Genomic DNA, 139,903 nt, shown 5'->3' with positions numbered 1-139,903 from the left:
TAGTCTGCAACTTCAGACAGGGCTTCATTTGCCAGCACACTCAGCCACGTCCAGAACATGTTCTACAGCCGAACCAGTGACAACTCCAGAAGCTTTTAATCTCAGCTAGTGAGAAAAAGATGGTGCATATAAACATCTGACGAGAAAAATGTTTTTTACAAACTCTTATAAGGTTTTCTGAATTTTCTTTGTTTTTGTATCTTTAATAACAGCTGGACTATAGTGAGGTAATATTTTTTGCATAAAGATTGTTTACTAAATTGTAAACTAAATACGATTCTTATGATGAGCTCTTAAACTATGCAATCCGCTTTTTTGGGATCCTGTTTTCAAGTCTTGTCTCTCAGAAACCAAATGCATCCATGCAAACCCAATTTCCCACAAGAGTCTAAAGTTACAGCTGTCTTTGACAGGATGCAGAGTTGTTGTTTGTAAAGATGACAAATAATGTGCTCTCACTATTATGAAAAACTGCAGGACTCGGAATAAATTGTGAATATCCCTCCCATCCTTCAATTCAATGCTTCTTTGGTTTTCACATTATGCTTTTCGGCTTGTTTGTGTTGCAGGTGTAAAACATAATTAATAACCACAAAGAACTGCATGGTTTTTGCCATGCTGGATGATTTGTTGAGGGGCTTTTGTGTTACGTGCGAGACGAGACAGAAATGCGACACTTGTCTGTGTTGCATTCACAGGGTAATCAAAAAGTCTGAAAACAGAGAGAGAGAGTCCACAAAAAAAGGATCCAAACATTTTTGTTTTTTTTCAATGCCTGAATACGTAGAAATGTAATTCTTACATGCAAAGTTACTTTGGAAAAAGCTACAATACAAACTTTCTTTGTAACCTACTATATTCTTCTAGCACAATTTGGTCGTCCACTTCTTATAACAGCTATATTCCTTTTTTCGTGAATAAACAGACCCTTTGTCAACTATGTCCCAAAGCTATTTCTATTGATTAGGGAAACCAGTTCACTAAATGTATTTTTTTTTTGAAAATACACACCTTTTTAACGTGGCTTTATTATCTTAATTTATCTCGTTTCTTTTAACTAAGATTTCTAAAATGATTTTATTATAACTCTTGTTATATTTATTTCTTGTAATTTTCTCACTGGTCTAATGATTTTAATTACATCGTTGATTTTTTTTTATTGTGCCTTTTAATGGCTTTTGAGAATATCTTTTTGTGTTAGTATCATTTCTTTTTTTTTTTTTTATGAGGAAATTTGAAAGGACCATCGCCGAATGTATCTGTATGTCCGGTAGTCTTTGAATGCATCGTTCGGGCTGTTGTGTTTCTGATCAACCAATCAGAGTATAGAAAAAGGGGTCTTTCTCCGCCCCTTTCACTGATCCTCTGCGCATCTCCAAGCCTCGAGTCATTCTCTGCAATTAAAGGCTCGGCTTCGTCGTTTATCTCTGATATTTGCGTTCTATAACATTTTAAAATCGACACTACAACTAATAGTAGTAATAAATAAGACAAAGAGAGCTTTACTACTCTGCTTTTGATATACATTTCGTGAAATAGCCGAATTATATACACCTGCGACACAATCCAAACCGTCGTAGAGACTGCGCTGTTTTCCTTGCTTCTTTTTAATATCTTTATAGAAAAATTAACAAGCATGAAAACCAAATTTATCAACGGGGTATCGTCTTCCCCTTCTATGTCGCTGGGCCTTCTAGTGACTGAGAACGCCCTACATGTCCTGCCCGACACCCAGGAGGACTCTAAGGATCTGGTCCGCCCCGACCAGCCGGACCTAGAGACCCGACGCAAGGCTTATCTGTGGTGCAGGGAGTTTCTGCACGGAGCCTGGAAAAGACTGGCCGAGGAGGACTTCCAGATCACCATCATAAGGTTGCAATGCGTTAAGTCTGCATGTGTAATAGACATGTGATAGAGGTGCTTTGGTCAGCGTTTCTGTTCATCCATTGTGTGCAAAGATTAAATGTAACCAATAATAAGCGACAAGACAATGTTATGCTCCTCAAATAATTGAAAAAGTCTGAATGAATTTGCAAAGTGATTAATTCAGTAAAACTAATCACTGTAATATTTCTTTGTGCCTCCCAAATTACCTTTAAATGTCGTAAATGTAGCATTTGGGTTTTAGTTTTGCTGTATACCCCCATACGGATTGGCCAGGAACATATTTTATTTAGCAGTTATTTCTGTTTAAATATTTTTATTTGGACCTAAATTCAATATTCATGCCCTAATTGTCAGTTTTTGGTGCAAAAGTGGTGCAGACTTCAACATGTCTAATTATGTAAAACTGATCCACTGAATCTTGTTTTGTCAAAATTTTGCCATTAAATGTAATTATTGTAGTAAAATGTTTTAGTTTTGCTGTTTATTCGCATAGTGTTGAATAGCAGGTTTTGTTCAGGGACAGAATTGCTGTATGTTTGGCAGAAATTCTGGTGTAATTGTTTAATTTTAAGATAATACTAAAATGTATGCCCCATTTTTAAGCGCCAGATGTGAATTCTAGGTCATTCTTTGAAGGGTCATGTAGATGTAGACTTCAGGGTGTTCAACCTAAATTTAATCACTGTAATCCTTATTTAACCCCACTTTTGCAATTTGTCTTTAAAAGGGTTGAGTGGGATTGTTAGGAGAGAAACAGGTGTCTTTATATTCTGTAAAGATGTAGGTTAAAATGTTTGATTTGAATCTAAAACCAATGTTTATACCTCATTTAGGGGCTTAAGACATATTTTTATGTCAGTTTTCTGTTAAAATTGTTGCAGATGCAGACCTAAAGATGTCTAATTCAATTAAACTGACCACTGTAATCTTTATTTATGCCAGAAAATGACCTCTTAATATTATACTTGTAGTACCGGGTCATTGATGAAGACATGAAATTGTCTTGTTTGCTATTTATTCCCAAAGAATTTGCAATAAACCCGCTATTTTGCAAAGCATTTATTTATATTTTTAAATTGAAACTAAAATATGCCACATTTGCAGCCTCAGATGTCAACGTTTTCCAAAAATTGATGCAGATGATTTTTATTCCAGGAGTGATAGGTTTTGGAGAAAACCAGGAGTACTTCAGTTAACATTTTTAATTTGCACCTAATTTTAATATTTATGCTTCTTTCGGAAGTTTTAGATGTCAATCTTTAGCTGTGTTTGTACAAACATTGATAAAAATGTTCCTCGCTGTTTTGTCTAAAGCTCCAAAGAAGCCTTGACTTCCTCTGATAGAGTTGCAAATTCATATTTAAGCAGACAAATATTTTCAGTACTTCCTGGTGTAACGAGCGGCTGCTCTCCTTCCGACTTACACAGGAAATGTCTGTTTCTGTTCTGGATCTTATAAATAGATTCACTGCAGCTCGGGCCTAGGACTGTTTGAACTTGTAGCTTTAAACATGAGCATGAACTGCTCATAGGCCTCATAAAAGCCTGAAGAAAACACAAACCTGAAAACTAAGAAGCAGTCACACTCATTGCATGTCTGTTTGTCCTCCAGGGGTGGTCTGAGCAACAAGCTCTTTTTATGCAGTCTCCCCGACAGCCTGGACTCAGTCGGGGATGAGCCAAGGAGCGTCCTGCTGCGCCTCTATGGGGCCATCCTGCAGGTGGGAGTTGTTTCAATCTATCAACAATATGCTAAAAGTAGGCCAGACTTCTCACCAGGATGTAAAACTGATAAAGTAGCTCCCCATCAGTGTTATTTAGTCACAATTAACAGTAGAAATGTAGAATACATACCTAAATCCTCTTCAAAGTAAAACCATCTGACTGTTTGCCTTTATCTCAGAGATAACTTATGTAACAGGGGTCAGTGTGATTTGTCAGTGCCACCATCAAAGGTTGCTGTTGTGTGTGCGCCTGTAGCTAATATGCCAATGTTAGAGTATGCATGCATGTGTAGTAGTTATGCCTTCACGCGTGTATGTGTGTGTGCGTGTTAGCCATTGTTGTACGTAGTGATGTACCCCCATGGCTGTACATGCATGTGTTCTTTGCCGTAGGCTTCCCAAAGGAGCGTGCCTTGGGCACTCTTGTTCCCAGGTGAACCCACCAAAAAACACGGTACAGTATGAGATCTCTGAAATCTCAGCCTAATTTAAAGATGTAACACACACTCATGTAGCACAGCGCCAGGAAGACACAGAGTGGAGGGATATCAAAAAGCTGCAAGCTGTCTCTATTTTTCCTTCTCTAAATCCCTTCCTTGTGCTTTCTACTTGTGAAGATGTCAGTCTAATTTTTTTAAGTAGGGGACAGAACCAAGACCGCACATCAGCAGATCACTCATCTAAAAAAGAGCGACTGAGCGTCTTAATGCTCGTCATCTTTTGTGATTTATGGTCACTGGAAAAATAAAGCTTCTATGGAGTATGAATACAGTCGTGTGAAAAATAAAGTACAACTTATTCAGCAGGGTACGTTTTTGATGCAATAAACTGAACCAGTCTTTTTCCCTTTTTCCAAATAGATTATCTCAGATTTCACTCCACAATATTTGGTTTTACAGATGATCTCATTGTTAACATACCTACTGCAAGCTGCCCAGATTTGGTTTTAAATGTTTTTCACCAGGGCTGCACGACATTAGTGAAACATGAACTTGCAATATTCAGTATTTCAACACTGGGATTATTTGGCATTTACCCACATTTTGCTCACTCTGGTTTTTTTTTCAGTATCACAATGTCCCCACCACCCTGTAGCATCTTGGTCACTAAGATCTAGATCGATTGTGGGAATGAAAGACAGTGAAAGTCCTTCCAATTAGCTACTTTAGTTACTGGCAAACAGAATTTCAATATATTGCACCTGAAATATTATAGCCAACCAAATGTTGCATCCAAACAGTCCGTTGCAATTGCAATACTGCATACACTGAAATTACAAGGTTTATTTCAATTCAGTATTTTATGCAGCTCTATGTAGATTGTAGACTGATGGACTTCCCAGATTGAATGACAGAAACAGTTGCTCCTTAAAGGCCAAGGTGATAAAATTCGTCTTTTTATAAAGGTGGTCACTCTTGTTGGTGTCCCGGTCATCCGGTGTATTTAATAAGAAGTACCTGACTGATAATTAACCTCTTATATCCTATGAAAGTGCGCATTCTTTTTCACATGATTGTATTGACAGTGATGGAAACTTTCTTTTTCCCATGTCTGTATTCTTGCCTGATACCATTAAATACCTGGCTGTTAAGTCCAGAGTTTCACAATAACAGACTCATCCTGTAGCATGGATGTTGTGAGAAAACTCCTCCAAAGATTACTCCTCCAATGATTTCAGAAGATGATTGATAAAGGTTAATGGACTTTGAGACGTCAGAGTCACAGCATTGACTAATCACCTGCTGGTGGTTTGCAGTTTGTAGGAAAAAAAGCAAACACTGTTGCAATAAATAAAAGCAAGCGCTAAAACAAAGATGCAGGCTGCCTTTTAAAGCAATTTATACTCCAGAACACATTAACCACTGACTTAATGAGAACTGAAATAAGCTATTACCTTGAGACTGCGTAATTACTGATGGGTGTGTAAACAGTTTTTATTGCTCAGGATGTCTGAACGATCTGAACCGCTGCGTCCTTCACCAAGGTAACCGCAGCCTTCTCCGCTGCCCCTCAGAAGAGTTAGTGACGTCTAATCAAAGAGCTAATATGATTGAAGAAGTCAGATGCCCACTTTTATGTGCACAGCTAATAATGATTAAACCAACTCTAACTGCTTGGGAGACAGGGTTTCTCAGCAGTGAAGATATGCATCGCCAGATTATGACAAAGCTAAATTAATGTACAGTAAACATCTGGCAGCAGATTTTTCTCTCTCTGGATTTAGACTCAAAGAGGTTAGTGAAAGGAAGATGAGCTGTTTAATGCTTAAAAGTCTTAGTGTGTGTTTGAACTCATACTGTACTGTCTACTGCAGGGATGGTCAGGTTTTTGGTTGATGATGCTCCATGGTTGGTTTTGCCTTTATTCATGGATAGTTCTTTCCTTTTTCTCTTGTTGATAGATGTTCTGTAATAAAGGGGACTCCCGACAGTCAAACAAAGAGAATCACTTCCAAGTAAGTAACTGATGATGGTGCTGCCATACAGTTTGTTTCTCTGTCCTTGAGACGGTCCACAACACACATCCCATACTAGGATGTGCCAGCCTCCCCTTGGCGTATGAACACATCCCTAAACTGTTGTTTTATTCGTTTTGAATTTGCCTTTTTTTTTTGCTGAGGATCCGCATGTTCCTCTGCTCACATGACAAAGTCAAACATTTAGGAGGATTCACAGAATAATCAGTGGATTTTTTGTACTTCCATTAATGTATTCATATCCCTTTTATCATGTTACAATACAGACTTCAATGTATTTTATTAGGATTTTATGTGACTGATCAACACATAGTAACTCATAATTGTGAAGTGAAAGGAAATAGTAGAAGTCTTTTAAATTTGAAAAGTGTGGGGTGAACTTGTGTTTGGCCCCTTTATTCTATTAAAATGCAGAGCAAACAACTGCTTTCTGATGTTTCCTAATAGAGTCAGCTTGTGTGTTATTTCATCTCAGAACAAATACAGCTGTCCTGTGAAGGCCTCCGGGTTTTTTTAGAGGACAGTAATGAACAAACAGCATCATGAAGACCAAGGAACGCAGTAGACGGGTTAGGCAGAAAGTTCTGGAGTAGCTTAAAGGAGGATTAGATTCTAAAAGAACAAGATTTTTTACAATTTACAGAGTTCTGTTTAATCCATCACGGGAAGAGGGGAAGAGTATGGCACAACTGCAAACCTACTTAATAGGTCACGCAAGGAGAACATTCGTCAGAGAAGAAGCAAAGAGGTCCACACTAATGCTGAAGGAAGCCTGTCAGAAGTCCTGTTTGCAGTTTGCCACAAGCCATGGAGGGGATATACAAACATGTGGTGCTCCGGTCAGAGGACATCAAACGTGATCTATTTGGATGGTGCAAAAAAACTAACATTGCACGTAATCCCAAACATGAAAACTGGAGGTGGCCACATCATGCTTAGGGAAAGTTTTTCTTCTGCAGGAAAAATGAAGCTGGCTGGAGTTGTTAGGAAGACTGTTGGAGCTACAGGGGTTGGACAATGAAACTGAAACACCTGGTTTTAGACCACAATAATTTATTAGTATGGTGTAGGACCTCCTTTTGCGGACAATACAACTTCAATTTGTCTTGGGAATGACATATACAAGTCCTGCACAGTGGTCAGAGGGATTTTAAGCCATTCTTCTTGCAGGATAGTGGCCAGGTCACTACCGTGATACTGGTGGAGGAAAACGTTTCCTGACTCGCTCCTCCAAAACACCCCAAAGTGGCTCAATAATATTTAGATCTGGTGACTGTGCAGGCCATGGGAGATGTTCAACTTCACTTTCATGTTCATCAAACCAATCTTTCATCAGTCTTGCTGTGTGTATTGGTGCATTGTCATCCTGATACACGGCACCGCCTTCAGGATACAATGTTTGAACCATTGGATGCACATGGTCCTCAAGAATGGTTCGGTAGTCCTTGGCAGTGACACGCCCATCTAGCACAAGTATTGGGCCAAGGGAATGCCATGATATGGCAGCCCAAACCATCACTGATCCACCCCCATGCTTCACTCTGGGCATGCAACAGTCTGGGTGGAACGCTTCTTTGGGGCTTCTCCACACCGTAACTCTCCCAGATGTGGGGAAAACAGTAAAGGTGGACTCATCAGAGGACAATACATGTTTCACATTGTCCACAGCCCAAGATTTGCGCTCCTTGCACCATTGAAACCGACGTTTGGCATTGGCATGAGTGACCAAAGGTTTGGCTATAGTAGCCCGGCCGTGTATATTGACCCTGTGGAGCTCCCGACGGACAGTTCTGGTGGAAACAGGAGAGTTGAGGTGCACATTTAATTCTGCCGTGATTTGGGAAGCTGTGGTTTTCTGTTTTTTGGATACAATCCGGGTTAGCACCCGAACATCCCTTTCAGACAGCTTCCTCTTGCGTCCACAGTTAATCCTGTTGGATGTGGTTCGTCCTTCTTGGTGGTATGCTGACATTACCCTGGATACCGTGGCTCTTGATACATCACAAAGACTTGCTGTCTTGGTCACAAATGGGCCAGCAACGTGCACCAACAATTTCTACTCTTTTGAACTCTTGTATGCATTTCAATATTTTGAGCAAATCTGTGCTCTTACTCTGCTAACTGAACCTTCACACTCTGCTCTTACTGGTGCAATGTGCAATCAATGAAGACTGGCTACCAGGCTGGTCCAATTTAGCCACGAATCCTCCCACACTAAAATGACAGGTGTTTCAGTTTCATTGTCCAACCCCTGTACATACTGGGAAATATTGAAAGGAAACCAAGGCTGCAAAAGACTTGAGACTGGGGCGCAGGTTTAATTTCCAGTAGGATTTCCCCAACATACAGACAGCGCCACAATGAAATGGTTTAAATGAAAGTACATTTATGTGTTGGAATGGCCCAGTCAAAGTCGTCTCGTATCCGATATAGATGCCCGAGCCACCTCAACTGGCTCCTCCCAATGTGGAGGAGCAGCAGCTCTACTCCGAGCCCCTCCCGGATGGCGAGCTCCTCACCCTATCTCTAAGGGAGTGCCCGGCCTCCCTACGGAGGAAGCTCATTTCAGCTGCTTGTATCCGGGATCTCGTTCTTTCGGTCATGACCCAAAGTTCATGGCCATAGGTGAGGGTAGGAACGTGGACCGACCGGTAAATCGAGAGCTTCGCTTTTCGGCTCAGCTCTCTCTTCACCACAACGGACGGTCACAGTACCCCCATTACTACGGCAGCCGCACCGATCCGTCTGTCGATTTCCTGCTCCATTCTTCCCTCACTCGTGAACAAGACCCCGAGATACTTGTACTCCTCCACTTGACGCAGGAACTCCCCTCCAACCTGAAGAGGGCAAGCCACCCTTTTCCGTTGGAGGAGCTGATCTTCATCCCAGCCGCTTCACACTCGGCTGCAAACTGCCCCAGTGCATGCTGTAGGTCTTGGCTAGTGGAGGCCAGCAGGACCACGTCATCTGCAAAAAGAAGAGACAAAATCCACTGGTCCTCAAATTGGACTTCCTCCGGCCCTTGGCTGCACCTAGAAATCCTGTCAATAAAAGTTATGAACAGGACCGGTGACAAAGGGCAGCCCTGCCGGAGTTCAACGTGCACCGGGAACAGGTCCGACTCAGTGCCGGCAATGCCAACCAAACTCCTGCTCCATTTGTACAGAGACCGGATGGCCCCTAATAAAGGGCCCCCGATTCCATACTCCTGGAGCACCCCCCACAGGGCACCAAGAGGGACACAGTCGAATACTTTCTCCAGGTCCACAAAACACATGTGGACCGGTTGGGCAAACTCCCATGAATCCTCAAGTACCCTGTAGAGGGTATAGAGCTGGTCCAGTGTTCCACGGCCGGGACGAAAACCACATTGATCCTCCTGAAGCCAAGGTTCGACTATCGGCCTGACACTCCTCTTCAATAACCTGGCGTAGGCTTAACCAGGGAGGCTGTAGTTGGAACACACTCTTCGGTCACCCTTCTTATAAAGGGGGACCACCACCCCAGTCTGCCAGTACAGAGGCACTGTCCCCGACTGCCACGCAGTGTTGAAGAGGCGTGTCAACCATGAGAGCCCTACAACATCCAGAGACTTGAGATACTCAGGGGGGATCTCATCCACCCCCGAAGCCCTGCCACCGCGGAGCTTTTTAACCACCTCGGTGACTTCAGCCTGGGTGACGAAAGAGTCTAGCCCCGAGTCCCCTGCCTCTGTTTCCACCAGGGAATGCGTGATGGCAGGATTGAGGAGATCCTCAAAGTACTCCTTCCACCGCCTGATAATGTCCCAAGTCGAGGTCAGCAGCCTCTCACCCCCAGGCAATGTCCAGACCTCAAATTTAAAATCTCTGGCAAGGCATGAAAACTTTACAGAGGCTCCCCATCCAATCGGACTGACCTTTGGTAATTTTTGCAAAGAATAATAGGTTAAAAAAAATCTATCTAGATGTAGAGCTATAATTGTGGCAAACGATAACATTACAAAGTAATTCCTTCCACTTCACAGCTATGCACCTCCTTTGATGGTCTGTTACATAAATTCTTGCTTTACGTTACAAAATCCAAAACATTTCAAATCGTAGGAAAACCTTCGCAAAGCACTATAAGTTCACAATAGATTTACCCCCTGCCTGCCTCTCTAACCTCCTGGCACTGCATGACTCTTATTAATAAGGTTGAGAAATGTTTTGCTCCATCCTATTGTTTTTCCCTTTTCTCTTTTAACCCGTTAGTTCCTAAACAATGGAGTTATGTCTCGTTTCAAAGCACAAAACCACCATAACTTTTAAGATTTTTTTAAGATTTTAAAAACGCAGCGACAAAGTTTTAATTTGTCTAAACAAGAGCATCCATACAGCAAAACAGGATATTCTTTTCAAGCTTTTTGTCATTCAGTTTAAGACATTTATAAAGCTCGGTGCTTTGACTCTAAAGGTCCAAAAGTAAGGCAGCTTAACTTATGGTTGCAAGATAAAAGTCTGGGTTAGGATTTGGCAACTCATAATATCACAATAATAAGCAAAAGTGATTCATTCTTTTGGCCAACAAACCATATCTATTGTAAATCTTACTAGCTTTTTTGTCTTTTGCAAGAGACAGTTAGTAATTTGTTTAAGTGGTCTTGATCAATAGTTCTGAACCCTTTTTAAATATTTTTTTTATTTGGTTGCCTTTTACAAAGACCTCTCATACTAATACAGTTTCACAATTTTTTTCAATGCTTCTTAATCCTTGTTTTTTATTGGATCTGTCTTTTCTTTGCGATGTTGTTGTATAAACACAATCGAGTTCTTCTTGCACTTGCATTACCATATGCGTTGATAAGGAGGGTTTTATGGTTCTTATTCTGATTTCTGTTCAGTCCTTGTTATTGGATATAGGATGTTGTGCAGTATCACAAGTCTTTAGCTGATAGCTCTTTGGAAGTCATCTCGTTGTTGCTAAAATCTGAACTAAAAACAGTTTTATTTTTGGCAATTTTTTTACGAAATTAATCTAAAGAAATGGGAACGAATAATGTCTGTGACATTTGGGTTTTACCCCTTACATTTCATAGGAGCCATTTTCTGCCTGAGTGATTCATAGGTTGGGGATAAGCTGCTTAACAAGCAAAAAAAAATGCCTTTGAAAATTGTCATGTAGTGAACAATTAATCAAACAGTAGCAGTTAAAATCAAAAAGAAAATTGAAACATCTATTGACATCTTAAGAGAATATTTACCAAGAGATCTTTATTTACATGTTAAAAAATATTGGTAACCCAAGACTTTTTGTTTTGCTCTATTGTAGGCCATTTTCTTTTAAATAGGTAATTTTACATGATTTGCATTTGGTTTTCCATGTCACTGTAATTAACTTGAAAGGCTGCAACTCATGACTGTTCCAATATATGTGATCTGATCTGGGAGACTCATTTGTATTTTTAAAACTTTGAAAGTCAAGATTTGGAAAGAATTTGTGATGCAACTTTTTGCATGCAGATTTTTAGTTTTGACAAGCTTGTATAGAAAAGACTCCAGCCGACTACATAATGACTGTCTGAACCCTGAGTTTTGAACGTTCTTCTCTAAGAAGTAGACAGGAAGCTAAAATGCGGATATGCACAGTTGTGATGGGGGATTTAGTAAGTGATGTTGTTTATACATTAAACAAACCTCATCATCAGCATGGTTCAGGGTTAGCTAATGAACACACACAAGCAACACTAAACTCTTAGTAAAAGCAACATTTACAACCGGATCTTCTCTGCATGCAGCCTCCAAACCTCAGATCCACTGACCTGGAAAGTGCTCAGGCTTACAACACATCATGTGATAGTGACCTTCGAGCCACATGCTGGAAATCTAAACCAATGACTCTGGTTCATGTGGTCATGCTGAGGTCATCAGTCAGTTAGCTATCATTACCACGCTTTCCTTATAGATTAGTGCTCTTCCTCAGTGGCTTCCTTTGGTTTTAATCTAGGCTAATGCAAAACTGACCCTGTCTCAGTTACTAAGTCCAGCTTTCCAAACAGTGCTGTCTAGTCAAGGTAGATCTGATCTGGATTAGAGTGACATGGAATAAATGCCTCAGGAGACGTCACTGCAGAAGATTAGCCTCTGTCATTCATTCTTAGAACCCACTGGGTAAAGACACAGTGACATTGTGCTAATGATAGTAAACAAAATAAACTCATCACTGCTAAATTATGCAGAAATATTGCCCTTATTAATACTGCAGGCATATGTTTGATTGCACAATGCTCATAAAATATACTGTTTACTGATTTCCTGCAATTAGAGCTAAAAACAACTTACTTCCTGCAAATAGTTAACTTAACAGGCTGTAACGTTTGATTTGTTTGACATACAGCAAAGAGTAACATGTGCATGACAAAACAGAGATTATTATTATTATTATTATTATTATTAGCTGATCAGATATTTTCATGGTATACAGCCTATTTCATCTAAATTTATACCGATGCACAGTCTCTAGTGTTTTAGCTATTTTAATCAGAATGTAGGTTGTGCAGTCAGTTTCACCTTCATTTTAAAGCATCCAGGTTAGTGAATCCTCATCAGCACAGATAGATCATCTGCTGAGTGTTGTATGAGATTAATTAATGTTATTACTGGCTCAATGCCGCGATATTTAAAGTGCATCGATTTTGTAATAGTGACACTCATCTGTGTTATGCATGGCATGTGGAAGCGGCAGTGCTCAAATCAGCTTGTGAATGATAAAGGGTCCACATCTGACCCTGTAGCATGCACAAGCTGATTGAGCCGGACCTGGGCTTTGCTTCCTATGGCACCTTGTCTTCCTGCAGAAATATTGGCCGACAGATACTGTGATTGGGCTGTAACAAATATAGTACATTATAGGTCAAAGAAAGCAAATTGTGTGTGTTTCCGTTTTCATATGATTGCTTGAAATTAAAGGGTTGCAATATTTCCAGAGCAGAGGAAAACCTTGCTGCGAAGCAACTATGAAATAGGTTTAAGCTTCACTTATTTTGGTCGAGTTTGGATAAAAGAAGGCTCACATTTCAATTATTTGCTTTTGCCGCATTTTAGATATGATCAACACATTTATTGTGACAGAGTAAGAGACCTGACAGCACTGTGAAAATTATTGAAGTACCACAGTTCTTGAAGTTGGTGATATGAGTTCTTGCAATCTTAAACTTCTTGGACATTTCATTCTTTGTCTGGTTGGGGATCCATTGTCAACGGACACCGACCAACAGGCTGAATGCTACATCGGCATGAAAAGTGTAACATCACGACTCCTGGAACATATTATTGCAACAATTAACACTCATCATATTCCTAGTAGTCTTTTGTGATATGAATATTGTGCACACTAGCATTGCAATAACAGTATAGTTGCAGTGTGTTGTGCAGCCTAATTTCAAGCTTCCCAGTCGTGGTTCAAGACCTAAAACACTTTGACTGGTTAAACCTGAATTGAGCTGCTTAGAGATTCTTTAAAACACAATTTATGATTTTTTTCTGTTTGATCAAGCAGAAAATGACGATGTGAAAGATTTTGTTTTGTTTGATTTTTTTTTCAGGCACTACAATCTAAGGTAGTATAGTATTCCCATCCAGCCCTAATACTGTATAAAATACTAACCCTGTTTTCCTCAACTATTAGTGTGTTGTTAGAGTATCCCATTTTATTTTAAAAAGTTTGGTTGTATGAACTGAACACATTTTTCATGGAAAAAAATAAAATATAAGATCAACCCAAGCAGAAAAAATGGAAGTTGTTGATTTGAGCATCTTAAATTTATTTTATTTAGTTTTTTTGTTGTTGTTTTGTTTTAGATTTACAGGTCAACATTTGTCAATTATTACAGAAAATAAAAGAGATTATTATTTGTATATGTGAACTGCTGTTGTGGGTGAATAGATAGTGTTATGAAACTAAGTATTAATTTTAATCCTTATCGGTGTTTTGATTACTTTTAACGAATGAGTAAAAGGAATGTGTCACCGTATTCCTGCTCAGTTCGGACACATTTGACCGTATGAACTTCATTAATACCACCCTCTGTATTGGCTTATTTACACACATAGCAGGGGGGAGATAAGCATCGAGGTCAGAGCAGCAGCTGTCAGCAGTTCTCAATGCACCTGCAACATCTCTCCAAGGCCAGCCGCGAAATACCTCAGAATAAAGAAGCAGCACTGAAACGTGACCAGAGTAACAACTGGCAATGAAATACTGAGCAGGAACAGAGCCTGCATCAGATCCAGTCTGGTGTTGAAAATGACATGAGTGGGACACAAGCAGAGGATGCCAGCTTCACAACAGGAAGCGTGTGTTTCCGGTCTAGCTTTAGGAAACAGTGGGTGAAAGGTCGTCGCTAGAAATCGTGAAATTGTGTTGCTTCTGAACCACAAAAAACCTTTGTGGCCTTAACCCGTTCATTGCTAACTTTTCATTGGATGAAGTGAGAGTAAAACAAATCAAACAAACAACTGAATAGTATGCTGACATTTAAAATAGGCTTGGCAGGCTGACTTTGCAGCCTCCTAAAGTCCGAATGGTCCAGTGGATATCCACAAAATTAAAGGTCCTAGTCGTCAACTTCAGCATAAGCTTCTGTAATTCTTTATGTAAAAGGATTAGATCAAGCTGGTTTTAAATAAACTCTTTGGGTGGTCATAGATCAGTCTTCAGAAGAAAAGGAGATGAGTAATCTCAGTTTGTCCCATTTTAAGTTAAACTCTGCTCACACAGGGGGAAATACTTGTATATATGGTTGTTTACAGGGATTTTGTAATTCTTAGACATATTTAATTTTGCTTATGTTTTAAAGGGACATTGAATTACTTTTTTGTCTTTATTTTTATGCCTTCTACCTAAAGTAGAATGAGTTCAAATTAAATAAAGGTGTTCCCACCATCAGAATCTTTCTCTCATTTCAAATCTTGCAGAAACATGTAATACCAGAATGCTGGTAAAAAATAACAGCAAATACCAGATTTAGTTTCTGTTAAAATGAATTCATGTACAGAGGTCGTTCCTAGTGCTTTAGATGTTCCCTGTCAGCTGGTTTGTCATCTGGCAGATGATTATGGTAATGTGCATAATTCACGTTGGAGATTTGAGAGTGGGGCTTATGTAACCACAGAGGTTATTCTTTAGAGCAGAGTGAGCTGGAGAATGATCTGTTCTTCATGAACATTCAGTCATTTAAGAGGTTTTTACTGTGCCCTGGGATTTCAGCAGGGATACTTTTTAAAACATTACTCAAACAGGGAAATTCATTATTCCCAGAATGATGTAGGTCTATAGAGGCTAGCTTGCAATCTCAGGATGTGAGGTTTTGGCTTAGTTATAAACTATGAAAATGCCACCTATCACTCATCTGTTCATTGTCTTCCATTAGATGGTGTAGTCATGCTTGCAGTTATTTCAGTCATGAACTCATCTAGCTCTATATTCTGTTAATTAATCAATCTTCTCTCAACTTCTGCATCTCTGAAAGAAACATTATCTAGCACTACCATCCCTGGACATGAAAACCTAGTCTCAGTCTGATAACCTTTATTAGACTCCTGGGAGATTTTGATTTAAAATCTTTTTCATTCTATCAAGATGTTTGTTTCTAAAAGACAAGACAGGCATCACTCACAAGTATTAATATAAAAATAGCTTTTTTAGGCACTTGTGGCCTTTTTTTTTTTTCAAAAGTGAGTTGACAGGAAATAGGGTGAAGAGACGGGGAAGACATGCAGTAAACATCAACGGGCCGGGCCTCGAACCCGTGACAGCCTGCGTTGAGGGCTAAGGCCTCCATACATGGGTCGCAGTCTTTCCTACTGTACCACTGTCGTGCCCTTTTATTTCCATTTTAATAAAAATGACATATCAAAAATTATGTACATCAATCTCAATAATTATTGGAATTATCTTTATTGGCATCAGATCAATTAAACCCTTCCTATAATAGTTAAACAGCTTTTTTCATGTTTCCACTGGTAGATGTTTTATGTACATATTTTACTTAGCAACTGATTCAGCACAGAATGACACTGTGGACGCTGCTATTTATTTGTTTTACATTTAAGGGTTCATACTTTTTTCCTTCCAGTGTTAAAACTGAGTAGTTCATCAACCATGTGTATGCCTGCTGTTTTAAAACAGATTTTTTTTGAACATTCATCTTTTTCGGCCTAAACTTTTTCCATATTGGAAACAAAAATCCAAGCAACCTCTGAGGAGTTCATCTAGTGCTCAGTTTCTGTTTTGGTGTTTCAGAATAGTATTGTTTTTCATCGTAGTTCGGGTCCAAACATCTCAGAGGTCACAAAGTGAGCACTCTGTTCTCCTTGAGCTGGTTTCCTGCTGGACGTTCTATGTAAAACACTTTCCCCTTTTCTTATGTGCCAAAGATCACAACTCCTAGAGTTAAACGTTTGCAGCTATTTATGTCACAATCATCCGAGTTCCTGTTGAAATATCAACATGTAATGTTTTGTTTTATTTAACCTCTGGAGGCTTCAGTAAAGAGAGATCTCGAATGATTTCTAGCAATTTAATACTTACCATTAAAAAGTTGTGAAACTGATATTAAAATAAGAGTTAAATAGAAAAACATTCCCTTCACTGGTTTCTTCAGGTCTCAGATTGTCACAGGAGGTTAAAGCTTATAAATCGTCTTCATGTTTTAGAACAGAAACACAGAAGTCTGAGTGACTTGCATACCTGAACTCAGGATTGTGCAAAAGGTTTTAACCACAGTTTATTTCTCTAAACCTTGCCTCCAGGTTTCTTGTAGTGTTTTAAAATGGTATTGATAACAAGATTTTTCATTGTTTCGTTTGACTGCTTTGTCACTTATTCTTTAACAAGTGTTTTTACCAAACAATGACAACATATTGTCCACTATGTGCAAAAACCTGAAGAACAGTTGATCAAGAGCACTTTGAAAGATTTTAAGAAACTCTTTAAGAAACTTTCAGGCAACATGTTATGGAATGAGGGATGATTCTGGACTTTTGCACAGTACAATATCTGGAATTAGAATTAACTTGAGGCTTGCTTAGTCATCTTATTCCAGGAAATACAATTATAAACTTTAAAAATATGAGCTGAGTTCTCCCACGAGACACATCCACCGATAACTTTCGAACCTCTACTTGTTCAGTTTTTGCTCATTTAAAATCTTTCAATGAGGTCCAGCCTATTAGGTAATCTGCCCGCGTCTCTACACAATAGATCTGAGGTGCAATGAGCCATTAAAAACGTCAACATTGACCTTTAATCTGTCATCTGCTCATGTTGGAATGAGAGTGGCTTTTTCATTAAACTTGAGCTCCTGCTGGACTCTTGGTTGTGTCAGCGTGGGACTTTTGTGCCTCTGTCTGTTTGACTGTCCTGCTTAAACAGCTTCAACAGTGACTACTTCTCCAAGACTGCCAAGTCCTGCTGGAAGGTTTAATGTACCTCTTATCTTCCCCTCTCCGCTCTGGCAGGCAAACCTAACAGACACTAACACAACGTTTTTCTCTCATTCAGAGTCACCCATCCATCTTACCTACTCCCCAACTTGCTCTAAGACCTTTCTCAGACATCCCTTTCACCCTGGGAATGTTTTGGCATTTTCACATATCAAGCCGCAAATCCTGGTCTTTAAAGTAAATCTTAAACTGTGCGCAAAAAAATCAGCTTCTCTCGATGTCATTAGCTGCACATTAATGCAAAAATCTGAATCTTGAAGACCCTAAAGGTAATTGTATAAAAGAATCCGTTGTTAACAAACAAAGTTACGTTTCTTTTAGAGGGCATGAAATCCGTGTCTCAGTTTGCAACTATGGGGGGGCTGATATGAAATTTTAAGGGTATAGTAACTGATTAAAATCCTGGTTAAAATACAACGCTTTCATTTAATTTGGATAAAATAATGTAAAATAAAAATGTATAACATGATCTGATTGGGTATATTTGGAAATGCCATTCCTGCAAAAACAATAATAAATTAAATATAACTGTTATGATATTGGTATTTATAACCTTTATCTATTGTTCTTTTCATACATTTAGTTTAGCCAAATGATAAATAATAAACGCCCAGTAAATTTAGAAGTAGTTTTCAGCTGCTCATTGCGCAGAATAATATGCCATCTTGCCATCCTGCCCTTGTAGAGCAACACTGGAAGTATTGCTATAAATATTACACGAGGTTATCTGCTTAAGTAGCCAGGCCGCATTGAGTTGCTTAACAGCATTACCTTTATTTCCCACAAAACCAGAAACAGCAAGTGAAATTTTCTTTTAGGATTTAAAAAAAGTGGTATCTCAGAATTGCGTCTAAATAGAAATCAGAAGAGTTTTCATCTTTTGTGCACAGCAAAAATAAAAAAAGAAACTCAGTTATAAATGAGCTGACATAAGTAGGAATCACTCTAGCTTAATAAATTTTAGATTCTATGAATAGAAAAAATATTCACATCTTATTCTGTTCTTATTTACAGAACTGCAAAATATAAATGTTATTGTGAGCCTTTCCAAGACTAAAAATTTGCTGTTGTGTGTTGCAGGGAGCAGAGGCCATGGTTCTGGAGAGCGTGATGTTCGCCATCCTGGCTGAGAGGGAGCTGGGACCAAAACTTTACGGCATTTTCCCTCAGGGACGCCTGGAGCAGTATGTCCCCGTAAGTCAGCATGCTTTACAGTTTTTGCACATGATTTTGTTTACATGTTGTTACAACTCCATAAACAGCAAGGAAGTTGTCTGGCTCAGGGTTTAACACACGAAAAACAATTAGCCACTGAATAGTTAATGTCAGTAGAAAAACAAGCCTTTCCAAGACCAAACAGTGAATAAAACAAACCTTCTCACTATGAAATAAAGAACAGCTCTATCTAGAAGAAAACAAAAAAAGGTACAATGGCTGAGCTCCCTGTTTATCCACAAAACAGTAGAAAAGGGGGTGGAACAAAAATAGCAGAGAACCCCTACCTGCTTCCACTGTGAAAGAAAACACTTGCCTTATAGATTTACACATTTACTCACAGAAAAATCACAAGTTGCTTGGTGTGACTTCAGGCAACTTCAGGAGACTAACGCTGAGTGGCTGTAGTTGGGCCATTCCTTGTCTGACGCGCTCGTCAAGAAAAAAGTATCCACTGAGGTCGAAAGTAAATGCCTTTTAATTACGCTATTAAGGAAAAACAAACAACTTAGAATAACGTGTACAAATAATATGACTTAACGAACACAAATCACAAAGATCTCGATTGTTAGCGGTCAACAAAAAATACAGCGGCCCACACACCCCCTCTCCTCACTCCTCTCTGCCACACAGGCAGGTGGGTTAATATGCCCAATCACCTGAACTCTGCCCATCTCCAGTTGACCCACACATTAACAAACAAACAGCAACAAAAAAACAACAATTCCATATCCAAACAATGAAACATCTTACAAACCAGCCCAATTTCATTTATGGCTCCTACACAAAGGAAGAGAAACAGCTCTCTCATAAGGAGAGCTTCTAGAGGTCAGTGACCATAACCTTGACTGTGGGTATTAATCATTCAGTTATTCCTGTTGAATTCAATTCAATTCAAAAATACTTTATTAATCCCAAAGGGAAATTAAATGTTGTTGTAGCTCATTATGAAGATGCTACCCTTTTGTCAGCACAAAACAAATAATAAGAAACAAATGATCAGTTTTAAGTCTGGCTAAGAATTGAGTTATGCTCAATCTTAATTGATGAAGGTGTGTCTGTTAGCAGTGCATCTCTCATTATGTATTCAAAACATCATTTATGGTGTTTTTACCTGCAGCAAATTTCACCAGTTTGGTTTATGAGTCTGTTGTGAGCACAGAGGACATAGTAAGCTATTTTAATTTTCTTAAAAATATACTATTTGAAGTTTAGAGTGCAGTGTACATGCTGAAGGCTCTCACTGAGAAGTGTTGCCTCGTTTAATTTATTTTAGCTGTTATGTTATGAATAAGTATACATGTGGCAATCGAAGGAACATGCTGATACAGAGTTAAACAGGAAAATCCAGACTATTTCATTATGAACTATAATGCTGCGACGGACTGGCAGAAAAAACATCTTCAGAATACTTTCCCTGACCAGTTAGGAAGCCTAAACGCAGGACGTTGCCCAAGTGCTGGTACCCCTTGAACTATTCCACGTTTTGTCACCTAACAATCACAAACTTCAGTGTATTATGTTGAGATTGTATATGGCAGACTGACACAAAGTAGTGAATAATTGTGAAGGTGAAGGAAAATGAATTTTTTAAAATCATTTTTTGAATTTGTTTTGATTTAAAAACAATCTGTAAACAGATTTGTGTGTTTGTTTTTGTCCTCCTATACCCTGATACTCCTGAATAAAATTAAGCGCAACAAATAGCTATCCAAAGTCACCTAATTAGTAAAAAGAGTTCAGCGTTTGTCATTTAGGCTTAGAATAAATCGAGCTGTTCTGTACAGGCCTCAGAGGATCTGTAAGAGAACATTACTGAGCAAACAGCATCATGAAGACCAAGGAACACAGCAGGTAACTCTAGAGGAGCTTCTGTCAACAGAACAGCTATTAGTCACACGCCTTAAATCTGACCCTAATGGAAGAGTGGCAAAAAGACAATTGCCATTGTTCAAGAAAAAAATTCAGTTTGCAACATGCCATGAAGAAGACACAGAACACTATGGAACATGATGCCTAAAATAGATGAGAGGAAAATGAAATTTTGTGGCATATATGTAACATTTTATGTGTGGTTAAAAACTCAGACCATATCCACGTTGACACATGGTGGTGGAAATATCATGCTGTAGGGATGGGCTGATAAAATTATATTCACAGTATAAAATGGCCCAATCAAAGCCCAGACCAAAATTAATTTGGGAACCTGTTGAAAGATTTCAGAATTGATGTTCAGAGACATTAACTGAGCTTGAGCTAATTTGGAAAGAATGGGGAAATATTTTAGTTTTTAGATGTGCAGAGCTGGCACAGACATAGCCAAAATACAAAATATAGCCATTGGGTGGTTCTGCCAAATATTTTCTCAGACGGTCTGAATGCATATTCACTATGTTGGATTTATAATCACTGTCAAACTTTTTTCTACTTGGAAGTCCTAAAATCTCCACTGTACCTTTAATGCTTGTGTTTGATTACACTCAATTATATAAAATCAAGTTTGGCCCAAATTTAATTCACTGGAACTGATGCCCAAAAGGCAATTTAGAGAGACCAGTTAACCTAACAGTCATGCTTTGATCTGTGGGAGAAGCTCGGAGTGCCCAGATAGTGTCTTATTGTAATCAGACAGAATTAGATGTTAGTGAAACTAATCTATGACTTATTGAAGAAGCATGGACTAAGATGCTTTTTCATCTGAGCACAAAAATTAATAAACAAAACTGCCAGCAGCTATTTAACTATATGCAAGTTTTTACTTAGCTTTATATTTTATGAGATGTTTGGTGTTCTGATTTTAGTAAAGCCCACTAAGATGCATAAATGTGTGTCTGCAGTAAAAGCACACAATTGAGCAGTGATCACAAGTAAGTAAAAAAGCCAAATCGCTTGCTTTGCACTCAGTTTCACATATGGTAGAAAAATCAAGCTGACTTGCTGATTCAGTGTGGAAACATTGACCTGTAATGGAATGAGCCAACAGTGCGGCGGAGCTGTTATCTTCAGCAGATATTGACCGTAAATCTATTGAAAAGCCTAAACTTCCTCCAACAACATGGTTCTCAAACTTTGACCTAAAACACAAAAACTTGTTTTTATTTAGGTTTTCAGAACACCAATAGTTCCGGTTTGGTAACAGGTTGACTTTATATCAGAGTAGCTACAAACAGAAATATAGAGACAGAAACATGGTTGATCGCCTCTAAGGACTTATATTGTATGGTTCTTTTTGAATTTGTAACATTTGTTTCCAGTTTCTGTTACCGTATAATATTTTTTTAATTTATGCTGAATTTAGTTGTAATTATAAAAAAACATCACAACATTTATGAATCAATAAGGTATAATCTGATTTCTGAAATGATAATGAGTGGTATTGCAATCTTTACAGAGCCGGAAACTGGACACCTGTGAGTTAAGCGACCCCAGCATCTCCGCTGAGGTTGCACAGAAGATGGCCAGGTTTCATGGGATGAGGATGCCCTTCAACAAGGAGCCAAAGTGGCTGTTTGGGACCATGGAGAAGTGAGTCATTCAGGGCTTTACATCACCATTTCTTTAACAGAGGTTTGGTCATTCAGTAACCTAGGGTTTTTCCAAGATAGCACGTGGCACTGCTGATAAGTTAATGGCATGTCAGATATCAGCTTATCAAGAAGCCTTTCCTTCTGAAGTGCTTTCACAATGTCAGTTGTGATGCATCATATTTGTGTGTGCTTGGTAATATAAAGGCAGCTGTTACATTCTACTAAGTATTTCTGTAGACACCTTTAATTCTCTCCCATCTCTTATTCTTGATGTTGGAATTTAACCTTCATGTGACCCAGTTTTGAATCGGTTTTCCAGATATATCATGCAAAATGTGCAAACTGCAGTGAGATAAGATGAGAAAACAAGCTGCCATCCTAGGAAAATAATTATTATAGTGTTCTTCCACTTTGTTACAGGGAGCAAACTATTGCAGAAATATTGATTTGTGTTTTTGATTTTTTAGGGAAAGCCAGTGAGTCTCTGTTAAAACACTTTGGAAGCGTCCCAAATCCCATCCAGTTTTCAAATAATCCACAAAAATGACATCGAGAGCTCCCAAGCAGCTTAGAAAGGTCTGATTTAAGGTTTGATTTAAGGTGTGGATTTGTATAGCAAAAATAAGGGGAAATAAAAAATATCTGTATTTTCTGGCTTTATTCCCCACTCCATTCTATTAACAATCCATCGATCCATCTATCCAACCATGCCTCTATCCATCGATTCAACAACCCTCGTCTCACAGTTTGTGGTTCAATATTTAAAGCCCGATCTCTATTGGAAAAGCTGCCCAAAATTCATACTATACTACTTATTTAAATAAAAACACAACAATTTAAAGTCCTGCACTGAGAAGCATCATCAGCTACAAGTAGTTATTCTGTGTAGTCATAAGCCTTGCCATTTAGATTGTCCTATCCATATATTTGTGAAATAAAAAGAAGATATATCATAAAATGATCGTAAAAATCTTTCATTAATACCACCAGCTTGGATTATTTGATACACCTGAAATGATCATATGTCCCGTTTAAAAAACTTTGTGTTTATAACGCTCTGAGGTTAGCCTAGAAAGCTTCGGTGTCTTTGGATCTGAAAAAAACAGACCTTTATAATTATCAGGCAAGATTTAGTTACATTTAAACATACTAAAAGCACAAACATTATACATGTATTTATAGCACATTGGATTCAGGCCTTTATAGCATTCTTTAATAATTTCAGGAACAGTCCAGTTCCACTTCAGCAATGTATGCTGTAGAATAAGTGTCTGACCTGGTTATTTTAGGTCAAATAAACAAAAGTTACAAAACAAACTGTCTTGTAGTAAGAGTTCATGTCCTTTCACCAGGTACCTGAACCAAGTCGTGAGGCTGAACTTTACCAGAGAGTCCCATCTGCGGCGCTTTAACCGCTTGCTCGCCTACAACCTGCCACAGGAGATAGAGACCCTGAAGTAAGCTACCAAGATAACATCATATTTAATTTTTATTTTTATGTGAAGCACAGCTTTAAAGCATGAAGTTATGTTAGACCATATGAAGAAGGCATAGAGCCTGAAATGACGATGCGTCATAATGGTATGTTGTTTTCACTTTGTTCATCTGTTGCAAGAGCATACAAGTTTAAATCCAATACAAATCCCAGTTCAACACTGGATCTTTGTTACAAACACGAGGAAACATCAGAATCAGCTTTATTGGCCAACATTGTGTGCACAAACAAGGAATTTTACTTCGGTTTCAATCGCTCACAGCATACAGAAATTTAGTATAGATATATATACATTAGAGGAAATAAAACATAGGAAAAGTATGTACATGTATGTGTATGTACGGCAATTTTTAAAAAATAAAGAAAAGAGTAAAAGAAAGGCAGCCCCGATCTGAAGGTAAAAGTCAGAACAGTTTACGTCCAGGATGTGCGGGGTCTGCAGAGATGTTAGCTGCCCTTTTCCTGACCCTAAACCTGTATAAATCCTGGATGGAGGGAAGATCAGCCCTGATCATCATTTCTGCAGACCTAATTGTTGCTGTCCTGTATTGTGGATGACCCAAACCACACAGTAATGGACTAACACAGGAAAGACTCCTGTGGAAGGTTTTACTTATTGGGTAGTTGCAGGAAGTACAGTCAGTTAGATCTAAATCCGAGGTAGATGAGCTGTGAGAATTTTTTACCAACCATATATGACCAATGGAAGATGGCCAAAAGCTTTCAGTAACAGATGAGTAAGATTGAGTTTGCATTTGGATAAGCAAATTTGGCAACCTTAAACATGCAGTGCAAATCTAATTTAACTGATTTCCCTGGATAAGTACTTTATTTGATCCTAGCATTATAAGTGACTTTTTTGTTTTATGTGTGATCAGATTGCTGCTGGAGTCCACCCATTCCCCTGTAGTGTTCTGCCACAATGACTGCCAAGAAGGTAAAATACACCACACGCTCTTTTTGTCTTTACACTGAATCCGCTTGCTTTGCTCCTTTTCAGAGGAACTAAATTTTGTTTCCTGCGTTGCTTACAGGAAACATCCTGCTCCTGAAGGGCCGCCACAGCTCAGACAAACAGAAGCTGATGCTAATTGACTTTGAATACAGCAGTTACAACTACAGGTACTAAAGCAGCAACTGCAACCAATATTTAAAATTTGGGAAAGCTGGTTTTACGTAGAGCTGCGCTTCAGACACTAATTTGAAGTGGTTATTTTCCTTGAAACTCAAACAATCGATGAGTATCTACCTCGGTGTATGAGTCATGGTTCGATACCTGTTTGTTACAACATCCTAAACAAACTACTTTACTAGATCTGTTTTTACTCATTTTGAACTGAACACATAAGACAGAGAAACAAATGAAACCACTTGCTCGGGTGAGGAGGCTATACAGTGACATCTATCAAATGGTCATCAGTTTGAACAAATCAGTGCTCTACAAGCCACATTTCCAGCTTAAATATGTATTACAAAAAGGATATCAGTTTTTTTGATTCCTTTGTTTTATTTCCTTACAGCAATATAAAAAACAATACAGAACTGAATAACTGCTTGCCATGTGAACAAACTATAGACGAAAGGTAAAATTCTCAACAGCGTAAATTGTTTAAACGCCTGGTAGTGTTATTAGTGACATATTTATGTGTTACAAATTGCGTGAATTGTGACCGTTCTGGCTGTCCATAATTCTACCACTTGCTCTCCTCTGCTGTTATAGATCACCTGGAGCCAGAAACGTTTTCATACTTCTCATTAAAAAAGTTGAAACGGTCTTTAAAGGTCCTATGTGTCATCATTTTCAGTACTTCTTGCATTACTTTGGTTCAGAGTGCTTTAGTGGTGACCATCTATGACAGATTCATAGTCTTACATTTGCAGTTTGGTCACACTGTTCATAGAAGAACACACACAGGGTATTCAAAGGTCCTATATGCTATCATATCTGGCCATTCTTGTACTGCTTCGGTGTGGAGTGCTTTAGGATTGACTGTGATAGGCTGGTGCCTATCTCCGGCGGTCTATGGTCGAGATGGGGTACACCCTGGACAGGTGGCCAGTGCATCGCAGGGCAGAAAACAGGACAAACAAGCATGCACACACCCAATCACACCTAATGGCAATTAAGAGAGACCAATTAACCTAACGTTAACGTTAACCTAATGTTTCTGGACTGTGTGAGAAAGCCGGAGCACCCTGAGAGAACCCACGCATGTGCGGGGAGAACATGGAATCTCCATGCTGGGAGTCGAACCCAGGACCTTCTTGCTGCAAGGCAACAGTTCTATCAACTTTGGCACCGTGCAGCCCCCGATTACACAAAACAGGTTAAAAACGCCTGTTTAATCAAAAAGAAAAAATGTTACTAATGTAGTGTATTTCTCTATATTTGCATTTATTTAATGTCGAACACTTGGCAAATGGATTCTTTAAAGCAGGTGTTTTCGTTATGTAAGAGGAAGGTAAAGAATCCATAGCTCACTCCAAACTCTGCAAATCTCTAATCACCCATCGTCCTTCCAGTAACTCTCCTCTCATCTGACCTTCTGGCCCCTGAAAATGAGATGGACTCTGCTCTACAGTGGAGAGTGACGCAGAACAAAACGAAAGTCAGAAAAAGCAGGGGGGGGGGGGGAGAAATGAGACCAGCAAGTTTCATCAATATTTGTTGACTTTGGCACTTGTAATTCAGCCTGTTAAATTAAAGTATTCACTGCAGCTGTTGCGTTAACACCGTTCTGCAGACGTCTGAGGAGGGAATGCAAAGACCAGTGAGTATCATTTATAGAAATGGTGGCGCAGTGGAGTTCCATTGCAGGTTATCTAAAGGAGCATTTTTTTTGAGTGTGTGTGTGTGTGTGTGTGTGTGTGTGTGTGTGTGTGTGTGTGTGTGTGAGAGAGAGAGAATTCCTCAGTGGCTCATTTATGGGAAACAGAGTAGATCACAGGGAACTCCCGCCTCCTCCCATCTACTTTAGCCTATCCCCTTCAGATGTGCATAGCAAACATGTGACCTCAGGGTGCTGCCCCCACCATTGTGCACACACCAACCCATACGTGGGTGTTTGGGTTTTTTTAAGTCTTGGCAGATAGGGATTGGCTTAAAAAGGAAACAGAAGGGAAGATGAGCCCCATTTGGCGCCTCCCAACACCGCACATAGAGACTTTCAGAAGAAAACAATTCATCAGGCCTGATAAAATGTGTGGGAAATTGTTTCAGGCTACTGGCAGGTAGTCACTGTCTGTTGCCATCCACATCATTTTCACTATGATCTGTATTTTGTAAATAACAAAATCAACGGTCTTCCTTTATCCATGTTAAATGTGTAGGTTATACAGTTTCAACTACCTTGTGGTCCTGGATAAAGGGTTCCCATAACTCACTGCAGTCATGTGAAAAATTATGTACAACCTTGTTCCCTCCATGGGATCTTAGAAAGAAAATAGTGGTCCAGTTTGGCTATTCAATAGCATCCTTTAACTGATTATCAGTGAATGTGATTACCTCCATACAAGCAGTGGTTTGCTGCTATGGAGCATTCAGGTGTCTTAACACTAGTCAAGTTGGAATTACATCAACGATGACCCTAGAGTTGCAATTTTTGCAGGACATCAATCTGGGAAGGATTAGAAAACCATTTCTAAATAACCTGATGTTTCGAAGGGCTGAAATAAATTATATGAAGAATGTTGCAGCACAGATTATGTTTACATAGTTGGGACTAAATGAAGCACAAGACTTTTGGATATCCGCTTGATTGATTTAGACAAAAGCTGACATGTTTGACCATAATTCACTGCAGCATGTTTGGAGAAAACCGATCACGATACATCAGCACAAATTACTGAGAACAACTGCCAAGCATAGTAGTGGAAGTGTGATGACGATAGGACTTGGGCACCTTACAGTCACTAAGGTGACTGAACTCTGTATACCAAAATATGGTAGACCTGGGCCCAGCTGCTGAATCTTGGCTTAGAAGTCATCCAGACGATGACTGCTGACATTTAAAGTTACTGCAGGTGGTTCTACAAGCTGCTGGATCATAGGGTGTGCATAATATTTCAATTTTAATCTGAACTTTCTTTTTATTTTTAAAGATTTCATAGCACTAGCGTTTATTCATTAATAGTAGAGTACATGTGTCTTGCTAGTTATTTTCAGAATGTGCTAGACATCTGGAGGTTTTAGATCTGGATGAACTTTTGATATTCTTAAGACAGTAAACACAGAGTGCAATCAGAGCTTGAGGGAATGGGAGCAAAGTGCAAACACATTAAAAACAAAATGGAGTGCTGGTTTTAATCAAAGGTTTTAATCAAATAAAGGTACTTGTGGTTTCAACACACTCAAAAACTCAGTTTGCTTAATTTGAGAAGCTGTGTGTTAAAATGGCTCCAGTATTGACATTCTTAGAATGTGTTTTATAAAGAAAATACTGGACATTCCTTTAAATTAAATTAAGACATCTGGTCCCAATCTCAGCACAGATCGCTTTTAGATGTGAAATAATGAGACATTACATCACAAAGACATTATGTGTGTTGGTCAAGGAGTTTTTATAAAGTAGGGAAAAAGTGAAATATTAACAACTTCAACATCAATAACAATAAAATCCACTGTTTGTAAATAATTGGAATAGAACAGAAATATATTTTATTGTCCCACAGTAGGGGTCAAAATGGAAGCATGCAGATACTCTGAGACTGTACAATAAGGGCAAAAGTACAACAATTAACTTAAATATGTAATTAAACTTTATGGATATTTTCATTACATTTTAAAAACTGTTATAATGTTGATAGCCGGTATACATTTTTACACAGTAACAATGATACAAATGTTTTATTGAATATTGTGATAATAAAGGAGCCGTGAGAAATGCAGGTGCACCTGAATGATGATGCATGTGAAAACACACGCAATCTTACTGTTGCATATTAGTGCTAACAGTTATTGGACTAGGTTAAAATGATCAGTGTGGGACTTTATTTTTTTCTTTGTTTTAATATATTTAGACAGTTGAATTCTATAACGGTAATCATCTGTGATGAAAATATGAACTGAACTTCACTGCTTTGCTTGATGACTGGGATCAAACTGGAATGTATGTAATTGACTTGGAATCTGTCGTTATGATTGGATTAATTTGACTTTATTTTTTGTAAAGTGCATTGTGACGATATTAGTTGTGACTTTGGTTGGTATATAAATAAACTGAACTGAATTAAATTGAAAATCTGGACAGGAGCAATGTCTTTTTTAACCTATCAGAATCTTTATTAATGTAATAGAAGGCATTAACTCATAGAGCACTACACTGTCTATTTGCATTGTAGAGGCTTTGATATCGGCAATCATTTCTGTGAATGGATGTACGACTACAACTGTGATGAGTTTCCCTTCTTCAAAGTTGATGCTCAGAACTACCCTTCAAAGGCCCAACAGGTGTGTGTCAGCTCACTCATGCCTCATCTATTTAATTATTTTTACTGGTGGATGATTAATGGTTCGAATGGTTTTGTGGCCAGCTTCACTTCATCGAGAGCTACCTGCAGGAGTCTGACCAGGGTTTTGACAACCTGAGCGAAGAGCACCAGATGAAGCTGAAAGAGGAGCTGTATGTGGAAGTCAACAGGTGAGTTTAGTTGGAGTTAAACGTCTAACCTGAGCCAATCTGTCTAGCAGGAAAGTAACGTTTGTTGTGTTTGTGTCTGTGTGCAGGTTCTCACTTGCATCTCACTTCTTTTGGGGCTTGTGGTCCATCATCCAAGCAAGGCTGTCAACCATTGAGTTTGGATACCTGGTGAGCATTTTTTAAATGAACTGGGATCACAAAATGACTAATCATCTTGAAAGTTCATACATTTTTATTGACTGCCCATAGCCTGTGTGCACAGTTGGCTTCTCTACAATTGTCATTGTATCTGCTGTGATTGTGTGTATAAATGGCAGCAGGAGATCAGAGTCCATCAGACTAGGTTACAATGATAGACAGAAAGGATTTCATGAACTCGTGGTGAATAGTTAATTAATAGCCTCGAATCCACAGATATTGATGTAAAAATAATGATTTACAAATTATGTTTTTTTTTTAACTTGAAATCAATGTAAAGGTAAATATTGCATTGACTCCATTTTTGTATGCCTCCAATTTGATGTTAAAAAGATAAAGCATTTTGCTGAACAATGCTGTAGTTTAAAAGGTTTTAATATTATTTAATAAGTATTGGATGATTTTCTGTCATCTTCACAGAAATGCTGATTCAGTATTATTCATCCAGGCATAAAAAGGCTGCTAAACACAAGGGATGAACTGGTGTTGTATCACCACATAACAAACAAATAAGCAAACTCATTTTAATGTTTTAACAATATAGGAAAGCTTTTCCTCAAACTGCTGTGGAGCTTATTTCCTTACATTCATGAATGCTTGGTTGTGTTGCAGGAGTACGCAGAGGCCAGGTTTGACGCTTACTTCCAGCAGAAGATGATCTGGGCTGCCTAATGTAGCAGGACAACTGGGTGGTTTGACGATACATTGAGCCAAAATGTCAGCAAGAGGACAAAAAGCTGAAAAAGATTCAAAGATCCACTCATTACCTACACTCCCCACCTAAGGGGAATTTGCTGCCTCCTGTTGGTGTTTTATTGACCAAAGCCAAAACCTAATCCCGTGGCTAGGCTCTTGAAATACACCTCCCAATCAATCGCAGCTCAAAGTTTACAATGTAGCTACACAAAGGCCAACTGAAAAAGGAAAGAAGACATTGACTTTGACTAAAATGCAATACCGCTCAGATGTCCTCTCTGCTTCTGCTGGACCTTATCGCTAGCATGACGAGTTTGAGTAGGTGAATGGCAGATTTCGAGCTACTACTAGAGCGGAAATGTTAACATTGCATCAATGTGTATGTATAGATCATTCCCTGAAGGAGATGTTCTGTGGGAAAGAACCAAAACGCAGACTACTCTGCGTAGTTTTGCTCACTGTGGCAGCCAGTTGCTAACGTTGTATGTTATAACATATTATGTAGATTTCAGTGTGCCAGCAGAACGTTACTCATTGGTTGAGTGGGCAGGTGAAATCATGAAATGATTTATAGGTCTGATTTTCTGTACGCACTTGCTGTTTGAGTGACTTCGTTTCTTTATTTGGGTGTGTTTGTCTTTGTCAGGCCAGACCATTTTAAAGACGTGAATATCTTCCACCAAATGATATTCAAATACTCATCAGGTATATCAGCTTATGCGTATGCCTGAGTCTTCGTGACATCTTTACTAATGTTACTCACAACTTTATATTTTATAAAACAGAGGTTTGGAGTGTTGAAAGTGTGATCTGATTTAAGTGACCAGTAAATACACATTTCTGTACAGTTTGCTGAGCCAAATACCTGAGCATGTTTTTATGAACGTTGCTGCTAAATTCCACATTGGCAATTGTATACTAAAGACAGCTTTATGTGCACACGACATCGGTTCTTTATTTTGATAATGGATTTTGGTGATCGGTCACTCGTGTGTTGGCACAAGTGCCTGCTACCACGCTGCCTCGTCAATGTACTCTTCATCCAGAATAATGACGCAGGCGGTTGAGTCATGCATCAAAGCTTATTTGTTTTGCACAAATTACTGCAGTGAAAGTTCTAAATAATTACTGTGACAAAGAGGTATTTGAAAGACTTTTACAATTTAGAGACATATGAAAGTCCAATTACATATTATAATCAGTGTTTTCAGTCATGGTAAAAATTGTACTTTAGGGGTCGTTTAACAATGCATATCATCACAGGAAAGGTCAAATGTTTTCTCAAGTTTACCTCAACTATTCCCTGTTAAGACCTTTATGGACAAACATCTAAATGGTGAAATAGGAGATAATTATTCACTGCATCATCCATCAGACACCAATCACCTATGACTTTTGCCTTGGCTTTAATTCAATGTAACAACTTGATGTTTAGGTTCTTTTTTTTATTCTTTTGTTAATACTCTGTGTTTTATTAACTAGGCTTGCTTTTTACATGGTTACTACCATGTTAAAGTTTGTTTCCATACTTCATTTTTCCTTAATCAAAGACAAACATCTAAATTTCTCCCAATTAAGGAGTTTTTACATTACTCTATGTCTAAATGGCATCCTTTTTGATTTTTGCCATATATTTTTAGATTAACATTTCAACCATGAGTATTTTCCTTTTTAAATAATGTGTATAAGCATACTTCAACAAAAAGCAAAACAGGGATATGTCTACTAATTCTTAGACCCAAACTGAATACTGATTGTAAACTGGACCTGTGTTTCTTAAACTCTAATTTTATCAAACATGCAAGGGGGGAAAGGCTTTTTTATCATTTTCACAAACTGAATAAATAAATTCAAGTTGACAAATTGTGCTTTGTAAAATCTGTATTTAATGAAAAATAATCCTATTGTAATGTTATCGAGTTTGAAACAGAACTCATCCAATTAAATCCACCCCCTAATTTTGACCACATTGACAAAATTAATGATGATTTAAATTTTCCCCAACTTAAATCGACTGCATTTTTAATGATCATTAAATAAAGCAACAGAAAAAGCTAATCATAATGTATAAAAGTGGTACAAACTAACTAGCATAGCATAACTGTTGATAAACACTACATCACTGATTTTATTCTGTTATACCTCTGTCCTTATAGGGAATATTCATTATGGAAAGTTCCTGTATTTCCTTTTTGTTTTACAATTCAAAGTTTTTACCAACTTTGTGAGATTTTTGATTGACTTTATTTGAGACATGCATGTTGACAGTTGCTAATGCTAGTCTAAAATCCCATTCCATTAAAACCAGCTAACACACTGTAAAAACAAATGCATCAAACTTGATGTGTGCAAGGTTTAAGCGTGTACTTAGTATATCATTTGCTGCTTGGTGTCAGATTTCTGGTCATTTTCAGGCAAAGTGAGCTAAGCTAACCTTCATAAATAAATTACTGTTCTGTATCTTATTATCTGTGAATAACTGGGGTGTATTTGGGGGCTCACCATCAAAAAAGCTGAGTTATGAAAGTTGCAATAATTGAAGTAAAAGCCTTACAGCACTGTGAAGCATAATACTAAAACGGTCACTACACAGGATACTGAAACCAGATTTGAACATCTATTGTGGCACTTTTGAAAACTTGTGAAAAAAAAAAAAGATTTCTGAACTGTGACTTTTGAGTTGTTTAAATGTTAGTTTTACTTTTGCTTGTGTATTTATATTTACTTTTTAATGTGTTTAATTTGTAGATTTATTTTTATTTTGATACATCAGACTTGACGTCCACCATCAGAATGTGCAAAGGGTTGTGCTGGACAGATTTTCTATTTTTTATGTTACTGGTACATTTTTTTGTTGTTTAGTGTATCACTTCTTCAAGCTAATCTGATGTATCCCAGTCTTATAGACATCACCTTCCATTTCTTTATGTTTCACTTGTTATTACTATGTTTAATTACAAAAAAACTATTTTTAAAAACATGTTGATGTACACATCAACATGTTTTTTTAAATGCTACATTCCATACATGTTTTCTTTATGTGGGATTACACATAAACAAACCTACAGACCTAAAGCCTGGCTCTAACGGTTCTTTCAGTAAAACTGTAATTAGACCCTGGTCGCTGAACAAACACACCCACCCTGTAAATATTTAATATAATATTCACTAACAAATATGTAGAAAAATTATTCCAAGATAATTAATGATCATTATTGCTGATGTACAATGCTGTGAAAATTATTTCCCCCATACAGATTGTTTCTACTTTTGCTTGTTTGTCTTTTAATATTTCAGAGCCACCTAAACCTAATAACAGGTTGTGCCCACTCTTCTTTGCAGAAATGTTTTATTTCAGCCACATTGCAGCGTTTTCCAGCTAAATAGCCTGTTTAGGGTCATGCCACTGCATTTCAATTTGATTTGAATTTGGACATTTGACTTTGACTATACCACTCTGAAACCTTTTTTTAATTATTTTTAACTTTTTCAAATAGGGCCATGTTGGTTTAGATAGCCTTTTTCCTTAGAAGTTAAACCATCAACTGCTTTGTGTTTTTACTCAGGCATTTTTGTCTGATAGTAAAATCAGATCTGGAACATTTATGTGTTAACCCAAAATAAATCCGTAAGGGGGCAAATACTATTTCAATGCGCTGTACATTATGGCGTTGTTCTATTCCTTCATGGCAACAAATATTCAATGATTTTACTCACCTTTGTTATCTATGCATCTATAAGTGAATGCATATGTACTTACAGCAACTTGCAACCGCTTTGTAATCAGAAAGGTTTTTGTTAAACTGCAGCAGCACTGAAATGACTGTAAATCTATGCTTTGCACAAATAAAAAAACCGAAAAGATTGACTGTGGTGATTTTGTTTGTTTGGACACATTATTTCTAGTGCTAACAACACTTGGATCCTCTTGACTCATAACCACAGGGTAAATCATCATTTATATTTTTTAATACTATTTTTAGGCACAATAAACTTCAAGTAGCGCTGCAGTGTTAGGCCTGAAGGTGTTCACTCAGCCTACACGTTGACTTATATTTAGTTGGGGCATAGTTTAAAGCACAGATAATTATCTGTCTTCCAACACATCAAGATCCAGGTAAAATGTCATCTATGCATCTATATCTCTGTAGATGAAGACAGCAACTTGTGAGCAATACCAGTGAATCTATATCGCCAACTTGGAGAAGGTTAATATGCTGATATTGATATAAGTATGGTCGGTAATAATCACTATCAAGGAGTTCACAAGTAAAACTTCACATGTTATTTTGGGCTATTGGTGAAGTAAAGTCAAAATGGATTTGTAAAGAAAAAAAAAAAACATTTTAAACATGTACAGTCTGACAATTTAAATTGTACAATTTGAATTTAACCAAATTTCCTCAGTCACTTTAGAAGGGATTCAATTTTATTTTATGCTAAAAAAGAAAAGGAAATTAAAACTTGTAAAGTTTTATCACAACTGCATCCAATAAAAAAAATAACTAAAAGTCATCCAAATGAATCTGGTTTTGATAGCTTTCAGTTTAACATTTCATTAAAGCTTTGAATTTCAATTTACTGTCCTGTAAAATCCAGAGGCACTATAAAAAACTTCCCCGAAATAAAATCCAGCCTGGGTTTTATTCAATTTAGAATAATTTCTATTTATGACACACTTCAGACAATGATCCTTTTAAAGCATTTGCCTTTAAAAACTAACAATTTACACCACAAGAAACCTCCAACACAAAGGTAACCATCAATCAAAAATGGTTATGGTGCTGCAGAAGAACACTATTAATAAGATGCACAAATTGGATTGATGAGACAAAGTGAACTGACTAACTAAAGTACAGCTGATGATAGTGATGAAAGATTTTATGAGTTTTGTGAGTTTCCCCAGTGATTGTGCAGCAGACTGTGTCTGCAAGCAGGACAGTATATTATAGAATCCTCAGTGAGTTAATGGATACAGGGATAAGTGAGATGGTGGAACTGAGCAGCAATGAGGCATTCTTGGCCTGCTGAGGCCAAATCCACTTTTCATAAAAGACAGGCAATTTGTACCTTAGCCAACATCCCACTGTTGCCAGTAGCAACAAGTCTGCAGAAGTGGTGCAGCACCACTGCTCAGCAAAGGCTTTTGTGCTATATGTAAAATAAAACTATTTGAAAAATTGCAGCTTAGCAGTAATCAAAAAAAATATTGTGCACCTAAGTGGGTAAAGCTGTGTTTCTAGGTCTGACTTTTAATATAACATGTAACCTTTTTACTGATACAACCTCTGGTCGGAGCATTTCTCAGATCTAAGCTTTGTACTTTGTCGTGTTGGATTTAAGATTCCTGCTGGCTCATAGAGTCTTAAATTAATTAAGATTGAAAGCTTTAAAGATTTAAAAATACAACCTGATCAGCAATTACTATTCACTTTGTTGGAAGGTCAGCATCTTTCAGAGTGAGTGGGGATTTTTAAGGCTGGCTTGAAAAGCATTATTTTTCTAAAAGGCTCCAAATCAGCAATATCTTCTTAGAGCACATAGACTACTGAAAATTGCAACCAGAGAATTGCAACCAAAGACAATTTTATACATGCACTTCAACTGTTACATTTTAAGTGCAGTAACTATCTTTAATGGGTGCTTATTCTACATAAGATTTTGTCTTGACTGTGTTTTGTAGGACCCACTGCAAAAGCCATGCTCTGTTAAACTTATTTACATTAGGTGTTTCATTAGCTGAGAATTTGAGTGCCTCAAAATTTGTTCTGTTTGAATTTATATGTATGGCATACAGATATCCTTTCATTTTCATTTTGCATATAATTAAAACAACCACTTTATCAAACAATGCAAGTTTTCTCATTGCGATGGCCACACCTGCAGTCACACAGTCGGTAATCCTACTCACCAACACCTTTTCACTTTGAGTTTCTTTGTTTCATGTATAAATCACACTGACTGTAGCACAAAGATATAGGTTTGCTTGTGTATTTTCGTTTGTTCGACAGTATTTAAATAAATTAGTTCTAAATGTAGCACACACATTTAGTATTTAACAACTTTTTTATATTTAATTCTGTCAAACAACTTTTAATATTTGTTGTGTTTTTCTGGTATTGTTGGGAGGGACTAAGAGGTGAAACTATAGAAGACAAAAAAGATGGATTCTGGCTATCACACTCTGATCCAGGAAGTGTTGATTGGGTGATACCATGCAGAGCTCCACCATGGGGGAGGACCATGGAGTCACTTATTCTTGCTTGTTCTTTTGCTTAACGATTTGCTTAATTGGTTAACTTTATGCTTTGTTTTTAGTCATTTAAGGTAATTCTTAAACTTACGGTTTGTTTAGTTCCTTTTTGTTAGTTAAATTAGTGTAGATGTTCCCTTTCCCTTTTCCCAAGTGTGTTAGTCTGGCCTGATCAGCCAGTATTTAAGCCCCCTTTGTTTGTTTAGTAGGTCAGTTCATTTTGTTTGAACAGTTAGTTTGAGGTTGTATTATGTTCTGGCTTGACATTAGTTTCTATATTTGACCTTTTTTAAGGGTCCTGTATTGTTTGAGTTTTGTTACTTTGGGCAAAGAAAACCCACTTTTTTTTTAAATTACCACTGTGTCTTCATACTTAACTGACTCGGTCCCTGAAACTCATGTAGAATGAAAAGTATTTTAAATGAATTTCACAAAGATAGATTCTGATTTTCTTTTGTCACATTCATGGAAGTAGGCATCTGTAGAAAATATTGAGAGCAGTCAGTGTGACTGCTTGGTCAGCAATGTCTCTCCACCAGCCTGTCCCTAGGGTTTCCATAGCAACCGACTGGCCAGTAAGTAGCAAAAGTCTCCACCTCTTCCATTACAACTTTGCTCTTACTCTCAGTAATGCACCACACATCCAGGACACACAGAAGCAGGCTGTGCTGCTGATCAACAGCCTTGTCTGAACTGGAGGATCTTGACTAGCAGCACCGCTTGCACTTTTAGCTGGATTCAGAGGCTTGCTCTGGAGTCAATCCAAAACAGAAACACCATAATCTACTTATGGATCTAGATGCTGTTATCCAAAGGATGAACATTAATCCAAAAATACAGTGTTAGTGTTTTTCCAACTCTACCACCCAGCTTCCTTCTCAAAGAAGGCCACATTCTGTGTCCACACTTGGACCAAAGTACCTCAGTAGCTGAGTTTATATGTCCACCTCCATGAGAAGTCTATAACTGCCATCCATACACCACTGAAGTTTATCCCTATCTCCATTGAAAACTGAAAATATATTGTGTATAAAACTGGATGGTCAATGTGAGCTGGCATGCTCTGTTGGAATGAAGGAAGTCCTATTACAACATTCACTAATTAGACCTGCTCCCTTATAGTGCTTTGGTACCACCTTTGATGTGAAAAGAGATCTGACTTGTCAATACATGGACTCCACTAGACCCCCTGAAAGTTTGCTGTAGTATTTGGCACCAAGATGTTTGTATTAGATCTATTAGAATTCATTACATTTGTAATGAGGTTGCTTCCTTGGATTAGACCGGTTTGTCCAGCACATCCCTCAGATGTTTAATTAGACTGAGATTTGGGAAATTTGGAGGGCGTCATCATTGTGCTTCTCAAAGCATTAATACATAATGTTTGCTTTGTGACAAAGTATATTATCCTTCTTCCAATCATCAGGGAATACCATTTCTATAAACCAGTGTACATGGTCTGCAGCAAGGCTCACCTAACATTAACATGGATAGCAGGACTCAGTGTATTCCAGCAGAACACCGCCCAGTTGTAATTATGAATATATTATTTAATATTAATACTTTAATATTTTATTCAATAATATTTCATTCTGTTAAGGGTTGTCCTGTGAATACCAGCCCAATAAGGCAGTGGCGTTAGAACAAAATTGAAAGGGATGAGCCAAGCTCTGACATTATTGAACAGCAAAACTCTGCACACACATGGAATGAATTTACACAATTTCTTAAAATACAAGAATTTAACAAAAATAAGTCAACTCAAAGTCAAACCTATTTCAATCAACAAACTCTTTACTATACTAAAACAATCCAACTAAACTACCAAGCAGACTTAAAGAATAAGGAAGATTAATGGCTATGTACAATATAAACAAGTTGATTAAAGATGGTTGAAAACCATGACCAATAAAGTGATGCAACATTACCATGCAATGTTTATGTTTGAGAACTAAGGATCATCTTGAAGAACCTGGAAGTGAAGTTAAGTTAGTCCTCGAAATAACTTGGGCAATAATTGGTATACCTTTAGACAACCATTCATAATGCAAGATCAGATAAAATATTATTTTAATAAAATAATATTTTAAAGACCCCTCCTTGAACCGTCACCTTAACGTGGTGGAGGGGTTTGAGTGCTCAAATGATCCTAGAGGCTATGTTGTCTGGGGCCTAAATGCCCCTGGTAGGGTCTCCCATGGCAAACAGGTTCTAGGTGATGGGTCAGACAAAGAATGGTTCAAGAACCCCTCATGAAGAACACAATATCGAGGCACGTGACGTCGCCCGATACGGCGGAGCCGGGGTCCCACCCTGGAGCCAGGCCTGGGGTCGGGACTCGTCGGAGAGCGCCTGGTGGCCGGGTTGCTCCTCGCGGGACCCGGCCGGGCCAAGCCCGAACGAGAGACGCGAGGCCATCCCCCTGTGGGCCCACCACCTGCAGGGGGAACCGTGAGGGACCGGTGCAAAGAGGATTGGGTGGCGGACGAAGGTGGAGACCTCAACGGCCCGATCCCCGGATGCTTAGGCTGGCTCTAGGGACGTGGAATGTCACCTCGCTGGGGGGGAAGGAGCCTGAGCTTGTGCGGGAGGTCGAGAGATATCGACTAGAAATAGTCGGGCTCGCCTCCACGCACAGCGTGGGCTCTGGAACCCATCTCCTTGAGAGGGGTTGGACTCTCTTCTACTCTGGAGTGGCCCACGGGGAGAGGCGGCGGGCTGGTGTGGGTTTGCTTGTTGCCCCCCAGCTCAGCCGTCTCGTGTTGGGGTTTACCCCAGTGGATGAGAGGGTTGTATCCCTGCGCCTTCGGGTTGGGGAGAGGTCTCTGACTATCATTTCAGCCTACGGGCCGAGTGGTAGTGCAGAGTACCCTGCCTTCTTGGCGTCCCTGTCGGGGGTGCTGGATAGTGCCCCTCCCGGGGACTCCATTATTCTGCTGGGGGACTTCAACGCCCATGTGGGGAACGACAGTGACACCTGGAGAGGCGTGATCGGGAGGAATGGCCTCCCCGATCTGAATCCGAGTGATGTTTTGTTATTGGACTTCTGTGCTAGTCACGGATTGTCCATAACGAACACCATGTTCAAACATAAGGGTGTCCATCAGTGCACTTGGCACCAGGACACCCTAGGCAGGAGGTCGATGATCGACTTTGTTGTCGTATCATCAGACCTTTGGCCGCATGTTTTGGACACTCGGGTGAAGAGAAGGGCTGAGCTGTCCACTGATCATCACCTGGTGGTGAGTTGGATCCGCTGGAAGAGGAGAAAGCCGGACAGACTCGGCAGGCCCAAGCGCATAGTGAGGGTCTGCTGGGAACGCCTGGCGGAGCCCTCGGCCAGGGATGTATTCAACTCCCACCTCCGGGAGAGCTTCGACCAGATCCCGGGGGATGTTGGAGACATAGAGTCCGAGTGGACCATGTTCTCTGCATCTATTGTCGATGCTGCTGCCCATAGCTGTGGCCGTAAGGTCTGCGGTGCCTGTCGTGGCGGCAATCCCAGAACCCGGTGGTGGACACCGGCAGTAAGGGATGCTGTTAAGCTGAAGAAGGAGTCCTATCGGCTGTGGTTGGCTTGTGGGACTCCTGAGGCGGCTGACGGGTACCGTGAGGCCAAGCGTGCTGCGGCCCGGGCTGTGGCAGAGGCAAAAACTCGGGCCTGGGAAGAGTTCGGTGAGGCCATGGAGAAGGACTACCGGTTGGCCTCGAAGCGATTCTGGCAAACCGTCCGGCGCCTCAGGAGGGGGAAGCAGTGCTTTGCCAACACTGTTTATAGAGGGGGCAGGAGACTGCTGACCTCGACTGAGGACATTATCGGGCGGTGGAAGGAGTACTTCGAGGATCTCCTCAATCCTGCCATCACGCATTCCGTGGTGGAAACAGAGGCTGGGGACTCGGGGTTGGACTCTTTCATCACCCAGGCTGAAGTCACCGAGGTGGTTAAAAAGCTCCGCGGTGGCAAGGCTTGAGTACCTCAAGTGTCTGGATGTTGTAGGCCTGTCATGGTTGACACGCCTCTTCAACATTGCGTGGCGGTCGGGGACAGTGCCTCTGGACTGGCAGACTGGGGTGGTGGTCCCCCTTTATAAGAAGGGGGACCGGAGGGTGTGTTCCAACTACAGGGGGATCACACTCCTCAGCCTCCCTGGTAAGGCCTACGCCAGGGTATTGGAGAGGAGAGTCCGACCGATAGTCGAACCTCGGCTTCAGGAGGAACAGTGTGGTTTTCGTCCCAGCCGTGGAACACTGGACCAGCTCTATACCCTCTACAGGGTGCTCGAGGGTTCATGGGAGTTTGCCCAACCGGTTCACATGTGTTTTGTGGACCTGGAGAAGGCATTCGACTGTGTCCCTCGTGATGCCCTGTGGGGGGTGCTCCAGGAGTATGGAATCGGGGGCCCTTTATTAGGGGCCATCCGGTCCCTGTACGAGCGGAGCAGGAGTTTGGTCCGCATTGCCGGCACTAAGTCGGACCTGTTCCCAGTGCATGTTGGACTCCGGCAGGGCTGCCCTTTGTCACCGGTCCTGTTCATAACTTTTATGGACAGGATTTCTAGACGCAGCCAAGGGCCGGAGGGGGTCTGGTTTGGGGACCAGTGGATTTCGTCTCTTCTTTTTGCGGATGACGTGGTCCTGCTGGCCCCCTCTAGCCAAGACCTACAGCATGCGCTGTGGCGGTTCGCAGCCGAGTGTGAAGCGGCTGGGATGAGGATCAGCTCCTCCAAGTCTGAGGCCATGGTACTCGACCGGAAAAGGGTGGCTTGTCCTCTTCAGGTTGGAGGGGAGTTCCTGCCTCAAGTGGAGGAGTTTAAGTATCTCGGGGTCTTGTTCACGAGTGAGGGAAGAATGGAGCGGGAGATTGACAGACGGATCGGTGCAGCTGCCACAGTAATGGGGGCGCTGTGCCGGTCCATTGTGGTGAAGAGAGAGCTTAGCCGAAAAGCAAAGCTCTCAATTTACTGGTCGGTCTACGTTCCTACCCTCACCTATGGCCATGAACTTTGGGTCATGACCGAAAGAACGAGATCCCGGATACAAGCGGCTGAAATGAGCTTCCTCCGTAGGGTGGCCGGGCACTCCCTTAGAGATAGGGTGTGGAGCTCGGCCATCCGGGAGGAGCTCGGAGTAGAGCCGCTGCTCCTCCACATTGAGAGGAGCCAGTTGAGGTGGCTCGGGCATCTATACCGGATGCCTCCTGGACGCCTTCCTCGGGAGGTGTTCCAGGCATGTCCCACCGGGAGGAGGCCCAGGGGACGGCCCAGGACACGCTGGAGGGACTATGTCTCTCGGCTGGCCTGGGAACGCCTTGGGCTCCCCCTGGAGGAGCTGGAGGAGGTGTCTGGAGAGAGGGACGTCTGGGCGTCTCTGCTGAGTCTGCTGCCCCCGCGACCCGGTCCTGGATAAGCGGAAGACGACGAACGAACGAAAGAATATTTTAAAGAATGATTTGCTGAATAAAACCAACCTTCTGGATGACCAATTCTCAACGGTGTTTAATTAGCTGCCTTTATTTATTAAAATAATATTTAAAGATATATTATTTTGAATAAGAACCCAATCTTTGAGAAATGGTCTTAATTGTGTTACTTAGTTATCAAGTTTAGTAAAATAATATTTAGGGAAAAATTATTTTACTGGATTGAAACCTAACAAAATTTTTGGGTAAATGATCTTCAGCAGGCAAGCACGTGTTCTTAGCTGTTAGCGGTTAAAGCTAACAAAAGAAGCTTATAGCTTATCATCAGAATCACATATATACCTTTAAAATACCATTAATAAAAGGGTTAAAACGCGTAAGCGTGGACGTCGTGTTATGGCCGATCATCTGTGTTTAAAATCACCCTTTAAATAAAGTTTGACTTAACTTTAAAAAAAACAAACACAGAACACATAAACTGAGCACATTTTGTTTTTACCATCACTTGGAACAATTTTTTTTAAATCATCATAGTTACTGTTTATAGCGATGGTCACATCAGTTTTTAACAGGATTAAACACCGAGGTTTTTTAATAGTTGTTTTTAAAAATTCAGTAAACATAGCCACCTCGCAAAATAAGTAGGTATGTGAAATTATGTTTAGTTCCTGAAAACTAGATTTTTAAGGTAACTATATATTTATTAACATATTACATTGTCCTTAAACTGCTTTGCAGTACTTAACACATTTCCCTGTGTACTGGCAAAAGAAACATATTGTTTTCAGCACCAGTTTTAATGATTAATTGAAGTTGGGGATTTCATGAAAGCCAGCCTCTACATAAACACAAAGTTTAATTAGCCTTCGTTTCTACGAAGACACTGCAACTTCATGTAAACCTAATTTACAAGGTTTTCAGGAAAGTTCTACTATGAAAAGCCCAGAAAGTTGAGGGTATAAGAGCCAAACAGGAGGAAAAGGTGATAAAATGAGGACCAAGATGGTGGTGCAACTGCATGAGTGTTTACGGTTGTGTTTGGGAAGGAATGTAGCAAGTGCAGACTAGGGAGAGAGACAGGGGTCATTGACCATTACTCAAAGGGTTTACGTTCCTTAACATGTAGGGTACACGCAAAGTGAAAATAGCATTGCATATTAAAGCAGGTTCATCAACGGCTGGGTGTGTTTTGTGGTTTTTGTGATGTTTTCCGATCCTCATTTTTTTTCTCACTGTGTGTGATAACTTGCAGCATTTGGTTTGGCAGCAGTGAGGATATGTTTCAGTGCCAAAGAGTCACGCAGAGACCTTGGTTCCCACTGCTGACATGGAGGCTGACAGCATGGCAAGAATGCAGTGGAGAGGAATGTTAAACACAAAGAGTATTGTGAGACTAAACGGTTGGCATGGCCAGCTGGGAGATTTGGCCCGGTCTGGGTAAGTTGCTTGTTTACATCCGATTCTGCAGTGACAGCCAGCCAGATGAAACATTCACATCTGATGTAAATATAAAACCAAATAAATCTGTCAATGACAACAACAGATTCCATACATTTTTTCAGCATTTAGCAAAAATATTTGGCAAACTAATCTGAAGAATGCCACATAAGCAGCAGCAGAGACTAATTCCTGCTGTCAACCATTAGTCTTCATATCAACAAATGATGCTGTAAGAATCCTGCATCAGTAATGATGCAAACGTTTTGTAGTTTTATCATCTATATCTATCTATGAGTTCAATATTTAAAAAACCTCCCATAATAATCCTTTTGAAAACATAAACGCCCTACATGCTGTGAACCTCAATGAGCTCATGACGGCAGAGTTGACATGTCGTAACAAAAGACGAATACCACCACCTGGCGGCACTTTAGTACTAGACCAACCAAGAAGAAAAGCAAATAAGGAGCAGAGGCAGGAAAGCAACACTGAATAAGTACAACAGAAAATAAGCAATCTTCTATGACGTATTTTAATGGGAGAAACAATGTGTTTGAAATGGTTCTAAGAAAATATTAAATGTAATTGAAATCCAGGAAATCTGGGTTGATGTTGAAGGACAAGCTGAATTCCTGTTTTCTTCGGGTGTATCTCACTTGCTGTTTAGTTTGGCATGTAGTGAACCTGAGCATAAACAAGAACTGTTTACTTCTGGTCACCAGAATTCACAATTGTGCAGAACTCACTGGAATTTGTTCATGAATAAATAAACAAAACAAAACAGTTATCTGAGTCTATAATTTTAATAACATATAGAAAACTACAAGTGAACACAAACATAAATCAATCCTGAATAAATGTTTAGTGGGTTCTTTTGTATGTGGAAAAGGTTTTCCAGATTAGGTCAGTACCATCAACAACGTAAAATATCTTTCTAACTTATTTGCTTCCTAAATTTAAGGTAAACAGTGAAGCTGAAAAGATATAAAACGGCACTAGTCCCAGATGGTTAAAAACCCCCTTGTTACTGCAGTGTTCTCTTGAGGAAGTCCACAAGGAGATGGTGAGGGAAGCCGAAATCCATATGAGTCACAACATATCCCTTCAGGACAGAGAGAGGTAAGAACAGTGTAGATATATACGGACCATTAACTGGGACAAAAAATAAGCGTAAAAAACATCTCTTACTTCCTGATGAAGCACCTCAGGGTTAATGATGTCAAACAAGTTTGCCCCCTGTTTGTCCATCAGCCTGGTTATCTCCACCTGCAAAACTGGAACACACAACACATTTCTCAGCTGCAGCTACAGACACAACAAGGATTTTATGGAGCAACAATGAAAGACCACATATTAGGAGGGACGGGGGGGGGGGGGGGGGGGACTTTTCACCATTAACAGAAATCACATGAATCACAGTAAATTAAAAAATGTTAAGTATAATTAAAATTAAATTAAAAGTCGAGGGTGATGCTTAAAAAGGTGACATTAACCAAAATGCTTTATACATTTGGAGAGAATATATGTTTAGCACTGGAAGGTTGTGGTTTGTGTTTAGTGGGTATTTTTCATACCAGACAGGACTTTAGGAATGCCTATTTTATCCACAGCTTCTCTTATAAACTCAATTTGTGCCTCATCGTATATCTGGAAACAGAGAGACGAGTGAAAGAAAAAACTCTAATTACACATCAAAGCATACTCTGCATTCATGTCTGTAAAAATAATGCTTATGCAATGTGTGAAATCAATTGGATCAAATGTAATGGCCATAATAAACCCTGTATGTGATGCCCACATCAGAGCCGTGGGGCCATCTGAATCACGTTGAAGGTTTTTCAATGTGTTCTCAGGTGAAAATTATATTGTGTTGCAAAATGTTATATTTTCACATGTGTAAATCTTATTTTTCACATTTTGCCATTGCTTTTTGTTTTCCTCATATGTGGGGCATTTGATCATGTTGAGGTAAACACACACACACATACATATATATATTTAAAAATATGAATAAAAAACTATTTACCCGTTGATTCTGTGGAGGCAGCTCAGCTCGGACTACAAAGATCCTGTAAACATAATTTCCATTACAAAAAAGCAAATCCTATTAGCAACAGAAACTGCACACACCGACTTAATTGGACTACATTTTTTAACTGTAGATTTAAATTTTGCCTGATCAATGTCAAATGAAAGATATATATTTTTTAAAAAGTTAGTCACTTTATTCTGTTTGAGTAAATATTGGTCAAAGTAACTCTAATCGATGACTTCTTAACTGAAGAAAATTAGTTTGCTTTTCTTGGATAAGCTTTTGTCTAAATTATAAATACATGAAAAAAAAATTTACTTACAGCACCCTCCACATTTATGGGCACCCTTTTAAAAAATGTGCAAAAACTCTTTGCATAATTTGTTTTTTCCAATAATATTCTCTTAAAAAAAAACAAAAAACTGAGAAAGTCCTTGTTAAAAATATTCTTTTTAACAAATCACTGGTGCCCCATTCATTGGCTTCCCTAACAATTCCTATAAATAAATGTCACTGAAGCAGTTTGAAGTTATACTTAATTAGAGTGACTGTGGACTTTTAATCAGAAAGCCATCTTGGGGTATAGATATGATATGACACAGAAGCCAATTTCTCTGAGATTTAAAATGGGAAAGACAAGAGAACATAGCCTCAAAGTAACTCAGGATGGTATTAATCTTCAAAAGACAGGGAACGGATACAAGGAGACATCTGTTGCTACAGCCACAAGACAAAAGTTGTCATATCTGTTCTGAGACCAGACGAATGTATTTTGTCTTGTCATCCTAAACATGGATGAAAAGACTCCAGGAGTATTTAATGGAGCATTGAATCCTCCTGCAACATTTTGCAGGATGCAAAATGTTCTCTTCATCATTTTAACTGTCCAGCTCTGAACTGCAGTCTTAAGTTTTCCCTTTCTAGTGAAATTGAGGCAAACTACAAAGAACAAACAGTTAATGCTGTCATTGCAACATTTTGCCTGTTTAAACAAAATGTAAAAAAGACTGAGGATTGAGGCATGTGTATTTTGCAGTCTTTGCAGAAAAGCTGGTTCAGTATGTTTCTTTGTATTAAAAGAAAGGCTCTTACTCTTGCGGTTTACCATGGAGGAAAAGCTTCTTGTCTGCATAGGAAGCTGTGACATCTATTGTAACGTTCTATAAATCCAGGAACAAACAAAGATCAATTAAATAGACGAAACCAAACAAAAGATGAAATAATGGCTAAAGGTAAATACCAATGCAAATATATTTCTTTAATACATTTATGTGTTTTTTTAATGCTTTGCTTGATGGCTGATGAAGACTGATTTCTTTTGGAAAGACAACCTACCAAAAGATACAGTAAAGTTGTACTTTACTGTAACTGAATTGTGTTTGCTTAATTTAATTGCCGCTTTTTGTGGGGGGTTTTTTTTTCCAATTTTTTGTGAAAGCTATGTGGAAAGAAGTGAGTCAAAAATAAATTTCCTAAAGGGGACCCTATGTATATATACAGTTAAGCCAAAAATGATTCATTTCAAAACTTGTGGAGACATACAAAAAGGTGGTCAGTAATTATAAAAGGGGTTTGCTTGCAGTCATGCAAATAAAGATTTTTAAATTGTTTGTAGACAATTGTATAAATAATGTCTAACATGTCATTTTTAATAAATTGTAAATAAAAGAAGATAAATGCACTGGAAATTTGGCAGAGCAGCACGTTTAATACTGAGTTAGACAACTCTTTTGTTTAATTATTAACTATTGTATCTGTTGTGGAGCCAACACAAACATTTTCTGAGTTATGTAAGAGGAACACGTACTGAAGGAACATGATATTGATCGTGACATATGGATGTTAAATCATTATTATTTTCATATATTAGTAATTTGAGCAACAGTCATGATCTTTTTATTCTTGACTGTAAATGTCAAAGCATAATAAAAATTATCTGGTCTGAATCAGGTTCTGAAAATATCTATATCTAATCTTAATTGTACAATAAAATGACCTTGTATTTCAAAAACTGATATATAGATGGAATGGAAACTGGAAATTGCCTTATAAGCCTTCCCAGATTGATGGCCAACAATTGCTTCTCTAATGTCACTGTTGATGACTTTCCATCTTGGCATTGTGTCAACACACAGCTGTAAGCTGCAGAACATCAACCTGCCCAAACCACTGATTTTACAGAAATGGTGACACTGATGCTGAACAGATAATCAAATGTATTCCATGACTAACACCTAGCTGCTATTTTTATACAAGGAGCGATGGTGTACTTAGTTTTTCCACACACAGCTTTTCCAGTTTGACTACATCGTTGTTTCAAAATAAAGCTAGATTTAAACACCTTTAGCAGCTGATAAAGACCAGTTACAAAAACGTACAAATGAAAAGGTGTACTTTCTTTTTCGCATGAATATAACTGTTTTACCATTTATCAGTTTAATCTTTTCTGATTATTTAAAGTTTGAATTGATGATTTTATGAACATTTTAATTGTTCAGTTGCTTTTAACTAAATTGTTTTCTTAACCCTTCTATCTTCCTGTGTTAGTAAAGGAACCTCTAGGGGCACAAGAACTGAAGTCACCTTTTTGCAGCAACATTCCAAAACTCAATGAAAATGTCTTGACGTACCGTCTGAAAGAAGAGCGTTGGTTTGTTTTGACTCCCACAGTAGAGCTCTCCAGTAGCCTGAGCCCAGACCGATGTTCCCATGGTGGTGGTGGTCAGAGTGGGAACAGATGAACTCCACACTCTCAGTTCGGGAGAGGCTGATTCCAATAGACACTAAACAGCCAGAAACAAAGCAACATCTCATACTTAAAATAACAAGAATTGTTTTAGGAAATGAGTGAAATGATTTTTAATAATTACCTTTTCAATATATTCAGGCTGGGTGCTGGAGAGACTTGTTTTAAAAAGTGCCTGAAATTGATTGGACATGAACAAAAAATGGAACAGTTTTAGTTTGAACAGTTGTACCACTCTGTATTTAATTTCATTGCGTAGGCCAGGGGTCAACAACCTTTCTAATCCGAAGAGACATTTTTGATCTCATTCTTTATAAATTTAATTTGTATAGGGCCGTATGACATTCGTGACCCGTTAAAAAAGTAAGTAAGTGAGTCAAGTTTCTTTTTTTAAACTTTCTCAGACAAAACCATCACAAAGCGTTGTAAATAAAAAGCAAGCTTATAAATTGTTTATGGTAAATAGTTAAATTAAAGAACTAATACTCGTACTCGTCGTCTTCCGCTTATCCGGGACCGGGTCGTGGGGGCAGCAGAGTCAGCAGAGACGCCCAGACGTCCCTCTCCCCAGGCACCTCCTCCAGCCCCTCCGGGGGGAGCCCAAGGCGTGCCCAGGCCAGCCGAGAGACATAGTCCCTCCAGCGTGTCCTGGGCCTCCTCCCGGTGGGACGTGCCTGGAACACCTCCCCAGGAGGAATCCGGTATAGATGCCCGAGCCACCTCAACTGGCTCCTCTCAATGTGGAGGAGCAGCGGCTCTACTCCGAGCTCCTCCCGGATGGCCGAGCTCCTCACCCTATCTCTAAGGGAGTGCCCGGCCACCCTACGGAGGAAGCTCATTTCAATCCTAATTGCATGACTGACTTTTGTATTTCTGGATTCAATCCAGCATCAAAGAAGGCAGGCCACGATGATGTTATAGTAATCTGTGTTTGTATGATTTTTTCAACCATTTTGAGTAATCATGTGTTGGTGTGTGTGTGTGTGTGTGTGTGTATGTGTGTGTGTGTTTGTGTGTGTGTGTGTGTGTATGTGTGTGTGTGTTTGTGTGTGTGTGTGTGTGTGTGTGTGTGTGTGTGTGTGTGTGTGTGTGTGTGTGTGTGTGTGTGTGTGTGTGTGTGTGTGTGCCTGTGTGTGTGCGTTGGTGGGTGGGCATATGTGTAGAAATAAATGTGTTTGTGTTGAGTGGGCTTGTGTGAGTGTGGGGTTGTCACCTAAAAGTGTACATTTGTAAGTCTAGCAAGAACAGTAGATGGCCTGCAAACTACAGCATCTAAGAGTGTCAAAGGTTCGGTAGACCCGGCTGTGGTAGGCTGCAGCAGTCCCAGGCAGGCAGACATAAAGCATCACCTCAGGGCAGCCCCACGCCCAGCACTGAAGTAGGTCGACAGCAAGGCACAGGAGCAGCCTCCAGACCAAAGGGGCACAGAGTGAGATGCAGGGCACCAAACCACCCCAACCCAGCCACACTGCCACAAGCAGGCTTAGCTTGGGAACTGCCCTGCCGGCAACCTAGAGCCCTCTCACCAACCCCTGGCAGCAAGACCCTTAAGCAGGGAAGACCGCCCAGAGCCCCCAACACGTCAGGCAGGCACCAGTTCACCATAGCGTTCGGATCCGGAGGGACCAGGTAGGAGGGACACATTGTATTTCATCCTGGGGGGACAGTCCCAGGGTGAAATACAATCCAAAACAGACACAGGCCTGTGATGGGACCCTTGGGACCACCCCGTGCCTCCCAAGCAGATATGTATAAGTGCATTACAATTGGGGTTGTGGCTGGTGTCTACAAGACCCCTCTGCTTGTTGACAGTAGAGTGCCTCTCACCCCAACCCCAAAGCCCTAAGTGTCTCTAGTGCATTATAGCTGAGGTGCAGGATGCCAGACCCACCACCACCCCAGGGCAACACTAAATTCCAAATGAAGATTTCTAAAGTGAGGTACTTACTTTGACCTCTTCTGATGAAATGTTGAGTTGGAAGCGTCCATCTTGATGAGCAGCAGCAATCAGTGGTTTAAAAACTTCATCTGTTGTTAAGTAAAAGAAAACAACAAAGCTGCTGTGATGATATGGAAAGGAAAAAATGTGCTTCTCAAAATGCCAAAAGACAAGGAATTTTAAATTTAAAGCACATGTCTAGTTGGAAGAAGAGACAAGAAGTTGGTGGTTTGTTTATATCCAGCTTTGTTGTCATAGCAATACAAAGTCTTGGTTACCTAAGACAAGAAAAAAAGATGTTTTAGTTATTAGTTACTATGGGTTTTTGGGTTTTTTCTCAGAAATAAAATACATCTGTTAAAATATCAATACCAATTAATTAAGGTTTTACTTGACTGGTGTAAGTTTGTTTACTGATATAGGAGCAGGTTTTAAAATCAACTAGGAAGACTTTTCTGTAAAATCAAACAAAATTTTGCAATAGTTTGTCATCTGTACAACATATCACTACAACTGTACAACATATCATTTCTTTGTTGTAAAATTTGATACATGTGTAAGAACACCTTATGGATTTCAGGAAAACCTGACAGAAATAACCACATAAGTGCAATTCATTGAGACAGCTGAGAGGCAGAATGGAATAGTCAGATTTCATCATCAAAGAGCTCGAGATATCATTTTAAGCCAGGTACTCATGTCATTTTGCTTCGTTCTATTAAGATGATTCACAAGCCTTAACAAAAGCTTGTCAGGTCGACAACTTTTGACAAAGAGCCCAATTCTACCCAGTTTTTTGCTTTTTTTTAATGGTGGAAAATTATACTTCAGCTGTGTTTTTATTCTCAGAGCACATTTTTAGAGAAGAAAAATGACACCACTGCATATTATTTTGAAAGCATTTTGCCTAAAGCCAACCTGAGAACCAGAAGTAAAGCATCCTGTTTTCAGTCAGTTGATTTGGGTGAAAAACTGAGTTGTTGATCACAGATGTTGTGTTTAGGTAGCTTGTCAGACCCTAAAGGGGATAAACAAAATGGTTAACATGGTTAACACAGGTTAATTACCCATCATAATCACTAAAGGAACATTTTATAATCTAATACAATTCTGACAAAATAAAAGATATTCACTATATCAGAATCTTAAGATTGCAAATGACATTTTTAACCTTGTGGTATGACTCTATGTAGTTAGCAAGGATGACAGGAGTTGTAGTTACACCAATGTCCACGTTAATGCCGCCATCGCTGAGGAAGTCCGCTGTAAATGCACACAAAGCCCAAATTTCAAATGTTATGACAATTTTAGAAATTATTCAAATGAAGCATGAAGGTAACAACTTTTCTTCATAATACTGATGCACCGATTTAACAGCCAGCGAAAGAAATCTACTAACTTGTCCAGACCGTTGATCAGCAGGCCAGACACCCAGAGAAATAAGATTTACTGTCAGTTAGTTAGTTAAAAACTAAGTTTAAGCAAGTTTTCAAATGTTAATCCAAAAAAATAAAATAAATCAGGCCTCAAAGAACCACGGAAATCAATGTCGGCCAGTAGGAGCAATGTCGGTGCATCTCTAGTTAATAAAGGTTATTTTGTTCTTCCAACTAAAAAACTTAGAAACTTAAACTAAAAGAAAATACTTAATACTGTTCTTCAAATAAACACCTTCCTGATTTTATTGTGGTTGATAAAAGGGAAAAGCTTTTTGCCAAGAAAAGATGAGTCATAACCTGTCTCAGATTGAGAAAGGTGCTGATATATTTTGATTTATTTATGAAGTTAAAAGGTTTAAAGGTCATGTCAGTAAGCTTCAATCTGTTTAAACTTTTTAAAGGTAAGTTATTTCATCAGTATGGCTAAGTAGGCACTGACAAATCACTAACCTTGGTTTAACAGATAACATAACACTCACCTGCTGTGTCTTGTATAAATTCAGCCAGGATGTCCGCCAGCTTGTTGATCTCTTTACAGATCTGTATTTGAGGACATACTTGTCACTGTTTTAGGTAAACTGTTAGATGATATGAAAACAACAAAACCTGTGGTCTCCAACCTCACCTGTCCCTTGACGACCAGTTTGACTGTGAAGGTGATGAAGTCAGTGAAAAGCTTCTTCAGCCAGTTGGGCCTGACCAACAAACAATGAAACACACATCAGGACCGGAACACATGTGATGGAGTTTATTTCTCTGGCATAACTCCAAACTCTTCACACCTCTGTTAAAATGCCATGCTTTTGTAATATAAAAAAATGAGACTAAGAATAACTACTTCAAAACTTTTTCCACCATCATTTATGACATTTATCCTGTACAAAACCACTGACAAACAAATCTGTTAGAGAACAAAATATAGAAAGCATGAAAAGCTGCGATAACCTGGATGCATAATTGTGCAAAACCTGAAGTTAATATTTTGCTAAAATACAATTTGAAACCGGTGCAAAGAGGCTTGGGGGGCAGGCGAAGGTGGAAACCTCGGCGGCCCGATCCCCGCATGCTTAGGCTGGCTCTAGAGATGTGGAATGTCACCTCATTGGGGGGAAGGAGCCTGAGCTTGTGCGGGAGGTCGAGAGATATCGACTAGAAATAGTCAGGCTCACCTGCACGTGCAGTGTGGGCTCTGGAACCCACCTCCTCAAGAGGGGCTGGACTCTCTTCTACTCTGGAGTGGCCCACGGGGAGAGGCGGCGTGCTGGGGTGGGTTTGCTTGTTGCCCCAGTGGATGTGAGGGTCGCATCCCTGCGCCTTCGGTTTGGGAACTGGTCTCTGACTTTCGTTTCGGCCTACGGGCGGATCGGTAGTGTGGAGTACCCGGCCTTCTTGGCTTCCATGTCGGGTGTGCTGGATAGTGCCCCTCCTGGGGACTCAATTATTCTGCTGGGGGACTTCAACGCCCATGTGGGAAACGACAGTGACACCTGGAGAGGTGTGATCGGAGGAATGGCCTCCCTGATCTGAAACCGAGTGGTGTTTCGTTATTGGACTTCTGTGCTAGTCAGGGATTGTCCATAATGAACACCATGTTCAAGCATAAGGGTGTCCATCAGTGCACTTGGCACCAGGACACCCTAGGCAGGAGGTCAATGATCGACTTTGTTGTCGTATCGTCAGACCTTTGGCCGCATGTTTTGGACACTCGGGTGAAGAGAGGGGCTGAGCTGTCCACTGATCACCACCTGGTAGTGAGTTGGATCCGCTGGAAGAGGAGAAAGCCAGACAGACTTGGCAGGCCCAAGCGCATAGTGAGGGGCAGAGCCCTCGGCCAGGGACGTATTCAACTCCCAACTCCGGGAGGGCTTTTACCAGATTCTGGGGGATGTTGGAGACATAGAGTCCGGGTGGACCATGTTCTCCGCATCTATTGTCGATGCTGCTGCCTGTAGCTCCTGCCGTAAGGTCTCCGGTGCCTGGGTTGGCTTGTGGGACTCCTAAGGCGGCTGATGGGTACCATGAGGCCAAGTGTGCCGCGGCCCAGGCTGTGGCAGAGGCAAAAACCCGGGCCTGGGAGGAGTTCGGTGAGGGCATGGAGAAGGACTACCGGTTGCCCTCCGGCGCCTCAAGAGGGGGAAGCAGTGCTTGCCAACACTGTTTACAGTGGGGGTGGGAGGCTGCTGACCTCGACCCTGGGAAATTATCGGGCGGTGGAAGGAGTATTTCAGGGATCTCCTCAATCCTGCCATCACGCATTCCCTGGTGGAAACAGAGGCTGGTACTCAGGGTTAGACTCTTTCATCACCCAGGCTGAAGTCACCGAGGTGGTTAAAAAGCTCCATGGTGGCAAGGCTTCGGGGGTGGATGAGATCCGCCCTGAGTACCTCAGTTTATACTGTTTAATTTGTACTGTATTGCACCGACTACACCAAAACAAATTCCTTGTATGTCCAAAAACGTACTTGGCAATAAAGCTTTTCTGATTCTGATTCTGATTCTGATTCAAATCTCTGGATGTTGTGGGGCTGTCATGGTTGACACACCTCTTCAACATTGTGTGGCGGTCGGGGACAGTGCCTCTGTACTGGCAGAGTGGGTTGGTGGTCCCCCTTCATAAGAAGGGTGACCTGAGGGTGTGTTCCAACTACAGGGGGATCACACTCCTCAGCCTCCCTGGTAAGGCCTACGCCAGGGTATTGGAAAGGAGAGTCCGGCCGATAGTCAAACCTTGGCTTCAGGAGGAGCCGTGTGGTTTTCGTCCCGGCCGTGGAACACTGGACCAGCTCTATATCCTCTACAGGGTACTTGAGGGTTCATGGGAGTTTGTTCAACCGGTCCACATGTGTTTTGTGGACCTGGAGAAAGCATTTGACTGTGTCCCTTGTAATGCCCTGTGGGGGGTGCTCCAGGAGTATGGAATCGGGGACCCATTATTAGGGGCCATCCGGTCCCTGTACAAGCGGAGCAGGAGTTTGGTTCACATTGCCAGCACTAAGTCGGACCTGTTCCCAGTGCATGTTGGACTCCGGCTGGGCTGCCCTTTGTCACCGGTCCTGTTCATAACTTTTATGGACAGGATTTCTAGGAGCAGCCAAGGGCCGGAGGGGGTCTGGTTTGGTGACCAGTGGATTTCGTCTCTTCTTTTTGCGGATGACGTGGTCCTGCTGGCCCCCTCTAGCCAAGACCTACAGCATGCGCTAAGGCGGTTCGCAGCCGAGTGTGAAGTGGCTGGGATGAAGATCAGCTCCTCCAGGTCAGAGGCCATGGTACTCGACTGGAAAAGGGTGGCTTGTCTTCTTCAGGTTGGAGGGGAGTTCCTGCCTCAAGTGGAGGAGTTCAAGTATCTCGGGGTCTTGTTCACAAGTGAGGGAAGAATGGAGCGGGAGATCGACAGACGGATCGGTGTGGCTGCCGCAGTAATGGGGGCACTGTGCCAGTCCGTTGTGGTGAACAGAGAGCTGAGCCGAAAAGCAAAGCTCTCGATTTACTGATCGGTCTACGTTCCTACCCTCACCTATGGCCATGAACTTTGGGTCATGACCGAAAGAACGAGATCCCGGATACAAGCGGCTGAAATGAGCTTCCTCCGTAGGGTGGCCGGGCACTCCCTTAGAGATAGGGTGAGGAGCTCGGCCATCCGGGAGAGGCTCGGAGTAGAGCCACTGTTCCTCCACATCGAGAGGAGCCAGTTGAGGTGGCTCGGGCATCTTTATCGGATGCCTCCTGGACGCCTTCCTCGGGAGGTGTTCCAGGCACGTCCCACCGGGAGGAGGCCCAGGGGTCAGCCCAGGACATGCTGAAGATACTATGTCTCTCGGCTGGCCTGGGAACGCCTTGGGCTCCCCCCGGAGGAGCTGGAGGGGGTGTCTGGGGAGAAGGATGTCTGGGCATCTCTGCTGAGTCTGCGACCCAGTCCCAGATAAAGCGGAAGACGATGAGTACGAGTACAATTTGAATCAATTTCAGCATTTAGTCTTCTTTAATAGGAATCTGTCAGAATACCATATCTTGGATTAGCAGCACATGTCCACTCTGCCTTGCAAAAATGTTTCTAATTTTGCACCTCTTGTCCACAGCCCTTTTGAGAAGAGCCCACTGATTTTTGGTCAGATTTAGTTTTAAATTCTGGATAGGGCATTTTTAAAATCTTATTATTATTCTTGTTACACAACTTTTTTTGTTTGTTTAGATCAGCCCTGAAGAGGTACTATCCTACAACCTTTAGGTGCATCCCCTCCCAACTCACCTGAATCAAATGAATGGCTCATTGCCAGGCCTACAGAGTTGAATGACTGAATGCTGATGAGGGAATTGACTGGAGAAGGGATGTATCTAAACGTTGCAGGATAGTAACTCTAGAGGACTGAAGTTGGAGACCCCTGGTTTAGATACATGCTCATGATGATGCTGACAAATTAAACTCCTCTCCATGGAGACTTCATGAGGTTATGGGTCAAAACTGACAGGTATGTAGAACTTCTCTAAAATGTATATACATTGACAAAAAGTCTAGTTTGATCTGAAGTGAATAGGTTCCATATCATGATGCTGCCACCACCATGTTTCATTAAGTGTATGGTGTTTTATTGGTGATGTACAACCAAAGGTTTGATTTTCATTTCATCAGACAATACATCTTTCTACAAAGTTTTGCAGAATTTACCAGATTTTTTTACTGGAATGCAAAACTTATTTCAATTCTTCTCTTTAGTACAGACACATAAAATGAATTTATTTATTTTTATAGGGACAGGATTTAAAAATGAACAAATAACAACATATATAGCCTGAGCTAATTTGCAATGTCTGTACCTATCAGGGCTTTTGGTTACAATAAACCAAAAAACAAAACATATGAATACAAAAGACTGAGGATAACCTGTGCACTTGCAGTAGCTTTTGGGTTCCTGTAAGGCTCCTGGGAGCCGTATTCAGTAGTTTCTGTTGTTTTTTTCCAGTTATGGAAAATGTGCAGTTTCAGTAATGTCACTGTTGTTCCATATTTTCCATTATTATTGATCATAACGATCAATAATTTACTGTGTTAAGGTATATTTAAAATGCTGTAGACTTTTGTGTACTCTTCCCCTTTAGGGCGACCATGGCGGCGGTGGAAGGGGTTCGTCTTGTAACTGGCTCAAGCCCCCGCTATGTCTGTCTCAGTCGTGTCCTTGGGCAAGACACATCACCTGCCTTACCTACTGATGGTGGTCAACAAATGGCAAGTGTGCACCCAAGGCTACAAAATCAAGAAGATGATTCAACAAAGTACAGCATAGGTTTAAGAGAGCACTTATGCAATCATGTTATAACACTGTTGTTAATATATTGTTTTAATAAATTCTATAAGTTTCCCCTTAACAGATGTGTTTGTTTTCAGCTGAATCTCACAGAGTAGGTGTCTGAGTCAAAGCGGAACAAGTTTCAAAGTTATTAATCTTGATGCCATTTTTTTACATCACAAAAACCTGGATTTTAACCTATGTTTTTACACTTTTTTATATTTAATGTAGTGTCATAACTTACTCCTTGTCTCCCTGCAGGTACAGGCGAAACCTTTGAAAATTTAGGTAACAATCAGATGTGTCTGCTGCTACCTTTGATTTACCGCAGTCTGAACAAAAAGATTGAGAACAGCAAGAAGAATGTATTAGAAAGAAAGGAAGACAGAGAGCATGTAACTGTCTATCTGTGGTATTAAATGTTAGAATTAGACCCAAAAACTGGTATCAGAACATGTGATTGACAAGTCTGTTGAGATTGAGAAAGGATGTTGTAAGGATTTCTTGAGGACTTAGGAGTGCACACAGGATAAAAATTTGTGTTGATCTGTAGCAAATAAGATCATATATAACACAGACATAAAGATGATTTTCTGTAAATTTAATGATTTTTTAAAAATTTGAAATTACTTGACCAAAATAACAAAGAGTACAACTGTGAAACGAGTCTGTGGAACATATTGGAGCTCAAAGTTCAACGTACTCCAAAAAAACTACAACTAGTCAAATAAAATCTGTCTTATACAACTTTAGTAAAGGGGAAAAAATGTGAGTTACTTACAAAGTTTCGGATTGATTCCAAGATCGATCTGAGTTTCAATCTCAAAATCAAGTCTCTGTGCAAGATTAACTCTAGTGACAAGAGAATAACAATAAACAAGGAATCATAAAAACAGTTTTTCTATCTAAAGTTAGAATCATAAACCTCAGTGTATTTTATTGGTATGTTAGGTGATAGCAGAACAGTAAATGTGGTTTTCAATTTTTATTGATTTTACAAATAAAGATCTGAATACTGTCCATTTTGCTCTGTTACCCCTAAATACAATATAAATAAAATAATCAGAGTGGCAACCAAGAAGCCCGTAGTCACTATGGAGTAGCTGCAGAGATCCACAGCTCAAGTGAGAGAATCTTTTGACAGGACCACTCTCAGTAGTGCACTGCACCATTCTGGCTTTTATAAAAAACAAATAAAAAGAAAATGCTGAAAAATGGCAATCACAGTCACAAGTGCTGTTTGATCACAAGCCTTGCAGGTTGGAAAGCAAACATGTTGAAGAAGGTGCTCTGATCAGATAAGGAAAAATTTTACTTTTTGGCCTATAGGCAAAAGCTACATTTGGGGGATAACAATGTATATTACCCTAAACACACCTTCTGTGCCATGAAACAAGGTTGTAGCAGGGCATGCCTTTTTTCAGAAAGTACAGGGAAGCTGCTCAGAGTTGATGGGAAAATAGATGGAGCAATCCCTGGAAGCAAATGTGTTGAAAGCTGCACAATACCTGAGACTGGGGCCGAGGGTTACATTCTAGCAGGAAAACGACATAACAATGATTAACATACTGTCTGATCTACAATAGAATGCTTTAGATAAAAGCGTATTCATGTGTTAGAATGGCCTAATCAAAGTTTAGATCTAAATCTAACTGAGAATCTGTGGAATGACTAGAAAATTGATGTTCTCAGACACTCTGATTATGAGCTGTTTTGCAAAGAAGAATGGGAAAGCCTATAGAAATACAAGGCTGACGGGACACACTCCAAAAGACTTGGAGCTCTAATTTTCCACAAAACACTGACTTCAGCAGCTGAATACAAATGCAAGTCACATTTTTTCTGATTTTTATTTTTTAAAAATTTTATCCCTTCTCTTACACATTTATGATGTAAATTTTGGATCAAATAAATTGCGATTTGTGGTTTTAATGTTACAAAACAAGAAAAAGTGGAAATGAATATGTTTACAAGGCACTGTAGCGACTGTTTGCTCCACACTTGCACACTCAGACTTACAGCCAGTTGCCGTATCCGTACTGGACGGTCCCACTGAACACGGCAGAGACATTGTTTATCTCCAGACCAATGCCTTTTCCCGGACGCAGCTCAAACTCACTCCGGCCAATCGACAGGTTGTAAATCTCCAAACTGAGTAAGTTAAGAAGAGAAAAACAGTTAGATGCAATAACATGTTTTGGATACATTTATGTGGAAATTTGACTGCGATTACTTACTTGTCTAGGCCATATGACACTTTGCCAAAAAAACCAGCAGATTTCTCTCCTTGCATACTTGGATAACGGGCATGTTGGAATGCTGCTTCAATAACCTTTGTGGTTTTCTCATTCACTGAAGACATAAAGACAGAAATAGTTTTAACAAGGTGAACTGGGGATTGGGCTTCTCTTTGTTATTGTGAAAGAAAGTCGTAGACTCAATGGGAGATAATAGATGAAACAAAGTGGTATGAAAAACTATTTGCTTCCTTACAGATGTCTTCTGTTTTTACTTTTCACAATTAGATCACTGGACACATTTGAATATTAGACAGAGATAACCTGGGAAAATACAGAATGCAGTGTGCAAGCTGCAAGCATGATTTCATTTATTCAGGAAAAAAAGCTACCCAAACCAACCTGCCCCCAAACCTTATACCTTGTTGTGTCAAAGCACCACTCACCAATCTGACAACATGAGCACATTCCTACTCAAACATGCAGTATTAGTAGGTATCTTGAGCATAAGGTCCATTTTCTTGCACAGGTGACTACTTCTTTACTTGTTTATACTAAAATTCAATTTTCTATCTGTTAAACTGTGCTACCATTGGTATTTTTAATAGATTCATCTACAGGAATGGGACCAAATCGAAAATTTTAAGAACAAAGAGCCTAAAGATTTAATTTGGAAGTGATTCTTCTCTAAGTTGTTTGTTTTGTACTGAAACAACATGAGTTAATTCCTTGGTTTTAGGAACCTTCTTTTGCCTGAATGATTCACAGGTCAGAGGTCATGTGGGTTAACAAACAGTTGAACAGTCATCAGAAAATGGTAAGATACCGCACAGGAAATAAGTGAGAAAGAAGCCAAAGTTCAAAGTAAAACAATGAGGACCTTCTGAAGTCCTGAATAACTATTGATCAAGACCAACATAAAAGCAAGAAAACAAAGCAATGATGGATGAATCAAAGACCTTGCACATGACTGCATTTTACAGCAGTATGGCAAATATAGGATGTGTTTCTGTTTTTATTAAGCTTAAGTGGGAACTAACCTCTGATAGATTTGGTAGAGAAAAAAACAGTCACTTAACATACATCAAGGCCACCTTAATACCTCAATGAGACAAGTCATCATTTCTCTAACTTAACCTGCTATGGAGAATCTGAAGTGTGAAGCCTTTCTGGTTGGACTGTATTCATTTGTTGCATTTGGCAAAGTTTCACTGACACTGTGGAAAACTACAAGAAAACTTCAGACTGGATTGAAGGATGTAGTACTCACACACAGCAGCAGCAGGGTAGGTAAGTCTGCATACAATTCCAGTGAATTTGTAGGCCGAAGCAGGGTCCTGAAGACAGCCGTGGGTCATCACAAACAGAGACAGGAGCAGCAGCTTTGGAAAGAAGTCGCCAGGCATTCTGCTTGTGGATGGACCTTCTCTTCAACTCTTGAATTACTGGAACAATTGTTCTACCATCTATTAACCCACAGTCATGAAAGGTTCAGTGTACTGTAGCTTTCTAGGGACAAACTGTCTCTTTCATCCAATCAGAAGCAGAGGAGTCGTGTGGATTACCACAGGAGTGAAGAGACAAACACTGACTCAGATGTGGTAGAAAAAAAACGGTCAGAGTACAACTTCTTCTATGATGTAACAGCCACACAAGGTTTATAAGATGACCGAAAACTAAAAAGAGCTTATAGTTTTCAGCAATCCAATTCACATAAAAAATAAGCAATAGTCAATATTGTACATACCCACAGAAATGACCTTTAAAAAATGGCAAAAATGGGAAAAACATTTCTGTCTAAAGCTTCCAGGTTTCCTGCTCTGTCCAGTAGATCAGGTACCTCTACTTAGCTCTGTCTGAACAAAGAGGGTTTTGACGTGCAGGCTCCCAGTGTAACTGGATACAGGAGCTGAGTCTTAGTATTCATGCACTACTGGTTATTCCAAACGTTTGGACACACCTTCTCATTCAAAAAGTTTTCTTTATTTTCATGACTATGAATACTGTAGCTTCACACTGAAGGCATCAAAACTATGAATTAACACATGTGGAATTATATACTGAACAAAAAAGTGTGAAACAACTGAAAATACGTCTTATATTCTAGGTTCTTCAAAGTAGCCACCTTTTGCTTTGATTACTGCTCCACACACTCTTGGCATTCTGTTGATGAGCTTCAAGAGGTAGTCACCTGAAATGGTTTTCACTTCACAGGTGTGCCCTGTCAGGTTTAATAAGTGAGATTTCAAGCCTTATAAATGGGGTTGGGATCATCAGTTGTGATGTGCAGGAGGTGGATACAGTACACAGCTGATAGTCCTACTGAATAGACTGTTAGAATTTGTATTATGGCAAGAAAAAAGCAGTTAAGTAAAGAAAAACTAGTGGCCATCATTACCTTAAGAAATGAAGGTCAGTCAGTCCGAATAATTGGGAAAACTTTGAAAGTGTCCCCAAGTGCAGTCGCAAAAACCATCAAGCGCTACAAAGAAACTGGCTCACATGAGGACCGCCCCAGGAAAGGAAGACCAAGAGTCACCTCTGCTGCGGACGATAAGTTTATCCGAGTCACCAGCCTCAGAAATCGCAGGTTAACAGCAGCTCAGATTAGAGAACAGGTCAATGCCACACAAAGTTCTAGCAGCAGACACATCTCTAGAACAACTGTTAAGAGGAGACTGTGTGAATCAGGCCTTCATGGTAAAATAGCTGCTAGGAAACCACTGCTGAGGACAGGCAACAAGCAGAAGAGACTTGTTTGGGCTAAAGAACACAAGGAATGGACATTAGACCAGTGGAAATCTGTGCTTTGATCTGATGAGTCCAAGTTTGAGATCTTTGGTTCCAACCACCGTGTCTTTGTGCGGCGCAGAAGAGGTGAATGGATGGACTCTACATGCCTGGTTCCCACCGTGAAGCATGGAGGAGGAGGTGTGATGGTGTGGGGCTGCTTTGCTGGTGACACTGTTGGGGATTTATTCAAAATTGAAGGCATACTGAACCAGCATGGCTACCACAGCATCTTGCAGCGGCATGCTATTCCATCCGGTTTGCGTTTAGTTGGACCATCATTTATTTTTCAACAGGACAATGACCCCAAACACACCTCCAGGCTGTGTAAGGGCTACTTTGAAGAACCTAGAATATAAGACATATTTTCAGTTATTTCACACTTTTTTGTTCAGTATATAATTCCACATGTGATAATTCATAGTTTTGAATTGTATTTGGCCCGAATGTTACAGACTGAAGGGTTTAGCCCGGAAGGTACAACAGGGTGCACAAAGAGAAGAGATAAGATGGTGGGTTACTGATCTTATTTAGGTGTGCTAATAACTAGCAGAGGTATACAATTTAATCATTTCTGTTGATTAGCAGGATGGTACGTTTACAGCTCGTGTAGTTGGGTGCAGTGTTAGCCAGTGGCAAGCGAGAGTGGAGACCTGGGCATGATAATCTGGGTTTTGGGAGATGGAATTTAACAACACTGGCAGGAAAACAGTCAAAACTCGTGTGTAGGGTTGAATGAAACCAGACAGATATTGTTGGACTCTATCCACAGCTTCGCCCATTGAGTCCAACCTTTAAAGAAGAGTTGGACTCTTTTCTACGCCATCGTTGCCTAGAGAGAGGTGTTGGGCATGTGTGGAGATGCTCACAAAAGCCATAAGGCTCTGCGCATTGGTTTAGGAGTTTTTTTATGGTGAGCAAGAGGTTCTGACTTTTGCCTGTACTCATGATTACCTGGCCCTCTTTGAGTCTTAGGATGGGGGACAGAAAGGGGGAGCATCTAGAGCATTAGAGGAAGAAAAACTTATAACTTTTTCTTTGTGGTAAAAGGTAAACATACCACACCCCAATTGGGTTATCTCCTAAAACCTGTGATGCTTCTGGTTTATCCAGAGTCTATGCACAAATGCAACATCAGGCCACAAAAACTAGGCCAGAATAAAGACTTTCGAGTCAACAACCTCAGTAGTTGGTTCTTTATCATTTAGTCTTAAATTGTTTCCAAAACTTCACCCTGAACCTTTTCTTCTAAACCTTAACTACCCTGAACTATCAATCTTTCCTGGGTTATATGATGTTTCCTCATAGATGCAGTGGAAAAGGAAGGGACCTTTTATTTCTAAAAAGAGCAGAAACAGTTAATCCAAAAATTTTAATAAATCATACAAAAAAAAAAAAAAAATAGGCAAATCATTTGACATAGAAACATTTATTGCATCCGTTATAACAAACTTCCAACAAACACACAATGTACAAGCAAGGAAAACTTTTGCAGGATAGACATAAAAACAAAAATCTAATTTTCCACTGTGCACAGTGATCAATGTCACAATCATTTTTCCTTCCCTAATAAGTTTACAGCTTAAATGAAGTGCAGAAAATATACAGGATCCATTCCTTTACTTAGAAGTTACTTCCAGGCTTTACAGAGTTATTTATCGTTACAGATCGAAAATCATGCAAAAGAATGAAGTGATGGAAGATTGCTGTCATGTATGTATCTTATTAATTCCCATGCAACACAATGAGATAAAAATGGTATAAAGAGGAATAATGTATTTAATCACAAAATTTGCAATGCAACCAGAATTGACAAAAAGTCATTTTCTCCATATAACGTATTTTACTTTTATTTGGAATTTGATCTGTAATTTTAACTCTGTTATTTTGTGCAAAAACAAGAAAGAGCTCTGAGCCCTTAGGAGGTCATAATATCCATGAGTCATAACCTCCCTATATTCAGAAGCTTGCATACGATAAATGTCAGATGTAAAGTGCGTTGTGTACATACAATATATTTACAGCTTTTTATTTAAACAATGCTCCTTTAACTACTTTTCAGATCAGTTTAGCAGAAACATTCATGTTTGGTAACATAGAACATTTCAATAAAAAGAATCCACCTAAAAACCTAAAAGCTGGAATAAAACATAAAACAAATTGTGACCAAACTTTGTTTTCCTTGTTTCATCCAAGACGCAAATTTCTTTTTCAGTTTAAAGACAAAATGTTCCTTCCTGAAACTGACATTTGTCACCTAAACCAGATTTTTGCTTCCTGAAATTAAATAAAATTTGAACTTTTAAGTTTATACAGTGACACACCTGCAAATCATCTACGGTTAAGGTCAGCATTTGTTTCAGCCGGTTTCCAGAAGATCCCACCAGTTACTTTACATCCATAAAGAGAGAACACAGCTTGAAAGTATAAAACATCTGTGTTGAAAATGTGCAGCCACCTGTTCTTTCAGAGAGTCTAAAACAGATTCAGGCGACCAAAACCTATTGGTAACAGTGTGTGAAGACCATTTTTAATCCAAAGAAATTTGAATGGCCTCATACTGGAAGAGGAAACCTGTGTAAACAAACTAATGCAAAACGCAGAGATTCATTCTTTAACTTTCAGGTTTCACCTTCTGCCTGTTAAAAGACCTTCTGATGAAGCATAAAACATGATGGTGGGGTAGAAACCTGAAACTAGCAGTGAACTGTCAGTTTTTAGTCTTTTGGTACCATCTACATTCTTTGTCCTCAATTTGCTGGTGTTCGGTTTGCCACTTCCTAAAAGAATTGCTGCTGCACAGGAGCTCATAGGATCCTAGCATGCTCTTCAGTTACCGTTATAAGCTAACAGCTGCGGTCCCAGGGGCTCAGTTGGCCACGCCTTGAACCTCAGGTATGAGGGAGGAGAAGAAAGTTTTAAAGAACACCCAGGCTGTCCACATGATTGACACCCTGTGAGGAGGAACTAAAACTGCTATCATTGGCTCCTCGAATTCTTCAGCTGCATGTTCCACCATCTGCCCGTCAGCCTGCTCGTCAGCCTGGAGAGTCAAAGGAGAGGAACGTTTCTCAGTAAAGGCTAACAATTCCCTTTACAGCTCCACCTGTAGTTTATTTGTTCTCCTATGACGAGGTCAGAACCACTGTAGCACTTTACAACATATCATCAAAACTGGCCATAACCCACAATATTATATTAGCACAGCACATGTTTAAACTATCTGATGTTAGCAGATAGAAACTAGAAACCTAAGCAACTAAAATCTGAAATTCTTACAGGATTGAGGTCTGGGTTCCTGTTCTCATTCAGCTGGTCATGTTGGACCTCAGGGCGCTGGGCCTCAGGGCGCTGGAGGTTGGGTGCGTGGGCCGGTGCTGGTCTTCTGAAGGGAAACCAGCCCATAGTGTGTCTGCAGACACAAAGAAAAAAGAAATTGGTATTGAAATGGATAATTCTGATTAGGGATTCATTACTTGGTCACTTTGAACTCTGTTTTTACTGAATAAAGAAAGTGTTTGGCCTTAATGCTTCAAATTCAAAGACTCCAAATTGAATCTGTTACGACATTTGTATTAATGTGCATTTTCTGTTCACATTCATTCCAAATTCAGCCAAAAAAGATTTATGCTGAAGTGAATTCAAAGTATAACAGGAGAAGCAGAATATGGCTTACAGATACATGATGAAGAGCGTGCTCATCACCAGTAGAAAGCGGCTCAGGTTTGAGTTGAAGTAAACGATCATGAGTAGGACACTGAGTCTTGCCACCGAGTACAACCAGTCTAGCCAGTCGCGCTCTATGTCCTCTTCGTCCTCCATCATGGGCCCGCCCTGGGCGTTCATTCGCATGTTCTGATTGGCCTCCCCAGGGTTGATGAAAGCGCCGTCCTGCACCGGGTGCTGATTCACTGGCAGGTTGTCAATAGGGTTCTGATTGGCTATAGGGGCTGGGACAGGAACTTGGTGGGCGGGAACAGGTGCGTATTGGCCAATGGTTGCTACAGACATTGGGGGGGCAGAGCCTGCCGCTGCCATAGCTGCATGGCTGTCAGTGGAAAATTAGATTTAGAGAATAAAAATAACAAAAATCAAGAAAGATTTGTGAGGATGATGAAGAAACACTTACTACTGCATGTAATATTGTCTTGCGTAGACATGCTGGAGCCACAGGAGCTGCTGAGGGCTGTACAGAGATAAGGAAGGAAAGGCTGGCTGGGTCAACTGTGATGCTGCAGCCCTGCAGGAAAGCACAGAATCTTTTTAATAACATGTGATAAACATATGTACACATATTTGTTGGCTAGCTGGAAGTTAATACTAATGCTCAGAATCTGTAAAGCGCATTTACAAAAGATCTACTCATTCTGAAAGCATCAGTTGCTCTTATAAAAACTCCTGAGTGATTTCTCGTGAATGTCCTAGTTGCTAAATGTGAGATGCACATTCAGTTCACTCAGGTCCTCTGAAATATTACCCAAGTCCGTAGAAAACAGAAATGGTCATACGTTTCTGGTAATTAGATGCTGCATGTTGCGGTTTTCCTCTCTATGACCTGAGATGCTGATTTTCATGAAGAATCTTCGTACCCAGCTTCGTGCTGTTTTTTATTCCATGCACCTTGTTTAAAACTCCACTTAAATCAAAAATGTCTTTATTTATAGCTTACAGTGTTGAAGCAGGCCATGGAGATGTCTGGGTGTGGATCGGAGTAGCAGCTGCTGAAGATGTCTGCCTCCTCTGCCTGAGCTCTGATGCACTGGGAGTCTGAACAGGTGGGCTTAAACTAGAGGGATGTGGTTGTTCTGTCTCTTTGGTCTGCAACAGAAACAGACAGCGTGATAAATAAGTAGGTTAGTTTAATCCAGGGCTCCGCAACCTTTACAATCCAAAGACACATATTTACTCTCAGTCTGGCTAAATACAACTTGTTTAAAGCCGCAAAAATATCGCATAGCTCTTTTAAAAACGACATCTAGTGTATGAAATTTATGCTAATTTTTAAAGAAGCACCATTTTGCCTTTATTTTTTAGGTTTTGAAATAAAAACAACGCTTCTGCAAAAAGAGACATTTGTTAAGAATTAAGTAAAAAAAAAAAAAAACCCACAAAGTTTCCATACTTATGAATATACTGCTCATACTTTAAGTGTCATTCTGTGGTGGAAATTCAATGCAATTGTCCCATGGAAAATAACTGCTCACACCTGCATTTGTTATTATATCTACAATTAAAAACAGGAGTTGGTTCCTTATCATTTTCAGCCAAAGGTATTAAGAATCATTATGGGAGGTCCAAGCCCTGGTTTAATCAGATACTGTAAAAGGATGCACAACCACTTGGAAGTTCTAAGCAATAACTGAAGCGGAGAAGGCAGCGAAACTAATGTGAGCCATCTTCGGTTTTAGATCTTTAAGGATGACAGCTGAAGTGGAACTGTTCCACTTCACAGCATGTCGGTACAGAAGGAGGAGATGAAGAAGACACCTGCTGCCAAGAGCTTTTCTATACTTTTTGTTTAAGATCTGATTAAGAGTTTCAGTCATCTCAGTCCAACTGACAATAGTTCTCACATTTCCTTAAAGCAAGTCTTAAAAGCCTAAAATGTTACTAAAAGAGGATGAACCAAAACATTAAGATACAGTTCGTTCAAAAAGTATTTTCAGAAACAGCTCTACGAGAAACTACTTCCAGCTCCACGTAGGGAAGTTAAATATGAAAAAAATGAGAAGTGAAAATAAACTGCTGAGGACAAACCCAAAACCACTCAGAAAAATAAAACCAGCGTGTTTCGGTTAAAGCAGGAACAGTCAGAATTAAAATGAAACTCCTTTTAAAATGATCAAGCTCAGCTTTAATTATCTGTTTGGCCGCTCTAAATATTACCAGCAGCATCTAAGTGACATCAGTTAACACCTTTCTAAAGTAACTCTACAGCTTAAATGACAATTTGCTTTTGGTAACTTCCAATGCAAACTAAATTAGTGCTTTATAAATCACCTGAGCTGCCGTTTTAAATGACCTCAAAACACAGGAAGTTTATTATTTACAAAAACACAAAATTGTTTATAGAAAAACTTCTTGCTCACCGTCCTCTTTCAAGATTTAAATAAATTAAATTTTAAGACAATTATGGAATTGCATAAATAAGAAAATCTCTAACCCTATAGGTTTGGCTGTTGCATATGACTCCGTGGCTTTTAGACCAAAGTTATTCAAAAGAACAACTTAAACACAATTTACAGTAAGCTTCATAATGGTTACTAATGACAGGTTTTAACCTGCTACTCAAAGGCCAGTTTTTAAGTCAAGCCTTCTTAAATATACACCTTCCCATGAGGAAGGAGCAGGCAGTTTTAATTTTATTTGCCTAAGAAACTATTTAAGGTTGATGGAAAAAATAAGAAAATGAACACACACAAACATTTAAGGTCCAACTAAACATTATTTAAAACCTAGAATCTAAAATCTGGACATATAAAAGACCTTTTTGAAGCCATAAATCAGGAATCTGAAGCCCTGTCCTTGCCTACAACCTTAATCCTGGGAGACAGCAATGAACTTATCAAGAACATAATTTCAAAAACTATAAAATCCAGAAGTAGTTTAAAATAAATGTTCACCATCGTTGCTGCTTGGGGTGGATTCCTCACGGTGCATACGAGGTGCAGAATGGGAATGGAGTCCGTCTGCAAAAAGGAAGATAAAAAGTGACCCTCACATAGACAGCAATAACCATGTTCTGCACCAAAGGTTGAAAAATGACAACAAAACAAGCTGGTGTAAATACAAACTGCTGCTTGTCCTTCAGTCATGTTGGCTACAACAAGTGTTTGGATATTTTACAGTGGACAGGACTGGGTCACCCTAAAACTCCAACAACCAGAAAAATGTCACAGTTGCACAAAATCTGTAATTTCCAGAAAAATAAATAAATAAAATAAATACAAATGTTAACATAATCCTCCAGGAAACAAAAAAATTAAGAAGCCAAAGACCTTTAGACCTTTGCACTTTGATAATATTTGCTAATCAAATGATGTTAAATGTTGAATGCCTTGTGTTTTTTTTCTTTGTTTTTAATTGGCAGTATTTGCATGCAGCTCCAGGCTTACGTCTGTTGGCCCTACTGAACACACAGTTGATATTTATTTTCCTCAAAGCAGAGTTACACCTTTAAAGCCAATACTGGATTAGTAGAGAGCATGCTGCAGCATCTGTACAGTATGAGGGTAAGAACACTTAGAAAAGTACTGTATATCTGGATGGCTTGGAATATCATACTGGAATATCATACTGGAATTATCTGGTAAACAACACAGCCCAGTTCCAAGACAAAGACCAGGAGTAGATATCATCCTGTAGTAGATTAATGTAAGAATAAGAAGCTGTTCACAAGCTGAGGAACTCATTGGGAGGCTTTTAAACATCAAACTGGCAAAAAGAAAAGTGGACAGACGTCCCATATCCTGCATGACCCAGAATTATGTTATAATGTTCACCGTATTTAAAGTTTAAAAGGTAACTCTGGATTATTTCTGAGTTCTAAATAAATCTACACAGCTTAGACAAGTTGCGATGAACAAAAACATAAAAAACCATGAGAACGTACCTGTCTGAAAAGATCCTTGATGTGCAGATGATCGGGCAGCAGTTTGCCGGCAAAGATCAGTCTCTGGTCACTTACAGCCTAACACAAAAACAAGCACATTAAAGTTTAGGCACGAAAGCCTTTGGGATGAAGACAGTCACACATTATGTCCACAGCGAATAACTGACTTTTTGGGAATAAATCTTTAATCTTTCACCAGTTTTGTACCCTTTCTTACGACCGGTATTCTAGATTCTGCTAAGGAAAACTTTCCAACCTTAGCAACAGCAAATAAACAGACGCAAACCACCTTGAAGTTTGTTTTCCTTCTTTTATTCATCTGTGGAAAAAACATTCGCATGTGTGCATTTTGGTTGACACTTGATATCCAAACAGAAATTTCAACAAATTCCTTTCTTGTTATTAAATAAATGATTTTGTAGAATCAAAATGTGTTATTTAAACAAAAATACTTAGATTACATGATTCTTACAAATTAAATAACTGCTTAGTAAATAATGTGTACAGTTCTGCCAAAAATGTGAATAAAATGCCAGATAACAACATTTCTTTTAGTTTTAGCATGTTCCAGAAACATCTGACTCTTTGTGATGTAATGTAGACCTAATCAGGATTCCCTCAGACACTGAAAAACCGCAACAGATTTAAAATTTTAATTGTTTTGTACTTTCTGGGTAAATCTTCTCTCTGTGTCTGGTGTGTAATTCACATAAATCTGCTGACGATGTGCCATGTGATCCCTAATGTTAACAGAGCCAGCTAAAAACACATGGCCAATTTCCCAGACCTGTTCAATAATCATAAACATCCCTGTGAAACTCCAGCTTTTCTCTTTAACTGGGACTTGTTTTTCAGTTTCATGTCCGACCACATCTACATCTACTAACTGCACCAACTAATCCCACTGAAGCATAGATCCTCTCTCTACAAATCAGATGCAGTTTGAGGGAACGCTGAAAACTTCGAGGCTCCACTTGGTCTCTGCTAACCAAAAATGAATTGTAGAATTTTGGTTTTTTTTCTACAAGTTTCATTTTTAATCATCAAACGGTTGCTATGTGCTTTAATCTTGTGCCGAGTGTTGTTAAAAAAAATAAAATAAAAATCAAGACCCGGGCATAAACTATGAAAAGAAATATCAAGTGGTGAGCAGGGTTCCGCTAATCTGCTAACAGCTAGTAGCAGAAGAATGTTTTCGTTTAGCGGATTAGCGTTTTTGCTAACTATGGAAACTGTTAGTGGACTATTTTAGGTTCAGCTAAGTATATAGTAATTTGAAGTACTTTACCCTCTTTAAACATATATACATTATCTACTGGAAGCATTTGTTTGAAAACTGTTGGAAAATAAAATTCTGAAAAGTGCCAAATTTTCCTCTTATTTGTAATTTAATTTTTTTAGGTTAGATTTAATTTTTAGTCCTTAAAATATCAGGATTTGCCCATAACTTAATATTTTTGTCATCATTACATCATTCTTTGTGGCATGTTGTAGAAATAATCATCTCATATTGACCGTGAATAAAACAAAGAAGATGACGGTAGATTTTAGGAGAAGCAAAACCTGGTCAAACGCCATTTCCATCATGGGAGAAGAGGTGGAGGTGGTGGAGGAGTATAAATACCTTGGTGTTCACCTGGACAACAGACTAGAGTGGAGATGCAACTGTGAAGCTGTCTACAAGAAGGGACAGAGCAGACTGTACTTCTTGAGGAAGCTTAGGTCCTTTGGTGTTTGCAGCAAGATGCTGCATATCTTCTACAAGTCTGTTGTGGAGAGTTTGATCTCTTCTGCCATCATCTGCTGGGGAAGCAGCATCAGAGACAGGGACCTAAAAAAGCTCAACAAGCTGATAAAGAAGGCTGGAGAACCTCTGGAGATCATTGTACAAAGAAGGATTCTTCATAAAATGAAGAACATTACGGAGAACCCTGAGCATCCTCTTCATGAGACTGTCCTACAACAACAGAGTGTCTTCAGTCAGAGGCTTCTTCAGATCTGCTGTAAGACGGAGCGCTACAGGAGATCCTTCCTCCCCACAGCCATCAGCATCTACAACGGCTCTTTGAGAAACCTGCAGAATATCAGCTACAACATTTAATATACCTTTGGGATTTAAAAGTATTTTTGAATTTCAATTGAATTTTAAATATTAAAAACAGATGCTAAAATCAGTTACTCAGTACTTAAGTAGCCTTTCTACCAAAAACGTATTTCCTCTTATATTAGTAATTTTGTGGATGACTCATTTTTCACTTCTTCTTGTGTAAAAAGTAATGTTACTCTTACTTGAGTACATATTTGGCTACTCTACCCACCTCTGGTTAAAGCAAAAATAAGAAACTTTAAAGTGGTACTGCCTAGAAACTGCTTTTTTTTATTTGCTATTGTAATTTCAATAATTTCCCATGTTAAGGCAAACATATCTCAGAATAAAGTTTTGTATTATTTTTTTTTTGTACTACTCCTCTTAGCAACATAGACGGGGTTTATTGTTGAAGCTTCGATCCAGCAAAACGTTTGATTTACCCGAAGAACACCTTTTTAAAATCATACAGGTGACCAGTTAGTCAAGCATCATCTTGTCATTGTTTGAAATGCATTTTCTTGCTCTTTCTGATGAAATAGTTTACTCTTACTGAATTTCTTGCGGACGTACCTACTGTAAGTAGGATCGACTTTTGAACTTTGTTGAGTACAGCGCCCATAGACGTCTTTTGCTTCATAAGCTTTACTCTCAGAACCCGTTCAAGAAAGTTAACTTCTGAGGAAGAAAAAAAAAGTGAAAAAACTGAATTTAAAGGAGAAAACAAAACAATAATACGACTTCTACGGTTACTTCCAAACCCCAGAACAGATGTAAATGTAGAAAACAGACCCAGGCAGGAAGATAATACGGAGGAAATGGCTGACAGCTGTTAGCTCGCAACTGCCGTTTGTTATGACATACCACAACATGCCTCTAGCTAACATTTAGCCGGTTAAGTTCACCAACTCCTTTAACACTCACCGGTTTGGTGGGATAAACTCTGGAAAAATGAGCCTTAAGGTCATTTACAGTCCACTTCATATCGACCCCTTCGATGATTTGATCCTCCTGAGCCTGGTTGGGCGTTTTAACGAGGAGACTAGTCGTCTTTTGTTGAGAATCTCCTAAATCCATTTTCACTTTTCAGTGACTTGATGCGGCTTCGAGAAGGGATGATGGTATTTGCGACAACACTAGTCAGGAACAGGGAAGCTATGTTACGCAGTCTGTCGACAACAAGGCTGGAATGGCGGCAAACCTGATCTGTAACTGAGGAACGTCGCGGACCGAACAGCATCTAGAACTGTCTATGTGTGGTCCGTAAAACGGGGGACTTTACAGCAGCAATGTTGTTTCCAAAACACACTGTGGCTGCTCCTGATTGGCTACAGGCCATTTGCGTTCAGACGTGGAGGCTCGTCGAATAATGGCACTGAGAGCATGCGCAGAAATCATTTCCAAAGATCGTTTATTTTACAGCAATGACAGAAATAGTTTACTTTGGCCCAAAGGGTTACTCGAAATTGACAACTCTTTTAAAATATGTCGTACATATTTTAACACAAAAATTATCATTCATCTAGTATGTTTACATTGCTCACCAAAGGATTTTTATTGAATATTAGACCCACTTAAGAGTTTTTCCACTTTAGCATACTTTACCTTTGTTGTCCCTGAAAAGTAAACAAAGTGTGTCCTCATATTTCTCCCCTCAGTGATCGAAGACGAAAGTTTTTAGAACTTTGTTTATTCAGTGAAATTACATCAGCAATGTTACATCAGCTGTAAACTTACTCAGTCTACAGAAGTTTCCCAGAAAAAAAGTGCATCTATATTTATTGCAATGACATCCAACAGTTAATTTGTTTCAGTAATTAAATTAAAAATGTAAAATATTTTTACATAAATTATTTAAACAGCATATTATCGGAAATGTGAAGGAACAGTGATGGGAAAATGCAAAAGCAATATATACGCATGACCACAGCCATAACCACAATGAACTAGAGCATGTTGCTGGGGAGGAGATGTTTGAGTTTTACTTTGAACTTGTTACCCCTTACCAAGCTAAACATGAAGGAAGACGATAGATTAAATTATTCTGGTCACTTGACAGACAAAATACAGTCAAGGTAAAAAAGTAAGTCCTTTTTTGTGTGGTTTGAAAGATAAAAGAATAAATCCTCAGAATAACACTGAGGCATTCTGAATCCAAGCTGGTTAATCACACACACCTAATATCTGAGAGAAAATAAGAAAAGACTTTGTCAAACCCATAATGTACTTTACAATATTTTCAAAATGATAAAGAAAATTACAAAAGATTTTGATTGATTAAAGTCTATTTAATAAAAAAAAAAAAAAACTGTAGATTTCCCCTAACCCTGACTCAGAATTAACTACAGGACCAGTGTAGAAATAAAAACAAATGCTATAACTTAAGTTTAAGAAAGGTTACATATAAAAACAAGTCTTCATCATGTTACACAGTTGAACAGCAAAAGATCAACATATTCAGTGCTTTAAAAAAGTATTCAGTCACCCTTAACTTTCTTACATGTATTTAAATTGAAACCACATACTGTAGTGTAATGTTTATGATTTGATGTGAAAGACCAGCACAAAGTAGCACATCATTCTGAAGCAAAAAGAAATGATACAATGTTTTCAATGTTATTACAAATGAAAACCTAAAAGGTTTGGGTTGTATTTGTATTCAGCTCCCCAGATTATTCCTTAATGGAACATATCACAGCTGGAAGTCTTCTGAGGAATGTCTCTACCAGTTTTGCACATCTAGAGAGACATTTTTCTCAATTTAACAGTGCTCAGTGAGAGGTTCAGAGCTTGGGGTACAGTTTTATACTCTAACCATGCTTTAAACATCTTCAAGATAATATTTGTTGATTATTGTTCTCTAACAAACATTTGAGCTCTTCACAGAACAGTTATAATCATACTTATATATTACACACAGGTTTGTACTTGTTAGGTCTCAGGACAGTTATTTCAATTCAATTCAATTCAATTCAAAAATACTTTATTAATCCCAAAGGGAAATTAAATGTTGTTGTAGCTCATATTATGTAGGTTTCTTCAAAGAGCCGTTGTAGATGCTGATGGCTGTGGGCAGGAAGGATCTCCTGTAGCGGTCTGTCTTACAGCAGATCTGAAGAAGCCTCTGACTGAAGACACTCTGTTGTTGTAGGACAGTCTCATGAAGAGGATGCTCAGGGTTCTCCATAATGTTCTTCATTTTATGAAGAATCTGTCTTTCCACAATGATCTCCAGAGGTTCCAGAGGAGTCCCCAGAACAGAGACAGCCTTTTTTATCAGCTTGTTCAGCTTTTTTAAGTTCCTGGTTCTGATGCTGCTTCCCCAGCAGATGATGGTAGAAGAGATCACACTTTCCACAACAGACTTATAGAAGATATGAAGCATCTTGCTGCAAACACCAAAGGACCTAAGCTTCCTCAAGAAGTACAGTCTGCTCTGTTCCTTCTTGTAGATTTGTAGTGGATTCTGATTTGGATTAAATGGGGGCTGGATACAAATGCACTCCACACTTTTCAGATACGTTTCTTTTCTCTCAGATTCTTTGTAAAAATAGTAAAAAAAAAAAAAACTTGTATCATTTTCCTTCTACGTCACAATCATGCACGGCTTTGTAATAGAAAATATAATATATAGTGTCAATTTTTGGCTGATGCAGTGAAAAAAGTTACAAAGGTAAGGCACATTAACTTAAGCATTAAGGTAGAAAAGGACCTTAATTTAGAATGTCATTTTATAGAATTATTATATTACTATGTTTAAATTCATTACACAATTAAGTTTGGAAAGCAAATCATTAGTATTTCTACCAAACTAATTTAGAATAACTCAAAAGGATGTTAAAAAGTAGAGCAGAGAGTAGATTGCCATATGCCACGCCTTTTTATTCTAAATCTCATTCATTTTAATATTTAATTAATTTGTTGTATTAAAAATAATAAAAAGGAAACAAATAATATAATTCTCTTTAACAATATATGAGATACATTTTTTTGTGATATTTCACCAATATCTTCATTATTGTGATGTTGACAATTGGAAAGACATTATTTTTAAAGATCCAATGTTTTTAAGATTTTAAGGCCCTGCAGTGGTTCATAATTTCATTGTTGAAACAATTTAATAACTGAAACGTTTTATTGGCAGTAGAAAGTAAGAACGCTCTCCTGGTTTCCTCTGACCATCAGTACCGGAGGTCTAAGATCGCGGGACAAGACATCAAGCCATGCCAAGTACAGAGAACTGGGACACACTCCTCTCCTCCCCACTGGCATGGTGCTGTTTGGAGACACAGTGAAGGACACATAATGGGACTTCTTTTCAGTTTCCAACAGTTTCATCCTCTATTTTGCAAGAAAGAAGCTGCAAAAGGAAGAATTTTTGTACTCACATCACAATCAGAGCTGCATCTCTGGAGTAATCCTGCAGCACCTCATTCAGACGGATCTGACGGAGGGACTGAAGTTCATACAAAGTGTTAATTTTAATGAAGTAGAACTGAGGGAACAATTGGGATAAATAAAATGTGAGTGATATGAATTTCTCTGACCTTAGCCATGTTCCTCTCTAAATCTTGGTGAGTGATCATCCAGGGTGCTTCCTGTTGTACTGCAGGATGAGAGTCCGAGTCCTGTTTGGGGTTTGGGTCCTGCTTAAAGCGACGGATTAGGCTCTCGAAATGATGGACACTGGAGAAAAGCACAAGTTACAGATTAGATTATGTGAAAAAAGACTGCATCAGTCAGTGTTTTTTTCCCTCCTGGTGGATGTACAGTCATGGAAAAAACAAAGTACACCCGTGAAGTTTTGCTTGTGGTATCACCTTTATCAATTTGAAGCAGTTGCTTTTTGTATGACTTTACCATTCTGTCGCATAGCTTTGCTTCAGTTCCATGAGATTTACAGACATTTATTTCAGCACAAGTCCCACTATAGAATTTCAATCAGATTGAGATCTGGACTTTGACTAGGTTATTACAACTCATTGATCTCTTTTTCTTTCTCAGCCACTCTGCTGCAGATTTGCAGCTGTGTTTAGGGTCATCGTCCTGTTGGTAACCTAGTTAGGGCCAAGCTTCAGCTCATGGAAAAGATGACCCCACATTTGACTCTTGAATAGTTCAATATGGAATACTTCTGCAATTCCAGCCTTTCTGTTGACAATATGAACACCTTACGGTGATTGCCAACTCAATTACTGCAAGGTGCCCAGGTCCTGCGACTACAAAACTAGCCCAAATCATTACCCCATCCTCCATCATGCTTGAAAGTTGATATTGGGTCTATATGGGTATATAGCAAAAAGCGGTAGAGGCTGAGATGGAGCTTCTAGATTTTTTAAAATGTCTCTTGACTATTCCATCTGTCTGATCTTGTGACAAATTTGCTGGAACACCTGATCCTGAAGTGACTGTCAATTTAGAAAACGATGAAATATTTTGAAATGGCCCCAACACCCATGCCAGATTGACAGACAGCAGCAAAAGGCTTTTCACACATATTTACCAAGAGTGCCAACAGATTTGTAGAGCACTGTAGATTGTACGGCTTCATAAAATATATATTATTAATGTTTATTTTGCACCATTCTAACAAACAAGCGGTCTTACTTCACAGGCTGAGGATTTTGGTAGATGTCAGTGAGCACTTCAACATCTTGGAAACCAAGACGAAACCTCTTGATGAGAGACAAAACCCTAGACACAAAATGGTAAAACAATTAAGAGACTCTTCTACTATGAATTTATTAAATAATATTAACAAAATGTGAAAGCATTAAAACTATTATAAATATTTAAAGTAATCAGATCACAATCTTACACAGCGAAAATGAACTTAAACAAGACTGGCCATGTTGTTTTTGATAAAGACAATGGTTTGGGTTATTATCTCAGTAATTGGTGTGCAGACATGCAATTTAGCTTTGAATTAATTAAGGCCATAAACATACAGTGAACAAATTTATACTGGAAAAAAACTTTCAAAAAAAGTTCCACATGTGTTTTGTCAAAATGCACAGCAAACTGGAGTTTTCTAAAACAATTAATGTTTTTATGAGACACCAAAATGTCAGTGTTGTGATTATGTCACCCTTAATTTTGTCAAAACCTGTTGTTTACATGCTTTGATTAGTGACAAAGAAAATATATAATGTAAAAAAGTTTCCTGCCAATCTCTATAAGCAGTTTTTTAATTTAGTTTTAATTTTGCAAGTTCAGGTCTCTTCAGAATGCCGAGGAGGGTTCCTTCCCAAGTGGGTTTAGCATCCATAAGTGGGCGTGGTTAACACCTTGAAATGTGATTGGCCCAAATCAAGAAGATAGGAAGTAGGTGGATAATATAGGACAGTTCAGAAACTATAGCTTACATTCAATAAGCAAATTTTATAGCACTTGTTTGAAAAGGCTTTGCTCAAAATAAAATGTTTTTATGTTGGTAATGTCATGGTATTTTAGTTGCATTAAATAGGATCTATACAAAACCTCTTCTTTAAAAAAATGTCTAACTTTTTATCCAAATTTTCTCCAGTCAAGGACATAAAGAAGAAATGAAAAAAGGTCTTAGTTAAAATTATAACAAGTTATTACTGCCCTTACTCCTCTTTCTGCTCCTCCTTTTTGTCTGTTTCTCCCCCAACAAACACTCGGACTTTACACCTTGCCCAGCGCTTCCTGCGGGTGAGCAGGTATGGTAGCAGCAGTGTCAGACCTAAGGGCAGAAAGAAAACCATGAGGGAACATGCTAAAAAAAAAAAAAATCAGAGCAGTAAGAGGTAAAGGTGGTGACTGGTGGAGACAGACATAATATTCCCACCTCCGTCATCAGACAGCCAGTAAACATCAATGGTCTTCTTCCCTTGTTTTTTCTGGAACGCGGTGGTGGGTTGTGGCTCAAGCTCAACAGTGACAGAAGCTGCAAACAATAACCATTGCAGATTCTAAAAATAGCGGAGATAGACCAGAAAAATGCATCCTTTGTTTGTTGTAATGTACACTGTACATACAGCGTGCGCTTGTTTGAATAAGGGAAATAGGAGAGATGGTGTTGATACTGTCCGGGCCCCCATCAAAACCTTGATTAACTGTGATAAGAAGATTAACACCAAACAAAGTGAGATTGGCTTAAGCACCTGGAGAAGTGAAGATTTTGTTTAAAATTTGAAAACTTTAAAATTTACTCTATTAATATTCTCACCGTGTGACTGAGATGGATTGGAGACTTCCAGGCCTTCTCTCATCCTCAGCACACACACTCCATATTGCAGGTCGAAGGCATCACTGAAGAGCACATAACATTGAATGAAACAAAGCTACATTTTGTCTTTGTTTGGAAAGACAAATGTGCTCACACATTTTACTCACTGTAGGATTTCTGTGTAGTTGTTTGCAGCCAGACATGAGTCAGAGCGCCAGTCTTTCTTAAAACCCATCAGCATAACGTTTGGCTTGATTCGACCCAATCCTGCCCCCTGGTGAGTAGTTAGCGACATGAACAGAGGGAAAGAAAACGTCCACATTAGTAAATCATGGCTAACTAAATGATTCTCACAGCAGGCAGGTCAAAACTGTGGGTAATTCTCAATCTAGCTTTTTTAGAATTATAAGGAACAAAAACATAGTTCAGAAGCAGATTATTATGAACACTTCAAAACATAAAACAAAAAAGAATAAAGCATGTTGTAGTTAGAATACTGACAGCATAATAGAAAAAAATAAATAGTCAATAAAATTGTAAGTACAACACTTTGGTGAATAAAAGGACATATTTCATTGGAGACAGGACTACATGTACTTCTTTTAAAACATGTTTTAGATGTTAGGGAGTTTACTGAGCTCTTTCTGACCTGAAGTAGCATGTTAACTCCACAACGTAGGTCTGAAGCCACAACTCCCCTGTAAAATGACCGTATCTTCCTTTGGTTCAACCAGGAGACATGACTGTTGCTGCTTGCCGTCTCTAAAACGGATGGGGAAGAACCATCCTGAAAATAGGGGAAGACAGGTAGTAATTTTTTTAATTGCAGAGCTAAACACTAAGAACATTAGCATGTACTATTTTTGCAGCATGAAAAAAATGTTTTATGTGGGTATTTTAATTTGTACACACAGTGACCACATTTCCACACATCATCAGACTGAGGTTCTTTGTGAAACAGTTGACAAGATCCACGAGAGCTGGACGACTGCTGGGAGGACCTGTGAGCACCAAACACTGGGGTCTGAAGGAAGCAAAGACAGATTTAGACAGGTTTAGTCCAGAGCCAGCATCAAAACATGGAAAAGACACTCTGCAGGTGAATTATTCTTTATTTAAACCTGTTTCTATTTTCAACATGGTATAAAGTATTAGTAATAAGGAACAAAACACAGAACAATCCTTCTTTAACTAATTACTTTGAGGCAGCATATCTGCAACAAAATGCCTTTTTATGGACTTATGACCAGTTCTGTATATAATCTGAATGCAGCAAAACAACTTAAACTAACAAAGAAACCTCCTCTTTGTCCATATCAGCCACCGATCTTAATCAAGGAAAAAGAGATCAGTTTAAGGGAAGGGAGAAGCAAATTAAGCTGCAGCTTAAAATCGTACAATGCAGCATTTACTTAAATGAAAGTTTTTGTAACGTTTTCCAAAATAAATAAACAACTTTAGGGACTCATTCTTGCAAGAATTTTAGAAAATGTTGCCATCTACATTGTCATGTCATGCAAATTGAAAAACATGATCTGAGCTTGTTTGGAGTGATTTTTCTATTTCTTTTATCCATATTTCATAATTCAAGCTGAAATTTAAATTGAATAAAGTCAGTCAGTCATTTTCTACCGCTTATTCCATAGTGGGTCGTGGGGAAGCTGGTGCCTATCTCCAGCAGTCTATGGGCAAGAGGCAGGGTACGCCCTGGACAGATCGCCAGTCCATCGCAGGGCAACACACAAACAACCATGCACACACTCATTCATACACCTAAGGGCAATTTAGAGAGACCAATTAACCTAACAGGCATGTCTTTGGACTGTGGGAGGAAGCCAGAGTACCCGGTGAGAACCCACGCATGCACGGGGAGAACATGCAAACTCCATGCAGAAAGAACCCCGGACGGGAATCGAACCCAGGACCTTCTTGCTGCAAGGCAACTGCGCCACCATGCAGCCCAATTGGATAAAGTGTTCTTACTTAATATCAAATTCTGAAAAGTTGGCCAAATCTTCATCAGATACAACCAAAATTTCAATTAATATTTATAGCAGCCTTATGTAAACATCTGAAAGCTCTGTTAAAGGAGGTTTACCAATAACGTAGCTCCTCAGGCAACAAGAAAGTGGGCTGGGCTGGGCTGTATTAAACTTCCAAAAGTGGAAAATTTGTTGGCACCCTTGGTAAAAATAAGTAAAAACTCTTAAAATAAATAAATCTTTTTTCAGCAACATAATCTTACACAGCAAAAATTGAAGAATCTCTAACCTATAATGTTATTACATTATTAAACTAGGAATAAAATCTCACTTTTTTTTTTACAAATAAATTACGAATAAAAGAGTAAAATTATTCCTACCCTTGCTGGTAATATACCACTCTGTTTTATTATTAGAAGAGCACTTAGTCTTCTTCTACAACATGTCACAAGGCTGGGGCATACAGAGAGAACGATCATTTGATTAAAATAATCTTTCTAGATCCTAGATCCTAAAGTCCTAGATCTTTCTTGTGCTTTCTTCTCTTCAGCTCACCACACAGGTTTTCCTATGAGTTTAGGTGTGGGGACTGATACCCATTGCTGTGTTTATTTGGCAGTATGCTTTGGATCACTATCCTGCTGAATGGCCTTGTGACAAAACATTTTCCGCTTTCTGGCAGAGTTCCTGTGATTCATTAAAAAAACCTGATAATTCAGGAAAACCCAGAGCAAAGAGCAGGAACTTAACAACTTAACAACTTACTACTTCACTCAGAGGCTTCTTCAGATAATGGCTTCTGCCACCAAGCCTTCTCCTTCTATAACAACTCTTTAAAGGAGCTAATCGAAGCTCCTCCGATGTCTAATGTCCCTATGAAGTAATTTTGAAATTAATTTTATATTTGATTTTTTTTGTATTTAAAATGTCTTGGTATTTCAAATTGTTCATAATATCATGCACTCAAACAAGGTTTCCAAACAACGTCTCCTTTGGAAAAGAACCTAAAGCACATTCATACTTTGTTTTGCACCAAACCCACATGGAGTATTTGTTTCCTAAAAGCCAAGTCTTAGTCTCATCAGACCAAAGTAACCAGGTTCAGTTAAAGTGCCTGCAGAGTTGAGCAAACTCTGTCAGAAAATGCGTCTTCTGGTAAGACTCCCAAACAACCAATTACCCCGTGATACCAGTCATTTCTGCAGTTCTCTAACAATAAGCTATGATCATTTTTACTTTCTTAGCTATCATCCTCAGTGTGTTTGGTAGCAAGATAATTGTCCAGCCTACTGGCCTGTAACTTAAAGTAATGGGACTCTATGTAACATCATATTTATACCTCTAGAAAACAAAAAAGGAACAGATTACTAATCAGAAGTTCCTAAAAACCTTTAAAGATTAAGTATAAATGAAAGAAATTGTCCTGTTACATTTATTTTAAACATTTACTGACAATTGTGCCACTTATTTAATTAAAAAATATCACTTTCTAATGAAAAAATATCATGAAACTAGAATATAAGAAGAATTTATTTTAAGGCTTTTTACTGATCTTTACCAGGGATGCCTACAAATAGAAGCCCTCGTTTTCCAACACTGGCTTAGCTTGCAAAGAAACTTGTGTTAAGTTATACTGAAATTTTGTTAATACCAGGTTCTAACTACAAGTAGGATGGAGACATCTGTGCTTGGCAAATTAATTTAAAAATTAAATCAGTTAACCTCAAAATCATTAACTAAATTAATTATTGTTTCAAGCAGCACTCTTATGATATAAAAACATAAAAACAACTTAAACTTCTAGATTTTATTTTAGGTTAATGCTGCCAAACCTAAATATACTACTAACCTGTAGTTTTTGACATGGTCCTCCACAAGGTTTAGGCCCACACAATGATTCAAAGCCATATTGTAAGAGCTTGCTTGCACCGATGAGCCCCAGTTCACATCTAAACCGTGCAAAGAATATGAATGAAACCCCAACATGGCACTATGATACACTTTTTACGTGAGTTTATTTTTGGGGGGCAGTGGTTCAGGTTACCTGGCTTTTTGTACAGTGTATATCCCAAGAAGAATATGACAACACCAATTGCAATAAGAGCCGCCCACCAGGTCAGCAGGAACATGATCACCACACAGACCACAGAACACATCAGCGACAGCCACTTACTGTAGAATCTGAAGGACGGACGCCAACCTGAAAATGTACATAGATGTTAACCCAACACACAAACTTCAATCAATGGGAGAATGTCTTGTTGGTCCATAGAATATTTTGCCAAAGGACTTGGGTATCATCAAAATGTTTTTGTGAAATATGAGACAGGCAATTTGTTTTTTAGGTCAGTAGTTATTGACCTTAACAAATGCCTGAAGAACCGTAGATGCTGTTATGGGTTCCATGACTTCATAGATGAGTTGTCATTATGCTCTTTTAAAAGTTCCTCCGTTCCATGTTTTTGTCATTTATAGATAATGTAATATAATAATAACTCTCACTGTGGTTCAGTGAAGACCTAGAGCCCTAGAAATGGCTTTGTAGTTTTTTCCAGACTTTTAGATGTAAAGAATTTTGTTTCTCATCTGTTCTTGAATGTTATTAGATTGGGTCATCATATATTGCTTTTTGAGATCTTTTAGCCCACTTCTGGTTGCCAGATAGGTTCTATTTAATTAATTATTGTTAATATTATTTAAGCAAGACCCGATTATGGCTGGTGAAAACGAAGAAAGAAAATTAGTCACTTACAATTTACTCCCTATTGAACAAGAGAGGGCTCATATATTTTATCTCATTATATTTTCACAGAGGGCCAGGTGGCTTTAATAGCTTATTTTCCCTTAATAACCTAAATCATTATTTCAAAACCCCATTTTGTATTTAAGGTTACCTAAATCTAATGTAAATAATTTTTTGATGATATGAAAAAATTAAAAACAAATAAAATCTAATAGTGCAAATACATTCTGACCTACCTGGTGAATTGGTGATCGAAGCATGGAAGCAGCTGAAATTGATCAAAGCGTAGGAGCAGAGGTAGAAATTGGAGATAATCGGAGCGATGGCGTTCAACTCGGCTGGTGACAGATAGGAAAGAGAAAATAATGCTGTCTGTCATGAGTTTCTCTTTATCGTGGGACAAAAATGGGTTTCCTGTTTCTTTTTTTTTACAATGAAACTCTCCCAACTTGTAAATACTTTTAAGGCGGTGCTACAGAAAGAATTAAATTAGATTAGAGAACAGCAAATACTTGAGGCATCTGCATCATAAATTTGATGAAATGATAATCACTATCAATGATAATAAACATGCTAAATATATTAACATAAAATGAAAAAATCCTTTCAGTTACTTCAGTTACTAAGAACTTAAACTTTATTTGAAACCAAATATATTTTAGCTATCATTGCTGTTTTGCTTATTCCTTTGTAATAAACTTCAGGATTTTATTATGAGGTCCTAAAATATATGTTCCATAAAGTAAGATCACTAAAAAGTTGCTAAATGTTAACACATCGTACTGAACATGCTGTAAGATCTGGTCAGAAATTACAGTACACATTTACCTTGATGACTCACCAATAATAATAAAACAGGAGGCTATGATGTATGTCAGTAGGTAGGCTCTGAGAGGTTCATGGTTTTTACCATAACCTTTGCCAAAGAAGCCAATGAGAGGGTAAAGATGGTCCTTACAGAGACACTGTAACACAGAATATGGTAAAGAACACCAAACAAAATATTCACATCTGCTTCAGGTGTACTGGCGTTTGAGAAAATGTGTTTGCACCTGAAAGACTTTGGGAGCAGATACCAGGCATGCCAAAGCTGAGGACAGAGTTGCTCCAAATATACCAGCAGTGATCAGAGGGGCGAAGGCTGACACCATGCTTAGTGTCTAAACACAGAAAGGGTTTCATTTATTAAGCGCTCTTCTCTTTACCAAAATGTTGGATGAAAGAATAACGTACTGTACATGGTTTATAAAAAGTAAATTAGAACACCTTTTTTTACTAATCATCTTAACCTGTTGCAACCAATAGTTTAATTATAGTATTTGATTAAAATTAGATACCAGAACCGACTATGTTACAGTTACATCTTCACCATATGGTCTTCCTGCATAAATATACAATACATTGACAGGGGTATTTTACGCCACCATACCGCTGCCCTGCGCTAGATCTTCTCATTTCCGGTCTATCTCCTTTCATGTATCTAATATCTGATATTTCTTAGACATGCATATTGCTTTCCTTTTCTATTCTATTTAAGTAATGTCAACACAAAACAATACTAAGAAGCACTCATGGAATTTAGGGAAAGTGTAAAAGGCCATGACTGTTTGGGTTAGTACTGACCTGATAGTAGTTGCTGATGCCAAACGTGCAGGTTTTATTGTTAATACACTCTGAGAAGTCCCATCCATACTGACATGATACACCATCGCAGGACTCAGCTGCTGATAATGTGTCGTTAATTGAGCCGGAGGCATCCCTAATCACACAGGATGCTGGATAAACGTTAACACAGAAAGGAGAAATTCCAGGTTTTACAACTATTAATAAATCCTTAAAAAGGAAAAAAACAGAAAATAGATACATTGCTCTGGCTGGTGGTGTATTTTTAAATGTAGAAAGCATCAACCCATCCTTTTTATAGTTTTTATATATTCCTGATCTGTTGAATCTATCTTTTCATCCATCCATCTTTTCATCCATCCATCTTTTCATCCATCCATCTTTTCATCCATCCATCTTTTCATCCATCCATCTTTTCATCCATCCATCCATCCATCCATCCATCCATCCATCTTAGTATAGATGTCACAAAATAAACTTGGGTTTTACTTGCTATAGATACAGTTTTTTGCTGTGATTAGTCACTTTATTTTAAATGCACAGTGAAAGGTTTTAGTGAACAGTGGGAAAGTATAATTGTATGCATATTTGCAGCATGAGCTTTACCGACGGTGGCAGAGATGATGAGGTAGGAAAAGGTAGTCCAGAATATCGCCATTAGTGTCCCTCGAGGAATAGCTATTGTTGGATTCTGGGATGGAAGACACAAGGGATATAAAAAGTAAACTGTTTTTAACTTTTCAGACTGCCAACCACATGTCAATAATAACTTACATATGTGTATCTGGGAGGCAGACATTTTTCCCCAATGCACTGCCGAAATAAAAGAAAGAGGAGAGACAAATACACTAACATACTTTTAGATCTCCAGAGATGTTTGCTCCAGCCAGGATACCCGTAGCAGATGGGAAGAAAATAGAGAACATGCCAAAAAAACTGCCTTCTGGGCCCCGCCAGTCGGGTACAAAATTGGCAGCAAAAATGGCAGCTGTTGAAGGTGAAATAGTAATGTTACAGGATAACTGGGACAAGGAGAGACTCTTATTAACAATTTAGATTAGTCTTTTCAATAAAAGTATTTTATATGTTGTTAACCTGCTTTCAGAGGTGCTTAAATTGATCTTTTGTTTTTTGATAATCAGAAAGTTTCTTTTGTAAAACATGTAAAACAGTGCATGGGCATCCAAAACTAAGCTAGAACTTAGATCCAATAAACATAAGTGGGTTTAAAAAAATAGTTACCTCGGTAGCTAAAGAATCCTTTGGCTTGTTTCTCCACTGAAGCAGGTATAATGGTTCCAACAATGTAACTGACAAATGACACCATGATGACAAAGAAAAACAAAATCTGGGCCTGTGGAAGGCACATTACAAAGTACTGTAAGTCTGCAATGACATTTTAAGGGAATATTGCTCAAGAACATTTATTGAATAAAACTGGCTTATTACAACATTCCGAAAGAAATTATTTATTGCTTTTTAAGCAAAGGACTATTTGCAGCTCAAGTGTGCAAAAAGACATAGTTTACATGATATGGACATGTTTTAAATTTATTCACAAAATAACCTTTAATGTAGCACCTAATAATGCTGATGAAACGACATCCCCAGAAACATCTACAATGACTACAACTAACTACAGGAATTATTGTTCAAACTGGTTCCCTAAAAGCAAAAAAACAAAAAACAAAAAAGGGATCATAAATAACACAGTGACTTTTAGAGAAATAGCTCATGGTGTCACAGTGTGTGTTTTTGGTTGGTATTTGTTTACGTTTAGCCAGGTGTTTTTCTGTTCTAAGTATGGTTAAGTCTTGAGTCCTCGTTTCTGGTGTTTTATCTTCTAGGTTCTGTTCCTTTTACTGTGTTAGTTGTGTTCCTACATCTGTTATCTTCCTGTGTTCTGGTTCCTTTGGTTTGTTTACTGTTTGTCTTGTCAGGCTCCTCATGTTCTTGTTTATCCCTATCTGGTTCACCTGCCCCTCTGTCTTCCAGCACACCTGTGTCTGTTTTCCCTGATTACCTGCCCTATTGTTCATGTCCACCTTCGTCTGTATTTAAGCTCGTCTTTGTCCTTTGTTCCACGTGGTGTCGTTAGTCTATTTAGTCTGTCTGTTATAGTTACGCTGCGACCCAGAAACCAGGACTGTTTATTCATGAACTTTGTTACCTGAATCTCCTGTTAAGCCTGCACCGGCATTTGTAAGTTGGCTCTCCTTATTAAAAGAGTGATTATCTCATCAACTGTCTTTGCTCATCCTGCACCTCTGGTCCACCACTAAATTGAAATATGATACATGGTGGTTTTAAACTTCCACCCTTTCTCACTTCTTGCAATGGCAAGCTGCTTTAAAGTGTGACCAAGAGTTTTTATGTCAGAGGTGTTAAAAAGTAGTTTTCCCAAGTCCAAGTAAAGTCTCAAGCCCTTGATGAGATGTTCCGAACAACATCTCAAGTGGCCATAAACAGCACTACAGGTCCTTCTCAAACAATTAGCATATTGTGATAAAGTTCATTATTTTCCATAATGTCATGATGAAAATTTAACATTCATATATTTTAGATTCATTGCACACTAACTGAAATATTTCAGGTCTTTTATTGTCTTAATACGGATGATTTTGGCATACAGCTCATGAAAACCCAAAATTCCTATCTCACAAAATTAGCATATCATTAAAAGGGTCTCTAAACGAGCTATGAACCTAATCATCTGAATCAACGAGTTAACTCTAAACACCTGCAAAAGATTCCTGAGGCCTTTAAAACTCCCAGCCTGGTTCATCACTCAAAACCCCAATCATGGGTAAGACTGCCGACCTGACTGCTGTCCAGAAGGCCACTATTGACACCCTCAAGCAAGAGGGTAAGACACAGAAAGAAATGTCTGAACGAATAGGCTGTTCCCAGAGTGCTGTATCAAGGCACCTCAGTGGGAAGTCTGTGGGAAGGAAAAAGTGTGGCAGAAAACACTGCACAACGAGAAGAGGTGACCGGACCCTGAGGAAGATTGTGGAGAAGGGCTGATTCCGGAACTTGGGGGACCTGCGGAAACAGTGGACTGAGTCTGGAGTAGAAACATCCAGAGCCACCGTGCACAGGCGTGTGCAGGAAATGGGCTACAGGTGCCGCATTCCCCAGACCTGGGCTACAGAGAAGCAGCACTGGACTGTTGCTCAGTGGTCCAAAGTACTTTTTTCGGATGAAAGCAAATTCTGCATGTCATTCGGAAATCAAGGTGCCAGAGTCTGGAGGAAGATTGGGGAGAAGGAAATGCCAAAATGCCAGAAGTCCAGTGTCAAGTACCCACAGTCAGTGATGGTCTGGGGTGCCGTGTCAGCTGCTGGTGTTGGTCCACTGTGTTTTATCAAGGGCAGGGTCAATGCAGCTAGCTATCAGGAGATTTTGGAGCACTTCATGCTTCCATCTGCTGAAAAGCTTTATGGAGATGAAGATTTCATTTTTCAGCACGACCTGGCACCTGCTCACAGTGCCAAAACCACTGGTAAATGGTTTACTGACCATGGTATCACTGTGCTCAATTGGCCTGCCAACTCTCCTGACCTGAACCCCATAGAGAATCTGTGGGATATTGTGAAGAGAACGTTGAGAGACTCAAGACCCAACACTCTGGATGAGCTAAAGGCCGCTATCGAAGCATCCTGGGCCTCCATAAGACCTCAGCAGTGCCACAGGCTGATTGCCTCCATGCCACGCCGCATCGAAGCAATCATTTCTGCAAAAGGATTCCCGACCAAGTATTGAGTGCATAACTGTACATGATTATTTGAAGATTGACGTTTTTTGTATTAAAAACACTTTTCTTTTATTGGTTGGATGAAATATGCAAATGACTGACTGACTGACGGACTGAATGAAATGCAATCCCACATTGACGTATGAATCTGTCCTATTGTCATCATTGTCTATGTGTTCAGTGAAGAACTGAAATAAATCTAGAGGGGTGACAAAAATGTTTTGAATAAATGAAACAACTGATTAAGCAAAAAGAAGGAAAACAGGCACCCAAACATAATTTTTTTCTGTTCCTATCTTTTAGCGACAAGTTCTGAAGCGTTATTTAAGGTGTTCTTGCAGCGCTATTCCAACTCCAGCTGCTAAAAGGTGCATGTTGTGTTGGTGGCATAACTTGTGGGCAAACAAAGGGGGAGTCAACCATGTTGAAATGCTAACAGAAGCTCATCTGTTCTGTGCTGCAACTCAGTAAATGTCTTTTATTGCACACATAAATTGTTGACTTTCAAGAGTTGAACAGATTATCTGTTCTGGAGTCAACTAATCTGTTAAATGATGTAGTTTTTGACGAGCATGTTGAACAAAACGGTGCTTATTGCTTTGTGCTAATTTTGCTAAATTAGTTCAGACCTTCTGTTTATGTAATCTCTGATTTTGTCTTCAAACAGGCAGCCTACTGGGGAATACAATGGAAACCAGTAGTTACAAATAAAAACTAAGCATTTACAGCATTCATAACTACAAATTTGTACAAGTTTATGTTGTCATTTAGTGTTGAATCATGTTCTGCAATAGGCTATAAAGAAATTAGATTAACATGTGACCACATATGCATCCCATCCTATCATATGTGAATGATAGGGGACACACACACACACATAACACATAGATAAACATGATCCAAATCCACATGGATAGATGTGCTTTTTCATATGACTCACATATTTTCACATGTGGAATTTCTAGTATGCCATGTAAATTTTACATGTGGTTACATGTGAAATATATGGTATTTTTCTAGAAGGGAGTGTTTAAAACAAATGCAGTAAATACATTTAAATTTATAGGAGATATTTCAATAGGGGTCAACTTTTAATAATGGAACATGCAAAAACCAGAAGCTGGATGGAGGGATGGACAAAGGATATTGTTATTGTTTAAATAATGAAATAGGGAAAAAAGTCTGGAATTAGGCTATAATTTTGTTCAGACTTTTTTCTTTTTCCTTATGTATCCAGACCCAGAATGTTCTGTAGTCAAACCTCATGCTTCCACATTTCTACCAATTAATGAGCCCTTTATTTGTCACAAATTAGAACAATAATCTTTTTTTTTGTGACTTTGAATTTTGATTTTACAGCTTGGAATGTGGCATAATGTATTGTGCTAGTAGCAGAATCACTACTAGTATACACTACAGAGTCCTAGTAAATACCTTAAAATTTTTTAATTCCCACCCATTTGTTTAAAGCACAATGACAACCACGTGCTTTATATTGATCTGACCTTTGATTCCCACTCCATGCCAGCCATCGAAATTGCCAGCAGACATGTTATGGTGAGGATCCCAATGATACGGATGTCATTGGTTCTGTCCACCATGACAGCTCCATGTTCCTGAAGAAGCGGTACATACAAACATTCTGTTTACTTTATCGCGTCACTGTAAAAACTGATTCGCACGTGCATATGGCATTTCCTTCTTACCCGCATGAGGTCTGTGACTGTCTCAGCAAAGCCAACAGTGTGCATTGCCACAGCTACAGCATTGGCAAAGGCAAAGATCAAACCAATAGAACCACCTAGCTCTGGGCCGAGGCTGCGACTTATCAGGAAGTATGTACCACCTGGGGATATGAGGGGAAACAATTTGAGCTGGTTATTAGTTTGGGGCATTTTGTTCAAACAGGTTGTTCTTTAAGTAAGAGATTCAACACACCTCCTTTGACTTTTCCATTGGTGGCTATGGCTGAGGTTGAGAGACCAGTGATCCCAGTGATAGTAGATGATATCAAAATGATAAGCCAGGTCAGCCCTGTCAGGAGTAGGAAGCAGTCTGAGCAAAGTTTCAATGCACCCACTGACAAATACTGTTAAACTGGGTCCAATTTGAATACAATTTGGTACACATGCAGGTCAGTAATGTTAATTATTTGATTTGCAAGGAACAGGCACATCTGGACTAGACAATGGTGGTACAAACAACGGCGGGAGCATGCAACAGTCATTCAAAACAATATTTAAGGGTCCTAGTACACAAAAAAATGCCTTTTAGATGTGTTTGATAGCATTGCCAGCACTTGATGGAGTTGTGGGTTTGCATTATGATTGGTTGCATTTTGCAGTTTCTCAACATGTGGGATATACTCTTTTCCACAAGCAATTCTTGATACAGCCATCCAGTTGCATATAAACTCAAAATGTTTCATCGTGACAAGTGGTGTCAATGCTATCTAACACATCTACGAGAGATTCTCTGTGTTTCAGGACCCTCACTTACATTGATTAATTATTGGGAGTCTTTTATCTGCCTTACACAATTGCTGTACCTTTAATTTTATCTTTGCCATCCCCATGATTTATTTAAATTAAATTATGCTTAAAATCAGACATTGGGTTCTCGGCTTTGTGTAGAGCTGTTTTGTTAGTAACGGTATATGATTTGTTTTCTACAGCAGAATAAACACATGAAAATGTTTATGCCAATAATGTTTTTTTAGACATACCAATGCCAGCCTGAGCTGTGATCCAAGACAGCCTCAGGTACAAGATCACCCCCCAGATGTTTAACATGCAGCGAATCTGTGTACAAACAAGCAGGATGTTTGCAACTATTAGGAGGGAGTTCATGAAAAAAGTTTAATATTACCACTGGCATCAGAAATGAAATTCATAAATGAATGTTCTTCATTGTGATTTTCCTAAAATTGTAATGGTCTGTATTTTAGCAAAAGGTTGTCACAATAGGCCACCAATTAACTATTCAAAAACCCAACAAGAAACAGAAAAGCCTCAGGGAAACATTTGAAAAAATTAGAAACGAAACACTGAGGGACACTCAAAGTACGTGCAGTATAATCAGAAAACAAAAAAATGGTAAGCAAAATTCTTTACACTTATTAAAATGTTACAAATTGGAAACTTTCTTGCATTTAATGTTAATTGCATCTTGTAACACTATTTTAGCTTCAGAGGTGTCGTATATCAATCTAATTAAACTGTAGAGGTTATTTTAATAGGACCATTTTGTACCTCAAGAAGTACAAAAGTAAAAACAAGTTCTGCAGGTGCCTGCTAATGACTTGTTAATGTAAATGGGAAATGTTTAAAAAATGAAGGACACCAGCCCTCAAAGACAAGATCTGCGTGCCTAGGACTCACGCCATACATAGCACTTTAATTCAATGACAAATGCAGTTTCATTTAAATTCTTTATTTCTGCATAAAACTTCCTTAAGTAGACTGGAGAAAGAGACAGATGTAACAAATCTTCAACACAGCCTTTTGATATTGCATTAGGGTTGCTGCTTATCTGCTTTAAGATGTAGCAACTGGACAACTATGTAACTGTATGTACCATAAAGTTACTGAGTGCTGCAATTTTACAAGTAGTCACATTGTAAATCCCATCTGGAAAATTTTTAAAGGGTTTGTTTAAAAAGAAAACACTTGATACCAAGTAAAGAGACCTTCTGATGTAACAGTAGTTTCTCTGTACACAAGAAATCTACTGTGAAATATAATATAATTAACTTTTACTGTCCCTCGGCGGGAACATTTTGCTTTTATAGGTTATAAACATAATAGGGCTATAGATACTGTTAAATAAAAACATTTTGTTTTAAATAACTTAATTTTTATAACACATTTTTTTATTGTTTTGGAACCAAAGGGAAACATTACACTATAAATCGTAACATTCCTACATCATACAGTTTCCCGGGAACACCCCGCACCCAAACTCCCCTAACAATAATCATAACAGGTCACTGTTACCTTTATAACCACCAGATAACACATAATTATTCGAGCCAGGACATTGGTTAAAAAGAAATGTAAACCTCTTAAGACATACTTAAATATTAAATTACGATGAGCAAATTTTGGATTGTTGAGTAAGTTTTGTCAGTTTTGACAATGTGCTTATTACCTTGCACCAAAAAAAGAATACTTCAGCGCATTTCCACAATAAGAGCATTAAAGTTCCTATAGTAGTGGATAAGCAGAATGTACAATTTGGGTGACGGGCTTGTTTCATCATGAACCTTTTTCTGTGGAGGTAAATTCATGCAATGACATAAACTGAAATGGATAAATTGATGGTTGGGGTTTTTTGATGATCTGACAATATTAGCCCAGGTTGTATTCCAGTATATATTTCCACATCTGTCATCCATGTCTTTCTGCCATTCTTTAATAGACTAATCTAATAATTTTAAATGCCCCAGCATATTCAAATAAAAAAGGAGACTATTCTTTTATGTGAGTTTTGTACTAACTTTACAACTGGATGTAATTTTAAATTACTTCCCCAATGGATATTGTTGTATTTAAGAGATGAGGGTAATCTGAAAATATAAACTACAGATTATTTAGGGACTCTTTAGCAAGCATCCTGAAAAATAAGTATTGAATCTGTTCCATATAAATCGTCAAGTACATGAATGGTACTCTGTGCCCATCGTCCTCTTGTGAAAGGAGAAGTCCCAGTTAACATATTACACATTATGCCATAACGCAGAGTGCTTGAACCAATTTGTTACAGTAGATACCTTTCCACTATTCTAAAAGTGTTCAATAAATATAAAATAATGATTCTTTGTCGCAATGAGCAATGAAACTCTAGAGAAAAGAAAATCTTGTAGTCTTCTCATGTGCTGTAAACAACCAATGACACTGCTTGGAATTCGGGACCCCCTAACCCTCTTCTATCTTGGGTACCCGTGTTGGAATTTAGGAAATTTAAGGCTGATTTTAAAGCCCTAAAGCTTGCCAAAAATACCAATAACCTTTAATTTGGAGGTATAGATGACCGAACGTCCAACATATATACTAATGTGTCATCTGCATATAATGAAATATGATGTTTTGTACACCCTATAGTGTTTTAAATAACTTTAAATTTGACAGTGACGAGTCTGCATACAGACAGGAGGTGGATCGGCTGGTCCACTGGGGTGCTTAGAATCACCTGGAACTAAACCCGTTAAAGACAGTGGAGATGACGGTGGATCTCCAGAGAATATCCCCTAAATTGCCTCCCCTCACCATCCTCAACAACATTGTCGACTGTGGATCAGATGTTCAGAAAAAAAATAAAAACACTGTTCGGAAGAAGGCCCAGCAAAGACTGTGCTCCCTATGGCCACTCAAGAAGTAAAACCTCCTGCAGGAGCTGCTGGTCATCTTCGGCACTGCCATTATTCAGTCTGTTTTATGTTCATCGGTCACTGTGTGCTTTGGCTCATCTACAAAGCAGGACAGGTGCAAACTGCAACAAACAATTAGATCTACAGAGAGGATCATGTGGGCTTACCTTCCATCCATTTACAGGTCTAGGGTTAGGAAAAGGGCAGCTAACATATCTGCAGATGTTAGTGGTCTACACATCCTGGACACAAACTGTTTAGACTTTTACCATCAGGGGAGCACTACAGAGCGCTAATGGCAAAAACCATTTGCCACATAGCCAGTTTCTAGCCCCAGGCTGTCTCTCTGATAAACACAATGCAAAGCTTACAGCCAGAGTAGTTACCTATTCTTCTGAAAACAAATAAGCATATTTGCACTGTCACAACATGCTTTCCATCTTGTATATACATTGAAAAAAAAGACACGCACAGTTGTAGATGCTGCGCCTTGTCCTTATTTGTTTTTACACATTGTGGTTGTTGTTTGAACTGATGTTGACATAGGATGTGAGTGATGGAAACCAAAGTAAAAAAAAAAAGTGTAACAGTAAAAACTGTCAACTTAATTTGTCTTTGTTATTTGTTGTTTTCTAATGATTCCAGAAGTAATTTATGCTTTGGAGGGCTCAAATTTTTTGTTGCATTCCTGCTCGTTTAAAATCTGATAGAATTTGCTCAAACGTCTTATTCCCATTGAAACATTGCAGATACACACCTTTTTATTATTTTTTTCCATCATAACTGTACCTACCATCACCCCCTGTACCCAGCCAAAGCGAGTAGGTTCAGGTGGCGGCTCTTTTTGCTCCTCCTCGTCTTCCTCAGACGTATCTCCCTCCATCTCCTCATACATGGGAGGTTTGGAGTCATCCTAGTCAAACAAAGCTTTGTTAAGTCAGTTGCACTGATAATTAGAGTTATAGGAATGTATATTTTAGAAAGAAAATCTAGTAAACTGATGCAGCATGATAGGATAAGACAACGGCCATACTCTACTTTTTAAAGTAAGTTTTTTTTAAAGTAGTAATTGAATTAAACATAACTAGAACTTGCCTCTTAAAACAACCTGGAATATAACCAGTGTACTATGAGTCAACAAGCTGGCAGAAATAATATATTATGTTATACATATGTAAGGATTTTAGATGTGTATTTTTCCTTTGTAAAAGGGTAGAGATTCCTTACCTCAGGATTGCCATGCAGTTGGTATAGAGATGGCCTGAAGCGTCTTCGCCGACCCCACACTTGAGTGTTTGCGTAGAAATCGTAGTGTGGCGGGGCATCTAGAGTCTCGTAGCCAGTCAGAGCACCAGATGCATGGGATGTTACGCTGCTGCCATCACCGTAACACTGATAATAATCAGACTCATCAAACCCCTCAGAGGGTGCTTTACCATTAAGTACTGACAGTGGAAGGTTAGGTCTGTATGCAGACAATTTAACATTGTCATTAGCAGCTGGAAGCTCCATTCAAAATGTCACAGAGATCTTGCCACAGTTTTGGTAATAAAACAAGTATTTCCTTCACATACAGCAGTCAGTGAGTCAATGAAGGTGATTCTGGAGTTTGAGCACCATCGGGTAGGCTTTATTACGAGGGCTGGGTTTAAAATTTACCTCAAAGTAGCAATGCAGGAAGAGCCTGAAGCCATATAAGATGTTCACTTGTTCAGTGGAAAGTCAAACAAGACTCATTTCAGGAATAATTAAACCTGACAAAAACAGTTTCACATTGAAGGGGTCAGCCAAGAAATCCTTTAAGACTTAACAGAGCCTGATATTCAATTTAAAAATAATTCACCAATATGTTTTCTAAAGATTTTCATTTACTTTTACATAAGTGTAATCATAGAATTAGGTAAATAAAATTACAGCCTTTTCATGAAATTTCATGGTTTCCCTCCCTTGTTATGTCATTGCAGTTATTAATGAATAATCTCCTGTGTGACATTTGTCTGGTCAGAAGGTTAGTTGTAAATAGCATAATTACGCTCGCACCAACCAACCTGAACAATAACCTTGACTGAGACCAAACAAGGTTGTTAACAGAGCATGAAAGAGGCCCAAATTTCCCTAAATATTCATGATTGACAAAACGTGGTCGGACTAATGAGGCTGAAATCTTTAATACAAAAGAATTGAATGTTTTAGTAGATAAAATGTCAATTTAATATTTTAGTTTTTTGCTTATTTGTGGAAAGCTGTACCCAAAAACAAGCATAGTGGTCTGCCTACTAGGAGGTTGTCAGTTCAGCCTTCCAAACCAGATGTCCAAATGTCTTTGAGCAAGATGCTGAGTCCAGAGGTGCTGCCAGTCGTTGAAATGGTGTAAAAGTAAATAGGTAATGTGACTTGTAGAGTGAAAACACTTTTAGTAGTTCATAAAAAAATTCTAAATATTAATATGATATATTCTAATTAGAACCTTTGTTTTACAATGAACCAGTTATCTTATCAGTGGAAAAAGGATTGGGTGGCAGTGAAAGGGAAAGACCTCGTCAACCCGATTCTCAGATGCTTAAACTGGCTCTAGGGACGTGGACAGACTTTGACTTTGTTCTCCACCTCTACTGTCAATACTGCCACCCTTAGCTGTGGCCGGAAGGTCTGTTGTGCTTGTAGCAGTGGCAATCTCCACATCAGCACTAAGGGATGCCGTCAAGAAGAACAAGAAGGAATCCTATGAATTCTGGTTGGCTTGTGGGACTCCTGAGGCAGCTGACAGGTAACATGATGCCAAGCATGCCACAGCTCGGTGGTAGCAGAAGGAAAAACCTGGGCCCAGGAGAAATGCGGTGAGGCCATGGAGAAGGACTAAAGGTTGGCCACAAAGCAATTCTGCCAAACTGGAGAGGGAGAGGGAAGCAGTGCTTCGTCAACACTGTTAAAGGGGAACTTGGGAGCTGCTGACCTCGACATAGACATTATAGGGCGGTGGAAGGAGTACTTTGAGGATATCCTTAATCCTGCCATCACACATTCCTTGGTGGAAGCAGAGACCTGGGACTTGGAGTTGGACTAGTTGATCACCCAGGTGAAAGTCACTGAGGTGGTCAGGGGGAGCAGTGTGGTCTAGCAGCTTTACACCCTGTATAGGGTGCTTGAGGGTTAATGGGAGTTTGCACAACTGGTCCACATGTGTTTTGTGGACCTGGAAAAGACATTTGACCGTGTCCCTCATGGTCCCCTGTAGGAGATGCTCCAGAAGTACTGAGTCAGGGGCCCTTTGTTAGGGGCCATCTGGTCTCTGTACAAGCGGAGCAGGAGTTTGGTTCACATTGCCAGCATTAAGTTGGACCTGTTCCCGGTGCATGTTGGACTTTGGCAGGGCTGCCCTTTGTCACCAGTCCAGTTTATACCCTCATGGACAGGATTGCTAGGTGCAACCAAGGGCCAGAGGGGGTCTGGTTTGAGGGCAAGTGGATGTCATCTCTCCTTTTCACAGATTATGTGGTCTTGCTGGCCCTCTTTAGCCAAGATCTACAGCATGCACTGGGGTGGTTCACAGCTACGTGTGAAGCAGCAGGGGTGAGGATCAACTCCTCCAAGGCTGAGGCCATGGTTCTCGCATAAAAGGATGGCTTGCTCTCCCTGTGTTGGAGGGGAGAACAAGTATTTGATACACTGCCGATTTTGCAGGTTTTCCCACTTGCAAAGCGTGTAAAGGTCTTTAATTTTTAATCAAAGGTACTCTTCAACTATGACGGAATCTAAAAGAAAAATCAAGAAAAATCACATTGTCTGATTTTTAAGTAATTAATTTGCATTTTATTGCATGACATAAGTACTTGATACATCAGAAAAACAAAACTTAATATTTGGTACAAAAACCTTTGTTTGCAATTGCAGACGTTTCCTGTAGTTCTTGACGAGGTTTGCACACACTGCAGCAGGGATTTTGGACCACTCCTCAATACAGATCTCCAGATCCTTCAGGTTTCGAGGCTGTCACTGCGCAATAAGGAATTTCAGCTCCCTCCAAAGATTATTGATTGGGTTCAAGTCTGGAGACTGGCTAGGCTACTCCAGGATGCTTCTAAGGCCACTTCTTAGTTGCCCTGGCTCTGTGTTTCGGGTTGTTGTCATGCTGGAAGACCCAGCCACGACACATCTTCAATGCCTTTACTGAGGGAAGGAGCTTGTTGGCTAAGATCTCCCGATACATGGCCCCATCCATCTTCACCTCAATACGGTGCAGTAGTCCTGTCCCCATTGCAGAAAAGCATCCCCAAAGAATGATGTTTCCACCTCCATGCTTCACGGTAGGGATGGTGTTCTTGGGTTGTACTCATCCTTCGTCTTCCTCCAAACATGGCGAGTGGAGATTAAATCAAAAGGCTCTACTTTTGTCTCATCAGACCACATGACCTTCTCCCATTCTTCCTCTGGATCGTCATTGGCAAACTTCTGACGGGCCTGTACATGCGCTGGCTTGAGCAGGGGGACCTTGCGTGCACTGATTAATTTTAATCCAAGGTGGCGTAGTGTGTTACTAATGGTCTTCTTTGAGACTTTTTTTATTTTGTGCTGGTAAAGCTTAAATTCTGTACAGATGGCTTCACAGATGACTGAAGTACACTTTGGTAGAGAGGAGTTCATGGTTGGTCTACAAAACAAGCTACCATCCGCCCTCCACCATTGTGCTGGACATTTGCGATATGTTGAATTTAGTTTTTGCCAGTGTGTTCTCTTTCTAAAACACATTTAGCTTGCAAGCCTATCAAACAAGCTTGAATTGATTTTCTATGTTACCTGTTATGAATTTAACATTTAACAGTCTGATGTGATTCTAAGACCAGACGACCAGTTTCCTTATAAAAACTGAATTGAAAGTATTCTATTTTCCCATGTTTATAAACAAGTACTTTTAAATTGGTGTTTATAAGAGCACATAGGGTACAATTTGGTAATATGCCTAAACTTTATATATTTATGAATAAAGACTATTGTTGCCTCTGACATGGAACCACAATAAAACATCAGCTCCTCAGTTTGATAACTTTCAATGTTGCAGTTGTATCCAGTACAGCTTAAAATTATTCAAGACGACTTCAAAGTTGACAAAGCCTCTTCTAAGGCACAGATCTCTGTAGCATATTAAGTAATTTTAAACAGAACATCTGAAGTACTGTTTTGATAATCACAAACTAACTGGCTACCATCCACTGGGTGTGCAGCTGAACAGTGCAGTTCCACTACTGCCCTGATTACCATGAAAGACAATTTCCAGTGAAAGGTGTAGATTGGGTACTCTGAACTGCTTTAGATTTTCAAATATTGTTAAATCATTAAACTGGACTGAAACTGGGAAGGCTTGCGAATTTTGAAATTTAACTTGAAACTTGTTTCCTTGAACCAATAAAAATGATAAGCAGAAGTGAGTTGCCCTTATTTTCTGTGGTTTAAAAACATGTTAAAAATACTTACTGTATTGTTTCATCATCTGCAGCTCTGCATCTCTCAATCACACATACACACTCTGCAGTTCTTATCACATCACTGCCGAAACAGGTTCCAGGTAAAGGTGTGCATACACCCTCAGCCTTACACAGAGGTTATGCATAATGTGCCAAAAGAAACCAAGGTCATTTATTTTTCTGCTAACAAGTCACCTTATCAGGGAGGCACCATTTAAAATGTTAACATGTAGCATTGCTTTGTTTTATTGATGGAAGGTGCTACTTCAAAGTAAAACAGGTTTAATGGGGCTGGAATAAGGAAGCTCCCGCATGGTATTTCAAGGTACCTTTTGACTACCCATTTGACTTGCTTTTTATAACATGGGCCTTTTTAATACCTCAGATCAAATTGACACCAATTTAGCTTTGTAATATAGATTACAAAAGCTAAATTACTGAAGTGCTGAGAAGGCATTATCTTACCAGCCCGTTAAATGTGGCTACTTTTTTACAACTACCAATTTTAACCCCCTACACAAAAATAATAATGTCCACTTTGAAGTTGGTTAAAAGCCCTACATAGATGCATATAGCCATGACTCTTTGGCCACATGTTAATGGCATTAGCAAGAAATACAAAGTTAGGCCATATGGTTTACTGGCAGTTCCCAGTAAGATTTTCCTTCAAAAGTGATTTTAACTTTAATGAATGTCCAAGTTTTCAAGAGAAAGTCAAAAACACACTGGAATAGTTGCTTGACTGTGCCAAAGAGAGAGAATCGGTAGGTTTTTCCATTTTATTTGAGAGAAGTCAACATTAGATCATGTTTCATGCACTGCTTCAGTTTAACCTGTGTAGCCTGTAAGGAGAAAAAAAAAAATTTATTAGACATCACAAGATTTAAATCAAACGAGATGTGAAAGTGTAAACACTTACCTGCACCATGCTCTGGAGTAGCTGCTCTGCTTCACCTTTATACTAACAAAAGCATTTAGCATGCAGAAAAGGTCTTTAAGCTTTGGTCAGCCAAAAATACAAATCTTGGACAATCAGTTTGTCTTCAACAAGTGGCAGGCTTGTTTTCCATTGGCTCATCTTCAGGTCTTGGTTCTAGTGGGCTTGACATTTGCATGCCTAGATGTATTCCATTAATCCAGACCACTGAATTGTAATAACTTGATAAGGCTAATAAAAACACTCCGATGAACAAGGCTGGGAAGGCTGAATGTGAGAGAAAAGTAGTGAATAAAGATTGCAGCATCTGATTTAGTTTCACCTTAGAAACTGGCTTTGAATCAAAACAGCTTGAACCTTGTAGGCTGCTGGGGATGTCCTTGTCCAACAGAGTATTGCTTGAGATTATAGCTATATTGATCAGGCTGGTAGCTTGATTGAGAGAAAAATGGTTTAAAAGTACGGGAAGGAACAGAAATAGAAGTTGCCTCTGCCTTTGGTGAGTAATTGACCCATTGTGGAAAATTTGTGCTCTGCTTTTTAGTTTCATTGAAACATTCACCTGCTCCATCCATGCAAGGTATAGGACTGCAAGGCCAAGTTTCTGCATTTAAGTAAGGGTAGTGAGGGTCTGAAAAATAGCCTTGATGACCAAGCCTAGAGGAAGATTCACATGGGGGTTGTAAATTAAGAGGTGTTCCTGCAGTGTTTTTCTCAGTCCATTTACTCTGGTAGGTCTGCCCAAAGACAGTATCGCCACCATCAGTGTCGCCACCATCAGTGTCAAAGATGCTTGCATATTCGTAATTTTGATCTTTGTTGGGTCCATAGTTGTCTTGCTCAAAAAGTTTCTTTTGACTTTGATACCTACTTGGCATGCTGGACAAATCGGGTACATTTTCAAAAGTGGTGTCATAAGATGCTTCTCTTCCATTGTTGTACTGATAAAGATAAGGGGAAGAAACAGGTTCCTGCCATGTTTGTTGCTGTTTCGCAGGACCGGCTTCCAGTTTTGGAGAATTAAAGGGTGAAAGGTCATAAGTGGTGAGTGGAGGGTGATCTGAACTTGAATGTGTCATCTCAGCATTCTGTCTGAGATCACTGGATGGCTTAAATGGACCGATGTCATGTGTAGAAGAGAATAATCGACTGACTGAAGGTCTAGTCTGATCTTGAACATTGCTGGTGATGGGCTTCAGAAGACTGTACAAACTTTGAACTCGTACAGATGGAGATGGTTTTGGCTGGGTAATTTGGCTGTTGTCCTTTTTTAAGGGCCGTGTTAGATCAACAAGGTCAAGATATTTTGAAATGGCCAGGACTGGAAACTGAGGCTTGTCCATTTTTGGCTTTTGAGGTCCCCAACTCTGTATGCTGGTAGTTTCATCCTGGCCAGCTTGCTGACTTGGAGACCAAGATGGAAAATTTGGCTTATTGTCTGCAGGTTTTGTAGGAACAGGCATAGAAGGAGGATGTTTTTTTTGTTGATGTCCTATGTCAAGATTTAGGACTGGCCATTTCCTTTCAGGGTGCCCATTTATTCTTTGTTGCCCAGCATCATCAATACCCAAGACTGACAATGTTAATTCAGTCGGACGTGAATTTGATTGTGACTTTGCCTCCATGTAATGAGTAAAAAGAGCCCCAACACTTTCAGGTTTGATTTTCAAGTAGCCACCATCACTTTTAGTGAGGTTTGGCAATAAGGTTTTAAATGGGAAAGAAAAGCCAAGTTGCAGGCTTTGAACACCAACATCTTGATCATTATCAGCCTTTTGAATCTTGGTCAAAACTTTGACAATATCTGCACCAGAGGTACTGGAACTACTTTGGGTCTGAACAACATTTGGAGAACCAGCACCAATATATTCTTGACTTTGAGATCTCCTGTTAGATTGTAACAGAGGCAAATATTGCTTTTGTGTTGAATAAGGTTCAACAATTTGATCGTCACTGTCTTTTCTTGTGGGACTCGTTTTGGTTTTGAAACCCAACTGTTCAAGATATTTGACAATAGGCAAAGATGGAGGTTTGGTTGAATCTGGTCTTTGAAGTTTCAAACTCTGTCTGGCCAGGGGTGGCTCCTGTCTTATCTGCTGAGGAGTTTTATGCTGGTTTAATTGCCAAGTTGAAATTGTCAGTTTGTCATCAATAGGTTGTGTGAAAATTGACTGATATGGTCGCTGTGGAGTTTTCTTTGGTCCAGTATCGACATAATTAGACCACGTTGAACTGGGCAGCTTTTTAATTTGTTCACCTGCTGTCTGGCTGATGGGCCATTTCAATCCCATCTGTATTGAACTTAACTGTTTCCCTGGCACCATGTAACTGGTCTGATAATCATTTACTGGTTCCTTAAGGTTTTTAGTATGACCTCCGGTGAGTTTTAATGGCTTCACAGATGCAGCTGGGGGTGTGGCAAGGCTTGGAATGGGAACACCATGGATGTTCTTTTCAACATATAAATTCTTTGTAGAATCTCCATCAGGACTCTGAAACTCAGGAATGCTAATACCGCTTTGAAACTGAACCCTTAGCTTGGTTTTAGGTATAGTGTCATGGCCTTTGGCAGCAGAGTCATTCACTTTGCTTTGACTCTGTTCAAAAAAAGGAAGATCCAGACTGACCTTAAAGCCTCGAGGCTGAAACAAAGCATTGTTTCTCTGTGGTGCAGGTTGGACTGGAGACATCTGTGGCCAAAGGTGACGCATAGTTTGCTGAAGAGTCTGGCCACGACTCAAATCTTTGAGACTCCTTTGGGAATTTTGCCATTTATAAAACTGATTTAAATGTTCTGGGTTATTCTTTGACTGCCTCAGAGAGCGTACATATTGAAGAGGGCGACGGTAGCCATGTATTTCCTGTTTTTCTCCATCCTGCCACGCTTCATACCCAGTATTAGCTGCAAGAATAGATATTCAAGTCAATATTTTATGTGCAGTTACTTTTGCTCTAGATACATTTAGAGCTTGCCATTGTTTTTGGTTAACCAGTAAGAATTAAATTGTTGCAAACTTTCCTGAAGATTCTTTTCACTTAAGTTTTTAACTTCTTTAGTGAGTCAGCATTTTAGGCACTATGCATCAGTCATATCTTCAGAATAGCACATGGAGACTTAAGTTTATTTTGACTTCAAGTGGTTTTCATTAAATGATTGAGACAAAGCTGATTCCATTCTTGCCAAAACAAAGTGTATGTTGCTTTAAATGGGGACCAGGTAGGCAGCTTCTGTGTGAAACTGAGGGGCAACAAGAAGTTGCCATGTTGAAAATAGCAAGATTAGAACTATCCATAAGAAAAAAAAAAAAGAAAGTGTTCTGGGCCAAACCTTAGAAAAAGTCCAGAGGGGCAGTACTTAGGGTGGTCTAAATGATGCCGAGATCATGTCTATCCATCTATCTGACATAATCTTATAAAGTTGTGTTGATGATTTAAAAATGCATTACACGATCTTAGTATCAACTTCAATTTAAACTTTTCCATAAAATTTGTTGTCTGACTCAAAACTGTCACCAACATGCCAGATGATATACTACACATTCATGAGACTTAATTTAGATTGTTAAATATATCAATCAGCTGCTCAAATCATGGCCAAAAGATCTGTTCTGACCTCTAGAGCTACAGAGAAAATTAAGCTTTATCATTTAAGAGTGTGGGTTAAGACGCCCAAAACATTTAATTATTCCTTTGACCAGTTTCATAGGTTTCAAATTCAAATCACACTTACATGCTCGCAAACCAGTGGCATAAGTCACCTCATTCAGTAGGCAAAGCAGTAGTATTCTGTAAAAGAATTAAGAAAGAAAATGTCATTTCAGTCCACAACATTGGTTGGTTTCTTGGTTCAGTAAACCCAGTTTGTTCTCAGGCAAATTTGGTACCTTGATGTCATGAAGCCAGCAGCCATGACTGCTGCAGCTGCACTCAGCAAGCGTCCTGTGAAACCTTTCAGCTACAAGTGCAGAGCTGCCCTGTCAGTTTTAGCTCCAAATGAACAGTAACCTCTAGTTCTCCCATCAGTTTTTACAAACAATGACCTGTAGAAACCTTCAGGAGTAGGGGTTAATGAGATGAACAGCAAATAGGGCAAAAAAATGCCTCACACAGATGTAACCACTTAGTGTGATTGCTCTGGCAGTCAGCAGATTTGCTGCTTTGAGAAAAGTAACCAATAAAGAAAGATTTTTCAAACTGACGTCCTGCATTTTTTGGTCTCAAGACAATTTATCTTACAAAAGTTATTTTGTTTATGCTGATGCTCTAAAAACTGTGTGTAGAAAAGATGGAGCTTCACTAAGCCCAGTTTGATTTCTTTATAATTATTATTTGTTAGACGTTCGCAATTGCTTTTTTTTTTTTGTCATGCAATTAGAAAAAAAGCCTTTCCCAGGTTAGCAAGACTGCTTAGATAATTTATTTGTTTAAGTGTAAACGACTGCAATATAGGAAATAATGGATAAAAACAATTTGGCAACAACCTGACTTTTACATACTCATTTGATCCAGAAGGTTAGTGTTAAATTTTTTGGAATGGGATGTCTGAAAAATATAAAAATAGAAGAAAAAAAACCCAACAAAATATGTATTTATTTTTCTGTCTGTTTAAATTAGACCTGGATGGTATGGTGGTCTAATTGTTAGCACTGTTGCCTTTCAACAAGGAGATCATGGATTCAAACAACTTGTCCAATGTGCCTGACCCTTCTTCTGTTGGTCCCTGGTGAAATATGTGCAGTAATCCACAATTAAAATAGCAGGAGGTCCACTCCCTCCCTCATACAAACACTTTGGGGTCAGAACATTTTAAATCAACAAAAATATTTTTCTTTCATCTTTATTTAACATTTAATACAATTCAGTTTTATTCAATTCAGTTTTATTTATATGGCACCAATTCACAACACACGTCGTCTCAAGGCTCTTCACAAAGGCTTTGGAATGGTGCGGGGTTGTTGGGGAGGTTAGATTAAACTACTGTGTTAGAGTTTGGACATTTTAGAATAGGCTATGTGTAGGGGTACTAAGTAAAATAATAAACTGATAAAGTTTGTCCATGTAGAGCCCACTGTTGGCAATTGTTATACAGTACTAAAAGCCACAAGGACTGGGGGTACCTCCCTCTGTCAGACTGATTATAACCATTGGAAAAGAGAAGGGGTCACACAGGTAGTAGAAATGGAGGGCGTGTTTGCACCTCAACCATAACTGAGCTGGTTTAGGCTAAACCTGACTCCCCCTTACTCCATCCAACAGGGAGGGAGGAAGGCAGAGGTAAAAACAACTGGAGAGTGTTGTTTCCTGTTGCATTGTGTGAAAGATGGGTAACTTTAAAATGGGCTCAGTCAATTCAGTCGAATCATATAGATTTCAAGTCAGGTACATACATTGCAATTAATCCTAACCATTGGACAGTGCAGTCAGATTCAGTTGTTTATTCAAATTAGATGAAAAGTTTTTCTATTTAAGGAAACCCAGCAGATTGCATCGAGTCAGAGACTTGTAGCATTCACTTCTCCTGGATGAGCATGTAGAGACAGTGGACAGTCACTGGTGTTGACTTTGAAGCAATCCCTCATACTGAGCATGCATGTAGCGACAGTGGTGAGGAAAAACTCCCTTTTAACAGGAAGAAACCTCCAGCAGAACCAGGCTCAGTGTTTCTAGTGTCCACCTGCCATGACTGACTGGGGGTTTGAGAGAACAGAGCAGAGAAGGAAAAAGAACACAGAAGCACTGATCCAGGAGTCCTTTCTATGGGAAGGAAAAGTAAATGTTAATGGATGTAGCTCCTTTAGTTGTTTCATCTAGAAAGAAAAAAACAGATAAACTCTGAGCCAGTTTTCAAGTTTAGAGTATGAGAGAGCGCACATACAGTTAGTCACAGTAAAAAGTCATTATGAGAATGCAGCAGAGAGAGTGAAAGTAGTCATTATGTCCTTCAGCAGCCTAAGCCTTTAGCGGCATAACTTCAGAGATAGCTCAGGATAACCTAAGCCACTCTAACTATAAACTTTATCAAAACGTAAATGACTAAAACTGGGAGCTGGTTCCACAGGAGAGGAGCTCGATAACTAAAGGATCTGCCTCCCATTCTACTTCTAGAGACTCTAGGAACCACCAGTAAACCTGCAGTCTGAGAACGAAGTGCTCTGTTAGGAACGTATGGAACAATCAGATCTCTGATGTATGATGGAGCTAGATCATTAAGGGCTTTATATGTGAGGAGGAGAAATTTAAATTCTATTCTTGATTTAACAGGGAGCCAATGAAGGGAAGCTAAAACAGGAGAAATATGATCTCTCTTCTTAATTTTCATCAGAACTCTTGCTGCAGCATTTTGAATCAGCTGAAGGCTTTTAACTGCATTTTGAGGACATCCTGATAGTAACGAATTACTTGAAGTAACAAATGCATGGACTAGTTTTTCAGCGTCACTCCTGGACAGGATATTTTTAATTTTTGGCAATGTTCCGGAGGTGAAAGAAGGAAATTCTAGAAACCTGTTTAATATGGGATTTAAATGACAAGTCCTGGTCAGAAATGACACCAAGGTACTTTACTTTATTACCAGAGTTCATTTTAATGCCATCCAGGTTAAGTGATTGACTAAGCAGTTTCTGTTTCAAAGACGACAACTTCTGTCTTGTCTGAGTTTAGAAGCAGAAAATTTAAACTCATCCAAGTTTTTATGTCTTCAAAACATGCTTGTAGTCTATCTAACTGGTTGGGCTCATCAGGATTTATGGATAAGTAAAGCTGAGTATCATCACGTGCAATCCCGTGCAGCCCAGGCCAGATGCTCCACAATGCTATTCCATATTAACAAGAGATGTGGCGCAAGTGACGTTAGACACTGTAGGACAGCATGCAGTAATATATAAATGTTTAAAATCAGGTCCATTAATCTGTGACCTCTGGGATAGATGATGGATAATTCAAAATATCTGCTCCAAACTTTGTTTAAGATATCTTCTTCTGACCATAACTTTGCGAGTAATAATTCTACTCCATGTTAGTTTCCTACAGGCAATTGTTTTCTCACAAATATAACTTTTGAACCAGTTTCATGTGTTTTCTGACAGCTTTTGTAGTTGTCAATTTCTTAAATTTCAATTCCTAATTCGCTGGCCAAAGTTGCTGCTGTAGGATGTTTTTACTTTATTGTTGACTCATATCAGTGTTTTTAATTCCAGTGTTATCCTTCTATGTTAGAAGAGAAGGAATCCAATTCATCGATGGTTGTTAAATGCTTTCATGTCAGCATGACACAGAACTCATAGTGGCATTGACTACTTTTCTCCTGAAATTAACTTCCCAGTGTTTTTCTTGGGGAGAAGCAGCTTTTTTGCTGCCCTACTTTTTCCCCCTTTGCCCCTTCTTGACACTAGGCCAGCATCCAAAGCATCTAACTTCTGCCAATTGTGAGAAAGATTTGTACTGGTGAGGGTTCTTTAAACTTGAGTCCAATCTTATTTCCAGGATTATCTGTCACTGTGAAACCTTTGATCCAAAGTGATGACAACACATGTTTCCCTAGAGGTAATCTTGGCTGCCAAAGTAAGGATGATTTCAAGCACCCCTCCCTTTGTTAAGCAACAAGTCTGCTCTTCCAATTTAGTCAGAATGTTAGAATGAAACCAGCTACAATGTCCTTGTTAACACTTTCCCCAAAGCTAATGGTAAGAACACTGAAATGATGCTAGCAGTTTATTTTGCAGCAGGGCAAAACCACAGTGCAAATTGGATTGTTGTGATCGGGTTATTTTTTCATTAGCTTTTAGTAATGTGTACCTCAGTTAATTGAGTTTGTTTAATTGTAGTGCCCACTTTGTGAAACTATACAAAAAAAAGTTTGATCAATTTTATTTCTGCTTAATTTCAAGGGACTCATTTTTGGCCCGCAGGTACCAGAGCAGAGTTCTCATTTATAAAAACATCCAGACTTATGGATGATTTCACAGAATTATGTTGTTCCTAAAAGTGGCTTCAGGTAGAGAGTTCATTAATTACTGATTATATAAAACGCTTACCTGTCAGCTAAAAACGCGTTTCCTCCTAATTCTCCCATTTGCAAGGTCTTACAGCAGCGCCAATGCATCCATCGCACAGCATGACGCATGAGTGTCACCACATTTTTTAAATGTTTACAGCACTCAGTGTTATTGCCTCACACCTTGTCATGATATCTGTGTTAATCTGTGGTACATATCACCAAGGTGATCATCGGTGAGAGGAATGAGGGGGTGAAAAAACTTCGATGATATGTTGTGTGGACTTCAATTTGAAGATTTTAGTTGGCTTACAGGTCTTTTTCTATATATATGAAAGGTCCTCATGTATATGGCTCTCCAGCGTAAGCATAAATAACACTACAGTTTTGAATGATTATGATACAGTTGATCTATGGTTAAAGTTTGATTATGGAGTGAAATTGAATGTCTGAGAGGAATCATGATGCAGTGTGTTTTCATTTACCCACTTAACCATCTGTTTCGCCACATTCCCCAGTCTCCAAAACAAGCGTAGGTATGGGTCAGAGTTTGCACAGATCACAACCTCTGCGTTAAGAAAGTGAAGTATGTTAGGGTATGTATGGTGAGTGTAAGACATCCATTGTAGTTTGTCTTTACGTTGGGTGCGTGGGTGTGAATGTTTGTATGTGTACGCATGAAGGTGGGAATGTGTGATTGTGACTGTGTGCGCCTGATTTTTTTGTGTCTGGTTGGATCTTGGACTGCTCCCTCTCCTGGATCAGTTTAGGCCCCTCATCAAATTTGGGGCCTATTTCCTCCCTGCCACACTACCTGCCGGTGGTTGGTGTGGTGTCTCTGCCCACTGGTGTCCTTGAGGTTTTCTGAATCCGGTGGTGGGTGCTTTGGTGTGTGCTGGCTTACTCCCGGTGGCTGCTTGCTAGGGCCTGGACCCCTGGGCTCTATCGGGCCTCTGCTTGGGGAGTGATATGTCCCGGGGTCTCGGGTCTCTGGGTCCATGGCTGGATCTGCTCGGGCGTGGACGGCTGCCGACGAGGCCTGTGGGCTTGTCGCTGCCGCTCCCTGGGGCTTCTGCACTGTAGCTGCTAGGTCGTTCCCCTGGGACTCTCCCCTGCTCTTCTCTGGGGGGGTTGCGGTAGTCTGTGGCTCAGAGCTACTCTGTATCTGTCCCAGGTCCAGAGGGGCAGGTCTGTGGCTCCTCACACTCACTATTGAATATTTTTATGGAGAAACGTTGCATGCACAAGCGTGCTCACACTCAGACCCACAGGTGTTTAGATTCAGGTGTTAACAGACACACAATTGTTCTATATTGAGCCGCATTTACCATTAAATACATCTTGCATTTATATGTACTGTGTACTTCTTGGTAAAAAAGCTGGCATTATGAATGTTTTTGCAGGTGTAGAAGCAAGTAGGGTGTTATCGTATATTCTCTTCATCGATCTTTCTTTCCTCCATTCTTTTCTCCTTCTCTCCCCTTTTCCTTTTTGCCCCACCTGTCTCTCTTTTGTGCTTCTTTTTTTTCCCTTTTCATTTCTGTCTCCGTGTCTGTAACAATTGAAATAAACCAAAAGCATAATAAAGTTTCTTTTTATAAATATGAATAGTTTTAAAGCGTTAGCTGTATTGCTCCACTTGTAAAGTAAATCTGTTGGGCTTCTTCATGGCACAATTCTGACCGCTACTCTGCCGGACAGGACACAGTTAATAAAAAAAAAAGAAGAAAAAAAAGAAATAAATAAAGTGAAGTACGCCAGTTTCAGGCCCCATTTTGGGCGTACACCATGTTTATAAATGACACTCTTGATCAATTCCAGATATGGCACATTCTTTACACACAGTGGCTGTCCTTCCATAAATGCCACCTTGGGCAAGCTTTGTTCTAAAACTTAAAAATTAAAACAATTTTGTGATGTTCATGACTAGTGAAATAATTGTATAGATTGCCTGACTATGTATCATACTTTTAACATTAGTATCAATCTAAGGTAGTGCTCCTGTTGAAAAGGCATTGAAGCAATGTTTTCACAAATAGAATATATTTTTGATAAATTTTAAACTGTATTCCAAGAAAGGTTTGATCAGTCTAAGTATTTTGGATAGTGTACTAGCTTACACAATGCAAAACACTAAGGGGTGCCAATACCCATTGGACATGCAAACAATGAAAAAGTTGTTTGGGTTTGAAGCCTGGCCATGAGCCTGTTCCTGGCCAGGCTACCGTCCAGGCTAAATGTCATTCACTTTTGTGGAACCGACTGGAGTTTAAACCAGGAATCAATGCTTAACCTCATCGTTTTGTGAGACACATGAGCCCTCATGCAGGTTTCTCTTACCAAAGTCAATACTGGATCTTTAAGAAGGAACTGGTCTTCCCAACTGAGAAGAACGTTCTTATGAAGGCAGGGCTAATAGTCCCCGTTCAGCTTTAAGCTAGAGTGGCCTCTGCTCACAAGTGCTACCCCATCTCACATAACTGGAACAGTAAAAAAAAAAAGTACTGATAGTGCTCTCAGAAATAAGACAATTATAAAGATCACTTTATTAAATAGTTTTTTGTAAATACAAACTTGCATCATGTGTTCATTGGTACATGCTTTTCACAAGTGGCCTAGGAAAATAGACATAATGGTCATTTGATCATTTTAAGTTGAATTTTAACTTTAGTAAATATTTGTTAATGAAAGATTAAATCACCATTAAAAACTTTTTTTTTTTTCCTTTTCCCATAATATTGCTTTTCTGAGAAATGAATGGAACTACAAACTTTTCTACTTGAGCCCAGAATGGTGCCTTATGCCTGGACTTTATGCCATGAAGCATATTGGGCATTCCGGACACTGTATAACTTGAAGAGGTTTATTCTGAATAGACCGTCCCAAATGAATTTGGTTACACTCTCATCAGGAAGATTTGTGTGATTTGGAACATATTTCTGCTGTTGTGTTTGTAGAAAACCAGGGTCATGACGGTTACGGTATTCAGTAGGAGGAAAACTTGTCTATTGTCTGTTTATCTGTGAAGGTACCTGTTCTGGCCAAAGATTATTCAGGTGTTGCTTGCTGTGTCCAAGAATATGATGGAAGATGGGTTGGTGCTGGACCTGTTGTGGGCAGTGATAACCACTGGGGCAGCCTGGCTGAATCTGCTGTGGAGGAGGATGTCCCAGACCTATATGGGGTCCTGGACCTTGTTGCAAGAGCGACCAGAGTGGCCCAACCTCAGCTGAACTCTGTTTCCTGCGTTGCAACTTGCCACAAAGGAATGCGAGCGATCCTGGTCTACGTGGACTATAATATTTTTCTTTAAAAAATGGAAGCCGACAGACTGAAGTCGAGACCAGGCTTGGCACCATCATGGCTGGGCCTATGTTTTAGAGGGTCCTTGATGAAACCTTTATGGTCAAACATGTAACGACTACCAGTTCCATCTCGGCTCTGAAACCTGCTGAACCTGGGAGGGGAAATGCCACTGTGCCTCAGGTCATCAGATTTTTTTGTAGTTATACTGATTCCTTTAAACAATGGGAAGCAAGGAAGAGGTAAATTCAGTCTAAATTCAATCTTTTCAGGCATCACTATTGAATGGTCTTGTAATGGCAATGCCTCATGGGGCCATCTAACAGGAACATTACATGGTTGTTGATGAGGTTTCTGAGGTGGCTGCTAATGTGGGGTCTGGGGCAGCCCCTGACGGTTAAATTGTTAATCAGAGTTTCTTTGGCCATAGCTCTTTATAACATTTTCCGTAAGTCTTAACCAAGGTCGGCTCTGAGCATCTTGAGGTTGCATCTCAATGTGGATGTTTTGTGTGGGCTGATGATTAAAATTCTCAAAAGTGTTTTTGACAGCTTGCCATGCTTTAAGTTCTGAACTATCAACTGTGAACAAAAAAGAAACAATATTAAAAAATATATAACATTTGTATAGAGAGTTATTTTAAGTTAAAGAAAATCCTACCAAAAATATACCATTGTATTCTGACTGCAATTAAACATTTTACAGAATATGACAGGAAAAGTTGGGCATTTGGTCAATAAGGACAGGCCTACTAGGTATGTCCAAGTAAACAAGATCAACAAGGTAATGTAATTTGGGAAATCGATAACAAAAAAACCTCAGATTCATTATAGTGAATATATTTTAAATCATTTGTTAATTTTGAACACTTTGGTTCAAAGCTAATGAAAATTAAAATTGTCAAAATTTGGAATTACATAAGAAAAGAAGATTACAAATGTTATGGCAGTGTTAGGTCTATTCAACCATAGGGTAGACTGCTGACTTGACAAAGAAAAATGCAGTTCATCAATATTGTACTTAATTGGAATGCATGTCATTATTAGGATTAATTCAGAATACCAGTTTGAAATAAAACAAGCCAGGCTTACCTGTTACAAATATGGAATCATAAACAACTTCACTCAACAAGCAAACCAGCAGCAGTCAAGAGAGAAATCACGAAGTCATTTAATCATGACATTTTTTTACGTTTCATAAAAAGTTTTCAAATTCATGTAAAAAAAATTGGTACCTTTTAAAGAGGAACCCAGCAGACAAGGCTGCAGCAGCTGCACCTCTTAAACCATCCATCTGCTTTTGCTGATGTGATATGTGGATTTAATCTTCTCTTTCACAAACAAACCTATTGATTGCTCCACAAAATCATGCAAAACTGAAAAACCTATGTGCATGACAATTCTGTTGTTTTCTCCCTGTCTCTGGGGGGGCTCTTAAGTATAAACAATCCTGTTCTTCAAGGAAAAGGTTTAATAGAAGCAGAAAAGGGGCTAAAATCCAAACAATGGATAACCAGGTGTAATAACTTGATGTGGTTGCCTTGGAAAAGAATGCTGGAGAGTGGCAATCAGAGGGATTTTTAAAAGAACCTTTCTTTAATTCCTGTAGATGGCAGCAATGCAGCCTTTAGGGTATCAGCTTCAACTCAGAAAAGAGGAGCTGCAGATCACCATAAAGTGCTACATTATAATGTAGTATTGTTTCAGTTGCTTCAGGTTATTATTGATATTATTCAGAGAAATTAATGTCTAAACTGAATGGCTGATGACTTTTTTTCATTCAATAATAAAACCAAGAATATTTCATTGGAAGTTTGACACCATCCAGTAGTATGAATTATTTCATGATACTGCACTGTCACTCTATCTCTTATTGCATCCCGTTTAAAAGAGGCAGGTTTGCTGAGTTAGGGTAAGGGAGAAATTTTGGAAAGCAAATTAATCAGGATATTCTGCAGCAGTTGTCATAGCACGTAGCCAGACCTTTCATATTATCCATGCTGAGAGGCTGTTTAGATCAGGAGTGACACCAAGGTGAGTCAATGGTGCATCAAAGATTGATCACCAGCCTTGGTCATGCTTTCTGGTGTGATGAGCTGAGCATGCAGTATTCTGGCTGAATGATGATGATTTATAGCCTACAGGCTTTCACTTGTTTATGCACCTTTCTTTTATTTGTCAGTTGATTTACACCTGTGGACATTAGATGCCTGCGGTTGCAGAGTTTGCTGTTTGATTAATAAGACTGATTCAACTAGGCATAGCCCTCTCTGCTTTACATCATCACTTTGGTAGATAATGTCAACTGGTGAAAAGGAAAGATACAGCTACACCTGGTTACGGACATGAAAAACAGCACCTGTGCTGGTTTCTGGTAGAATGTCATGGGGTTTGTCACACCAGTTCAACGGACATGTAAAATGTGCTTTGAATAGCGAGAGTTTATGTTGTTTATTGGGATTTTAATGTGATACACCAGCACAAAGTGGAACATAATTGTGAAGGGGAAGGAAAATGATACATGGTTTAAAAAGTTGCATGCAGGGCCTCTGACTGAACACTTTCTGAAACCATCTTTCACTGCAATTACAGCTGCAAGTCTTTTAGGGCTTGTCTTTACCAGCTTTGCACATCTTGAGACTGATTTCCCTTTCTGCATCAAATAATAGCTCAAGCACAGTCAAATTTGATGAAAAGCACTGGTGAATACCAGTATTCAAAACTTGCCAAATATCCTCAATAAGTTTTTAGTCTGGACTTTGACTGGGCCACTTTAACGTGATTATGCTTGGATCTAAATCATTACATTGCAATTAGGGCTGTATGCTTAGGGTAGTGGTCCTCCTAGGAGGTGAACCTCCACCCCAGTCTCATATTTTTTGCCGCCTCTAACAGCTATTTCTCCAGGACTGACTTGTATTACGTTCTATCCAACTATCAGCTCTGACAAGCTTCCCTGTCATTGCTGAAGAAAAGCACTGCTTCAGTGAAACATTGTGGTAGAAGCTTCTTGATGTGGAGATGAGGTTTTCAGGGTGATGTGAAGTGTTAGCTTTCTGCCATTTATAGTGTCTCATATGTAGACCAAAAAGTAGGAAAATGGTCTAATCTGACCCGAGCATCTTCTTTGTTTGCTTGTGCCCTCTGTAGCTTATGGCAAACTGTAAATGGACTTAATAAAGCTTTCTTTCTTCAAAGGCTTGTTTTCTTTCTACTGCATGAAGGTTAGATTCATAGAGTGTGGGACTAATACCTGTCCTTTCTGCAGAGTCTCCCACCGGTGCAGCGGATCTCTAAAGCTCCCCTGGGGTCACGGTGAGTCCCTTGGCTGCTGCTTTGAATAATGCTCCTCTTGCCCATTCTGTCCCATATAGTTTGGTGGGTGGCCGGGCCTTGGTATTTTTCCTGTTCTTCGTGATGCTGTTTGTTCTAGCGTCTCTCACAAACCTCTGAGGTCTTCACAGAACAACTGGATTTATGCTGGTTAAACTGCACATGGGTTGGTCTATTATATTATTTAGGATGCATTTGTTTTCCCTGGATTTTATTTGGGCGTATTAGAGTGAAGGGGGCACAGTTTTCAGATTGAAATTTTAAAACTTTCAAAAACCATGCATCTTTTTCCTTGAACTTCACTATTATGCAAGACCTAATTAAATATGAAAATAATTACAGAACTGTTGAATTCTGCATCTGATTAAAAATTATGTTTTCATTAAATCTGTTTTATTGTTCATGACAACACCATCTTTTTATTTGCTGTTAGGAAGCTATACTCTCTCTGAAGTAGAACTGTTAATGATAAGGGAGAATGGAGATAGTTGTAACATTTTGTCTGAGATATTTTAAGGCAGTGTCTTCCAAATCTGACATAAACTGGATACAAATCTCTGACGTTAGACAAAGTAGCTGTTATTTTTTTCAACACAAACAGAAATAGTTTAGTCTCAAACACAGGTTGGAATGTTACTATTTACCAAATTGTCTGAGTTTTTGTGACAAACTCTGAGTTAAGATGTAACATTGTGAAATAATGTTTATACCAACATTTTGATACACACAAATTCCTTTATAATAATCTGTGTGTCTGTGTTCACAGTGATGCAAGTATGACTTCTGAGCATAGGCCTAATAATAAAAATGAAAATATTAGTTTATTTTTATTTTATCTTGCACTGTGAATTACAGTGGTGACAGACATATAGTCCACTTTTTTAGCTTTGATTATTTAAGTCTTCTGATGTAAGTCTTCCAGTCACATAAGCAACTGAAAAGTTAGTTATTTTATGTAAGTAATTCAGTGATACTCACCTTATATTAGCATATATTTAGAACCTTAATGCTCCAGAAAAAAAAGAAACTTAATTTAAAACCACTTTGGCACAATACAAATCAGGTCCTTACAATAAAATATTGGAATATTTTAAAAAATAAGCTCAAACAAAAGGCCAATATTGTACAGTGCAATGCAGACAAATGCAATAGGCCACAATGACCATGAAATAATTAAGCAAATAAAGACATTAATGAAAATTGGAGGTAGAGGAGTGTAAAAACCAGCAGGGGGCACACAAGGACCAAAGTCCACATCACTTATGATGTTTGAGGAAAGACTGAATGCATGACCTGCTCTGTAGTTTAATATTTTAAATCAAATGCTTCACAGATTATCATGGACCATTATATGTCATAATTTCTTTAACACCTTTTGTATCATTTAGATTTAACCAGAGAAATCACAGAACTTTTTCTTTCAAGGGCTTCACATCAGTGTTTAGGACATTTCACTTCACAGATGTTTATCATTACCTTTTTAAGTACAGCTTAATTACTTGTATTGTATGTAGCTGCACTTTTTACACAAAGTTAGACAAAAGATAAATGAGAATCAACCACAAACCTTCATTTGTTTTATTTTGTCTTAAATGTTTTACTAATAAAAAACTAAAAGGTGTAGAGTGAATTTTTATTCAGCTCCTTTAATGTTTAACATCTTAATACATTCCTGTACAACCAAGTAAACTGCCTTTAAAAGTCACTCAAGTAATAAACTGTGTAGTTTATTCTCAGTATAAATGCAGCAGATCTGTGAAGGCCTCAAAGCTTTTTTAGATAACAGTGAACAAACAGCAACAGAAAGACCATACAAAAGACAGGTCAGGGGTTAAGTTGTGGATAAGTTTAAAGCAGGGTTAGGTTATAAAACAATGGCCCAGGCTTTGAACATGTCATCACATCCTGTAATAACTCTGGAGAAGCTCCAGAGATCCACAGCTCAGGTGGAAGAATCTGTACAGGACATGACACCTTTGCATTTCACAAATCAGGGCCCATATTCAAAATGAATCCTAAGACTAAGAGTACCTTCTAGTGATGTCAGTCTCAGAAAAATCGTGGAATTTCCTTAAATTTTAAGATTTTTCTTAGAATTTTTTGTAGTTTAAGCAAGATAAAGTTATTCAGGAAGCCCCGCAGGCCTTAGGATTGCTCCAAACATGAGGAAATGTTAAAAAGTAGCGAGGAGGACTTTTTGTGAGCTTAAGAGTGTCTTAAGCAGCCAAGACAGAAAGACAGAAAGGAGAGATATTCTCCTAAAATGAACAACAGCAAATTAATAAAACGCTACCGGCTCGATGACGCTGGGATCCATCCCCTTAATAGTCGAGCAAATGAGCACATAAACTTCTATAACAATCATACAACTATTAATATAGAAATAAGGTTTACCTTACCATCCCCCTAGGGCAAGATTAAATAGTTTAAGTGGCAGGACATGTTATAGGTACACCTCTAATAAGGTAATATTAGGAAGGATAAATAATTACAATAAATAAAAAGTGAACAATATTACAAACAATATAGTACAGAATTATTTAAATATTTACAGACTTAAAATGCTTTAAAAAAATGTGGAAAAAAAAATCAAATTTATAAAACAAACTCTAGATGAGATTGAGATGAGTACAATAATCTAACCACAATATACACAGGATATGTAAATGAGAATAGACATTTGCTGTACTGTACATGATGTCAGTAGACTAAGCTTAAATGGTCATCTACAACACTCCCTGTCTGCGGAGAACTTCTCTGGTGTGCTGCCATCTCTTCTCTTGCTTCTGAATGCAGCAGGTGCCAAAGCTGCTCACATTCCAGACTGGTGGTGAAAGCAGAGGGAATGATGCATTGACCTGCTCGTTTGTTTGCACCATGATCCCAGGAACAAATCTACCTTTTCAACACTCTTCACCACCAGCAGGCTCTGCTCCTCTGTTCAATTGTCTCCACCTTCCCTCCCTCCATTTTGGTCATTTTCCAAACTAAACATTATACAAGAAAGCAATTATAGTAAATGCATTTTAAAATGAAAAATTCATATGAAATAGATGCAGTATAAAAACCAGTTTCTCTCAATTACTAGGAGCACATTTGTTTTGCTTCTTGAACCAATCACAGCTCTTAGAAGACACCTGGCCAACAGGACAGTGTTAACATAAATAGCAGTAGGAAGACCATTTTGAAACTAGTTTAAAATGTTAATTGTGGGGAAGAAACATGAAACACCAAGTAGTGCAATAGAGCAAGATGGACTCCACAACCACAGCTTCCCAGCTAGTTTGACTAAAGTTCTTAACGAGACTAGAGTTTCCAGATCACAGGCAGAAAATTTATGTTCAAAACTAGAAAGCATATTGAAATATTTGAGTCATTTTCTTGAGCAGCATCAGGAAGTCAAATTTGACTTTAGCACAGCCAGAAACCACTGGACACATTTGCTTGTCATCTAAATTTGTACAATAACCACCCAGTGCCAAATTTGGGTCCAAATAGTTGACCTTCAGTAATCATTACCCACCTGCGGACATGAGTTTCCAACCTTAAAAACCACTCCTTTGATTACATTTACACCAAGGACATTCCGTCTCATGCTGAGTAGCAACGCCACTTCTTGGTGGGAGCATTAACTCCACTTAAAAAAAAAAATAAGCTAGACCAAAAGTAATCCCACCCACCAGTATGCCAAGTCTGGCAGTGAATTCAAAAATCAGATGGGTCAGGAATTTTGAAAATGTTTTTTTAATGCATCAAGAGGATGGCAGTACATTTGTTTCCACAACTGCTTAACCTGTAGTATCCCATTAAGGCGGCTAGGATGCGGAGGCTCAGTTCTCAGCAAGAGCTCAAGTTTGAAGTCCTCAGGTGGTGAAGCTGTTAACCTTTAACCCACGGTTTTATTCCAGGATGACTTTATACACAACACCCAGCCATCTTTGGTAACTGTTTCGTTGCAGTCATTTGAAGGTGGTTTGTGATGAGTGCCATGATGGTGGTGTCCAAATACACGACTCAGAATGTGGGACAGACTAAACATTTGAGGGTGGTGTCCTGGGGCATGATGGTGTGGTGGGTGTTGATGGTGGTGAGGACAGTGATGGGGTCGCAGACAATACCGTAGCCGGCAAGAAGGATGCTGCGGTTTGGGGGTTCAGGACACTGTGGCGGATGGGCTGGTGGGCAAGGACATTTTGAGGGATGCGGGTACCCTGGCTCTTGAGGTTTTGGCGGATGGGGCCTGGGACAGGGTTTAGGAGGATGAGGGGGATCAGATTTTTGGCAGCGCTTTGGCAGATAAGGAAGATGGTGTCCATGACAATGAGGCGTTGTTGAATCTGGAGACTGGACATCTGATGGCTGAAACTGATGCTGGTGAGGGTCCAACCTTTCAACTGCAAAAGAAAGAGCAACCCTAAATGAAGCCAAGACTTAAGGGACAACGACTGGTACCAAGACATATACTTTGATAATTTTTAAACCTTGCAACAATGGGCATCTTTACCAGCGTCTACCACAACAAATACAGAAGAACACAGTCCTTAAAAAAAAATGAAATAAATAAATCACTTGCTAAAATCATGATGTCCACATCAAATGGACCCAGGTTTGTCATATAACTAATCATTCGTGTTTAGCCTCACTTGAAGTGTTGCAAGAAGAAACACCCAAATAATATTAAAGGCTTACCTCTGAAGATAACTGAGGAGTAACTCACTTCATTCAGCAAGAATATATATATACTGTGAAGCACAAAAAATAAAATCAGTTTTTTTTAAAACAATGATTTAAAGAGGGTTCAAGTTTAAATTTATTCCTTGGTATTAAAAACACAGCAGGCATGACTGCAGGACCTCTGAGCTACAATTGCTGAATTAGTCTGTGGCATTAGAGCACACCATAAACAAACCCACCAGTTAGTCCAGCTAAGAAAAGACTTTGCAATGCAAAGCTAGAGAAAGAATAATGTCCTGCCACTTTTATGTGGTTCCTGCCTGCAGGTGGCTCCCAGGTGTTATCAATCCAGTAACTCAATAAAAAGTTAAGCAGGGTCATTCTGCTGCTTACAGGTGCGATCACTTTGTTTGACTGCTGTTAGGGTTTTTATGACTTTTTGTATTGTTTATCACTCATCTAAGTGCTTCTCCCTCCTTACATGTTACAGGAAGGGAGATGGTCACAAGAATGAGTTATGCTTTTATTCTTTTATTCTTTTATTATTTTACTAGCAGCATCTGGGGGCTATTCAACAGGTCCCACTTCCCACTTCCTCTGTTTGTTTATAATCAAGACACATGAACCCTAACCTTTCTGACCCCACACACACACACACACACACACACACACACACACACACACACACACACACACACACACACACACCCACCCTGAATGTTTGTTGAACTGTGTGTGACCAAGCATGTATAAATAAAGAGAGAGGGGTGCCAACACTTTGTAGTTTTGCACTGCAGAATGTGACCTACCCTTGCCGCAAGTATAACTGACTCTGTGTCGTTCCTTACCTCTGAGTTGACTAAATAATACCTATCATTAATTTGGTCCTTCGGAGCCGGATATTATAAGAACTAAACTGATTTTATCTTTCTTTGCAGTGACTGGCGGATCTCCGGGAACAGCCTGACGTCGAGTTAAGCGCTGCCGCACAGCTGCATCTAGGCCTGGTGACTGAAAGACCCGGTGTGTGACGTTCGCATCTGGCCGGTGGATTATTGTCTTACTCGGTGCCGGGTGACTATGGAGGTCCGACAGAGTCACCTAGAAGTCAACTCCGAGGTGAGATAGTTTTAAAGTACAATACATGAGATAAGAGTAAGCACTGTATAAATGAAAGAAGAAAAGTATTTAGAAGTCATTTGGTAGTGTGTCGCCGCAAGGACACTGCTTTGGAAAGGTTTTATTTCGCCGCAAAGAAATAGTGATAAATTTGGGTAGCTATCTCGCCGTAAAGAGATTAAAAACGACTAGGCTGGATAATTTGGTTGGTAACATTCCGCCGGAAGGGAATGAAATTAAGTGTTAAATAATAAAGGGAGCTCATAAACTAAGCTAGGTCGACCATACATATTGCTGAAGGGACATAAATATGTTAAAATACTAACTGTGTGACTGTGTTTTATGTGTTTGGAAGACTAAGCATTTTGGAAGAATCTTAGTAGGATTCTGCTGGTCTTGTGTTTTCTTTTGCCCAGAATAGAAAGACGTATTGGTGATTCTTGGAGATAAAGGTTGGGTTTAATCCCAGAAAATTAACACCGCTGCAAATTAGTCGCAGTAGAAGGGCGTGTTAATGTCCCCTCCTTGAATCTCATGCCAGTGAATTTCTATTTGGGACATTTATAGTATTGTGAACTACAATTAAACATCATGGGGAAGAAACAAAGTAAACTAATTAACTTAGAAGGAGATGTAAAATTTATGGAGAATTATGTAAAAGGAGCAGGTATGATCTGTCATAGATGGAATAAAAAACATGGTTTCTTGGGTAAACTAAATATTAACGATATCTTAAAATTGCAAAGGGATTTAAAATTAGAAATAATGAATACCAAGAAACCAACAAATGGCTGGAACAAAGTAAATTAAGAAACATGCAGAGGCAAGATAATGAGGGGAAGCGACAGGAGAAGCTGACAGCTGCAGTCTTGGTGCGCCCACATGAGGAAACAGTGGTCGCATCCAGACAGCGAGGTGTTCAGCCCCCTGCCGTGCAGGAAGCAGGACAGAAGGCTGGAGCACAACAAATTGGAGGAAAGATGGAAGGAGCTGTAGCAGTTCCTACAACTCCTATAAGTAAGCAAGAAAAATTAAGTAATCCTTTTAAAACAGAAGAACAGAGCTCTTCTAGTGAGCCCTGGTCTCCTAATTCCTGGTGGGACACAGGAGTGCGAACTAGGAGTAAAAATAAGAAAATTACCCCCAGCATGTACCCAGGCGAAGCCTTAATGGCTTACGAACAGAAATTTCATCCATCTGAAATAAATTTAGAGGGAGATATGAGGCATTAACAAGCTCTGACTGGAAAGTAGATCCTAACACAGGATTCTGGAAACTCACTCTAGGGTGGATAGTCAAAGTTCATCCAAAGACACATTTGGATGAGGCAAAGTGACAGATACAGGGCCTAGCTGAAAGCAAAGAGAGCAACAAGCACCCTGCCTTAGCTGCTGTCCCACCTGAACTGTGGTCCCAATCATCGACTGATGTAGGACTTATAAAGGGGTTTCCACCATATAAGGTTAAATTAATATCTGAAGAACGGCCAGTAGTTCGCCAGTATCCCTTGAAACCAGAAGCTGAAGAGGGTATTAAGCCAGTAATACAAGATATGTTGAAGTCAGGAATATTAAGGGAAGCACCTGATGCTACATGCAACACACCTATCTTTCCAGTGCAGAAAGCCAGCACAGGAAAGTGGAGGATGGTTCAGGATCTTAGACCGATAAATAAAATAGTGTGACATGCGATTCCAGACGTCCCGAATCCACATACATTACTGCATTCATTAACTCCAGATAAAAAATATTTCTCAGTGGTAGATCTTAGCAATGCTTTCTTTACAGTACCACTGCATGAAGAGTCACAGCATTTATTTGGCTTTCAGTTTAAAGGGAAAAAATACACCCACACCAGATTACCACAAGGCTTCAGTGAAAGTCCACATGTATATACACAAGCCTTAAGATACTCTATGAGCACCTGTGAGGTGCCTGAACATAGTCAAGTCCTGTTGTATGTAGATTATATTCTCATAGCTTCAGACACTCAACAACACTGAGGAAGCTACTATAACAGTTCTGAAACATCTCTACCAGACGAGGCACAAAGCCTCTAGGGATAAACTGCAGTTTTGCAAGGCGAAAGTGATTTATTTGGGACATATGTTATCACAACATGGTCGTTCCCTCCTAAGTAGTAGAAAAACAGCCATACAGGAAGCCCCAAAACCACGAACTAAACAACAAATGATGTCCTTTCTGGGACTGTGTAATTTTTGCAGAGAATGGCTACCAGACTATGCAGCCATTGTACAACCCTTGTAATCTATGACCTATGGCAAAGACATGACATTAAAAGACAAAATCACATGGACTAAGGAAGGAGAAGCAGCATTCACAGAGCTAAAAAATCTGCTTCAAACAACTGTCACCTTATCCCTGCCGGATTATAGCCAGCCTTTCACACTTTGTGTAGATGCATGTAAGGGTTATATGAAAGCTGTATTAACCCAACCATTTGGCTCCAAAAACAGACCTTTAGCATTTTATTCTAAAAAATTGGACTCTGTGGCATTTGGATTTCCAAATTGTCTGCAGAGCTGCATCGCAGCAGCAGAAGCTGTGAAGCAGACAGCTGAAATTGTGTTGTGCCACCCGCTCACACTGAGAGTTCCTCATTCAGTGTCACTTGTATTGCTACAAACTTCACTTCCTTTCTTGACTTATGCAACTCATATTACGTTGACCTCATTGCTACTCTCACAACCAAATATAACTTTGCAAAGATGTGGTCCACTGAACCCTAGCACATTAATTCCAACAGCAGAAGATGGAAAACCACATTCTTGTAAAACAAAGGTTGAGGAAGATACAAAACCTAGGCAAGATATCTCTCAGACACCTCTGGAAAACTCACAAATAATCTTTGTAGATGGATCAGCATCAAAAGAGGAATATGGAAAAAACAGAGTTGGTTATGCAGTAACCACTGAAACTAAAATTATAGAATCACAGACCCTGCCCCATACATGCTCAGCACAGACTGCAGAGCTGTATGCTGTTATCAGAGCGTGTGAATTATATGAAGGAAAAATCCTAACCATTTATACAGACAGCCAATATGTATTCGGTTCTGTTCACCATTTTGCTAAAATATGGGAAAATAGAGGGTTTAAAACATCAGCTGGAACAGAATTGACACATTTTAATCTGTTAAAATGACTGCTGTTAGCTATTCAGCTACCTGCAAAGATAGCACTTTGTAAATGTAAAGCGCATCAATCTAATGAAGCCAGGAAAATGAAGGGGAACACCTTTGCTGATATTTCTGCTAAAATAGCTTCGAGGCTTCCCCTCACTTTGAAAATGTCAGATCTCTTATTTATAGATACAGATATGCTGAAAGATTCACAACAATCTGCACCAGCTGCAGAAGTTAAATCTTGGCTGAATAGAGGGGCCATAAAGAAAGATGGCATTTATCATTTGGGAAATAAGCCAATATTACCAAAGAATTTATACAAGACGGCGGCCCATGCGACACACGGGGTTTCCCATGTGTCGAGAGGGGAATGATACACTTAGTAAATCTACATTTCCATACCATAAATTTTTCTGACTATGCAAGAAACCTTTAGATCATTTATTATTTGCTGCAAACATAATCCACAGGGGAACATGAGACCCAAAAGAGGCCAGTTCCCAGCAGCAATTAATCCCTTTCACACGATACACATGGATTTCATAGAGTTATCATGGTCAGGGGGAAAGAAATATTGTTTAGTGGTCATAGATGCATTTTTGAAGTGGGTTGAGATGTACCCTGCAAAACACTGTGATGCGCTCACAGTGGCGAAGAGTTTAGTGACACATTACTTCCCTACATATGGTATCCCACAAATCATAAGATCAGATAATGGGACTCATTTTGTAAATAATGTAATAGAACTGTGCTCTAAAGCATTAGGGTTTCAGTTAAAAAACCATTGTTCTTACCACCCACAATCTGCTGGGCTGGTTGAACGAACAAATGGAACAATAAAAAATAGATTAAGGAAAACAATGGAAGAAACAGGGAGGCCATGGCCTGAATGTCTATCTCTGGTTAAATTATGGATGAGAATAACTCCAAATCAAACTGGTCTCACTCCATTTAAAATAGTACATGGCAGACCTTTTCCATTGCCATCAGAAATGGATGACATAGGAAAAGCACAGCAGGAAACATCATTAGCTGAATGGATGAATAAGATGTTACAAACAAAAGAAGTACAGTTGTCCAGTAGTCTGCCAGTAAATTCTGCTCCGATTTCACTGAACAACCTGAGGCCTGGGGACCTGGTCCTGATTAAGACACTTCAGAGAAAGGACTGGAGCACCCCCTGCTGGAGAGGGCCATACCGTGTTCTCCTGACCACACCGACAGCTCTGAAAATCACAGAGAGACCATCCTGGATCCACAAGAGCCACTGTAAGCTAATATCACCGTTACAGGAGCCAAACCAACCAACGGGGTAACAGGGGAAAGACCGGGTACAAAGGGGTTGGACCCATATGGTCCAACATCTCAAACCGGCGAAGAAACAACTGACCTGTGCCCAATTTAGCATGACTTTCTGTGACGTGTGGACAGGACTGATAAGCCTGAGCTTAAACCTGGTAGCAGGGCTCTTTCTCTGTTTAAGACAGGATCAACAGGATGTAACATCACACGAGAAGAGATGGACAAGATGGACACTGGACCCAAAAACAGATGATTATGATGACATGTTGTAAATGAATATATCTTCAATGCCTGAGTGTATTCATAATTGTACTTCATAAAATGACCTTATAGCAGAAAATCGAAAGAAGTTGCTGTTTAAGTGAAATGAGGAAAAGTGCAATGATGATATGAACAAGGCTTGTTTTAATTCTTTTATTTTTTATTATTACATTTTGTTTCTTTGTTTTATTATATTGTTTCACTCTGCCATGATTGGTGGTTGCCTAGGGGCGGAGGAACCGTGTAAGTGTTTCCCACAAAATAATCTGTTTTCCCTCCTGTGGGTTTGTGCTTACACAGAGTGTTTCATTTTACATGTATTTACTCATGACTTATTCGTGATAAAACAGGGGGGAACTGTTAGGGTTTTTATGACTTTTTGTATTGTTTATCACTCATCTAAGTGCTTTTCCCTCCTTACATGTTACAGGAAGGGAGATGGTCACAAGAATGAGTTCTGCTTTTATTCTTTTATTATTTTACCAGCAGCATCTGGGGCTATTCACCAGGTCCCCACTTCCCACTTCCTCTGTTTGTTCATAATCAAGACACATGAACCCTAACCTTTCTGACCCCCCCCCCCCCCCCCCCCCACACACACACACACACACACCCTGAATGTTTGTTGAACTGTGTGTGACCAAGCATGTATAAATAAAGAGAGAGGGGTGCCAACACTTTGTAGTTTTGCACTGCAGAGTGTGACCTACCCTTGCTGCAAGTATAATTGACTGTGTCGTTCCTTACCTCTGAGTTGACTAAATAATACCTATCTACTGCCCTGCAGGGAGCGCTTATATGGAGGACCGATCCTGACATAATTAAAAATAAAAGCAGAAATATATATATTTTATTTTTCCTTTTCCTTAGACATGCGTTTTCATCAAGAAATGTATATATTTTGTTTTTCCTTTTCCTTAGACATGCCTTTGTTCTTTTTACATTTCCTCCTCTCTTTTTCCTTTACCGTATGCATTTCTGCTTCATTATGCAAATGAGGAGGGCTGCCTTCTTCTCTCCAGCTCCTCTCCTACTGGTCAATATACAGGAAGAAGGAGGATCCATGTGCAGGCCGAGGGTGTGTCCCAATTCAGGGGCTGGATCCTTCCAAGTGCGTACTTGTGAGCCGATTACATCACAACGCGGCGCGGAAGGTCTGTGAAATGTGGCCGACACGTGTCCTTCTTTTGCCCGATTTGAAGGATGGGTTGTGAGTATCCTTCGCGGTCCATCATTTCCCATGATTCATTGCGGGTCGAAGCGGTTGGGCCTAACAGGGGCAGCCATGGCGGACCACAGTGGCAAAAGCTGTGAGTAAATTGTGAAAAATTACACTTTCTGTGACACAAATGAACTTTTACAATGTTTTTAGTGCGAGAATATAACTGTAGATGTGAAAAATCTGCTTGATTTATCAAGACATCGCTTAATTTCAAACGTGCTCCGACATGTTCGGAGTTTTCTGCTCCTGCCGTAGTAACTGCCGGCTTGCCTCGCCAGTCTCCCCGGCGGTGAGGCAAACTAGCCCGAGAAAGATCTGACCAGACTCTCGGCACTGAGCTCCTGCTGGCAGTCATCACTTGTGAACATTAAACACAAGTGATTTCTAACAGTTTGTGTTAGTATTATTTTAATGTATTGTCTCATTTGTTCATGTAAGTCGATTTGACATTACAGGTGATATTAAAGTTAACCTGAATAAATGGACAATTTAATGTAATCCAACTGTATCGCTGGAGAGTGTGATTGAGAATAAATAAGCTTTTAAATATTCATTTTTGATGAAGAAATGTGCTATATGTGTTCTTAAAAGTTTAAGTTAAAAGATTGAAAGAGCTTGTTTTAGGCATTTGCATAGAAATATTTTAATATGTTCTGCAAATTAAGACAAATGTAAAATTAAAAAAGGCTTTTTTTACACTGATATTAAACAAGATGGTTTTTTTTTTTTTTTTTTTTTTTTTTTAGGGACAAAGGAGCAGACGGGTTGTTGCCCTCCTACGGCCTTCTCCACGTCTCCTGGTGTACTGGCCTGTCTCCTGGTAGCGCCTCCAGGCTCTGGACACTACGCTGACGGACACAGCAAACCTTCTTGCCACAGCTCACATTGATGTGCCATCCTGGATGAGCTGCACTACCTGAGCCACTTGTGTGGGTTGTAGAGTCCATCTCATGTTACCACGAGTGTGAAAGCACCACCAACATTCAAAAGTGACCAAAACATCAGCCAAAAAGCACGAAGGTTCATGGCATGACACGTTTTTTTTTTTTTTCTGTGTAACTTTAGAAAATATTTTACTCTTTTTAACAGCAGAACTAACAGAGTGAGGGGAGCTGACTATGCAGAAATAGCCTGAGTGAAACAAAAAGAGGAAGAGCATTTTGAAGAATATAGGATTAGACTGACAAAAGTGTTTAAAATACATAGTGGTCTACAAGAAGATGAAAACGAGCAAGGAGCTTATCGACAGTAGTTAAAAAATGCACTACATGCTGGTTCCAAGGATGCAATTAATACCTGGTTAAGGAGACATTTTATAGGGTTCCCCACAGCAAATCTAGAAGACTATGTAAATCATGCCCTCCATGCAGAAAAAGTAATGAAGGATAAAAAAACAGAAAAAGATAGCCAGCACCTTTTTTCAAGAAGACGAAGAAGAACAGATTTATTATCAGAACAACAGAGGAAGAGGAGGATTTAGGGGCAGAGGACAAAATCGCAGGGGTCAGAGCGGAGGAGTAGGCAGAGGAAACTACAGACAATACACCTCAGGGTGTTGGTGTTGGTGTTGTGGGAAAGAAGGACATCTGATCAGAGACTGTCCTGAAAGGAGAAATAATAATTCAGCATGACTAGGACAGAAAACAAGTGAAATTGTTCCTAATACCTCAGACACCGATAAAAACAAAAAAACAAAAACACAGGGGCAGGATGTCCTCCTAAATTTCTAGGACCTTCTCTCCCTAGATAGCATTAAACCTGAAGTTACCTTACTGTTGAATGGAAAATCAATTACTTTTCTTTGTGATACCAGAGCATGCAGGACCACCTGTAGAGAAACAATCCCAAATTCCAGACTTAGTGATCAGCACGTGACACTAAAGTCAGCTAGTGGGAAATTGACACAAGTCTGTGAGTCTGAACCAGTTTGGATAGGAGATCCCAATGGACAGTCATGTCCGCTATCTATTCTAATGTTCCAAACAAACCAGCCCTAGACATAGGGACAGCTTTATTAACAGAAGAAAGAAATGTCATTACTCGACTACAAGATCAGATGACACCAGATGATCTACATATTACCATGTGGTATAAAAATACTCCTGGACCAGATAAAACTTATGAAGAAGCATTAACTAAAGTAACCCCTACCAAAGTCATGTTAACTTATGTTTATGCAGTTGGGAAGAGTACGTCAGTTGCTGAAGTAGTGTTAGCGGAAGACACTAAGAAGCTCTGCAAAATGTGGACACCTCCACACATATCTTTATTCAAGGATAAAGAACTCAAGTGGCAGGACATGGGAAGAATAGTGCAGCGGGGAAAAGATGCCACAGACTGGTTTGCAACAACAATGAATACAGAAATCAGTGCATCCACAGGATTAACTAGGAAGCCATTATTCTGGACAGTGACAGTGCAGGAAGGGATACATTTACATACAAAGCAACAATGAGAAATATTCCTTACTGAACAGGAGGAACAGTTCTTGAGTGAAGTCCCTGATAAGTTATGGTCAAAAGACCCTACTGACGTAGGCTTAGTAAAAGGAGCGTTACCTGTCCAAATTAGAGCAAAAACATAATACAGGCCCAGTGTAAAACAGTACCCTTTGAAACATGATGCACGTGAAGGAATAAAAGCAGTAATAAAGGATTTAATAACTGCAAGGGACACAAAGTCAGTAAAAAGAAACTACAGTTGTGCCAAAATGAGGTTAAATACCTAGGCCACAATCTTAGCGCAGGGAGACGCACAATTGTAGAAGAAAGAAAGACTGCAATATTACAAGTTCCAAAACCAGTAACAAAAAAGCAAATATCCTTCCTTGGACTAACTAATTATTGTAAAAACTGGGTGCCAAATTATGCAGAAATAGTAGCTCCATTAAACAAACTAATGTATGAGGAAGAGCTGAAAATGACGTCTGAACTGAAATGGAGTGTAGAAGCTGAAGAAGCATTTACCAACATAAAACAAGTTCTAGTTTCCAGTACTGCTTTAGCATTACCAGACTATAGTAAACTGTTTGTTCAGATCGTAGATTGCAAGGGACATTTTATGACTTCAGTTCTGGTTCAACAACATGGAGATAAAAGGAAACCAATAGCCTATTTCTTTTCAAAACTAGATAGTGTTGCGTGTGCGCAGCCATATTGTGTGAGAGCTGTAATTGCAGCCTCAATGGCAGTTTAAGTAAATGCCACAATAGTGTTGTTTCACCTTTTAACTTTAAGAGTTCCCCATGCAGTTTCAGCATTATTACTGCAAACAAATATGACCTTTCTATCACCTGCCAGACATTTGTCCTGCATGTCAACCTTACTGTGACAACCACACTTAACTATAGAAAGGAGCACCGCCTTAAGCTCAGCAACATTGTTACCCACACCTGAAGATGGAAATTAACATGATTGTCAAGAATTAGCAGAAAAAGAAGCAAAAACTAGAAGTGATTTGCAAGATCACGAAATAGTTTATGTGAATGGTTTCTCCAGAAAAGATGAGAGAGGGAAGACACAAACAGTATATGCATTGGTGACAAAAGATACAGTGTTAAAAGAAATGCAACAACAAAGCCCACCACAGGAGATAGAAATGTGGAAAAAACATGGAGCTGCATTAAAAGATGAAATCTATATTTGACCAGATAATAAACCTGTCCTACCAAAGAACCTGTATAAATGGGCGGCAATATTGAGCCATCGTGTTTCACAATGTCTCAACAGGGAGGAGTGGTAGGACAGATACATAAATATTATATAACATATAGATTTAATTGTTATTCAAAAAAGTTTTGTAAAACATGTTTAACATGTGCAAAACATAATCCACAAGGGAATTTAAGACCACGAAGGGGACAATTTCCAAAACCAAGATACCCCTTTCAAACAATTCATATGGATTTTATTGAGTTAAACCACAGTGAAGGGAAAAAGTTCTGTTTAGTCATTATAGATGCATTTTCTAAATGGATAGAACTATTTCCAACTAAACATTACAAGCACCTCAGGGCTAACACCCTATGAAACGTTATTTGGAAGACCATACAGATTACCACAGTTCAAAAATCAGTGGGAGTTAGATGAAGAAGCTAACCTAACTGATTATACGAGGAGTATGTTAGAAAAGCAACAGAAACAAATTCAAACTAATGAGGAATGTTCTTTTTCCCAGCAGGAAAACCAACTAGTGGAACCAGGAGACTGGGTGTTAATAAGGAATGTAAAGAAGAAACAGTGGTATTTCACCTAAATGGGAGGACCCATATTAGGTATTACTAACCACTCCCACGGCAGTAAAAATAACTGAGAGATCAACCTGGATTCACCTTATTCATTGTAAAAAGGTCATTTCGGTTGAAAGCTCCGCCAGGGGAAGTGATTTACAGACTGATAATAGGGTGGACCCAGACATTTAGAGGCTGGAGAGACCCGAAAGTCAGTGAAGAAAATTAAGACACTGGAACCACTTAGAGGAGTCAAAATTTAAGCCAAAATGACTCTTAGATGGATGAGCAATGCATTCCATTGCTGGGCATTTATTTTTCCTCATATTGATTTTCTTATTTTTCTGGTACCTCTGGGAACCAGTCAAGATAAAACAGAATGTAACAACACCTGCTATGAGTCATATGAAACAAGTAGCGCTAAACCAAGGAAGGCAAGATAACCTAACTATATGTACTAAACAAACTTGTTATACTTATGGCATTCAAGTGTGCGTGAAATCTAAAACCATAGCTGTAGTGCTGATCCCACTCATTAACTTGACCAAACGAGGAAGGAAAGGACAGGATTATAACAGATATAATTGGTACTTAACTAATGACTAAAAGAGATTGTGTTGTGTGTATGGGTCACAGGCTTTTATTACAAGTAATTCCAGCTGTGATACCACAACCCTGTGTGATGGAAGTGATGAATCAAACTAATTTCAATAAAACGTGTCAGCACTGGGATTTTGTTTTTCCTGTAACTACAGCAGATAAGAACAAACCAGCATTCCATAAGCGGGTCACCACTGGAAACTACACATGTATAAATATGACAGAGAGAGGCAATAAATTGCAAAATCTCACTGCAGTATGGTGTACTACAATTGTAAAAGTAAATAAGTATTTTAAACTAGTCTCTAGAGGAGACATTTGGTGGTGGTGTGGTGATGACAAGTTGTTTGATCAATTGCCTTCAAAGGTAATGGGACGCTGTGCTCTAGTCACTTTATTGTTACCAGTTTCAGTATATTCTATGTAAGTAGATGAAGTAACAGATGGACTATCTAGTGTAAACCCACATGACTGGCGTAATAGAAAACGCAGAGCTGTAGCTTGACAGACTGAGGGAGACTCTACATACATAGATGCTATAGATGAAGATAAATTAACTGATCAAGTAGCCGCAAGATTTGAATCAAGTATCTGTTGGTGGTGTACAATGAAAAAAAACGTAGACAGGATCAACTATATTCACTACAATGTTCAAAAACTAAGAAATTGGACACAAAGCGGGTTTGAAGCTGTCCATGACTAATTGGCTTCAACTTCCCTGATGGCGTTCCAGAATAGAACTGCTTTGGACATGTAGTTAGCTGAAAAAGGAGGAGTTTGTGCCATTTTTGGAGAAAAATGCTGCACATTCATACCTAACAACACTGCTGATGATGGCAGCCTCACTAAAGCCATAGAAGGTTTGAGATCTCTTGGCAAAATGAAGGAGCATTCTGGAGTAGACACCTCGATGTGGGACTCCTGGCTGGATGTGTTTGGGAAGTATAAAATTTTAGTATCATCAGTAATAATTTTTGACATTGTGTGGATGTCGTTGTATTCGCTGTCTTCATTCTCTGCTTAACTGTTTCATAACCACAGCTATTTCTCCTATGGAAGACAGAGTTACCCAGCTCTATCCGTTATTTAGACATCGGGATGATGAAGATGATGAGGATGCGACTGACCACTTTTCTGACGTGTACCCAGATCCATCTCTATATGATTCTGTGGCTTAAATGTCCGTAAGTACCTCTGAGTATAATTGTCTTTGTACTCATGAAAATGATCTTACAGTTAAAAATCCAAAAGAAGTGGCTGTTAAGTGATATGAGAATATGAGCAAATATAAGATAAACAGGGGGGAAATGTTGGAATAATTGAATATAGATTTATCTTATATTTTTTCCTTTTCTTTAACTTGACTATTTGATCTTTATAACCTTTCATGATGTATGTGTGAGTAAGGATGTGATGAGTTTGTCTGCAGGCAAGGATCAAAGGTGGAGCTGAGAAGGAAGCAGTCACAGTTGAGGAGGTCATAAAGATGAAGGCTGATTGCGCTGAAAAGAAGAGTCACTGATCCTAAGATGGGGAGACTGTGGAAGTGTGTTGTTACAAGATAATGGTGTTTATGACCTGTATACGTTGCAGCTGTTTTTCCCATCCTTTAGAGAGCAACGTTTTTTTGTAACTAGGGAGACCCCAAAGATAATAAAAAGAGAGGTACGGACAGATGGTTTTCAGAACGGTAGGAGATTTGTAACTGAAAGCACATCTCTATCCGTTCTCCTCGCAGCGAGTGAAGTAACTAATTCTTAGTCTTTCTCTTCTTTTTGTGATGTTATAAGTATTTTACGTTGTTTAAACTTGACAATACTTAACACAGTTAGCAATGAATACATATATTGTGGTAAAGGAAAGAGAGTACACAAACATTTAACATTCAAAGACTATCGTACAATTGGCAACTGAATTGTTACTTTGTAACAGGGTTACTTTGTATCAAAAAGTAAAACATACCTAACAAGAGACAAATAAACAAGTTGGTGGTTAGCAGCTCCAGCAACTTCTGCCCCTATACATTAAATAAAATACAATAAATAACTCTAAACAAACTACAGAGTAATCATCAAATGAACAGTTGACAAAACAGTTAGCAGTTGGAACATTAAACACAGCTGAAATACACAACATGAATTACAATAACAGTTTAAAACATATACAAAACATGGCAAAATCGAATATGAAACAATGTCTATAATTAAATTAATCTAAAATACTCGTACTCGTCGTCTTCCGCTTATCCGGGACCGGGTCGCGGGGGCAGCAGACTCAGCCGAGACACCCAGACGTCCCTCTCCCCAGACACCTCTTCCAGGTCCTCCGGGGGGAGCCCAAGGCGTTCCCAGGCCAGCCGAGAGACATAGTCCCTCCAGCGTGTCCTGGGCCGTCCCCTGGGCCTCCTCCCGGTGGAACACCTTCCAAGGAAGGCGTCCAGGAGGCATCCGGTATAGATGCCCGAGCTACCTCAACTGGCTCCTCTCGATGTGGAGGAGCAGCAGCTCTACTCCGAGCCCCTCCTGGATGGCCGAGCTCCTCACCCTATCTCTAAGGGAGTGCCCGGCCACCCTATGGAGGAAGCTCATTTCAGCCGCTTGTATCCGGGATCTCGTTCTTTTGGTCATGACCCAAAGTTCATGGCCGCTTCACACTAGGCTGCGAACCACCCCAGCGCATGCTGTAGGTCTTGGCTAGAGGGGGCCAGCAGGACCACGTCATCTGCAAAAAGAAGAGACAAAATCCACTGGTCGCCAAACCAGACCCCCTCCAGCCCTTGGCTGCGTCTAGAAATCCTGTCCATAAAAGTTATGAACAGGACCAGTGACAAAGGGCAGCCCTGCCGGAGTCCAACATGCACCGGGAACAGGTCCGACTTAGTGCCGGCAATGCGGACCAAACTCCTGCTCCGCTCATACAGGGACCGGATAGCCCCAAATAAAGGGCCCCCGATTCCATACTCCTGGAGCAACCCCCACACGGCACTACAAGGGACACAGTTGAATGCTTTCTCCAGGTCCACAAAACACATGTGAACCGGTTGGGCAAACTCCCATGAACTCTCGAGTACCCTGTAGAGGGTATAGAGCTGGTCCAGTGTTCTGGTTCTAACCTAAAATAAAAAATCATATTTGTAAAGAAAACACAGAGCTGATCCTAATACATACCACAGTAAGACAGCAACAGAAAAGTGAGAAGCTTAAGAACAGCCGTTCTACTGGTGACACTTCAGCTGTATGGACTGGTCTGAGAAACCTGACTGCCTACAAGAGCCCCTCCACCCATCCTGAACAGAGTCGTCTCCTGGCCAACCGTCTGAATGGCTTCTACTGCAGACATGACAAGAAGCCATTCACACCTCAAATCATCCCCTCTACATCCCATTCAGGAACAAATTCCTCCCATAAAGCAACCAACCCCCCACCATCAGATCCTCTGCCTGCACTAAAGATCTCCGAGGAAGAGGTAAACGGGCTCTTTCAGCGCATGAAAACAAAGAAAGCTGGAGGACCTGATAACGTCTCCCCATCATGCCTGAAAGCCTGCGCACATCAACTCGCTCCGATCTTCACAAGGATCTTCAACAAGTCACTGGAGAAATGTGAGGTCCCCTCCTGCCTCAAACGATCCAACATCATCCCGGTGCCCAAGAAACCCACCATCGTAGGATTAAATGACTACAGGCCTGTAGCCCTGATGTCTGTGGTCATGAAATCCTTTGAGCGGCTGGTGTTGAAGCACCTGAAAGACATCACAGGCCCCCTGCTGGACCCCCTGCAGTTTGCTGACCAAGCAAACATGTCGGCAGATGATGCTGTCAACTTAGGTCTACACTTTCTCCTGCAACACCTCGACCGTCCAGGGACGTACGCCAGGATCCTGTTTGTAGACTTCAGCTCGGCCTTCAACACTATCATACCAGACATCCTCCACCAGAAGTTCACACAGCTCAACGTCCCAGCCTCCACCTGTCAGTGGATCAACAGCTTCCTGACAGACCGACAGCAGCAGGTGAGACTGGGGAGCATCTTCTCCCGATCCAGATCAATAAGTACTGGTGCCCCCCAGGGGTGTGTTCTATCCCCACTCCTCTTCTCCCTGTACACAAATGACTGCACCTCATCGGACTCGTCCGTGAAACTCCTTAAGTTTGTAGACGACACCACTGTCATTAGACTGATCCAGGACGGTGATGAGTCTACATACGGAGAGCAGGTGGATCGGCTGGTACACTGCTGCGGTCAGAACTATCTTGAACTGAACCCACTCAAGACTGTGGAAATGGTGGTGAACTTTCGGAGAACACCACCCCCATACAACCCCTCACCATCCTCAACAACACTGTATCGGCCGTAGACGACTTCAGGTTCTTAGGAACCACCATCTCTGAGGACCTGCGATGGTCTTCACACATAGACACTGTTCGAAAGAAGCCCCAGCAGAGACTGTACTTCCTGAGGCAACTCAAGAAGTTCAACCTTCCACAGGAGCTGTTGGTCATCTTCTACACTGCCATCATTCAGTCTGTCCTGTCTTCATCCATCTCAGTGTGGTTTGGCTCATCCACAAAACAGGACAGGTCCAGACTGCAACAAATAATCAGGTCTGCAGAGAGAATAATCAGAGCTGACCTTCCCTCCATCCAGGACTTATACGGGTCTAGGGTCAAGAAAAGAGCTGCCAAAATCTCTGCAGACCCCACACACCCTGCACATAAACTGTTTAGAGCTTTACCTTCAGGCCGCCGCTATAGAGCACTGTTCACTAAAACCAGCCGCCACAGACACAGTTTCTTCCCCCAGGCTGTTTCTCTGATGAACATTCAATAGAGTATACAGAACAACAGCATAAAGATGTTGCAAATGCACCTTTTTTATTAGATATGTGTATATTGTACATTGTAAATTGTAAATTTGTATATTCTGTAATGCAAAAACAGAACAAAAGAGCAAAGTGTACCGGAGGCAAATTCCTTGTTTGTATGTACGAACTTGGCAATAAAGCTGATTCTGATTCTGATTCTGAAAAAGGGGAAGAGCTGAATGTTACTGGTTGCTATGGTAACGACCAACTGACAAGAGTAACATTAAAAACTTATATAGCAATAAAAGTCAGGAAAAAAAATTACTTGTTGATTAAATCAAATTAATTTGAAGAATAAATAAACCTATTTTGACAAACTTCACATCAATGGTAATTTTAAAATAAAACCCTATTACAGATGCACAGAAGAAGTAAAATAGGCCTTACGAGAAACTCATCTGAAGTACAAGCAGGAACCAACATCAAACTGAAACTAATGAAACTGCCCTGTGTTGAACTACCTTCTGGCAGCTCAGTAACTGACAATCAATCCTGGGACAGTGACTGGTGTCAGCCTGCTGTCATCACCTGTGCAAACGACACAAATGTGTTCAGCGTTTTGCCACAATTGTTCTCCGATCACTTTAGATTTCTTGGTTTCTACACATGCAGAAGTCAAAGTGCTGAGGCTTTTTTTGGCTCAACATGTCAAAAAATTCATGTGCAGAGATTTAACAATCAGAAAGAGAACTAGGCCCACACAAAGAGACACATTTAGCACAGCCTATAAACATGTCAGGGTTCTGTCAGGTGGCTCTGTGGAGGAGAGAGCTGTTGTCACTGTCATTATCACAGGTTTCAGCTCCTGAATTCTCCTCAATAACCTGGAGGTGGAAGGACCCTCAGGCTAATGAGAGACTTTTGCTGTTGAGAAAACTTTGAGACAGTTTTGGTGTATACATGTGGCTATAAAACAGGAAAATGCTATTTTCTTTGTCTTGTGAAAAAAGTAAGATGGTACAAATGTAGGACAGGAAATGGTAATCTCTAGTGTTATCTAATCCAACCTTTCAATGCATGCTATACTTTTCTAATCTGTGGAAACTGTAATGCAGTTTCCTTTTTATTTATTTGTAGAAAAGTCTTCGTCCTGAATATGCAAGGGAAGATGGTAAAGGACCAGAATCCCAGGTTTTCCATTTATTTTTTAATTAGTCAGTCAGTCATTTTCAACCGCTTATTCCATAGTGGGTGGCAGGGGAGCTGGTGCCTATCTCCAGCAGTCTATGGGCGAGAGGCGGGGTACACCCTGGACAGGTCACCAGTCCATCGCAGGGCAACACACAAACAACCATGCACACACTCATTCATACACCTGAGGGCAATTTAGAGTTACCAATTAACCTAACAGGCATGTCTTTGGACTGTGGGAGGAAGCCGGAGTACCCGGTGAGAACCCACGCATGCACGGGGAGAACATGCAAACTCCATGCAGAAAGACCCCCGGCTGGGAATCGAACCCAGGACCTTCTTGCTGCAAGGCAACAGTGCTACCAACTGCGCCACAAAATGACTGCTTGTATAGAATAAGGTTTATGAAAATACCAAAAAGAAATTTTAATTACACAAAGAATTGCTGTCATGATATGGATTTTGTCTTGATCCTTGCTTTACAATCTTCAGCTACTATGGTTTTGTTCATTTGGTTTTTCTTCAGTTCTTTGGCTCTATAATCGTATCAGCCACTAGATGTTCTCAGTTATCCTTGTTTCCAGCTCCTCATTAACTCGCTGTGTCTCATTGAATTTTACTAATCACACCTCTTTATATACAGTTACGCCCAATATTTTTAATACCCCTGGCAGATTTATATGTAAAATTTCATTCATATTCATTAAACCAAGAACATTTCAACATTCTGAATGGAGACAGGCATCTATCAAAAATATCAGTTGTTCATTTTTATTTATTAAAAAACAGACAATTAGAAAAGAATAGACAAATCCTTTATTGTCCCTCATTTTGGAAATCCAGGTGTACCAGCTTTAGGTAAAATTGAAGCATGCAGATTCACCCAGGTAAAATATGGTGAAAAAAAGTACAAGAGACTGTAAAATGTGTCAAATTTACAACATAAGAAAAAAAAAATACAGTATAGTAATACATATAGTATACTCAGATTTAAAGAAATGTGCAACTGAGAAGTAAAATTTTACTAGATTATCTATATTTTTATTCCATATGATAATTAAAAAAATGGAAATAATGCACCTGAATATTTGTGCATAAAAAACAAGAAAATACTATTTACAAGAGTATAGAAAAAGACTAAATTATCTATACTCTTCAATAATCAATGGAAATATCTGTATTGGCTTTACACCAATAAAATCGTCTTTATAACTGCCAAGCGGCTTTTTGCATGTTTCCACTGGAGTTTTAACAATTTATCGTTAGCGATAAGCGCCATGTATTAGGGCTTGAAAGACCTCATTGCCATCACCCTAATCTTTAGCTCCCTCCACTGATTCTATATCTGTTCAGAGAAAGATGAGTACTTAAATTTTGACACTATTTGTAGGTTCTTTATTTCTTGATCATCTATTGATTAACCTGATTTATTAGTATCTTCTGGCAGTGTAGAGGTTTTTGGTGATAGTGTTAGGATACATCTAATGTCATAATGTCTGTCAAGCCTGTGGGCCTGGGCTAAATGTTCCCTCAGTGAAGTCCATGATTATCTAGTAGAATGATTATCATTATTTGTGAGCAGCTAAAGCAATTACTGGGTGTACTTTCAGAGGAGGTTTTATGTTTTACAATAGGCCTTCTCGGTTGCAATTGTCAGGCAAATTTTTTAGAGTCGGTTAGTGCACAAAGCCAGCAAGGCTGTTCCATTTTCAGCTGAGCTGAATTTAAAAAACTATCCCAGAGCTTAAGGATTGAAAGAGTTTCAAGCCCTCACTTGTTGCCAGCTGAGCAGAGCAGAGTGGAGCACTGCTAATTTTTTATATTACTTACTTACAAATGGTGGCATGGCACATTGGTGCCTCTCAGAGAACTATGGCTAATTGGACAGCTGAACATTATTCCATGCCTTTTCACAGTCTATATGATTGATGACAGGTCCTGAATTTAAAAATACTGAATCATTTCAATGAACTAAAATGTGCTTCATTGAAGTAGTAGTTCAAGGTTGTGAACACTTATGCATGCATCAATTTTGTTTTGTTTTTTCCTCACAGATTTGTTTGGATTCAAGTTGGA

At 39.4% G+C, this 139,903-nt stretch overlaps 5 protein-coding genes and 1 long non-coding RNA gene across 10 annotated transcripts; 1 reads left to right on the top strand and 5 right to left on the bottom strand.

The window, feature by feature from the left end:
• Positions 1-1,354: 1,354 nt before the first annotated feature.
• On the top strand, positions 1,355-34,187 carry chka (choline kinase alpha). 5 transcript variants are annotated; one of them, XM_047388378.1, is made up of 13 exons: positions 1,735-1,872; positions 3,500-3,608; positions 4,005-4,065; positions 6,013-6,066; positions 18,630-18,743; positions 22,156-22,289; positions 23,644-23,748; positions 24,665-24,723; positions 24,821-24,908; positions 29,127-29,235; positions 29,319-29,425; positions 29,512-29,593; positions 30,236-34,187. In XM_047388378.1, the coding sequence occupies exons 2-13, from the start codon at positions 3,562-3,564 to the stop codon at positions 30,293-30,295; spliced, it is 1,020 nt and encodes a 339-aa protein (XP_047244334.1). In that variant the 5' UTR covers positions 1,735-1,872; positions 3,500-3,561; the 3' UTR covers positions 30,296-34,187. The 5 variants fall into 5 exon arrangements, with proteins under 5 accessions (XP_047244304.1, XP_047244310.1, XP_047244319.1 ...); XM_047388348.1 differs by lacking the exon at positions 4,005-4,065 and having other exon boundaries at positions 1,355-1,872; XM_047388354.1 differs by lacking the exons at positions 4,005-4,065; positions 6,013-6,066 and having other exon boundaries at positions 1,355-1,872.
• A 10,028-nt stretch (positions 34,188-44,215) lies between these two features.
• Positions 44,216-60,983, bottom strand: LOC124879583 (cholesteryl ester transfer protein, plasma). Its single transcript, XM_047384265.1, has 18 exons — positions 60,854-60,983; positions 60,377-60,572; positions 59,107-59,221; positions 58,889-59,020; positions 57,651-57,721; positions 57,114-57,201; positions 52,213-52,282; positions 52,067-52,127; positions 51,320-51,411; positions 51,067-51,166; positions 50,158-50,237; positions 48,334-48,384; positions 48,094-48,246; positions 46,556-46,623; positions 45,458-45,500; positions 45,006-45,078; positions 44,620-44,705; positions 44,216-44,533 (listed from the first exon to the last, which is right to left on the bottom strand). Exons 2-18 carry the CDS (start codon positions 60,510-60,512, stop codon positions 44,456-44,458), a joined length of 1,497 nt encoding a protein of 498 aa, XP_047240221.1. The 5' UTR covers positions 60,513-60,572; positions 60,854-60,983; the 3' UTR covers positions 44,216-44,455.
• A 2,323-nt stretch (positions 60,984-63,306) lies between these two features.
• On the bottom strand, positions 63,307-72,936 carry herpud1 (homocysteine-inducible, endoplasmic reticulum stress-inducible, ubiquitin-like domain member 1). The gene is made up of 8 exons (XM_047381195.1): positions 72,519-72,936; positions 69,509-69,586; positions 68,520-68,585; positions 66,566-66,714; positions 66,026-66,136; positions 65,573-65,944; positions 65,176-65,308; positions 63,307-64,939 (listed from the first exon to the last, which is right to left on the bottom strand). Exons 1-8 carry the CDS (start codon positions 72,669-72,671, stop codon positions 64,766-64,768), a joined length of 1,236 nt encoding a protein of 411 aa, XP_047237151.1. The 5' UTR covers positions 72,672-72,936; the 3' UTR covers positions 63,307-64,765.
• Positions 72,937-74,921: 1,985 nt separating this feature from the next.
• On the bottom strand, positions 74,922-95,817 carry slc12a3 (solute carrier family 12 member 3). The gene is made up of 26 exons (XM_047346201.1): positions 95,487-95,817; positions 95,053-95,172; positions 91,617-91,692; positions 90,830-90,925; positions 90,598-90,737; positions 90,397-90,507; positions 86,377-86,488; positions 85,992-86,122; positions 85,741-85,825; positions 85,135-85,286; positions 84,564-84,671; positions 84,353-84,476; positions 83,748-83,849; positions 82,813-82,968; positions 82,618-82,717; positions 79,699-79,810; positions 79,436-79,573; positions 78,954-79,060; positions 78,787-78,869; positions 78,596-78,673; positions 78,406-78,504; positions 78,189-78,300; positions 77,202-77,288; positions 76,142-76,280; positions 75,983-76,050; positions 74,922-75,870 (listed from the first exon to the last, which is right to left on the bottom strand). Exons 1-26 carry the CDS (start codon positions 95,769-95,771, stop codon positions 75,729-75,731), a joined length of 3,063 nt encoding a protein of 1,020 aa, XP_047202157.1. The 5' UTR covers positions 95,772-95,817; the 3' UTR covers positions 74,922-75,728.
• Positions 95,818-100,483: 4,666 nt separating this feature from the next.
• LOC124879024 lies at positions 100,484-104,710 on the bottom strand. Its single transcript, XM_047383289.1, has 4 exons — positions 104,540-104,710; positions 104,386-104,441; positions 100,638-103,557; positions 100,484-100,560 (listed from the first exon to the last, which is right to left on the bottom strand). The coding sequence occupies exons 1-3, from the start codon at positions 104,563-104,565 to the stop codon at positions 100,997-100,999; spliced, it is 2,643 nt and encodes an 880-aa protein (XP_047239245.1). The 5' UTR covers positions 104,566-104,710; the 3' UTR covers positions 100,484-100,560; positions 100,638-100,996.
• Positions 104,711-119,011: 14,301 nt separating this feature from the next.
• Positions 119,012-120,280, bottom strand: LOC124861241. The gene is made up of 3 exons (XR_007036568.1): positions 120,197-120,280; positions 119,973-120,025; positions 119,012-119,677 (listed from the first exon to the last, which is right to left on the bottom strand). It is a non-coding gene; the product is annotated as an uncharacterized LOC124861241 (long non-coding RNA).
• Between the last annotated feature and the right edge of the window lie 19,623 nt (positions 120,281-139,903).

The sequence above is a fragment of the Girardinichthys multiradiatus genome, chromosome 2 (genome assembly GCF_021462225.1).
Source record: "Girardinichthys multiradiatus isolate DD_20200921_A chromosome 2, DD_fGirMul_XY1, whole genome shotgun sequence".
In the NCBI taxonomy this organism is placed as follows: domain Eukaryota; kingdom Metazoa; phylum Chordata; class Actinopteri; order Cyprinodontiformes; family Goodeidae; genus Girardinichthys; species Girardinichthys multiradiatus.
Note: the sequence above shows the minus strand (reverse complement) of the source record. Positions and strands in the feature narration are given on the sequence as shown.

What these genes read in the sequence shown, in the direction of transcription:
- slc12a3 (XM_047346201.1), bottom strand. Translation starts at nt 95,771, where the DNA reads ATGGAGCTTCCAGCTGCTAATGACAATGTTAAATTGTCTGCATACAGA. An exon ending in CTCCTGTTTTATTATTATTG is followed by an intron (nt 83,850 to 84,352) that starts GTGAGTCATCAA and finishes ATCTGTCACCAG; the next exon opens with CCGAGTTGAACGCCATCGCT. An exon ending in GATGCAGCTCTGATTGTGAT is followed by an intron (nt 75,871 to 75,982) that starts GTGAGTACAAAA and finishes GTCTCCAAACAG; the next exon opens with CACCATGCCAGTGGGGAGGA.
- herpud1 (XM_047381195.1), bottom strand. Translation starts at nt 72,671, where the DNA reads ATGGATTTAGGAGATTCTCAACAAAAGACGACTAGTCTCCTCGTTAAA. An exon ending in GAGTTTATCCCACCAAACCG is followed by an intron (nt 69,587 to 72,518) that starts GTGAGTGTTAAA and finishes TTTTTGTGTTAG; the next exon opens with GCTGTAAGTGACCAGAGACT. An exon ending in GGAACCCAGACCTCAATCCT is followed by an intron (nt 64,940 to 65,175) that starts GTAAGAATTTCA and finishes TTGACTCTCCAG; the next exon opens with GCTGACGAGCAGGCTGACGG.
- LOC124879583 (XM_047384265.1), bottom strand. Translation starts at nt 60,512, where the DNA reads ATGCCTGGCGACTTCTTTCCAAAGCTGCTGCTCCTGTCTCTGTTTGTG. An exon ending in TGGAATCAATCCGAAACTTT is followed by an intron (nt 57,202 to 57,650) that starts GTAAGTAACTCA and finishes CTTTTTGTTCAG; the next exon opens with ACTGCGGTAAATCAAAGGTA. An exon ending in CAACGCTCTTCTTTCAGACG is followed by an intron (nt 46,624 to 48,093) that starts GTACGTCAAGAC and finishes CTGGATTTATAG; the next exon opens with AACGTTACAATAGATGTCAC.
- LOC124879024 (XM_047383289.1), bottom strand. Translation starts at nt 104,565, where the DNA reads ATGGCTGCTGGCTTCATGACATCAAG. An exon ending in GCTGGCTTCATGACATCAAG is followed by an intron (nt 104,442 to 104,539) that starts GTACCAAATTTG and finishes ATTCTTTTACAG; the next exon opens with AATACTACTGCTTTGCCTAC. An exon ending in TGCCACTGGTTTGCGAGCAT is followed by an intron (nt 103,558 to 104,385) that starts GTAAGTGTGATT and finishes CTATTCTTGCAG; the next exon opens with CTAATACTGGGTATGAAGCG.
- chka (XM_047388348.1), top strand. Translation starts at nt 1,637, where the DNA reads ATGAAAACCAAATTTATCAACGGGGTATCGTCTTCCCCTTCTATGTCG. An exon ending in GCCTGGAGCAGTATGTCCCC is followed by an intron (nt 18,744 to 22,155) that starts GTAAGTCAGCAT and finishes CAATCTTTACAG; the next exon opens with AGCCGGAAACTGGACACCTG. An exon ending in CCACAATGACTGCCAAGAAG is followed by an intron (nt 24,724 to 24,820) that starts GTAAAATACACC and finishes CGTTGCTTACAG; the next exon opens with GAAACATCCTGCTCCTGAAG.